We start from the raw sequence: 134,541 nt of genomic DNA on the forward strand, positions 1-134,541 counted from the left end.
CACTGACTACTGGTACTGAAAATAAAAATTACAGTGTCTGTGTCATCCACATCTAAGATGCAGGCAAGCTAACTTTGCATTTAATAATAGAAGTCTCAGCTCTCCATTATTGTAAACTAATGAATGTGCCTCTGCAGCAGCAGCAGAGGCAAGTATCTTTGGAGGGAGCATGGTGTGAAGGGTCTGTGAGTGCGGTTCTGTCCTTCAGATGACACTCTGACTGTCAGCAATGCGGTCATTTAGAAGGAAGGAAGAGTTTTAGCTAGCAGGAACCAAAATACTAAGTTTCTGATGCCAAATTCAGCAACCTGACACCAGATTACACAGAGAGTTTTGGGCTCAGCCTTGACTTTCACAGATTGCTTGTGTGAGTGCTATGAAGACACATTCGTGTATGAGAATGACTCACAAGTAGGTTCCAAGACTGATCTGTTTATTGGCTTGTTTTCAGTATGAGTGAGAAATCCAGGACTTAGTCGTGCTGACCTTAGTCTAGGGAGTAATCCTTTTGACTATGGATTAATCTTAAGGTGAAATGTGGATTGACATTGCTGGTATGAATAAAGCTTCTCAGATAGGACGAAAAAACTGAGAAGTTTGAAAAATCCTGATTTATTTCTTTGCTTTTTATTCATGTAAAAACTGGTGTATGATGTGCTGTTATAATAGAGTCCCAAATCATACCTGGAACAATTTGAAGTTATTTCTCAGGTTGCTGTGTCCTGTGATGCAGTTTAGCATTATGAGGTCTTGAAGTGTCTGGCTTGCTTGCTTTCTGTCCTTAATGTTATGATTCTTGTTGTAACATTAGTACCCCTCATGCAGAGACTTTAAGAGTGTACAATACTGTTAATACAAAATTCAGTTCCAGTTAGAAGCATAAAGATTTGTGACAGTTTAAATGTTATAAAAAAGTTTTTCTTCAGAAGTCTACTTTCTGTAGCACAACTTAAAATTATGTGACTTCTATGTCTTGATTGTTTCATACAAGGTAAGCATTTTGTTTTCATTCAGGTTGGGTTTTTTTCTTTTCCATTTTTTGACTTGTAGAATGCCAACCTGCACGAAGTACTGGCATTCTGTTCTTTTACTAGGAGCCATGCTGAAGAACTTAATGCCTATCTAATCCAGTGCACCAACTGCAACAGCAGTGAGTCATTAAAAAGCGGGGGAAGCTTTGCTCCTTCTAGAATGGATGGAGTGTTCCCCACTTTTGACTTTCATGAAAACATTAATGTTTTTTTACCTCTGTGCAGCATCACAGAGTTTAGAAGAAATACTCCTCAGTATGTAAATGGAAGGTGGGTGTGGAATTTAGGACATTGATGCAGAACTACAAGATGTTAGATTGACAACGGTGGAACAGGTTAGGTTATTCATTGACTGCTACTACCAACAGGGCACCTAAGAAGGAGAAATAACCCCGTTTGAATGTTGACTGTGCTGCTGCAAATCTCTTTAGACATCCTGGAGCTGAGAAGATTGCTCAAAGAGGTTTTTTTTTCCAGAAATTGACAACTAAGTGCTGTTCACCAAATGGTCCTTTTTTATTAGGGTGTGCAAACTCTTCTGGCATTAGTGCTGTGAGAGATTATTGCTTCCTACAGGTTTGTGTACAGTTTTAAAACCACCAGCATTGTTTTGGGTGATGCAGATTTGACAGTCTGGGGCATCTGAACAGAGTTGTTTTAAAATAGCATGAGCTTTGTTTCCACATGACTGCATTCATTGCATAATATGGCTCATGTGAGGCACAGTCAAAACTAAGCTTTCAGAAAGTAATAATTTCATAGGCAAAGAAATGAACAAAAAAGCTGTGAATGATTACATCCGCGGTCCCCTGGGAGCCGCTGGATAAATGTGACTGACATTTAAATAGCAGTCTGAATGTAGCGATTTGTACTTAAAGACCTGTATTTTCTATCACTGTATTGTGCTTTTATGATAAATCATGATGTAATTTATCTTAAAACCAAGATAGGAGGTATCAGTTTATACAGTTTTCTAGAGAAACAGGTTTATTACTAAAAGAAACAGTTGAAGAACTGACTTCCACTCTACTCATAGTTGCCAGCAGCTTGTTATATGCCCTGACTTTTAGATGGAAAGTACCATGCTTTCTTCTTTAACAAAGCAGCCTGTGAAGTGGGTACTAAGAGACTGACATTAGTGTTTAGTTAGAAGCAAATGAGACTCCTGCTTTGCTATGCTCTTACCCATATAGCACAAAATCCTGTGAGCTTCACTCTGCATTGATTTAAATCTGTCTACACTGGTTCATTTGGGAAAAAAGAGCATTCTGATAATCTGTTTTGAAAGTATCCTGGAAGAAAGTCTACTTATTAGCGAGGGTCCAGTAAATGTTCTCAATGTGTGTGCATTGACATAAACTTGTCAGCAGTTCCATTAGAATCAGTGGGAAAAGGATTGTGATGGAAATCAGTCTCCCTGTCAAATGATTTTTATATTGGGGTTTGTCTAGCTCAGTGTTTTTGAAATTCTTTGGCCAGAAGTGTCTAAAATGTTTTTTACCATAATGGGTGAAACAATCCTCCTTTATACACATTTCCACACCTGTTAAACTCAAAACTGCAACTACCCAATTGCTACCGTTCCTTCCATACTGATAGAGATGTGGTGAGTGATGTGTTGATAATTGTACTTCCCTAATCCCTGTCAAGCCCCGTGTTCGTAATCCGTTCCTGGCTGCCCTGCAGTGCTTGTCTCCTAGGCTTGTCCAGTGAAAGCACCTCATCTGTCTTTCCCAGCTGACTGATTGAAGCTGGTGTCACACTTGGTCTGCCTATCTCCTTCCATGTTTTCTTTCAGCCTTACCCACCAAATTCTGGTTGGGTCCCATGTATGTAAAGGTATGTATGTGGTCTGGCCTGTGAAGGTGGAGAGGCTGTGTTTTTCCTAGCGTGGCTGTTGTACTGTGTGTTGCTTATGTTTCACTAAAAGAGCTCCCTCCTCCTGAGGTGTGGAAGCTTGTGAGCAGGAGGAGGAAAAGCCGTTTGCACAGTGATGTGTTTCTGACCGTAGTGCCCAAGCTGTCTGTTAGAAACATCTCTCCAAGAGCCATGTACTGCCAACAGTCCGCTGGTTTCTATCAGTGTGGAATGGTACATTTTGAGATCCAGGACCAAATTTTTGATCTGGGAATAAAGACTATTTTTAGAAAAAATACTTACTTAGCTGTGGAAGGGATTATTTCCACAGCAGGTAGGGAAATTCCTTCTGCTTGTGCACTCTAGCTTGATTGCCAGACACAGTATTCACATTTGGCATCATTCCCATGTGTCCTTTTATTGATACCACATAATTGAAAGGGTGAAAAATTGACCTTAATCTAAATTGCCCTTTGATTGGATACTGTGTAACCCTTATGAGTTGTTGATGGCTTAAAACAGTCTGCTCCACTTTCTAACCTTGTTTCTAAATCTAATTGAAAGATTTGCTGCTTTGTGTATGAAAAAAAATATAATGACTTGGTTTTTGGGGAGGATTTCTCAAGCAACTGTCATTGCAGTATCCTTCCACCTGATAGATGCAGTTTCCATTTTTACCTATGTATGTATATATAAAGCTGGAACACTGACAGACACCCATCCGCAGTTTTTCTCCTGGTGATCTGTGGAGGCAAAGTATCTGTGGCTCAAAACACAGTCTGCATCAGATTCTGGTTTTATATCTCGACTTTCATCTTCACTTGAAGTATTACACAGCAGTGAAGAACTGGCTGCACTTAGTCATTCATGCAAAACAGTGTCTTTAAGATTTAAATGTGCCCTCATGACTAGCATACTGACTGACATCGTGCTTAATAAAAGTGCTGAAGCAGCACAAACAGGTTTAACCGAAGCAGAGGATACTGTGCAAATGCTAAGTGCAAATGTGAGGGATGTGCTGGGGTGGCCTTACGTATTTGTTGTGGAGGATTGAACACCACTTGTCATGATCTAGCAATATGCCAGCGAAGTCTTTGACTTTTAAAAGCTCAACAGGTGGGAGGGAGTTGAAAATCCGCTTTGCAGGCCAGGAGGAGCTGTTGCCACTGTGTGACTATATCTCAGAAGTCGTGAATGGACATCATTTGGTGGGAAGTGAAGGTGGGCCTGATGAAGCACGCCCATGGCCCTCTTCTCAGTGAAATTCTGTGGTACTCCCAATGGCAGCCAGAGCATTCTTCCCACCACCTTTTCTCCTGGGACCAAAAAGTCTTGCTTAGTGCTGCTTTCTCGCAGCTTCTGTGACTCTGGTCCTTATTTGATTCTCACTTAGTGCTCCTTGGTGGACAACAGCAGTGCTGATCCCCTCTTAAATATATGGAGACATACAGGCAAAAGAAAAGTGAGCTACAGCGTGGTATAACCATGATGATCTTTGACACAGCAGAATTAGCCAGCCTCCAGTGCTTATTGAATCCTTCACTTAATATTGGAGACAAAATAGTAGCTTTTTTTAAACCCGAGGTTATAGCACATGTCACAAAAATCCATCCAACCTGTCATAGAAGTGGCAGGAATTAAAATAACTTATTTTCTCCCGAGGGGGAGAAAAAGGATGGAAACTCATATTTACTCTGTTAATGTTTTTCACAAGCTTCCCTTTTATGGAGTATCTTAAACTTGCATGGGAGAAAGCAAAAAAATAAGAGATGGCTGTTTGAAGTTCAGCATAATTTCAACTTGTCTGTGGATAGGAACCACTGTGGCTGAACTGGACAAAATGATTCAAGGGTATGCAATGGTGATGATGCTTGTGTGCCCATGATGGTGGCCATATCTATATAACTAAATAGCATTTAAAAAAAAATTCCTATTATGTAGACTGAAATAGAGCTGACGTGGTTGATGCAGCATCACATGAGTCACAGCAAGGGGCCACAGTTTGCTCTCACCTTCCTTCCTCATCATCATTCTCCCACCAAACAAGGTAGGTTATTTGATCGCAGGAAAGGTGCTGATGAGGCAGCAGCAGTATAACCTTGCTAGTGGCAGCCTGTAGAAGTGGCTTGGTGTGCTGCCAGAGGGTCTCCTGAAAGAAGAAATCCCACCACTGGTTCTGCTGTGGGCCTGTCACCACGAGAGGTCTGGTGAAGTGAATACACGTCTGTTTCAGAATAGATAGGTGCCACGAGCTGGGTGCATTGTCAGAAAAACAGCAGGCATCTCATATGGATGTGATTTCCTCTGGGCTGTGTTTTGGTCATATGTTCTTGGGTTTGTAATCCCTTTGTCAAATAGGGATGCTGTACTGAATCCCTTGTAAGCAGAAGTTCTAAAATAGGGAAAAATACTCTCTTTCCCATGTTTTTTTCCCCGACTCAGATGACAGAAAAGCACTTCATACTGTGAAAATGTTTACATCCTCCTTTTCCATCTTTATGTGGATTTCAGTTTGGGTTTTGAATCATTTGTATTATCTGTCTTCCAATGTCTGTCTGTCTATGTATGTATCTATCTATCTTTCTATCTATCAATCATTACTTGTTTGATTATCTAAATTCCAGTTCTTACTGTCTGGAAAAGGTCTTCAAATGTGAAAACAATTTACCAAAACGTTTTTCTATAAGGCTTGCTTGGTTTTTTACCTTTGTGTTAAGGAATTCAGTTAATGTTGCACAGTAACACAATTTATTTTTCATCTTAAAGTATCCTTGAGCACTGGAAATCAAAGTATGTGCCTAAAAGATCAATCTAGATGCAGCAAACTCATTAATAATCATAAGGTATAAGTATAAAAAATAGTATTTGTCTTTCCAGATGAGTCACTTAGAACTTGTCTGTCTTGGAAAGTCATGGCACTATAATCCAAGGACCGAATTTGAAGCATTCCAGTTTTACAAATGTAAGTCTACAAAGGATGTATTTTTTTTTTCAGCCAATAGAAGAAAAGCTTTTCAACTTAATTGATTTTCTTTGGAAAAGACTCTGAGGACAGCAGACTAAGCCCTATCCTTCCACTGCGATGAGAGTGTTTTCGTAGAACCGACCAAGGCATTAGCGATGACCAGTTAGTGTATTTTTCTCAACTTATTCACCAGCTGAAATGGTGTTCTCTATGAATGCTATCTTTGGCATTGAAGCACAGTTAGTTAAACTTGGGTCTTGCTCTAGTTGAAATGAAAGGAGGCATCAGTACTTAGGAAAATGTCCTAAATGAATCTTCTGTTGGTTCCCTCATCCCATTTCTTGTGTTGTCTAGGAACAGATGGAATTTTTGTTTTAGTTTTTATTTTGTTTTCTTCTGTTAGGAAAAAAGAATGTCTGAAACAGAGCTAGGGCATAAGGAAGGTTGAGAAACTGTGGTGGTTTATCCCTGTCTGGAGGCCAGATGCCCACCAAAGTCAGTCTATTACTCCCCTTCTTAGGTGGACAGGGGAGAAAATATATTTTAAGAGCCTCAGGAGTCAAAATAAGGACAGGGAGAGCTCATCCTGTCATCGATGACATGGGCAAAACACTCAACACAGAGTGAAGAAAGAGAACTAACTAATTTATTACACTATGCTACAAAGAACAGTGAAACCAGAGTTGGGAGCGCGAGCAAATCTTAAAACAAACGCAACCAGATCTTAAAACACTTTCCCCCCACCACTCCCTTCTTATCAGACTTTAGCCATGATCTTGCTCCCTTCTTCCCCCTGCTTGCAGCACAGGGGAGCAGGGACTGGGGAAAATGGGGTTCTCGGTTACTTCTTCATGAGCTGTTTTCCTCTTTCAGATCTTTAAACACCTCTAACCTCCCCCCCCGCTCCGTTCTTTTCAGACTTCACTCTAGTCATGATTTCACTCCCTTCTTCTCCCCCCGGTCGCAGCACAGGGGGGCAGGGACTGGGAGATGGGGACTTCAGTCAGTCCCTTGCAAGTTGGTTTCCTTCCTGGCCAGCCAGGGTGGAGGGGCACATTCATTCCGCACCCTCCCCCTGCTGCACCGTGGGGTCTCACCCACAGGAGACAGTCCTCCATGAACTTTTCCAACGTGAGTCCTTTCCCACAGGGCTTTATCTCTTCATCAGCTGCCCTGACATGGGTCACTGCTATGGCGAGCAGCAATAAATCACAATGTCTCTCAGTCCCAGTCCTGCATGGGATTCCAAGCCTCCCCGCAGAAAACCTGTTCTGGCACAAATCTCTCTCTCTCATCTCTGTGTCTCTGATTCTCCTCATGGCTGCAAGTGGGGCTTATTCCAACGTAGGGTCACAGCATCTTCTCTGTCTCCACCTGCTCCATCCAGCATGGAGCCCCTCCATGCTACAGGTGGGGTCTTGGCCTTTTCCATGGGCTGTGGGGGGGACACCCGCTCTACCATGGGTTTCTCCACGGACTGCAGGGGCATCTTTCTCTCCGGCACCTGGGCCACCTCCTCCCCCGCCCTTTCCCGGCCTTGGTGTCTGCACAGCTCGTTACATCTTCTCACTCCCTTCTCAGGTGGTTAAATGCAGCTGCTTCTAGGTTGTTTTCTCCTATATGTGATTCACACAGGTGCTATATCTCTTGACCACAACCGTGGCCTTGAATTGCCTGAAGTTTACACCTTGAGGCTGGCAGAAAACTAACTGCGGCTTACAAAAACCATGTCAGCAGCACAGCCTCACAGGACTGCAACAGAAACCAAAACATTTGAATGTGAAACTATGCCTTGACATACACAATAACCACATGTGTGTGGTTTACTGGTTAGACTCCATCATCCACATAGCCTTCTGCTCACATTAGCAGATGGAAGTTTGTCTCTCAGGAAGGATGGCTGGATCTTAAGGTACCTCTATTATTTATGGTCTAAAATATATCCATATTGCTCTAAGGCTGGTGGGGAAATCACCTTTTTCCATAAAAAGTGCTTTTACCATATATAAGTCAGATCCATCACTGTCAGAAAGTGGATTACGGCTGTTGCAGGCAGTATGCATAATATGCCATACATCTGGCCTATTTTAAGTATAAACAGGCAAAATGTGAGTTTTTGGAGCAGAGGAAGACTTAATTACTGAAAGCAGAGGCAAACTTAGATAAATAATATGGAGCTTTTTGTGCAGAAAAATGTAGTTTTCTCTGTCAGGGTTTTTTTTTTTTTTTCTGGTTTGTTTGACCTATGTAAACTGCTACAAAAAAAGGTACATGCTAGTGCATTGTAGGAATGGGATTCTCTTAATAAAGCGAGAGCCACAAATACCCGATACCGAAAGATACATAACTTCTTTTCTTTCTTTTACAGGGCTTTAATTCAAAATAAGTCAGTGTGATATGGGACCTTTGTTTTTTAACATCACTCCTGAAAGGTCTGGATTTGCACAATTCAGAATTGCTATATTTTGATGGCTAAAAAAGCTGTGTTGCTTGAAATAGACTATAGGGCTTTTGGTGTTCTCTGGAGAATATTCAGTTTGTTATTTAACTGTAAAGATGGATGAGAGTAGGATAACTGAAAGGAAGATCAACAAGGGTGAAAGACCAAAGAGGGTCCTCAACAAAAATCCTTGGAAACTGAGCAGAGGAAAATTCTATACTCAGGTATGTATGGATAAGTCTTGACTAGAGGCAGAAGTGTCAGGTGTTAGTGAATGAAACCGGCATTTGGTATTTCCTGCTTCACTAGCCTACTGTATCCAGGATCCTCAGTTCCTGGTCTTGAGACTGTGGTATTGTCCAGCCTGGGAGAAAAGATGACCAGCGCTTCCAAAACACGTACACCCTAGGTAACACCAGCAATTTGAAGAGGTCAGCGTGGATTTAATGGTGTCTCTCAGTATACATGGAATTAAATGTTACTAAGGAGTGGAAAAGCTAATGTTGTTTCAAAGATGATAACCCCTATCTGTAGCAGATTTCCTGTCTCATGGGAAGAAAACATAAGGAAAAGGAAATATTTCTCTACTGCTCTGATTTAGGGACAGTCTTTTAAGAAAAAACCTGCTGGACAGTCACAGGAAAATAAGCTCTCCGTGGCTCAGGTGCTTGTTTCCGTGCCCTAGGGAGAGTTTGCTGCCCTGAGCAGCCTGGCAAAGTCTTTTACATTTTTGCACGTTGACAGTTTCCTGAGCGTTGGCTGCCAAGGTTCTGCTGAGGGTTTTTGATCAGCAAAGTGCCTGATTCAAATTACTGACTCATTTAAACAGTTCAGCAAAGTTCAAAACTCTCCTGGGCAGGAGGTGAGCTCTGTGTTACCGTATTGCTGGGGCTCTTTGCAATGTTGTCATGTCTGTACTGGGTCTGATGTGCTGACAGTGCCTGAAAGTACCTGGTACCAAGACAGAACACAGTAACAGGTTTATTAGCTGTACAGATGTGTGGCTTTTCATGATTCAAGTTGAGATTGTCTCAGTTTGTCTTGCTTCTCGATAAATCTGATGTAGGGAGGGTGTGTCTTCTTGCACACTGGAGCAAGAGAGATCTGAAAATTTAAGGAAGCTGTAGTAAAACAGGCTAATCTAGTTCCATATTTTTCTCATTTGTGTTTGCAGATTAACTACACTTCTGTCCGGGGAAACCTCTTCATCTACAAGGACTTAACATATTCACTGCTGTACCTTTTTGTTTCCCTGGTTTCCTCCAGATACTTCTTTTAAACCTGTGTAAAATGTTATTACTGAGAATTTTATTTCTTTTAAATTCTATATTCATTTTCTTGCAATAAAAATAAATTTGGGAAGGTAAATTAAGCATCTAGGGGAGAAGCCATGCGTATCAAATTTACTTTTGATTAAAGAATGAAGACCAAAGTAGGAATGTGAGTAATAACTGTGTGGACGGCTGAGCCAGTGGCTACTTGAATATTAGGGCTTTTGTGAGCATGTGGAGGAGCAGGTAGCAGAGAGCCAGCAAGAGGGAAGAATGGGACCGGGTGTTGACTTCGCACACTGTGCTTTAGGAATTTTATTAGCACTATACTGGCGACATAACAGAAAAGCACGTGAGGAAGATTATGACTCTTTCGTTGTTTTTTGGGTTTATTTTCTTAGTGCAACGTCATACAAGCAGTCCTGGTAGGACAGTACACTGTGCCTCTTATCATTAGCAGAAGTCAGCAGTTGGTAGGGTTGTCCGTTTTCTGGCTTGAAGTCTCCACTGTTGCCCCTGAGAGTGACTGGGTTTGTGGTCATAGATGTTCAATGTTGAAACTTAGCAGGGTAAATAAGCACGGATGAGCTAATGCCAGCTTACTCCCTAATATTCCCAGGGACCGTGTTTTGAAGTGTTGTTGCCAAAATTTCCTTGCATGGGCTTGCCTTCAAGGTCACTTTCTGTGCAGTGAAGAAGGAGGCATTGGCCATTTCTGTCTGCCTTGTGCTAAGCTATGGGGAAGTCTTGAGGGAAAGGTATAGGAACTCAGTGCTATCCAGTCATAGATAAACCTGACGTAAAAGCTTAGGGATCAGTGAGAGGGGGGAAAAAAAAAAAAAAAAAAAATCAAAGCACAGTTACAGCAAGTTTGTTTCCTGTCACAGCCCTCCCTAGCCTGTGCCAAGGGGGAAAACTGGGTGTCCTCAGTATGAGAAGCTGAAAGTCCTTGACTGCTTGGCATCAGTGTATTGTCAACATTGTTCTCATCCTAAATCCCAAACACAGCATTATACCAGCTGCTAGTAAGAAAATTAACTCTATCCCTGCCCAAACCAGGAGACTGATACATGCCTTTACTCAGCAGCAAGAAAACATTCTCCTGACTAAATTCTGCTGATTTTGAATATTTTGCGAATTAATTTTAAGTGATAAGAGGTCATTTTAAAGTTTTTTTTTAATCAAGTGGTTTTGCAGCATATAATTCCAAACATTACCAAAACATTACAGGATCAAAATGCTTTAAAAATTAATAATGCTGTGTCGTTTTTCTTCTTTTCACAATTATCTTGACCCCAGGGTTTAAATTTTCAGTTATTTTGAGAGTAAAAGCTAATGTTTTCTTATAACCATGTGATTACAAGACCTAAGCATTTTGAGGGGAAAACAACACGTAGCAGGAGACAGATGACAGCCATTGTGCAGACCTGGCAATAATTCCTGTGAGCCATTTTGTCTCCTTACAACTTAGCTCCTTGGGGAACTGCTCCAGTTTTAAATGTGTGCCAGGTCTTTGAGGAGTGCATGACTATGCCCCTCCCTCTCGCTTTTGTTCAGCTTGAGCGATGTAGCGGCTGACCTGAGCTTCTGAGGCTATGCCTATGTTGCGAAGTCACACAATGCAAAAAGCATGGTTTGTAGAACAAAAGGGGGCAGAGGGTGCACTGTTCCCCAGTGGAGGTTTATGATCTATTTACAGTTTGATTTTGGACTGGCTGGACTCTGTTCCAGTGGGCTGAATGCCTGCTGGTGACTGAAGCATGACAGGTGAATTCTCGAAGAGAAATTTCTGCTTAATTTTCATCCCAAAGGAGTACAGTTCACATGCTACATGACTCCTCTGCAGCCTAAATTGTGTGTAAGTGGGGAAGACCATGAGGTTTATTTTTAAATAGTTAACTCCTGCTCTGCACTGAAATGCTAATGCATGTGCAGTCTGGAAAAGGTATTTGGTAGTTGCTGAGCATTTATCTTTTTCCATTTATTTGCGCTATTTAAAATGTTTTCACAAGCCAAATGCTTGTGAAAACTGCAGGAAGTATTCCAAGTCCAGGAGGGCTTTCTTATGTCATGTGAATATTTAAAGTCTTGTTTTCACAAGCTCTCTTTCACCTAATGGATGAACTTGGGTTTTAAATTGAGTAAGTTGCTGAGTACTACCAACTTCCTTTGCAAGCAGAAAAATAGAGAGATAAAAGAAGAAAAGTAACATCATCCGTAGAGAAAAGAATTCGTATTTATGAACACTGTATTTTTTGAAATGGTGTACTAGAGAACAGATGTGGCAGAGCAGGTTTCTTTGCCTCGACTGCATTTTAAAGAACTAGATTGTGCCTTCTGAAGCACAGACCTACATAAGGATTGTTAAAGAGCCATGGAGTACTAAGGCCACGGACCCCTGAACTGCATCGTGCCTCATGGTGATCTCTGGCTCTGGGTAGTGCTGCTGGATTGCCATTGAGGACTATCATCTTCACATCTAAGGTACTAGGTGTCAGGCAAAAGCACGGGTTGTTAACCTCTCCAAGGTTTGGATTATGCCTGTCCAGGACGATAGTGAGGAAGCACTTCTGTGTTCTGTTGTGAACTCTGATAAAAGGATCCTTAACGCTCCTTTTCTGTGCACCCGGATGGGCAATAGCTGTTCCTAGTAACTGAAGGATCCCCGCTGGCAGGGCAGGCTTTGCTGTGAATTCCTCTCCCTGTTTTGCATCACTTCTGTCTCACCAATATGTCAAAGCTGTGACACAAAAAACAGCTGCAAACTCACAAGGAAACCCTGTGAATTCCCGATCTCTTGGTATAACAAGAAGGATGGCTGTAGTAACTGTGGCCCTGAGGAAAAAGTGCCTATTTATCCTGGGTTCTATTGCCTTTACATATGTCTTTGTTTATCACTGAGGGGAGCCATTGCTCCTATGCAAGCAGAGTCCAGTGAGTTGAGCATGGTCTTGCCTCATGCTGGTCTTGCTGCAGAGGTGTGCTGTGTAATTCCTGGTTTCTAATGGAAAGATGGGGACATCCTGTACATCTGTGTTTCTTTTAAGACCTTATATTTAATTTCTTTGTAGAGCAGAGGATTTAGATGAGGAGAATTTATCTGGAGAGGTAACTTTTCTACATTAAGAACGAGTTTATCAAAATTCACAATCTCTTTTTAAAATGTGGGATGTTTGGCTGCATTTTCCCAAAGTTCTCACAAAAGCTTAACATATTGTAATAACCTCTGATTCTCATAAATAATACGTTATTCCATCAAGGGATTTATAGCTTTGTTAATGTATTCGGTGATAATCATTCTTTTTTTAAACAGATTGACGTACCTCCTATTTAATTGTGGAATTACTCAAGATGGGAGGTTAAAGGCTTTTCCACAAGGGCACTCCCTGAATTATTTTGTGTGTGTGTGGACTTTCTTAACTTGCTAGACATACAGGTGGAGCAGGCATGGTTCTGGGATATGCAGTTGTGACTTCCAGGTTTAAAAAAAGAGGGAAAAAAGCACTTTACATGTCTTCTATTTAATCAATACAAAAAATACATGTCAGCTAGCATGCAAAAGCGTGTTCTCAGTGAAGGAGTATGAGATGCCTCTGAGTACCCCTGGGTCAGCTGTGGGGCTTGGAGAAAACCCTAGACAGTCAGGCTACAACAAAAGGGAGAAATTGTTCCTTGATACATAACTTTTTGTGCCCATCTTGCCCTGCACTATCAGGAGAACTATGACCACAGGTGGGAATGAAGTTGTGGGAAGACTATGGAATATAGTTTTGATGTTTCTGGTCACCATAGTGCTTCAAGGGTAGAAGTCTTACGGCAGTGAAGCAGTGCCAGTCTGTGTAATTTTAACCATTGTACCACTGCACAAGTGTGTTGTTCCTGATCTTTGAGCTGAAGTTGTGAATTTCAAAAGGTTTGGAAGACCACTGGTGAGGAGACAGTTTGAGCACACTCAGCTGTTTTGGCCACACAATTTTTGGGAGTCTTGTCTTTTTTTAATCGTGATTTGTGTTACAAATTTGAAGAAGAGAAAATGATTTTTAAAGTCAGAATGTCTTCTAACTATTGTGGTTTAACCTGGCAGGCAGCTAAAACAACCATGCAGCCATTCACTCAGTCTCCCCTCCAGTGGGGTGGGGAAGAGAATTAAAAATGGAAAAGGAAAAAAAAAAAACATCTTCTGGATTGGAATAAAGACAATTTAATAGGACAAAGAAAAAAAGGAAACCCAAAAAACAAACAAAAAAGGAAGATACTACTACTCCTAATAATAATAATACAGAAAGCAAATGATGAAAAGCACTATTTCTTACCAAGGCCCTGAGCTGACCTTTCTTCCAGCCAGCCTCCCCAGTTATATACAGAAGTTGTCATTATCTGGTGTGTAATATCCCTGTGCCCAGTTTGGATCACCTGTCCTGCCCAGTCCTCCCAGTTTCTTGTATGGCCCCTACCTTCTCATTAACAGGGCAGTATGAAAAGCTGAAAAGTCCTTGACTGTTTGGCAACAACTAAAACCATCAGTTTGTTATCAACATGATTTTCATCCTAAATCCAAAGCACTGCACTACAGCAGCTGTTAGGAAGAAAATTAACTCTATCCCTGTGAAATCAGGACACTAACTCATGCAAGTCTACAAATGATTTTGAGAAGAAGAAAAAAAAAGCTGAAATTCAGGACAAGTAGTCATTATTTTTTCTTCTTCAACATACCATCTGCATTCAACAGTACAGAATAGGTTAAAGGGAAAAAAATAATTAAAAACCGACTAACAGTTTGCTACAGTGCCCCCAAAGGATTAAAAAGTGATGCTCCTGCTGCCAACTCCCTGTATAGTGTTAGAGCCATGCTGTTGTTCTTGATCTGTTATTTTTCATAGTTGTGCTCCTTAGAGACAGATCTAATTAAGTTCTAATTGTGCGGCTTTTCTGCTTTCAGTAAGGTCATGCCAATAAAATATATAGGTAGCTAATACTTTCCGTGGATCGATTAGATACCTTGTGTTTGTTTGGCATTTGCTAGCAAGGATACAGACTCCTGAAGTTCAGCATGAAGCCTTGAATATGTTAATGATGTTGATGAGTGAGGTAAAGAAACCATTAACCGTGCTCTAGTCCCTTTTCTTTATGTGATGGGACATTTGTGTCTCTGTAATAAGATGATACGGTGTCTGGGAGTAACTGCAGCTAATACACTATCTTACTGTGTATCTCATGATATGCGTCCCTGGTTTTACAGAGGCACCGTGATCTCTGAAGTCTTGCTTGGTGGAAGCATGTGTATGTCAAAATTTTCAAGGCTGTGTGGATCTTCAAAGTTTTAAGAAAGTTCTTCTTACGGAGTGCATTCATCTAAAGCGGACAGATTCTTTTTATTCTTTGAATCTTTCTAAATCAAATGTCAGCTCCATGGTGTACTTCACTGTCATGCTGCAGAGAGGATGCTTATCTGTTCTTATGGATACAGCCTTCATGAGAGCTCTGTTCCTTCTATTTACTTGTGTTTTCAAGTACTCATAGTTTTCTGCATGTAAGGCTTAATGGCATGACTGAGCAGCATGGCAAGTGATCTTGGTACTTTAATGTGAACTAATCATTCGCAAAGAATTGTCCAAGCAGTGGACCTCAACCTGAATAACCTGTGTTGTATTTTTCAATGGAGTGTGCAAGGACTTGTGCAAACAGCACACAGCGTAAGTCCAGGAGGATGTGTGCTGAGGTAACAATGTAGACATTCCTTTGCCCTCAGCCTGGTGCAGCTCATGCTGTGTATAACTGTGAGGATAGGCGTTTGCCAGTCGTATCCTACATATACACACAGTCCTTCACCTGTGTTCTCACTGCTGTGAACACAAAAACCAGACAAAACTGCAGTATAACAGACACTTGTTTTATACACCTTCCCAGACACTTCCTTTATATAACACTGACTTGGTAGGCACAGTTTTACATCTCAGTTGTTTGAGTGGCATCATGAAAAGTAGCTGTACCACTGAGACTAATCCAACTTTGTCTATTTTCAGATGTCTTGACAGTTTCCTTCTTTTGGGGTGATGCTGTAAGTGGCAATTACCCTTCCACTGTTCTGGTTCTCCATCAGGAACGATGAAGCTCTTAGGAGCCATATAAATGCATTACTTGTACTTGCTTTTTTACACTACAAATGTGTTTGTTTTTATAGCAGTTCTTCTGCCCACATAATCCTCATCTTCCCTGCAAATTTCACCTCCGTATGCTCTGTGGAAAGGTCTGTGAGTCACTCTCTGCTCCTCTGCATTTGGAGATGGATTTAAAATTCTCGAATCAAATTAGAGTCTCCCCATAGACTTACCAGCCTTTTTCATTCCATGTTCTTCTGCTTTACTTGTCCTTGTGAAACTAGCAGTTAAATTACTGCAGTGCATCCCCTATTCACAGATCTGTATATGATTATGTATCAGGCCACAAGGATGTGCACATTATACTCAGGCAAAGAAGAAAGGCGCTTTTGTGTATGTGTCCATTTCTGTCATGTGTCGGCGTAGGAGGTACTTAGATGTGCATGTCCTACCTCTGGTAATCTGCAGGACCTTTCAGGGCAGGTTTTAGAATGAAGTAGTAGGTCAGAGAAAATTGCAAGCTTCTGCTAATGTCTGACCAGTGCAAAATATCTAAAAATACTACTTCCATTGTACATGTGTCTGCTGCAAACAAAGAATGTGGATACTAGCAGAAGAGACATTAGCAGGCTTTTTGGAGCAGACATAAGCAGAGCACTACCCTGTTACAAATTAAGGCATGAAAGTGATGATTAATATTTTATGTTGCATATCCAAGTTGCAAATTATGGTAGTTTAATGAGACAAGCAGTACTATTTTGATGTATAGCATAGTCAGCTGTGAACATTGGAAAATCATGAGGTGGGCCATTATGATACTGAGAGGCTGGATTAAAAGCATGTTTCAAAAAATTACTTCTGGACTGGTTTTGTACTGTTCTTGATTTGAAGCTTGGGGGGTTCATGTTTCCAAACCTTCCAACAAATGCAGGGGCCCAATGCTTACTTTAAAAGTCCATGAAGTAGACATTTCAAGTATACATTTGTCTTCAATTTCTGGAGCTTTTAGGAAAATACTATGTAAAACGACAATATTTTAAACTAATAAAAGCTCAGAAATTTCAACATCAGTGAAGTTAATTCCCCCATAGAATAAGTACAGTATATTGCCTTTTCTTTCTATTGTGTGTGCTAGGAAAATATTCTTCCCAGCAAGTGACCTCAGCTGCTCCTCAAATTCTTGCCATTGAGGCCTTTCATCACCTTGGTCACCCTCCTCTGCGTACACACTGATAGTTCAGTGATACTGAAGTTGCCAGAACTGCACAGAGAGGTGGGGTCACACCAGTGCAGTGTAGAGCGGGACAAACACCTCCCTTGACTGTCTGGCTGTGCAGTGCTTGGTGCACACCAGGACGTGGTTGGTTCTTTTGGCTGCCAGGGCACACTTTTGACTCATATTCAACTTGCCACCAACCCAAACCCCCAGATCTCTTTCCACAGGGCTGCTCTCCAGCCTCTTGTTTCCCAGGTTATACATAGAATAAGGATAGCCCCATCCCAGGTGCAGAACCCAGCACTTGCTCTTGTTCAGTTTCATATGGTTCACGATTGCCGAGCTCTCTCGTCTATCCAGAACTCTCTGTAAGGCTTCTCTACCCTTGAGGGAGTTCACAGCTTCTCCTAATTTAGTATCTTTGTACATTCAATTCCTTCATTCAGATCATTTGTAAAAACATTAAAGAGCACTGGCCCTAAAATTGAACCCTGGGGAACGTCACGTGTGACTGGACACCAGCCTGTGTGACCCCATTTACTGTGACTCTTGAAGCCTGACCTGCCAGCCAGTTGCACACCCAACGTGTTACGGATTTGTCTAGCTGTGTGCTGGACGTTTTGTCCAGAAGGATGGTGTAAGAGACAGGATGAAGAATTTTTGTTTGCAACAGCAGAGCACAAAACTTCTTTAACCAATGATTAAGACTGTAAATAAAAGTATTCTTGAATCCCTTATAAAGTTTGCTTTAAATGTCACCTCCTCTACTTCTACTTTGTGAACTGTTTTCCTGTACATAAAACTGCAGAGATGACTCACCTGTGCTGGGTGATATCTTGACCCCAGTGGAGTAGTTCTGTAAGAGCAGCAGAATTGCAACTCATTTCTTCTGCACTGAGGAGAGGTAGCCAGCTGCAGATAAATTTGACAAAATGAGCTCTGCGTGTTAGAGAGACTCTGCCTATATGGCGTTTAGTGGCAATGGGAAAGGATGGCTCAAGCTGAACAAAGATCACCATACCAGTACGGAAATACTGGCATACAATTCTGGCAAATACCTGTGTTTGCTGTATTAACAATACCATTGTCATACAAGCCACTGTGAAGCCCACACAAGTAAAACAGAATATAGACAAAAAAATTGCTTTGCCACTTCAGGGCAGATGGATTTTGGCAGAGGACACAGGGGGTCAGGAGCCGAGTTAGTTCCCAGCCAACACTTATGTAGCTGTGTTGGGGAAGGTGTGCAGTATAGATCTGCATGAATCAGTGGGTATGAAAAAAGGAGGAGGGGAGGATGGTCATACATTGTTGCTCACGCTCAAAGAGCCTGAAGCAATATTGAGTTATGGCTAGCTCAGGTTATAGGCCAGGATGCAGAAGGCTGCTTAGGTGTACAGTTTCTTTATCCATCTCAGAGATCAACCCAGTTGCCAGGTTCATAGAAGATTCAGGGCCTGGTCTTCAGTGACTGTGCAGGTGATGCAGATGTCATTCTTCCTCAGCCCTTCAGTTGCACTTTGCAGTTTTGCATCTAGGCTCAAGGTTTTGATTTAAGGCTAGCAAAGTGGATTTTTATACGTCGAAGTAAATAGGAGCTTCTGAGGTAGATATTAGTACATAACTTATCGAACATTTTTGTACAGGTAATTTACGGCAGTTTAATTCATTTCATGAACAGAACATGTATGGAAATTTTTAAGCTCTTAAAATCCTAATGTTTATTATTACTTTACTGTAATATAGAAATATTCTTCTGTGTATTTTGGGAAAGAACATAATTTTTCTGCTTCTGCACAGTGATTTTATTTGAACTTGAATTCTCAAATATGTGATTCTTTCTTGAGCTACTTCAGATGTGTTGAAGAATATTCAAAACATAAATACTGTATATATTTGGTGAGAACATGAAATTGAAATAATACATACGGTGATGATGCCAACTACTGTGGTGGTAATGGTAATGGGAGCAACTGAGGGTGATTCTGAGGTAAAAAGTGAGCCAAACTGAGAGGGTCACGGCAAGTTCTTTCACAGGTAGACAATAACTGAGCAATAGTTAAAGCCCAGTTAGGTTTGTGATCTGTTTAAAGCACATGGGAGTAAGTGTTCTCTCTAAGACTAAATTAAATATAAGTGGATATATGCGACTTTGTATCTTGCAGGAACTTGATTTTCCTCCCTGATTCTCACTGCCAAGTTCCAAATCCAGTGTTTCTTCTTTTTGGTGATGAAGCCACTAGTTGATTTGTTCTATGAATATGGTTATTGATAATAAGTAATCACAGTAGTAATGCTTTAACATCAGCTACAGAAAGGAGCAATGTTTGCTAAGAAATAGAATTTTTCACAAAACTTTTATGAAGTGTTGATAGACTGCAGCATTTATCCATAGGATGTGCAAGATATAGGCAGAAAGTCCTTCTCAGCATATGATTGGGGCATGCATGGAAGTTCCAGTTTGTGTTTTCAGTGATTTTTCAAGTCAGGGTTTAATTGATTGTTTGCTATTCTTTCATGAACAGCTTCAGTTTCTTGGCGTAGAAGAGATTATTTAGAAGCAATGGTTCTGAAATCAAGACAGATGTCCTGTGACAGTGCAAACCACAGTCTACTTGTGAGCCAGTATAGTGTTGTCATGAGCAAGGGAGCTCACCAAGTGAGAAATTTTGTCCCTCCTTTCATAATGGCAGAGTCAACCTTGTCCTCTGGGTCTTTCCCTGAAGCCCTGATGCTGTCAGTGAAGTCAGTTCTGTTTTAGAGGGCTAAGTGAGGGAGACCCCTCAGCATCAGGGAGGTAAGTAGAAGCAGAATTAATGTTGGATGAAGGAAAGAAGGTGGCTTTGGTGGAATATCACTCTGGATGACACAGTGCTCAGGAAACAAAAACAAATTGAAGATCAGCACAACAGTGAGGACTAGTGGGTGAGACTGGTAGATGCAGCCTCACTGGCATTTTAAACCAAGTAAGAGTGTTTCTTATCCTTCTCAGGACCTCCTTTGGAAGCTGTATAGTGTGCAAACAAGAGAGCTGGGATTTAATTTTTCTTGAAAAAAAGGGATACTGAGTAAATCCTCTCGTATAAATAAAGGCTTTTTCATAGGAAAGGAAAAAAAAAGACCTGTTGAAAATTTAAGTTTACATTGTAAGCTGCCTAAAAGGGAGAAACACAAACATTCAAAACAAAATTGCTCAGGTTAAAAAACGCACATTTCTAGAGTTGATCCAAGGGAGGAAGAATGTTGATACATTTCTTGATGGGGATGGAGTCATGTCCTGGTTTTGGTCAGGATGGAGTTAACTTCTTTTGTAGCAGCAGATGGAATGCTGTGTTTGAGAGTTAAAATGAAAGCAGTGCTGGTAACACCCTGATGGTTTTAGTTGCTGTCAGACAGTCAAGGACTTTCTCAGCTCTTCATATTTCTCTACTAATGAGAAAGGAGGGGTGAAGCCAGGACAGGTGACCCAAACTGGCTAAAGAGAGTATTCCATGCCAATTACGTCCTGCCCAGGATATCGGGGGGCTGATGGGCGGAGGAGAGGGGTGGCTCCAGGACGCGCGGTTTTTGGGGGATGGTCGGGTTCCTGGACGGCTCTGGGTGGCACGGCCTGAGCTGTGGGTTTGATGAGAAACTGCATTGGGTATCAACAGCTTCATAGATTTTTTGCTTTAAAGTCCTGTTAGCATTGTTATATTTTATCTTCCTGCTATTTTAGTAAACTATCCTTATCCCAACCCACGGGCCTTTTAGTTTCTTGGTTTTGGGGTTATTTGCCCCTTCCTTTTCCCTTCCCTTGCTTCACCCCCCCTCCACCCCCCCACCCTTCTCCCCCTCCTCTTTTCCTTTAAGGAGCAGGCAGCTGCGTGGATCTCGGCTCTCAGCCGGGGGTAAAACCATCATGACAAGTCATTACAGGAAATGCTGACACCACAATAAACCCCTAACTATTCACACAAGTAACTTTAGGAATACTGGTAAACAGTGAAAAATGAGTCATGTGGCAATACACAAATTCTTTTGACTGTACAGTCCAAATTGTACAAACCTGGACAGGCTGGACAAATGGGCCCAGGTGAGCCTCATGAGATTCAACACAGCCAAGTGCAGAGTCCTGCACCTGGGTCAGGAAAATTCCCGTTATCCATACAGGTTGGGAGATGATGTGCTTGAAAGCAGCCCTGAGGAAAAGGACTTAGGAGTACTCATGGATGAGAAGCTAGACATGAGCCACCAATGTGCATCTGCAGCTCAGAAGCCAACTGCATCCTGGGCTGCATCAAAAGATGTGTGGCCAGCAGATCAAGAGAGGTGATTCTGCCTCTCTACTCTTCTCTCATAAGACCTCACCAGGAATGCTGTGTCCATCTTTGGAGCCCTCGGCACAAGAAGGACACGGACGTCTTGGAGCACATCCAGAGCAGGGCCACAAAAATGATCAAAGGGCTGGAGCCCCTCTCCTCTGAAGACAGGCTGAGAGAGTTGGGCTTGTTCATTGTGGAGAAGAGAAGGTTCTGAGGGGACCTTATAGTGGCCTTACAGTACCTGAAAGGTGCCTATAAGGAAGCTGAGGAAGAACTGTTCACGGGGGCATGTCGCAGTAAGATGAGGGGTAATGGTTTTACACTAGAAAAAGGACGATTCAGGAAACAGTTCTTCAATATGAGTGTGGTGGAACCCTGAAACAGGTTGCTGAGAGAGGTAGTGGAGGCTCTGTCCCTGGAGACACTCAAGATCAGGCTTGACGGAGCTCTGAGCAACCTGATTTAGTGAAGATGTCCCTGCTTAATGCAGGGGGATGGGAATAGATGACCTTTAAAGGTCTCTTTCAGCTTAACACATTCTATGATTCTATGAAATTATACCAACAGCAATTTTGATCTTGTCTTCTGCACCATGATGAATGCTGAAGTTCTGACACATCTCAGGGTCTGACATGGTCAGTGATGCTCATTATCACAGAGCCACAGCAAAGCTAAGCCTCAGTAACTGGTGTATTGCATACAAGAACAAATTGTCTGCAGCAAGAACAAATTCAACTTAATTTAGTAAATAATCTCAGTAAATAATTTTAAACTGCTTTTGAATGCTAACCTCTGTAGAATCTAGCACTGTCAAAGGGCTAATTCATTGTTCAAAGCTTTTACGCTTAATATTTTTTCTCTGCTCTTCTTCCCCTCATACTATGTGGAGGCCTACAAATGGAATCTGAAGAAAGTGGATTTGTACAGGCAATTCAAGATAATTGTGTTTTTCAGGAATAGCATATCTGATTAAGACAAAGGGAAATGATTTGCAGGGTATTTTGCAAATTCAACAACATCCATAAGATACTAAATTTGTAATTTAACTTTTCTATATAAAGTCATATGACCATGTTCCAAATACCCGAATCTCAGTGTATGTACTTCAAATTTAGGTATTTGCTATGCCAAGTGAATGAATTATTAGTGACCTAAGGGTTGAATGAGTTCTGATATCATTCAGTCTGCAGGTAGAAGAAAAGATATAAGTGACTCCACTTGTCAAGGGAGTGCTCAAGTGGGACGTTAAAAATAAATACATTGATTTGTTTACATTATGGATGAGATTACATTAATATATTCACTCTGAGCTTTGACAATTTAGGAATCATAGAAAAAGATATCCAGCTGAAAAGCAAGTTCTGACCTGAAATTTGCATCAATATGTTAATAGTGTCTGTCAGTGGGACATTGCAAGGTCACATTTCCTCTGGGCTTCCCCAGAACACTGCTGAATTGAGAATCAGAACTTTTCTTGCCTTTGTGATTACTTGAGCAGAGGTCACTGCCACTGGAGCCTGATGCCTGTTTTGGCTGGGAGCGCTTTCAGTCAAGCCTGTGGTTTCTAGCATAGAGCGTGCTGTGTCCCAGAGCATATTGTTCCCCTGTGACCTCTCCTTAAAGGAAGGCTGCGCTTACTCTCAGCTCCTGCTTTTGTTTTATTTCAGTCTTAGCAAAAGCTTTCTGTGGAGAAGCTTGACTGTCAACAACTTTTACCTTTCTTCCAGTTCAGTTTGCATCCCTTTTCCATTCAGAAACATCCCTACAAGAGGGATACTGAAGGAAATCTTGTCTTGTATTTCATTGTTCCATCTTTCCTTTGCACTCTGCTGATAACTGGTCTTGAAAAGGCATTGAAAAAAAAAATCCTAATTTGCAGGAATTAAAAGCACACACTAAGAGAAGAAAAGAAGTTCAAACTTTCTGATGAGTAAATTTTGGCATAATCACGTTGCAATAAGGTGGTGGAGAACAAATCTGGTAGTGTTCACATGGCTTGGTGGCACATAAAGACACAAGCACCCAGGAAAATACAAAGTATGCACAGGAGTATCGATATGACATCTGCTTTTCTCTAAGATCATGTAATAGTAACTTTGTTGAAAGAAGCTGGTCATGGTAATGGTATGTAATATAAGTATTATCATTTAAGATTAATCCTTGCCATGGTGGTGAAGTCCAATGAAATTTAAATTCTGTCAACATGGGGTTCACTGTTTCATGCTTTGGTCTTTTTATAGGATCTTCTGTAAAGCTCACTGTCTTGATTTATCAAGAATTCATATGAATTTCTCATAATCTACTACACAGTGGAATAGTTTAACAGCAAAACAAGATATTACCTGATTCATACTGTTGAAATAGTGAGAAATAGTCACAATTTTCAGCAGCAGATAAAAGCCTTAATTTCTTTTTTTATTTTACTTTTTACCAAAAGATTTATTTTCTAAAAACAGCACCATTGGCTGCCTACTAGATGAACAAACTTTTCTGTATTTCCCATGATGACAAACACTTGCTTCAGTGTGCAAGTCCCAAGCTTCAGCCAAGTAGTTGTGGGTTCATTATATATTATTTTCACTTTTGCAGACTAAAGGGGGAAAAAATGAATCAGAAATTTGCGTAATTGTTCATCCTCATAATTCTCTTGTCTGGAATGCAGACATGGAAGCTGGGAATTGCATTATTGTAGCCAGACCAAAGACCTAGCAATGTTCTCTTAACAGCAAGGTGGTTTAGCTTTTAGCGTCATCTCTTACAAGGAAGGAGGTCAAACTCTGATATAATAGAAAAGGGAAGAGGCCATTCTGAGGGCTTGTATTAGATACACTATACTGCTTCACCTAGTTACCAGCGCAGAGCATTGCCAGTAGTTCAAAGGGAACTGAAGAATTCACAACAGACTGTTCTCTGCCTTGCCACCTACCTTGTGGCAGCTGGTTTGCAGGTGACCTGGAAGCAGTGATGCGTTGGAAGTCTGCAGGGATGTTTAAGGCGAGTTGAGTGATCTCCATGGTAAGAGTGCCCCTGTCACTCTAGTTCCTGCTAAGTCTCTTTGAGATATGTTGTCAGTAAGGCTTATGAAAGATTCATTGTTATGCTGCTGCAATGAATTTTAGACTGCTGATGGGTTGAAGTGGTAGGAGCCAGCAGTAAGAATTCCTCACTTGCGGAATTCCTGTACTCATGCACCCTGTGCAAGGTAGATGGCCCCTGGTAGGGTGCTCACTCAGCTCACCATGGTCATGTATGATATCTTAGGATAACTGGATAATTCAGAGTTAGGCTGGGACTGTGATTCTGAAAGACCTTGAGCTGTCAATCCATAAAGTCTTTGTTGAAGATGTCAGCAATATGTCTGCTGTCATTTCAGTACATTTTGGAATAAAGTAATCTGGGATTATCAGTTGACTTCCTACTTTTCACAAAAGCCAGGGGATCAAAAGCCTTTGTTACTGTTATGCAAGGCTGGATCCTTTCTGCAGTTGAAAGTGGTAAGGAAAATGGCTCTTGTCTTCAACAATGGGGAGATCAGTCTTCAGCTGAGCGTGGGCTGGTTAAGAATGAAGGAATTTTTGTTTTGTTACCAACTTCCCCAGCACCTCATGCTGTGGTCTGTTTCTGTTGTAACTTGAGAGCATGGTAGCATAGACATGCTGTGTGGGGATGTGAATGTCCACTGGTGGGCAGAAAATGGCTTAGGGACAAAGTTACTTCACTGCGATTTTATTACATTTAAAAATGTGCCCTAATGTTTTGTATACTTTCGGTGCCGACTAGAAGAGTGGCTACTGCTTTGAATACTGATGTGGACTGAAACTGCCTGAGGGGAACCATTGACATCGCCAGTGTACATGTATCATTCAATATTATTTTCCATTTAAACCTCACACACTTACAAAGGAATAAAAAGTTAATAACACTTTGATGTTTGGACATGGCATTTTTAAGGTACAAAGAACACAGCTACATTTTTTTTCTGCTTGCTATTCCTTCCCTTTCTCACTATTAATAGCTTGGAAGCAGAAGCACAAGCACTTGGGAATTCGCAGTCAGAAAAACAAGGATTCCTGCAAGGATTCACTAAAGGAAAAGGATATGGCTGCAATACTTTGAATCTCTGTGCTTTGGCTGTAAATGGATGAATTTCACATTCAAGACCACATCTTGAAAGTAAAAGTTTGCTTTTTTAGTATATGCCTGTACATAGAGGATGACTTGTTACTCTCTCAGTCAGAGACCTTGACTCTGATTTCTGCTAGAATGGTGGTTGCTATCGTGGCTGTCCGGTGCTAAATGAGGAATATCTGTGACTAAAAGTGCAAGATGGTTCAGGTTAATCTTGGATCTGGAGGCTCCCTGGCTGGGGTTATGGCTGGGTTACATGCTGCTGAGATTGAGGGTAAGAAGGACCTGTCATTAGTGGATCAGAGCTGAACTATTATGTCCATCCCTTCAAAAAAGGTGTTACTCTTTCTATTCGTGATTGGTTCAAACAGGGATAAAACCTGTGCCAGTCATAGCAGAAAAAAATTCTCCATTGTTTTTCTAAAGATACAAGTTGTTCAGCTCCAGATGAGCTGTACTCAGAACATGTTTGTCGTGTAGAGTGTTTGTCACTGTCCTCATCTCTGAACAGTCAAGTGTTCTGTTGAGGCTGTGTCAGTAGCATTAATTAACACGTTCTCTCCTGCTAGGAATTAGAGCAACTATGCTGAATGCTTTTAAACTTCTGATTCAGGTGACACTGGTTGTTTGCATTGGTCTAGTTTTAGGGTGCAGAGCAGCATGTCAGTGTAAGAGTTTCAGCAGCTGTTAGGGAAAGTACAAAGATGGCTCCTTCAGTGCCTGTGGCGCCTGTGCCTGTATGCAGGGTATCTCTACTGCCTCACACTGTGAGTTTCCCCTTTGCCTGGGTTTGCTGTAATGCAGGACAGCTGTGAGCGGGGTGCTGGTCACTGGGGAGCGGTGCTGATTCACCCCACAAATAGTCCTGTGCTGTGGGAGCTGTCAAGGTTGGACTTTGAGCCCGGGGTGGGTAGCAGGGAGCTGCTTAGTGACTTCAGCACAGCACTGGGTTAAGCCCTCACCTAGCAAATTTCAGTTACCATCAATTATAAGGGATGGGGGCAATTCTGAGGGAGGAGGGGGCAAGAAAGCCATGATTTACCCTGTGTCTGGCCTTTTCCAGTTGATTTAAGAGCATTACAGTGCTTATGTAACCCGGCTATCGCCGTGTCCCATGAGCCACAGGCAGCTGATCGCGTGCTGGAGGTTGCCTGATCAGAGAAATTATGGCTTATGAGCCCGCGCCGCACAGTCTTGCCCCCTACCCTCCTGAACTGATTTATTGCCAGCTCATAAAGCAGTACATGCTGCTTTCATTCTCTTGATTTGCCTGATAGGAAGTAAGACTGTACTTAGTGACGGGGGTATGATAAGCTGTGTGTGGCTTATGCGTAGGTTACGTAATGTCCCACAAGCACAGGCTGGGAGCTCGGTTGGTCTTGGGCTGTCTGTGCTGGGCTTGTGCTGTGGCACTGTTGTCATGACCTAGATTTATCCTGTTATTTGGAAACATCTCTAAATGTTTTGGGGTGTTTTTTTTTTATAGAATATGTTAAGGACTAAGATGTTAAGGCTAAGAAGCCAAGTCATCTAGAGTAAAGTGGTGTGGGGTTTTTTTTTAATTTATTTTATTTACAGTGCTGCATACATGGGAAGTTTCCACTGCCTTGAATTTAGTTACCAAGATGATATCGTGGAATAGTTGTCAGTGTTTTTCCATATCTACCTTTCATGGACCTTGGTGAGACCTGGACATTGCCTGAAATGTCTCCAGTTTTGTTTGCTTAAATACTAAATATTATTTTTAAAAATTTAAGAGCATCATTGTTACCAAAAGCTGTTAAGATATTCAAATAGTAAAGGCTCTTAAATTCTTGAATGTTTTACTTAAAGTTCATAATTACAATTTAACCCTGAAAGGATTTTAAAACTATTTTCTTTGTGCTTTATGAGCTTTTAATAATAGTGAACTTAAATCAAGTAATGCTGCAGGGATCCATGAATTTTATATCTCTCCTGCAGTCCAGGTATCTTACTTCCTTTATTCGGCAGTGGTTTTTAAGGCAACTTAGGTGCTTCTTTAAAGTGTTCAGAGGCGGCTTAAAAGAATTCTGCTCGTAATTAAGGGAATGAAAACAGTAGGAATTGAAACATTATTACCGGGGGATATTACACTGCTTGGATGCTGTTTAAAGACATTTTTCCTACAGGAAGCTTGTATATGGAAACACTTTTTTTTCCCTGTGTTTTTTTCTCCAACTTGGAGTACACTGGCTTATGATAACACACCTATTGGCAAAATACTGCGTTTCTGAAGCACGTGTCTCATAACTACAGCATCTTATGACATAGCACTACTGTACTGACAATACAAAGGAAAGAATTACATTTGAGCTTATCAGCCTTGACAGTGTCCCTTTAAATCTATGGGCCCTTGCCCTTGAATTCTCCTGGTTCCTAATCTGCCTTCAAATGGTGCTTCAGAGACGGATGCTAATACCAGTGTGAATACTGTGAAAGATCAAGGAATCTGACCATATACTACTGTATTGCAACCCATTAAACAGTAGTCAGCAAGTTAACAGTGTACAACAAACATTACTTTCTCCAAGGGTTATTTCCATTGCAGTCATAAACAAAGAGAGACCTGTGGCCCTCCTGTAACTACTTTAAGATGGTGGATAATGTTTCAAAAGCTTTCAGATCTTGTAGAACTTGTTTTCTTCATGCTTTGGCAGATGAACTTTCGATGGCTGTACCACTAATGTGCATTGGGAAGCACAATACATAAATGGATTTGGATTATTTGCCTTTGAAGGCTTACCTGTGACCTTTTACTGGTGTGAATTTAACCATCTATTTACGTCATGAGTATGGTTGCTTCTGTATGAAAGAGATCATCCCTGTGCTGAAAAACTTCCGTTGTGCAGATGTTGTTAAGTACGTGGTGCTTCCAGGGAAATGCCCCTAGAACTTAAACATGAAAAATAAGAATTTACAGTAAAAAATACTGTAAACCCAGAATATTGTAAGGATTGGTTGTTTCTGTTTCTGAATATGTGTAAACTTTGCATATCACAGTTGCACTGAAATGATACTCTAACTCGGGGGGGGGGGGGGCAGGAATTTACAGCACTTTAATTCTGAAGATATTGACTTACTAATTGTTGTTTTTAATGGAAGTCATCAGTGTGCAAGCATGAGGACTGTGGTGGTTTAACCCAGGCTGCAGGCCAGATGCCCACCAAAGTCCCTCTATTGCTCCCCTTCTTATCTGAACAGGAGAGAGGTATGGAAGCGGTGCTTTAGTCAAGGAATAATTTTAGTTAGTCACTCCAAAATTATTTAATAGATAATAATAATGGATATAATAATAGATATAATATTAATTTAATAGATAATAGATTTAAATAGATAAATCAAACTGCAATAAAGCAGTTGGATACTCTTGCAACAGTACTGGTCATTTTCCTCTCACTGCCTTGAGAAGTTGCCTTTGAAAGGATGAGGCCTACGCCCTAAAATAGATTCTAGATAAATTAAAACGTCTAGTCATGTTGTATGTTAGGCACGTGAGAAATAATTTGGAATTGAATATGAGTATTCACTGAACACATTTCACCATAAGCTGTCTTTAAATATTTCAGCAGAAGCTGGTATCCTGTTTACTCTATTCAGATGGCAAAACAAATTAAAAAAATTACTAAAATCAGAACTTGACAATTGGTTACTTTGTACTAAAAACTAGATAGGGATTTTCATTTTAAGCCTGTATGGAATCATATAAAGCCCTAGGAATTGTTCTTTGAATAAAGACATGTCCAGGCATCCTATGGAAAATACGGCAGAGAATCTCTTAGTGCAAGTCAGTGTATAACCGTTAAGATTGCAGAGGCAAACAGAGTAGACAGAAATTTGGAACTGAGACAGCTGGAAAATGACAACACCTAAATTGTGGTGCTACACCCACCCTTGAGTTTCCTACTATAATGCATCTAGGAGCTAGGTAAGAATAAACTAGATCATTATCTATAACAATAGTCCCTTCCCAAAGTCTTTCCTCCATGTGCAAAGATTGTAGGGCAGAAAATGGCAAGTCAGTTACAGAGTAAAATGTAGGAAATGTATGCAAATTTTTCTCAACAAAGTTGAAAGTATCAAATTCCTATGCTTTTAATCTCTTTTAATTTATATCAATCTGGAGTCTTAAGAATAATAGTAACTTTTGAGACAGAATTGTCATTATTTAGCAGTAAAATTTGTGTCCTTTTTATTTTCTTCTGTAAGATATTTAGAATCTTAAGAAATATTTCTGAATGTCCTAAATAGAAGAAAAGCTGGACATAGCAACTGGGTTCAGTAATAGCAGCGATGCTGGCTTTCACCAGCCTAACAGGGGTTATCTTCTTGAGTGAATGAGTAATCCGCAACCTAAATTGAACCCAGCTGTCTTAGCTTGTTATTTAACTGCTGCAGCTTCTGGAATAAGCATGTGTTCCGCAGAAGCTTCCTGGAGATTATCCATGCCAGTGAATAGGAAATTGTAAAACTCTGATATGTGCCTAGCAGTATTGGAAAAATACATTTGTAGTCTGCTGATATGGGTTAAATATGTACAGTTGATTCAACTGCCTTTTAATTTTGATTTATTATGATTATGTCAGTAAACTTGAGAGCTTTTCTTTCACCTTCATAGGTATTTTAGTCTTTTTTTTTTTTTTCTTTAGGAAATAAACTTCAGTGACTCTTTGTGAAGTAGATAGCAATTGGCAGAAATAGTGGTCAGTATTTCTTAACTGTTAGTTAAGAGAATGCAAAGCTATGCTTCAAAAATTGATGCTTATTTCTTTGGGGGGGGGGGGGAGAGGAAAAAAAGAAGGATAAACTTTGAAATATTTGTGACCAGCTGAAAGCAAAATCCCTGAAAAACCTGACATCTTAATGATGCCAGTACCTCTCTGGTTCTCAGTGTCAACTTCTGTCAAAATGGAAGGACACCAGTTACATCCACTTCAAAGGATTTCAGTGGTTTGGGTTTTTTTTTAATTAAAGCACAGATTTTGGGAAATACAGGAAAGTGCAAATCTTTGGAATAATTTTACATGCTTCTTAGACCTAAAAATCTCTAAACACTATTTTTGTTTTTATTTGTTAGCCTGTGAAACCTGCCATTTGTATACCCCAACATTTCTTCATCTATTGAAAGAGATATGTGCCATTTAAAATAACTTTCTTTTTGAATGGCTTTTGTAGTCTTCCTAAAACCTTGCATAGTAATCTCCTGAAAGGATTACTGTCACTAGTCAATCTCCTTTCTAGATTTCTCAAAGCGACTCCATTTTGAAATTATCTTTTATGGCAGGAACTGCACAGGTCTTACACTGATCCCTTACCAGTTAGTGGTGACTTCTAGTTAGTGATAAAGTCTTTCCACTCTCCTGTTTCATTTCTAGCTTGTATGTAGATCAGGACCCCAAGAGGATCCCTCTGGATTCTGTGTATATTTTCATCATATAAGCGAATGAGAAGGTAGGAGAAGAAGGAGACCCATTCAGTCTCCATGCTAACACAGTCTTCTGCTTCTCACAGTGATGGTAGTTGTAATTCTTTATTTGATGAGAATACATAATGGTCGTGGATCTTGGCATGCATCTCTTGTCCAGGCACAAACAATTGCACCCAAGAAAGATTGATGTTTAATGTTTTTCCAACATCTAGATAAGGCTTGTAGCTTTGGGGTTTCTGTGAGGCGGTTTTGGGTTTGTTTTTTTGAGCACAGGCTCAGTGACGTTCACTGAAATTTAATTTACAAACCACGCAAAGCCTGTCTTCAGTGGAGCTGGTAAATGGGACTATACAGACAGGGTTAAAATGCTTTCAATAAAACTCCATTTCTGCTTGTGGTTTTTGTTGGGGTTCATTTAAACTTGCAGGGAAACTCCACTTTCAGAAGAAGTATCAGCTCCTTAAGTAAAATTCTAAATTCTTTTATTACATTCTAAAAAGTATAATTAGGAAAATTTTCCTCTGCATAGGAGATGTATTCCATGTGTATTTTCTCCTTCCTGGCCTAAGCGGTCAGTCAAGCTGGACCTCAGATATGTGAAAAGGGGTATGGTCTGGTATGATATGAGCTACTTATAAAACCATCAAGAGAAGGAAGGGCTGTTGGGGGATTTTAGGTTATAATTCTTAATGGCACCGTAATATTTCTGAGCAGTGTTTTTCTCCCTAGCAAAGAGTGAAGCATGGAGAAAGACAATGTATCTTAAACTGTATTTGACTGAACATTTTAAGATGATTATCAGCCTTATTCAGCAAGTCTACTAGTTCAGTTGATTGCAAGAGAAATAAGAATACCTTGAAAAATTAAGAATGTAAATGTTACTTCTTAATGCAATCCTTTGCATTAAAGTACTAATGAAATGTTTGAATTTCTCTTTCTAGAGTAAATCTCAATATTCTACAGTCTGTACACAGAAATAGATTCATTGGCTTCAATAAGACCTTGCCTGGGTGGTAACTTGAGCAAAACTGTGGACTCTTTTAATTCAGTTGAGGATGAGCAGCTCTGAGTGCACATTAGCTGGTGAAGTGGTGGAGAGCACTTTTGTGACGTAATATTTTACCTGTACTTAATTTTTCTCACCGATGTTTTGTTTCTGTGCATACGCAGACCAGCGTTCCTGTCAGCTGTGCCTTCCCAGAACAGACTGGCTGTTAAAATAGTTTGTCACGTAGATGTCTTTCAGTGGCTGCCATCCTATCTTTTCTGCACGTGTCTTTCCACAGCTAACCTTTTTTGGGTAAACAGGAGCATAGACTGAAAAAGAGACTCAATCAGTGTGTGTCATCCCTACCTTTTTTTTTTCATGGTGGTTTTGTCTTTACCAGCAGAAGTTGCAAGGTCAGTTTATGATTGTCATCTCAGTGTTGCCATACTTAGGTCAACTGCATTCCAGGACTTGGAAAAGTGTTTGATTATTGGAGTCCAGGTATTTTGAAGGAATGTGGTGTTAAATTTGAGTATGAGACCATTATAAAGTGCCGAATTTCAGTGATTTGAAATCTGCTTGTATTCTGCAAGCTCTCTCTGTTACTTTACAGATACACAAAACAAAGAAACCCAGCTATCAGAATCTGTTAATGGCATGATGATGACTTTTATGTCCAAGCACAAACAAAATCATTAGTTTGCACTGATACCTGGAGGTCTTCCACCATGCCCCCAAAATGAGTCTTTTACCACTTTCTGTAGAGAAAACCATTAGCAGAAGAAATACTAATGAAAATTACATAAGGTAATGTGGTGATACTGTGAAGCCACCAGAGTGTATGGTGTAGGGAGTATCTGTTAAATAATTTTAATTACTTTATTATGCAATCCTGAACTTCCTTTTAGCTCCTGTGAGCTACAGAAGAACCTTTTGGGGTTTTGTCATGTAAAGGATATGACTCTGATGTATGGCTGAGGAAGGTCCTCCCCGTTGAGTCAGGAGGTTCAGAAAGGATCCCCTTGCTTTCTGAACTCCTTCTCAGAGAGGAACCTCATTGTAGGCAGGTCCAGTCTTAGTTCCAGACTTGGTCAAAAGTTTGTGTCTAAAGGATAATATGTAGCCACATATCAGAATAAATGTTTGCCTGTCAAAACCCTCTAAAAGACTTCCACTGAGAGTTTCTCAAAGTTGAAACAAATAAAAGATTTATTAAAGTGACAGATACAAAGTGTTCAGAACTGCTGTTGATAAATGCACTTTCTGCAGGAGTATTAATGTGTGACTATAATGACATCAAAATGGTATCCAAGATATGCTTCACCAAAAGGACCACATACAGCCAACTGCCTATTTTGGGTCTTCAATCTCACTTCTCCCTGCAAGGGGTAACTTCATCAGTATCCTTTATACCCTAATCATAGCTGTTCCCCTCCCTGAAGTGACATTTGGCATGACTTGGGTGGAGGGTCAGGTACTCTAGTCATCCATGTTTTGCATGTACTTCTTTTAGCTCTTTAGCTTTGGGGTGTCATCTTTTAATATTCATTTCACAGATAAGGTCTCACTCCAGGCAGCATGGCCTGCCAGATTCTCTGCAGAAACCATCCATGTGTTTATTCCACATTGTCTAGCCAAAGCAGGGCCATCTTACTGCTGTAAGACCACTCCTTCAGCTGCTTCTCATGCCAGCGTTGCAGACCTCCACCCGCATCTGCATGAGATAAGCAGACACCAATGTTTTAACCTCTCACGTGTAATTCTCACAAGTTTTTGTACAGAATCTTTAAGTTTTGTGAATTTTTTTTACAAAGTCTGTGAGGACATTTTTCATAGGCTTTTTATTCAAACATGGATCATAGTTGAAAAGCAGGGCAGAAGTACATATTTTTATTGCAGTGGTGTGAAGTTTACAGATACCTTGCATCCTAGTGTCATGTTCTGACAGAGTCTTACCTAGGTTTCTCTGAGGTCTAGACTTTTTGCCATCTGAGTACTTGGCTAAATGTTTATTACGAATTAAGGAGAAGGAGGAACAAGTTTATAACATTACAGATACTGCAGTACAGGTCTCTTATGTGCTAGAATAGGAAACCTTTTGCCATGGCTACTCTGTTAATGGGTAACATGGCTTACAGTTTAAAAAACTATACTGGAGGATCCACCATTTGCTATGTAATAATTAATTTTTGTGTGGACTAAAGCATTGTGCATTTTTGAGGCACTTAAATTTCTATCAAGCAAAATAAAAATGTGATAATGGAGAAAGTGATACAGAGTTTATTACTTGGCTGATGATGATATTTTAACAAATGCAAAGTAAAAAGAACTTGAAACCCACAACAAATCATTGTCTCACTACAAACTCTCAGGTTTTCTTGTTAGCTGCTAAATTAAGCAGGAAACAGCTGCTAGCTGAGATGCATATAGGTCTACAGTCATGGGTTGTTAATGAGTCATTCTGATTGTGCTTACCTTTGTGTTACCTAAAATAAGTGTCTCACCTAGTCACTGCTATGTATGACATTCATCTGCTTATTATACAGCTTCTTCAGTCGAAATTTCTTGCTAGAAATATATCATGGCCTCATAACAATGATTCTTCTTAAATTTTTAATTTGTCATTTCAAAGGGTAACGCTTTCTCAGATGGTAATTATTGTGCTTCTGAACCGCCTACAGGAGCATAGCATATGCTTAAGTGTCAAGTTTGACTGGATTTCATGGAAATATGCTAGTTACACAGTGCTTGATAGTGTAAATCCAGCATGACCCAAAATCGTAGATACACTGGAAGAGCATTATGTTCTGTTATTAAGGAATAAGAGCAGAAAAAAAATGTCACAACCAGTAGATTAGGTTTCCCCTCTGCTTCTTCCTGGTCTGTTTGAATCCAGTTTGCTCTAGTCTTGGACAAGTCATCTCTACTTTTGAGTGGAATTGTTTGACTTTTGCTTCCTACAGACTGCAGAAGAGTGAGCCACAGTTCCTTGCCAGTTGACTTCAAGCACTTCTGCAGGCCAGTCTATTTTCTTTGAAAAGCTTTGTGCATAGGCATTGATGAATATCAGAGTAAGTAACTGTGGTGTTTTAACAGCCATCTGTTATTTTTTATTTGGGGAACATCTGGGAAAATCACTTATTTACATAAGCCATTTTTATGCCTGCATACATTTACCACTGTCTAAGTCTAGGGGAGGGTCTTGAAATTCTCTATGTAATATGACTTCTTGCGAAACAGAGTCTTGGAAAGGTGCTGCAGTTCAAAGTTAGAAGATGCTTATTGTGCATTTTACTTTGCAAGGTAGCTAGAATTGCCTTTTATGTGTTTGTTAGTTTGGTTTTGGTTTTGGTTTTTGTTTGGCATCTTGAAGCAGCAGGTTTATTACTTAATAAACCTTCAAAATTGAGAAATTGCGCAGATTTTTTTCTCCAGTATAAATAGTAATAATATGTGTTTTGCAGGCTATTTGTTCTTATAGCTAAATCTGAAAGCAGATTTAGATAAAATCTGTCCCTGAAATTCCAAACTGACATCCTAAAAAATGCTAATCTAGCTTACACCTAGGCCAGAGTGCATCCAAACTTTGACTGTCTTTTAAAATCTCTCAGTAACTTTAGTCCTGTTTCTACGGATAACCTGCTGAATTCTAGCCTTCAGACAGTTTAGTAGCTGAATACCTTGCTTATACTTCGAAGAACTGGGGTTAAGAATCTTGTTGTTCATCCATCTGAGGTAGTGTTTCACATCTTCGTGCGGTAAGAAGACTTGATCTCATACTCACTTTGGGATGGTCATCTCTCTCTTCGTGGTGGATTCATTGTACCACTTCTCTTACCAGGCCTTACAGTGCTCATTCATAAAATGGGAGAATTCTTCTTGAGACGTCCAAGATTCAACATTTGTGACTCCTTTTTTTCTTAACAGCCCCAAATGAGGATGTCACACCTTATTTCTGAAGTAAATCTAACGAATAAACAAGTGATCTTTTGAGTGACTGGGAACATGGCTTTGAGATGTGATATTCCCTATTTGGTTTGACCATTTTGGATTTGGAAGATTTCTGTCCACGGGCTGAGGGGAGGGCAGGGAGTCAACATTTATAACATCTCTTGCTTAAAATTATTTTACTGCCATATCATTTTCATTGTACCAAATTGTTATTTAATGCTAACTCTCCAAAGAGTCTTAAATGTTAGTGTTGTAATAAAAACATAACTGAAACCACAGAAGTGTGCAGTTGCTAAAACTATTTTTCTCTGCTCCCTTCCCTTAACCATTCTCTGAGGGTTTGGAAAGCTGGAAACGGAACAGGACCCCAGCTGTGGATGAAAGTGAAACATGGGAAGAAGAAGAAACAAGACTGAAAAATGAGCTTGCTCTGGTTCATGTGTGTGTTAGTAGAACTTTGAACGGTCTCCAGATGAGCACATAGGTACATTTTCCTTTTCAGCAAAACATTTTGAACAATTCATTCCACAAGACTCTGGGGCCTGCTGGCATCTGTAGGAGCAAAGCAGGTTTTAGCAGTAACTACAGTAAGAAAAAAAAGGGTAATAAAAGAAGTCTGATATTTTGGCTTCCACACAAAGTATTTAAATGTGTGCCAGGCCACGTAGTTACAATTAACTGAGTGTGTTTACAGCAGTCAGTTCAAACAGGTTTCTGATATGTCTGCTGCAGCATAGAAAGAGGGGAGTGGGACTGGGAGGGAAATCAGTTTACAGATCATGCATCTGTCCAGGTACCCTGACCAAAATGGTACCTTGTCTGTCAAATATAGTCAGCGAGGAGTTTATGTATCTGTTCTGATGCTCTTTATTGTGCTAGGCCCCACAAAGCAGAACTCAACAGCTGCTCATCGTTTCCTTAAGAGGAACGTGTGCAGCATGGCATCTGTTGAGTCTAACTTCACCCATGTCTTGATTTACATTCAGAAGCTGCCTGTAATTTCCACTGCTTCCATGAAAATTTGTGGATGCACAGTACCTCTAGAAGTCACATACATTTGTTTTTGGAAAGCTACTTTCAAATAGGTTGGAAGCATGTATAGAAAAAGGCCTCATAGATGATGGGAGATATACATCAACAAGTCCTCTTTCCTATAGCACTTACAGTGCCTCTCGTGGCAGCACCTCAAAGATCTTAATTTTTCTTAAATGAGGAATGTGAGGTAACGGGCTACACAATTTGCTTGGGTCAAATCCTAAGACATTTCTCCTGTGCAAGTATAATTTGGGATATGCATTTTACATTAGCAAAATCAAAGGCTGTTTGTTACTGCTTCCAGTGAGAGAATGGATCATGTGGAGCTCCCCCCAGGATTTTGGACACAGCATTACTCAGATGCATTTGTATGCAAGTGGAAAAAAATCAGCCCTAATAAGCACAGTTTGCCTGGCAAAGGTATATCATTGCTACTCACATGCAGGCAGAGAAAATCCTTCTGACAGTTACTGCTCTTACAGCTTCATCTGAGGAGTTAAAAAACAGAGTAACTTCAGGACCTACAGTTTACTAGGACACTATTGTTAAACTTCTGGATTTTTGAAGTCCTTAACAGAGAAAAAGATGTTGCTGCTAATGTTTCAGCCTTCAGTTTTAAGATACTATATGCTGAGAAAGAGAGGGAAGGCAAATACTCTTACTAATTCCTCATTTTGTAAAAAGTAGAGATTTTCCATTTTGATACCTTTGTGATGATCACATTGACACCTGCACATTTATCACAGTTTCAGTTGGGCCACAGAGACTCTACACTAGGCAGGATCATTCTAACAGAAGTTTTATTTTAAGACTATTATGGGTACGATAAAAAATCTATTCCTGGAGGATTGGGGCAGCAACGTAATGATAAAAGTGGAGGTGTGATTCTCTCACAGCTACTTACATCTGTATTAGTCAAAATCCCTGAAAAACTAACCAAATGCACTTGTTCCCTTCCAGATAAACAGGCACTGCATGGAAGTGAACAGATTGTGTTAAGAATATCAATCTGCCAAGTAAACTCTGCATTGGTTTTCTCATTTATTTAATAATTTGGTTAATGTAATCCTCATAAGTATCTTGCAAGAAAGAAATGTACTTTTTGAAACTCTAAATCCATTGTAGACCCTGAACAGCGAATAGCTCTTGACATCCAGGTATCTCCCTGTCTGGTTTAAAAAATAAAGTCTACAAATACCTGACCTTATATTTGATTGTTTATTTATCATCCATAACAAGTGGAAGCAATAAATCATCTTATAATACTTTTAGCCTAAGAAGCAGGTTCTTATCTTGAAACTTTCTAAAATAACCATCCAACATGTGTCAGAAGGACCTGTCTCTTTTGGGTTTTTTTTATGATCATCAACTGTGTCAGTGAATTTGAAATTAACTAAGAGATTTTACTGAGTCATTGTTAAGAAATCGGTCTCATGGAAATAGAACAAAACTGATGTTACCCCCTTAAGGGATTACTTTGGGCCAGCTGAAGGTGGCAGTGGTCATTGAAATTACCCTATGGTGAATACAAAGTGCGGTGCAATTGAAGACTGTGTCCAGGTTTCTTCAGATGACTGAACGGTATCAAGATTGGTCAGAAGAAGCTGCCTTAGTTTCATTTGATTTTTGAAGAGGGAGAGAATATTCCAAAACAAGTCTGTCAAGTAACTTTAGCACATCGAATATTTCAGGAGAGTGGTTTGTAGCTAATGTAATGCAGACATAGAGCCTTGAAAAATAGTCTATTTCTTTTGGAGCTGTCCTTAGAAGAAAGATTACATCTGTTTCAGTTCAAGGACAAATTAAAATACGTATCTTCTGAAAAACATTGGGAACTAGTAGGTTGTGCTTTGTTACCTCCTGCTCTCATGCTGTTTGTTCTTAGAAGTGCTCATTTTTCCTCTTGTACCCTATCTGCATTTTTTATTCTGTCAAATTTTTTCTATGATTATAAAATAGAGGAGTGCACTACTTTGTATGTTATTCTGCAAGTTAGTTATATTTGAAGTTCCATCACTGGCTTCCATTACTGCTGGCTATTCTGGTGGCTGGCATATTTCTATAAGGAGACAGGAAGGAAGAATATCTAAGGAGTAGTTGAATACATATTCGGTCATTAATCCTTCAGGGATGAGCTGATGGACTCAAATATCCTTTCTTCAAGACAAGTGTGACATCCTTGGGAGCTAAGTCACACCAGTGTAAGTGTACGTTCCCTCTGCAGCCAAAGGCACAACACCTTGAACCTGCAGACTACAGATGGCTTACTTGGATGGCCCAGAAACGTTTTAAGATGTATTTCAAATGGCTGACTATGTGACTGTCAGCATCCTTGAAGCTGACTCTGGATTTAAATGTGGAGAACAGCAGTTTGCTTGGACTGCAGGTTACTAGACCCTGACTGGCAGCCTCCCTGATCCTGGCAATAAGTGCCAGCTGCTGTCCCACTTGCTCTAGCATGGCATTTTTCCTTTAATGAGGAAAAAGACAATGGCCAAAACTATGTTTTTCTGAGGCACCTTGGGTTAAGTTGTATTTTTTGACATTTCTAATGGAAAACACTGTGTAAAATAGACATTTCTAATGGAAAACAGGGTGAACATACAAGATTTATGGATCTGAATGCAGACCTACCCAGTTTTACAGCAGTAATTCAGGTGTCTGTTGGCACATTTGTTTCACACTGATTAGTTCCATCTGGAAAGAAAAGCTGCTTGGTTGGTGGTGTCCTCTCTTCAGGAGTTTCACAGCTAATTAAAACTCAAACTCCTCATATCTGTTATATAATGCTGTGTGTCTTGGTTAGCTTCTGGGTCCTGGAGATGTGGGTTTGGCTTTAAATGGGTTTAGCTTTAAGTGTGTTTATACTGGTTGCATCCTGAGAAGCCCAGTTTCCCTATGTTATTATGTTCTTACCAGCTTTAAAAAACAGCAAAGGTTTTAATGCTCCAGCAGGACAACTGGGATAATACCTAGTACCTGATATAGCACCTTAGAGTAGCATCAGACCAGATGGTCCAACAGGGCTTTGTAATGCAGATAGTCTCAGTAGAACCAGGTGAAGCTGTACAGTCACATTCTAAGCAACAAAGGTAACTGCAGTAAAGGTAAATTCAAAGACCAGGAGCCTGACTTCCCATCTCAGTATTCCCACAGGATGCCTGGACCCAGTTTCTCAGATGTCCTCTTCCTATTATAATCTTACCACTCGCTTTCTGTGCTGTATGTTCTTACAGAGTAATGCTTAAATTCATTTTTATGCCCTTTCATTAGTATCAGTGGGTATCTTGCATCAATGTGAGTAGCAAATGCGAGATGATCATTCAAGATAATGGTTTATCAGCACTTTCTTCCCTTAAAAATCAATCATGAAAGTGGGGAGGTGGTTAATTGTCTTTAGAACATGTTTCAATTAATATAGGTCTCTGAATGTTAAAAGCATTTTCTTGTACTTTATCTGTAAGAATATGGAACTGATGCAGGTCTTGAAAATAGGTGTCAAGCACTTTCTGTAATGTAATTTTTGCACAGGCATTTCAGTAAAGCCATGCAATTTAATATATGTGGTTTTTTTAGTTAAGCAGTGTCCTCTCTCGGTAACAGATGGTGTGCACGACTGTGTAAGTGTGTGGTACCTGGGCTGCTCTGTTTGCCAGGAACATATTGGTGTAAGGCATTTTCCCACTTGCTGCCATATTGGCCACATCAGCGTGTTTCCAATAAACCAAGCCCTCACAGGAATTTACGCCTGCATTGATTTTGTTAAGAAACAGTTATGCTTAGCTATTAACTGCCTCTTTTTGATAATACAGTTCTTAATTTCATATTGATACTGACAAGAATTGTTCTGCAAAGAACTCCTTAGAGCCCACAGATTACTTAGAGAATGTCAGACAATATGCAGAGGAGCAGCAGAGTCTTGTTCAGCTATTAAGTGTCTTAGAGGGTCGTCCACTTCTTTAGATATAGTTACAGCAACAGATCTTTTCTTCTCCTGAAAGAACACACTTTTTGATACACATTGTGGAGAAAAATCCTAAATACTATGTATTCAGAAATAGACCAGTCTCTTCATTCTTGATCATGTTAAGGTTTTTAGTATTAAAGTTTAGGGTTGATGCCTTTTCTTGCCTATTTTTTCAGGAGCAAGGTTCTGTTTTTCAGAGATTCGCAGGCATTGAAAGGGACATCTGGATATCACCTAGTCCAACCCCCTTAGTAAAGCAGGATCACTTGGAGCACATTGCACAGGATGACATCCAGATGGGTCTTGAATATCTCCAGAGAACGAGACTCCACAACCTTTCTGTGCAACCTGTTCCGGTGCTCTCAGTAAAGAAGTTTTTTCTCATCTTGAGATGGAACTTCCTGTGTTTTAGCTTGTTCCTGTTTACCGTTGTCCTGTCACTGCGCACCACTGAGAAGAGTCTGCCCCCCTTCCTCTACTTGCCTCCTCCAGGTATTTATAAGCATTGATCAGATCCTCTCAGTCTTCTCCAGGCTAAACAGGCTCTCTCAGCCTTTCCTTAAATGGAAGATGTTCAAGTCCTCCAGTCATCCTGGTAGCCCTCTGCTGGACTCTTTCCAGTAGTTTCCTGTTTTTCTTGAACTGGGAAGCCCAGAACTGGACACACTACTCCAGATGGGGGGCATCACCAGGGCAGAATAGATGGGGAGGAGAATCTCCCTCAACTTGCTGGCCATGCTCTTCTTGCGGCACACCAGGACATTGGCATTCTTGGCTACAAGGGCACACTGCTGGGTCATGGAGAGCTTGTATCCACCAGGACCCCCAGGGCGTTCTCCACAGTGATACTCCCAGCAGATCAACCCCTAACCAGTACTGATGCTTGGGGCTGTTCTTCTCTAGGCGTAGGACCCTACACTTGTCCTTGTTAAATATCATGTTACCCTTTGCCCAACTCTCCAGCCTGTCCAGATCTCACTGAATGGCAGCACAACGCTCAGGTGTGTCAGCCACCCCTCCCAGATTAGTATCATCCACAAACTTGTTGAGGATACACTGTTCCCTTACCCATGTTGTTGATGAATATGTTAAGTAAGACCAGACCCAGGACTGATCCCTGGGCCTGTGCCGCACCACTGGATACAAGCCTCCAGCTAGACCCTGTACCACTTGTCACAACCCTCTGGGATCTGCCATTCAGCCAGTTCTCTATCCACCTCACTCATCCAACCCACGCTTCCTAAGCTTACTAACAAGGATGTTATAAGAGACAGTGTCAAAAGCCTTGCTGAAGTCAAGGTAGACAACATTCACTGCTCTTGCCTCATCCACCTAGATGGTCATGCCATCATAGAAGGCTATTGGATTGATCAGGCATGATTTCCCTTTGGTGAATCCATGTTGATCATTCCTGATAACCTTCTCTTCTAGTTTATTGATAAGACCCAGAATCAGCTGTTCCATCACCTTTCATGGGGTGGAGATGAGGCTGACTGGCCTGTAATTTCCTGGGTTCTCATTCCTGCACTTTGGAGTGACATTGGCCTTCGTCAAGTCTTCAGGAGCCCCTCCTGTTCTCCATGACCTCTCAAAAATGATTGAGAGAGGCCTAGCAATATCTGCCAGCTCCCTGAGCAGCTGTGGGTACATCCCATCAGGGCCCATGGATCTGTGGGTATCAAGTTTCTCTAGATATTCTCTAACCTGATCCTCCTCAACCAGGGGAAGGTCTTCTTTCCACAAGGCTTTCTCTCCTACCTCCAGGGTCTGGGTTTCCTGAGGGCCAACCTTAGCACTAAAGACTGAAGCAAAAAAAGCATTCAGGAACTCTGCTTTCTCTATATCCTCCATCACCATGGCATCCACCTCATTCAGCAGCAGACTCACATTTTCCCTAGTCTTCCTCTTGCTGTTCATAATCTTGAAGAAGCCCTTCTTCTTGTTCCTGACATCTCATACCAGTTTTAAGTCCAGCAGGGCTTTAGCCTTCCTTGTGACACCCCTACATACTCAGACAGCATTCCTATGTTCCTCCCACATGGCCATTTCCTTTTTCCACCTGCTGAAAACTTCTTCCTTCTCTTTGAGTCTTTCTAGGACCTCCTTGACCATCCACACAGGTATCCTTCCTTCTTTGCTTTACTTCCTGTTCTTTGGAATACACCGGGCTTGAGCACAGAGGAAGCTGTATATTTGAATAGTGACCAGCTTCCTTGTGCTCCCTTGCGTTCTAGAGCCTTAACCCATGGGGTTCTCCCAAGCAGGTCTTTGAAAAGGCTGAAATTAGCCTTCCTGAAGGTCCTGGGTTGTAGTTCTACTTACTGCCTACTCCCTCCACGTAGGATTCTGAACTCTACCATCCCATGGTACCATCCCATGGCCACTGCAGCCAAGATTGCCATCGATCTTCACTTCTTCGAGTCCTCCTTTGTTAGCCAAGTTCCAGCAGCACCCCTCTCCTCATGGGTTATTCTACCACTGGCAGGAAAAAGTTAGCATCCATACTCTGCAGGAACCTTCTGGACCCTGCATGCTTGGCTGTGCTGCTTTGCCAGCAAGTATCAGGGGGGTTGAAGTCCCCTGTGACAAGCAGGGCCTGTGACTGCAAAGCTGCTTCCAGCTGTCTGTAGAAGGCCTCATCTACTTCCTCTTCCTGATCAGGTGGCCTGTAGTAAACACCTGCAACAATGTCACCTATATTAGCCTGCCCCTTAATTCGTACCCATAGGTGCTCGTTTGTTGTTGTTGTTGTTGTTTTTTCCTTTGGAAATTATTGTGTGTTTCCTGGGGAGTGTGCTGTTAAATTGTGCTTAACTTTAGAGGTCAGAATCAGCTTTGCTTTCTACCCTTTGCCTCTATCCAAAGTCAGAAGTGGAAGTTGAAGTTAGCTCTTAGGATTCGTGTTTACTGTTATTATCAGGAGGGCTTAGAAACTTTGCTTTTATCAAAGCTAGATGAGTAATGAACATTTTCCCCTTTCGACATACTCAGTAACTGCATCAGAAATGAAACAAGTATAAAAAATACCATTCACTGAGATACAAGATGCCAAAAGTCTTGAACCACTGAAGAAATATTCTTCCTGCACCTTTGTTTAACATGTCTCTTGATTCTGTGCTTTGACGCATTGTCCCCTAAGTCTAAAAGCACAGAACAAAAGAGGAAATACTGCTGCTGAGTGAAATAGCATCCAGCCCCTCCAGCTTAAGAAGCCACTAATAAAAACATTTTTGAAAAGCATGCTGCTTCTTTATTCAGAAGTACAGATGACCTTGCAGCTCTTTAACTCTGATGTTGGACAGTTCTGGTAGACCTTCCTGAAAAGTCTAACAAGTAGCCTTGCTTGCTGGAGAGAGCCTCGGACTGAAGCTGTCTTTGCCACCAGATAAATGCAGCCAGGTCATAATGAACCGACCACATTTTACAAAATTTTGACCCCACGTGATATGTTTTCATCTTAAAGCATTGATCTCCTTTTATGAGTGTCTCTGATGTCTGTATGGGCTGTTCAACATCTTCTTAACAAAGATAATGACTCCATTGAGGATGTATGTAGGATTGGGGCTTTTGTGTGTTACCTGCGTTAAGTAATGATTATTCTTATAGTCTTTGCTGTAAAAGACATTTGGTTATTTTTATTAATTTGAAGTTATTTTAAAACTTTTTTCATAGAACCATAATATTTCTGGGACACTTGTTTAAGCAAGGCTTGTTTTGGTGTGGTTTAAATAGTTGTAACTAAGTTGGTGTAAAATCACATTGCATGTTATAAATAGTTTGGCTGCTTATGGTATACAGACTCTTCTTGGAGGTGGATAATCTGCTTGATGTTAGTTTGGAAAGCTGACTGGAGATAGAATCATAGAATCATAGAATTGTAGGGGTTGGAAAGGACCTCGAGAGATCATCGGGTCCGACACCCCTGCCACATCAGGCTCCCCAGCTCATATTCCACAGATAGGCATCCAGACAGGTCTTGAATATACCCAAAGAAGGAGACTCTACAACCCACCTGGGCAGCCTGTCCCAGAGCTTTGTCACTCTCACTGTGAAAAAGTTGTTCCGCATGTTGGTGCGGAACTTCCTGTGCTCCAACTTGCAGCCATTGCCCCTTGTCCTGTCTCCACAGACCACTGAAAAGGGGCTGGCCATTTCCCTCTGTCTCCCACACTTCAGATATTTATGCACATCAATCAGATCCCCTCTCAGTCTTCTTTTCTCCAGGCTGAATAGTCCCAGCTCACTCAGCCTTTCCTCATAGGGCAGATGCTCCAGGCCCTTAATCATCTTCGTAGCCCTTCTCTGGTCTCTCTCCAGGAGTTCCCTGTCTTTTTTATACCAGGGAGCCCAGAACTGGACACAATACTCCAGGTGGGGCCTGACCAGGGCAGAGTAGAGGGGGAGGATCACCTCCTTTGACCTGCTGGACACGTTCCTCTTGATGCCCCCCGGGATCCCATTGGCTCTCTTAACCCCCAGGGCACACTGCTGGCTCATGGCCAACCTGTCACCCACCAGGACCCCCAGGTCCTTCTCCACAGAGCTCTTCTCCAGCAGGTCATCCCCCGGCCTGTACTGATACAAGCAGTTATTCCTTCCCAGGTGCAAGACTCTACACTTGCTTTTATTAAACCTCATCTGGTTTCTCCCTGCCCAGCTTTCCAGCCTGTCCAGGTCGCTCTGGATGGTAGCGCAGTATTCCAGGGAAGAAGAGAAGAAAGGTCTTGACCTTTCATACTCAAAAGGAAAACCACAAAAAAGTTCTGCACAGTCCTCACTTGTTCTGCAAGCCACATCTTCAGCAGTTAGGGAGAAAGTTCAGCAAGGAACAAGAACAAATGCAGCATAAATAGAAACTGTCCTAACAAAAAAAAGTGGATTTAGTTTCTCTCCAGCTGCCAGATGTCAACTGATGGGCAAATGGTAAAGCTTAATTGATTTCAGCAGAGATAATATTCTCACTGAACTTCAGCTGGGAATTAAACTCCCAGATTCTATAACCTGTCTTTACTGACCACGTATTGCCCTATCAATATCATTAAGAGGAAGAAAAGTGAATTGACAACGGAGTTGAAGCTAAATTAGGGTCATGCCCTAGGGTGGAATGACGTGCCTCATTGCTGTAGCGTGTAGCAAGCTTGTGGGTACATTGTTATAAAGGCCCTGAAGCTGGCAGTTTCAGCAAGCAGAAATCCCCATGACTCGCCTTACATAAGTAGAGCTGAGGCCTTCTGCCCAAAATAGTAGAGAATACTTACTTCAAGTGAAAGCAACATAATTTTGTGCAGATTTTTTGGGTTTGTTGTGTTTTGTTTAGGGGTTTCGGGGTGGGTTTTTTTGTTTGGTTGGTTTTTATTTTTTACTTTTGTCCCTTTATTTCAGACATGATTTTGTGTCTCTTAATTAAGCAAGACTTTCACAAATTCATAAAGTCAGATGTGCTTGCACGTATAATAAATTATTACAGATCACAGAGTAACAATTACTTTAAATGTGATTGTTTTCTTCTCTTTGTTTGTGCATTTTATTAAAAATGGACCTGACCCCATGTTCAGTCAGGCTTTTAGAAATGGCATCTTTTTAAAGACATTAAGGAGTGCTTTTTCTAGATGTATGGAAACACAGTCCCAGGAAGGAGTTTTTTTATCATTTATATAATACAATTGTAAATGGTTTTGAGGAAAATAAAGGCCATCTTTTCACTGTGTTTGCATAGCACAGTGCCCAGAGATGTCTTTTTTGTCTCTTAGGTTTTGACACAGTACTATTTTTAAACATAAAATGTTAGTCATAAAAAGTCAAGAGTTTTGAAGTATCAGTAGCCATGACAACCTTCACTCTTGGGGGTGCAGTACAAGGTCTTTCACTGTGTGACTGGACAGCATATGCTGCAGGTGAAAATAATATATGGTAAAAATAATTTAAAGTTCATTAAAGACTGCATTTTTCAGGTTAGGCAACAAATCAGCATTAAACTGCAATTCAGGAAGTGAGTTTTAACTGTTTTGCTTGTTCTATCAAACAGTAAATATACTTTTTCTTTCTCCTTTCTGTTTTCTTCTTCTAACATTTTGATCCTTTTCCCAATTCCTTGCTTTTCTATTTTTCTTCTGTTTTGTTTTTCTGTTTTCTACTCTTGATCATCCTCTGTACTTAGAACACACACTTTACGGCTGAAAACAAGTAGGCAATTTTGAGCATATTGGTTTAGGTCTTGGGGAGAGGGATATGAATCAGCCGAGGTGGCATTTCTGTTGCTGGCCTCTTGAAGCTGTAAGTAATGGAGAATAACAGGAAGTCAGAAACTGATAAATGTGCTGCAGTTACAATTCAAAATGTAATTAACACTGCTTTCATATATATAGTGCTGCAGAAGGTTAGTATTAACGATGTGAATTTTTCAGGCGATTGCCTGTAATGACTGGTTGTGTAATTAAAGCCATACAATAGCATCTACAGTTTCAATCATATCTGTGAGTCAAAGGAAGACCTAGTGTCCATCACTATTAATATTTCAACTAGTAATTTTAACTTGAATCACAGAATCACAGAATTGTAGGGGTTGGAAGGGACCTCGAGAGATCATCGGGTCCGACCCCCCTGCCAAAGCAGCTCCCCAGCTCATATTGCACAGAGACACGTCCAGACGGGTCTTGAATATCTCCAGTGAAGGAGACTCCATCACCTCCCTGGGCAGCCTGTCCCAGGGCTCTGTCACCCTCACTGTGTAAAAGTTGTTCCGCATGTTGGTGCGGAACTTCCTGTGCTCCAACTTGCAGCCATTGCCCCTTGTCCTGTCCCCACAGACGACTGAAAAGGGGCCGGCCATTTCCCCTTGTAAAATTTGAAATGGATGTCTGAGTGGAAACCAAGCAAATAACATATTTTTTAATTTATCTGAAAGGTGCACATATTTTTTTAAACCCTATGGAGTAGTATTGATCTTTGGCTGCTTAGTTCTCACTATATTTAGTTGGAATAATTCAGATGTCTTGTGGTGCACACCTTTCTTTGGAACTAAAATATAAGGTATTGTCTGGAGGAACCTCAGGACATAGGGGGTGCACAAAGGCTATATTTAGGTGAGCAATGTTCTCCTGAGCACCTTGAGTGTAGTCAGCAATGCAGGTAGAAATGGCTGAGTAAAACTCTGAAGCACCTGCTCTGACCGTAGCAGGGAAAAATTATTTAAGCAGGGCTTTAGCTTTCTACATAACCCCAGAGGTGTTTATGATCATGTATTCTTATCTGTAAATACTACATTAAAAGAATAGCAGGAACTGTAATTAGCAAACATAAAAAATTAAGGTTTTCCACAGTCTCCTAGAGTCATTATTAAAATAAATTAGACTGTGGTTTTGTAGTACTTAAAGTATTAATGAATAAGCTTAGAAACAACATTATGAAGAATTTAATCTTAATGCAGGAAACAGTTTTGTGGTAAGGCAGTTGTCCACCGATTGTGTGGTAGACCTAAACAAAGTAAAAACATTCTTTTTTATGTTTTTTTGTTAAATGAATACTGCCCATTCTGCACAATGAATGAAAAAATTATAATGAAACTGAACAAAAATAGTAAAAGTTTATATATATTGTAATGTATATATATAAAAGCCAAATTAGTTACATAGTGATTTTAATTCTCATTCATTGTATTTTTGAATATGTCTTGATAATTTCTTTATTACCGTAAAATTTTTATGCATGCTGCTTAGTTTCTCTTTATATCTGTGAAATATAAAGTTGTTTAGACAGTATTTTAGAAATAAATATATAGACAGAATTGTAGAAATAATTGTAGATTGTAAATGAGGGATTAGAAATAACATTTCCTATTATAGATAGAATTGATTATGGTTAGATTATATTATGATCAAAGTTTAAGTCCATTTTAATTTTTACATATATCCAATCAAAGTATAAATACATTGAATTCATGACTGTTGCTTGATTACTTGGCTGAAGTTTTCAGTTGAATACAAAGAACAAAGCTAACCTCAATTTTTTTGTAGAGTCATTTGGGAATGAAGTAGGAAAAAATTGTATCCAGGCAACAGCACTTTAATAATTTTATAGCTTCTTAGGTCCACTTGCTCAATGTGAAACCCTTTTCAGAGTGAAAAACAACATCTTATGTAAACCACTCGTTTTGTATGCCTTCCATATAGCTGCATTTCTGATAGACAGGAGAGGTCCTCATTAACACACAGCTAGCAGTGAACGTGTTAACACTTGTGCCTGTATCCGCAGAGGCGTACACATCAAGCTGTGTTGACAGCAGTGTGAAGGGTGGTGGATTGACAGGCCTCTTCTGTATGGCCTCTGTAACTTGAATGCAGATATTAAGCACTCACTTCCAAATGGAAGGAGGAGATGAGTGTAAAAACCATCATTCCTTTTCTCTAAGGGTCTGGTGGTATCTGCTACTGAGGGGAAGCCAGTATGAGGACCTTCTTGTTCCACTGGGGTAGCAAAGACCTGGGTACTGCCTTCCCTGAGCCCACCCACGGTGGTTTTGTCTACTAGGAGAGAGGATGGTGGGGCATTTGACCCTGTTCCCCAGAAACAGGCTTGGAGGAGAGGGGACAGGGTGATAGTACGCAGTGAGCTGTGATAGTTAATGAAGTTATGTGTGCTGAGAAATACCTGGAAAATACCAGCAAGGAGGAATTTGGGGAAGAGCAAGTTTCAGAGTATGAGTATAGAAGTATATTGAGATCATATGCTTTATGAGCTTTCATTAGTCCTTGAAAGGAATAGCCTAGTCTTTTAGGAAGTACTTTTTTTCAGCTAGTTTAGTGAAATAAAATGCACTGACAGTATTCTAAGTATGTCAGAATGACTCAGGAAACTCATTAAACAGCCTGTAACCAATGCTAGGGTATAACCCTGCTCATAATTAAGTTATATTTACTGACTGGAAGTAAACAAAGGTGGGCCCATTTGGACAGCATTAAGTTCAAGAAGGCCAAGTGTGAGATCCTGCACAGGGGTTGGGGCAACCCCAAAACAGCTACAGGGTGGACAGAGTATGGATTGAAAGCAGCCCTGAGGAGAAGTACTTGGTGATGTTGATTGATGAGAAGATTGAGGTGAGCTGGAAAGGTGTCCTTGCAGCCCAGAAAGCCAACTGTATTATTGGCTGCATCAAAACCAGTGTGACCAGCAGGTCAGGTGAAGTGATTCTGCCCCTCTATACTCTGCTCTGGTGACATGCTGCATTCAGTACTGAATCCAGCTCTGGGGTCCCCAGTACAAGGAAGACATGGAGCTGTTGGAGTGGGTCCAGAGAAGGGTCGGGAAGGTGATCAGAGGGCTGAAGCACCCCTCCTGTGAAGACAGGCTGAAAGAGTTGGACTTATTCAGCCTGGAGAAGACAAGGTTCCATGGAGATCTTATAGTGGCCTTCCAGTACCTAAAGGGGGCCGTCAGGAAAGCTGGGGAGGGACTGTTTAGAGGAGCATGTATGATAGCACAAGGGGTAATAGCAGCCTTAAGCTGAAGGACCACAGATTTACACTGGATACTAGGAAGAAAGTCTTTCCTGTGAGGGTGGTGAGGCCCTGGCACAGGCTGCCCAGAGAAGCTGTGGCTGCCCCCTCCGTGGTAGTGTTGAAGGCCAGGTAAGGTGGGGCTGTGGGCAGCCTGGTCTAGTGGAGGGTGACTCTGCCCATGCCAGGGTGGTGGAACTAGATGATCTTGGAGGTCGCTTCCAACCCAAACCATTATGATTCTGAATAAGTTAGTATACTTCTCTGGTAATTCTAACATGATAACACAAAATACTTAATGGAGAGTGGAATTTCCTTTTTTTCTTATGTTTTATAGCTGCTTGGCAACATTTTGTAACTTTGGAAGAATTTGCCTGTGTTTTAACTCTTTTTTTTTTAACTTTTACCTCTTTCAATGCTTATTGCAAAGCAACATAGTGAATTTAAAACACAGATGATATATTAATGAACAGGTAACGACCTCTATTTCAAAGTTGCTAAACCTTTCTTCATGTCAAAAGCAATAGTGTGGATGTTGTTTATCTTTAGAGAGTGAGAGATATTGTGTGCTATACAAATCCTATATAAATCATCTGTTATCTATTCTGAAACACTCAAATAAAATTGCCTGTGAAAATTACCTAATTGCAATTCACCTAAAAATCAGTGGGAAATTTTTGCTAAAATTGGACTAGCCAAAACTTAAACTTGAGTTCTAGCTGTCCCTGACTGCTCTCCCAAATTATTGAAGGCATGAAGCATCTCTTCTTGAACAGTATTTGCCTCAAAGACTCCTAAATGCCACCTATCCTCTTTAATTTGAAAGTGCATGTGCAGGGCTCCACTGCACTGTGTAGGAGATACATCATAGACCCAGGGTATTTATTTTAAACCTTGGTGGGCCAGGTTCTGTTTTTACAATGTACAGAACTCTAGAGCAAGAGCTGTCATAACTTCCTGGGTTTTATAAGTTTCTTCAGATAAACTGTTTTCTTGCAACTTGTGTGACTGCTATGAACCCCTATGGCCTCCATCACTGATAATCTCACAAGACAACAATTTAGTCTTAAAGCTAATTCAAAACTTGAGTGGAAGAGAGAGAACAAAGCTGACCTGCTGCTCCTGGCGAGGAACTGATGAACTATATTCTAATTAACTGGAGCGTATGGCAGTCACTCTGAGCCTTGCAAATAATGAATTGCAATAGTGAAGCTGAGAAATAGCCAACTCTTAAATCAGTCTCTCAAGACTTTCCTGCCAGACAGGCACCTCAGCCTAAAAGCGCTCCTCAGTTGATTAAAGTGTCTTGCTTGGTGCTATGCTAGAGATGCTATGAAAAAGCAGATACTTCTTTCAGAAAACTAAGCACAATTTAAAGACTCTTCAGGGCTGAGAATGCAGTGGCACCATTATCTAAGTCAGAATTTTTTTGTAAGGTGAGAACAAAGCCTTGTAGTCTGCTGAAGCAAAATTATGTTTGGTCTAAAGAAAAGAGGATTTAGGGCTAAAAGTCCATGCCATAAAGAAACAAAAAAAGACTTCTCTGTCTTCTCTTTTACCTCATTGTCTGTCAACCTGAGTTTCTATAAGCAGAGGACTTTCTCCATAGAATGCGATCAGAAAAGTTAGTTCTCTTGTGCAGGTAGTGGTAGGAACAAATTTGAGTTTTGTTTATGATTTACTGCTTTAAGAAATCACAGTGATTCTTATTCTTACACTGCTGAAGAAGGAATCTCAAATAATATAAATTATGTGCAGAACAAAAATTGGGAAATCTGCCCTGTGTGCTGAACAGGTATTTACAGGATTGAAGAAATCACATCAGGAAACTTATGTTAAAGGAATTATTTTGGATTCTCTAAAGCAACAGGTGGACATACAACAAGCCAGTTAATGTAACCTAGGATAACGTAAGACCTGTGCATTTGCTTTTATGTGATTTATTAAGGTCATTAGGTGACCTGTCTGAAGGTGGTTAAATAACTCACCACTGGGAATGAGGTTAACAGAGTTTGACCTTTAAGTCACCAGTTTGTATCAAAATGAATTGTGTAAGTGGAGCTAAAAGTAATGATGCTCTTGGTCTGATGTAAAAGCATTCTTCTATCCTGCTTATCCTGACTTGGAGAAAGGATAAAACTGACCACAAATAGTGAATTAATTAGCTTTTTTAGCTTCCAGGTGTGTTTCTCAGAACACAGGGTGAGATTATAAACAAGCTTTTAAACAAGTTTCCTCTGCTAGCACTTTGGATGTATCTAGGCTGTTGTATGGATTTGTCCCCCCTGAAAAAGCAGTTTCTGTGATTGTTCATCTGAGTCTTCAATTTTAAAAAAGAGCAAAGTGTTGTTTCTGATGGGCCTCATTGATAGCATCCTTGGGATTGTGTGTTCTGGTGCGTCACAGAGTTCACCGCAGAGTTTTGCCTGTTTGGTGTTAGAAGGTGAATCTGGTCATGTAGGATAATTTCCCAGCACATTTGCTGTCTGTGACATGGATTCCTTTGTGTGATATATTAGTGTACAATTACCCTACGATTATTGGTACTCTGCCTCAACACCTACAGAACAAGAGCACTGTTTTTGAACTGTGGGGCAGTTTCATGAATTGAAATTGCTTGCTTATGAACGTGCCTTTCTGTGATGGGTTTGGGTTGGGTTTTTTCAGCAATATTGTTTATAGATTCAAGGTCTCTTTGATATACAAATGGATTGGTATTGGCAGGAAGCATGTTCTAATGTTTTGTTTACACAGCAGAATTCAGAATATATTGTTCTCTTTTGCATTTTCCACATAGACCTTATGGTGTTTTTGCCTTTTGATGGACTTGACCCTGGCTGAATTAACTGGTATATGAGCCAGCATTTGCTAGACTTTCTCAGGAAAGTGTAAAGAACTGTACTAATTATTTATGTTTCAGCAGTCGGATTACACTTCTTTTTATTCTGTTAAGATACACTGTTTTAACTTTTGGAGAAGAACCCTGCACAATTGATTCATCCATAGAGGATTTTAGGGTCTTGTTAATTGGAATAGAAAATTCAAAAATATTGCTTTGCTATTTTCAGTTATATAGGAAGTATTCTTGCAGCTAGACAGTTAATTCCCATTAAAACTAATGTAATTTAGGATTTAGTAACAGTTAACATACAATGCAATGAATGTGCAATCTGTATATTTAGTTACCTAAATATCCAAACAAGTTTTAACCTTAGTATCTTTAAAAATTAATGGAGTTCAGTACCCATGAAACTGTTCAGCTTTGAGTAATGAGATACCACTAGAGACTTGCTAAATATTAAATAATTGGTAGAGAGTGCTAAGATGAAGAAAACTGAGTTATGACCTCCTGAGTGACATTGGTAGATGCGATGTGTGGGGGCACTGCATCACTTTGTTACAAAGGCATATTTTTCCCTGTCAGCAGAGTAAAAGGGACTATTTATTGTGATACTTACTTTCCTATCGATCTTCTGCATTTCCATACCCAAGCGAAACCACAGTGTTTGTTTTCAGAGCTGTAACCCTATGGATTTACAGACTTGCCCAGAGTTTGCAGGTGTTTTCTGCCTCCAGCTGCAGAGCCTGACCATGTGTGGAGCATGGTGAGGACCATTGCATAGGTGATGCTTTGGAGTTATTTAGTGGGTTGGCAGTCAGCTCTTTTGGCAACACTGGCATTATCTAAAGTCCAGGAAGTACTTTGGTAATTTCTCTTCACAAAAGTCCTAACATTTGTACTACAGAAGGACAGTGTTATGCACATTTTTACTTGCTGTTACACAGCCAAGCAGTGCACAGAGGGATTAATCTGTAACAGAAACAAACATTGAATCCATTCAGGATATTGCATATTTGCTTGGGAAGTAATCCTTGTCCAGTAGCTTTAGATACTGCTCGGATTAAAAAAAAATATCTTCTGCGGCTGAGTGAGCCTGAGGAAAAATAGTAACATGAAACTTAATTAAGGTGGTTATTAAGGAGAGAGAAAGAGTTCAGTTAAGGACATGATAATCATTTTAACACAGTATTTACTCCTTTTAGATTCAAGTTAAAAATAAATGATTGCTGCTTCTCCCCCAAATACTCTCTTGTACATGACTGTTGTAATAGGACAAAAAGATCCTGATGCCTGTCTGGGATTTTTTGTGATAAAAGTTCTTATACCTGGGTCTGTGGCAACACATTGCTTGCTTACTTTCTACTTAGTACAGTTACTTCAGTTCATCTGGTGCCTATCTGGAAATCTTAACGCTGTCACAGAATGAAAACCTATCTGGAAATCTTAGTCACAAAATGAAAACTGGAGTGTGGAGCAGGTGAAGGGTTCAGCTCTGCAGAAGACCCTCCCAGTAGCTTAGAGAGTGCTGTGTCAGCATTATTCATCACAAAGATCCTCTCTCTAACCAAGCCATTTTGATGCCTGTGGCAGAGATGGATTCAATTGTATATTGAATTATAAGTGGAATATAGACCTTTAGTTTATAGACAGCGGTAAAATCCACCCCAGGAAGAAATTGCTCTAGTCTCAGAAATACTAGAAATTTCCCCTCCTGTCCAGCTTAGCTGAAATGTAGACCACTGAGTAAGGATAATTGTGCATGTTCTCTCAGTAACAAATGATGTTGCTCACATTGCCTCTGTACCTGAAAACCACCTGTTGGCAGTCATTTTCCATGGTCTCTGGGACCCTCATGTTCAAACCACCTGGGATGGTGTTTTTTAAGCAGGTGAATATGAGCTACATAGCTCCATGCTGACATTGCTCTTTCAGAGATCCTTTTTCATTTTAAATTTGTGTGGTTGAAAAATCTCTGCATGCACTGGTGTTTCTTGTGCTCCATGAAAGTTGTTCTATTCTTGCTTCTAGCAATTTCTCTCCAGTTTTATGTTTCTGCACTGTTTAATTTTCATCGTTCATCAGTTTGATGCTAGTTGCTTTTCTTTACTTTTTTCCCCTGAAGCCTTGAATGTTTTTTATTGCCTTTGCAGTTCTGTTCTGTGTGGTTTTCACTTGAACTTTCCAGTAGGTATCTCTTTCATTTCACAAGTCAGAAATGGTAAGCTTTTAACCTGCATATCTTGGCAACAGTATTATTGGCAGCTGAAGTTTGAGATTTGTAAAATGACATTATAGGTTTGAGAAATGTTGTAGGACTGTCCTTGAACCTAACTCTGGACATTGCTTTGGGAACTGACAAAGACAATACTTAATTTGAATGCTTTTGCGGAGAGAGAGAGAATGATGTAGTGAACTTCCTTGAACTGCTTGCTTTAGCCAGAGGTGGGGCTGAAGCACAGTCAAAATCCGTGGCAGAGAAAAAAAAAAAAAGAGGAAGGGAGGAAATGGCAGTAAATCCTACACAAAGGAACATCTGCTTTCCTTCATTCTGTGACCTGTCCCATTTCGTGGTCTTCTCTAGCTCTCTGACTGGTTTGTACCTCTTGCACCTCCAAGATGACTTCCTGCTTTTATCTTCCTCTTTTTCTGTCTCTCCATTTTTTAAAAAGGCCTTACATGTAGGGAAAGCACAGCGGTGTCTGTCAGGTCAGCTGCTAGTATAGTGACCTGAGAATCTCTAAGCCCTCGTGTTCTCAGACCACTCCACCTTTACTATGTCAGTGGCACTGAGAGTATTAATCAGTGCATGTGAAGTCTTTGCAATGTCATGTGGCTAAGGGCACTAAATTACAATCAGCAGCAGTCCCTCCATCTAAGATAATGCACTTCATCCATTCTCAGACCTGTCCTAGACAGTTTATTAATCCTAGGTAATAATTTTATTGTATGCGCTGATGATCTCTATAAGTATGCTTGACACCACATACATTTTCCTTTGTAGAGTTAAGAAGGGTGCAAAATTAAGCCCTGAAGTGAGAGTGTAGTGTACACACATCAATTCTGCAAAAGGTGAACCCAGAGAGAATTATTTTCATGCACAAAGTCTGCAAATGCTCTTTAATTGTCTATTACAGAATGACATTTAAGTATCTTCTGCTGTCCTTAAATTTTGTTTTATAGCTATTCTCTGAAAAGTCTTCATGTAGCCCTTAAAAAGTCCTAAAAAACCTTTCAGTATAGTAGTGTTAGATGTTATCAACGCGATGAATTTGCAATTGATCTCTGGTGTGTCCAAGAAAAAAAAATACACGGCAGCATCTGTAACAAGGAGAGAGCCCTGTGCCCTGGTTATGAAGCACAGCTCAAAGATGGCAAAGCTCACTGAGTCATAGCTCATGTAGCAGTTCATATAGCTGGTGTAGGTGAGGCTAAGCTGTGTACAGAGATACATCTTAAAATTTGGCAAGTGAAGCATTAGTTTGGCTCAGGTGCAAATACAGGACCTTGCAAAATTAAGCTGGAGCATGGTCTTCAGGCAGAGGACGTTTAACCTGTGTGTCATAGCTGCAGCAGACAAGGGTATATTCTGTGTCTGAAGTCATCACTGTAGAGCTTCACGTAACGGCGCTATTCGCCAACAAAACAAGATCTTCATCTGTCATCATCTTGAATATCAAAGAATAGCTATGAGATATCCCTGCTGTCAATAGTAGCTAGCTAAATTGACAAGAGCAATTGCAGGCTGTGCACCCTTATGTGTTTTTAAGTTTAATCAACACAAGAGTTATTTTAAGGAGCTGTCTGTAACACAGTTGCCTGGTAATGGTGCCTCTGTAAAGAAGGGAGGAAAGTATCTAATCCCAATGCGAAAAAAGAGAAAGTATGCTGCTGGAAAGGTTTTTTGTGGGTTTTTTTTGTTTGTTTGTTTGGGGTTTTTTTTAATCAATAACAATATATATAGTGAATATACATTGGATATGTTTTTCATCTCAAAGTGTAAATATGGGTTCTGAATAAATGAAGCAGCAAACTATATATATTTTTTTAATGAGACTAATATTACTCCCCTTTCTCTCAGAAACCAATGGATGGACAGGTGAAATAATGTGGCCACAGCAACGCAGCACTGGTGACTGCTGAGACTTAAGACAGCTGTTTAGATTTTTTACTGTCACTTTACAGCAGCGTTCCTGAATTTCCTCTATGTGCATGTCATGCATGTAAAGCAAACAACTGTAGTGACATCATATTGTTAACTAAGGTTGCTGGTCACAATGTATGATTCTTCCCTCATGTATGTGTAAAAGTTTCAGACATAGCACGTAGTATTTTTATGTTGCATGTTAATGCATTCTTCCTTTTGTCTGAAAGCTCTCTATTGAGTTCTGATTTAGTAAAAAAGATTCTCTTACGAGCCTTTGCAGCACTCTAGACGCAAGTGATGTATAAATATGATCAAACTGTGCGGACAAACAATGTGAAGCTTTCAGTGCATCTTTTTCTTCTGTCTCATCAGAATAGCAAATTGCACATTTTAAGTGCAGGAGCTTCAGTGTTCGTGATCTCTGTTTCTTTAGTGTCACTCCTGCTGCAGGTAGACTGTTTACCAGAGGTGTAGTTAATAAAATACTTCAGTTATGAAATATCACTGGCAGATATTTCATAATTTTTAACAGGTTTTTAAGGGAGACAGATCTGTGGGAGGGTGGGAGAGAAGCATCTGCAGTACAGAGAAGCTAGGATTTGAGGAGAGGAAGTGCAAGCATGTGTAATGGCTGAGAAGAGCACTGGGGAAAAAGGCTGCAGAGGGGAAGCATGCACTATGTTCAACAGTCGTTAGACCTTGTTTTTAATTTTGCCATAGGCTAGTGGTACAGTATGGGTGGATAAAGGAGCTGCCTGTAGATAAATATTTTAGGCTTGAATGGGGCTAAATGTCAAATAGTCTTTTAGTGCCTGCTATCTTGTGTCTATTTTAGAGATACCTTTTAAAAATACCCTGTGCCTCTCATTTAGAGTAAGACGAGAGCGGCATCAAATACTTCAACAGCAGGGATGTTTGTGCACAAAAACATGTCAGGTTCCATTTTGTACCAGGGCTAGGACTATTCAGAAGTTATCCATGGGGATTGAGCCTTTTATTCTTTCTTTCTCCTTGCATCCTCTTATTTGTGTTCATAGCATTGTGTGGTATCTGTCATACGACCTGAAGTTTATCTGACATCTTCCTAAACAAAGCTAAAACAGTCATGGCTGACCTGATAATAAATTTGACGAGCTAGTAATCAATGCTACTTGTGTGGGAAGTGAGAGGAAGATTGTTTGTGTAAGACTGAGCGAGTTATGATACCTCAGAGAATGCCCCACAAATCCAAACGCTGGAGATAAGGCATCTCAGGATGGATATATGGCTGCCAACATACCTGGGACTTTTCTGATCTTTATGTGCCATTGGGAGTGCTTGCAGAAAAACAGAACCAGCTTGTGGTGTGGACAGTGGTTTTAAAACTTTCTACGGGTGCACTGGTAGCACATTTCTTTTCTGAGAGAGAATTGTTTGTAAAGCCTGCATTGTACAATTGTAATAAAACAGTGAAACAGATTTTGAATGAAGACATGTTTTACTTCCAAATTGTTGCAATAAACATCTGTGCTGATATCTGTGCACTAATAATAATTATTAAAGACAGTGTACAGATCTTTATGTGATGAATGCTGTTTCCTCTCTGTGCGATCCTAATTTAGGTCTAACACAGGAGAGGGGATTTTGTATGTTAAATTGGTGAGAGTTAGATTTTGAAAAATAAAGCATATTTCCACTGCTTTTCTTGAATAAGTGTGTTTACGTGACTTTCAATGACCTTTCTTGGCAAGAATTCACCATTTCTTCCACTTTTAAGAAAAACAACAAATTAACTCATCACTGATTTGAGGGACGGACGTGTCTTATCTGCCAGTGTTTTCAACAAACATCACTGCTGGAGAGTAGGACTTTCTAAAAGGTGGTTGTTTTTTGTCTTTGTGCATAATTTTAGATCCTAGCACTTTTTTTTTTTTTTAAGTTATACTTGCAGTTTATAAATCTGTTCAAAATTATGTTCTGTGCTTCTCAAAGTTTATATGGTGCTTGGTGATTATCCAGCCTTGAAGCCAGCAGATTTCTTTTTCTGCACCTATTTTCAGATGACACTTCTGTAGCTCGGCACCACAGTTGTGGCCTTGTGATGCCCTGCTGTCTTAAAAGCTTTTATTCTTTAAATATTTAATTTGAGCTCAGCTCATTTAGAAAACCTGTGCCACTGGCATTGCTACTGAAACTGGCCTAATGTGGAAGTCAGCTTAATGAGCCTGAAGACAAGAATTTAGGTCTGGTTTTGCATGCATGTAGTTGATGCAACAGCTGCTCCCCTACCAGGAAATACCTTAGATTCAAATCAGTGAGACCTGCCAGTTGCATTGTAGCAGAAAGCAATTAACAGTTAAGTTAGCGATGAACCATGCAGTGAAACATCATCCTTCATCTCTTTACAAACATTTTTTGAATAGAAAAATGGTAGTAAATGCATATACAGTCTAAGGACGTATTTATATATTTGCACATTTTTTTTTTTACATGCAGGTATAAATTAAAATCTTGAGCAATTGCTACAGCTGTAATAATTCTGTCTCATATTGGATAAAACGTGTATTTCGGTATTTCCGAGTGTAGGGTTCAATGGGACTCTTTTCTTAGAACAGAGTTTTTGTGGTATGTCTTCTACAAAAATCAGCATCAAAATCATATTCATCTGTGCTGGTGGTTTTACCACAGACTGCCACAAACTGCTGTGGCCTCCACAGTTTACAAGTTAATCGCATTGGTCAAAATTTTGTTTCTGTAGGGAAAAGGCCTGATCTGTGCTCTTAATGGCAATTCATTTAAGAATGCTTATGATTTTTAAGTGCAAATTTCACTTACAGGTTTCTAATTTAAGATTCAAAATATGTCCATAGTCTGCAAAAATATGTGCACATTTGCTTTCTTTTCTGCCTAGAAAACCAGATATCTAGCCACTGCATTTTCTAAACAATTAAACTGTTCTTGTAATAATTTTGCACTAAATTCTGGTATTTCCAGTTTGCTTTTTCTACCAAAAGATTCTTAAACTCCTCTGAGCTTTCTTCTGATGATGATGCACCCTGTTCTTGCATTAGGTATAGAACATCTAATCATCCAAAATGGTAAGATGTGCAAAATCAATAAATTAGCATATCTACTTCATACATACTGATGTTTCCACTGTTCAGTTAATCAAACAGTTCTTAGATTAGTGAAATTTTACTATTCCTTGGCTCATCGCTTTGACCTGTTCAGATCCCTCTGTAGGGCCTTCCTACCCTCAAGCAGATCAAGCTCCTGCCTAACTTGGTGTCATCTGCAAACTTATGGAGGGAGCAAAGATATTAAAAAGAACTGGCCCCAGTACAGAGCCCTGAGGAACACCTCTGGTGACTGGGTGATACCAATATGTATGGGAGTGCACAGGCACATCTGCTGTGCTTTCTTCATGCCCAGATTTAGTCATTCTGTCATGGAAGACTATTGAGGGTTTGCCTTTGAGAAATCTGTGCTGTTTCCAGTCACCTTTGTTTTCTTCATGTGCCCAGAAATGGCCACCGAGAGTACATGCTGTATGAGTTTCTTTAAGGATTAAAACAAGACCATGGTTCCCTGGATCTCACTATCCTGTGTGGAGATGGGGGCAATATTTGCATTTCAGCAACAAGCAGTTGATAGAGCACACTTTGCTAAAACATTGGCCAGATTCCTCAACAACCATGGATGCAGCCCATCTGGTCACATGGATTCACAGTAATCACATTTTCTCAAGACAACCCTGACCTACTCCACCTCTTCCTACCCCAGTGGCTCCTCTGTGAACTGTGGCATAAAGGATGGAAGGTATTGCTGGTGAAGACCAAGGGAATGAATGCACCTTATGGGACCTCCATTTATCTCTTCTATTCTTTCAATACAGTGGTAGAAGCTTTTCCTGCATCTCTTGGTGTCCCTTGCCATTTCTGACTCCAGCTGAGCTTTGTAGATTTCCAGCACTGTCCATGTAGGCCCAGGCAAGGTTCCTACATTCCTTCTTTGTAGCCTCTCATTGCTGCTGTTTCTTGTGCACAGCACTGAAGTTCAGCTGTAAGTACACATCTTAGGCAAGCCAATATCCTGATGTGTTTTGCCTGATCTCCTGAGCATGGAGATCACACGTGTGCTCAGAGGTGGCTGCTTTTCAAGGACCGCCAGGCTTGTTCACTCCTTTTTCTTCCTTTACCACCTCCCATGAGACTACAGTTTCCCTGGACAAGCTGAGGTCACTTGCTCACAACAAGCACTGTGTGATAGTCTTGTTAATAAGTCAACTTTCCCAGAGGTAGCTGGGTATCTTTGACATGGTATCACTATGCAGTACGGGCATGCATGTGTGCCTTAGCAGGGTCTAAGAGGACATGTTTAATACCAATCACACTTTTGCAGCTTTGTCAACATCCTTAGCATCAGCAAGTTTTGTTGCTTTTGTTGGTTGAAGTATTTCCATGGGGTAATTAATCCCAGTAATTAAGAACTGAAGATAAAGCATGAGAGCAGGATGTCTGGGTACCACAGTTGCACTTTGTTGACTTAGGCCTTTAAAAAAATTATATGCACTACTTGGGGTAAAACCCAGCAATGCTATACACTGCATTGGTGTATTTGTCTAAAATTTCCACAAAGCAGCAAAATCTGTCTGAAAACCCTTAGCATTTTCTCCACTGGAAAGACTGACAGAATTAATGGAAAATTACCATTCTGCTGCGAATAATTGGCACTCTACTTTGTCGTTTGCAAAAGCTGTTGGCTTGAAAGTAAAACCTTTTATTAGTTGCAGCAGGCTACCATGAAGTAATTCAAACATCCCATTACAGTGCATGGAAATGCATAGTTTATAACTTGTAGTTAACATACAAAAGAAAGGGAGATTTGCTGTGTCTTAACAGCAGCAGGCTCTGTAATGAGTGCCAGAATGCCTTTGCCTGAGTAAGCACAGTTGATCGTTTAACTTCTCAGGAGCTATAGATGGATGGGTAATTAAATTAAGAAATGCTATAAAATTCAGTTCACAGGTCAGAAAGACTTTTCCTTGATGTTTTTTCTGTGCAAACAAATTGGGGTTTTTCTCCTGTGTATTTATTCATTGTAGCTCTTTTTGGTACCTTTTTAAGAGGGGATAGCATGATGAAACCTCACAGATGCTGCAGTAAGGGAAACCAGGCCTGGTGGTATTTTGCTTTACACATATGGAGAAAATCCCATGTTCCACATTTGTAATGTTATCTTCTACCCTTCCTACCATAGTCTGTCACCTGCATGTATTAGCTGCTGACTTAGTTTTCAGCATTATCAGTACAGTGACAGAAAAGGGATTGGCAAACCAACTCATCACCAACCTTGAGAGGGAAGTGTCTTCCATAGGGTCTGTTAAAAACACAGCATACCTAGAAACTATGCAAGGTACAAATTCATCAAATGAGGAAGAACATGTTTTTCTTGCCCTGTGCAGCTTTTCAAGAACACAGAACATTTCCTAACTTGCATGATGCTGAAAACAGTTCTGAGTTAGCAGAGAACTTTTGTGGGAAAAGCTAAGAGCAGCTTCTTAAATATGTACTGTTCTGTTCACACCCTTGTGAACTGAATGATCTTTTGGAACTCCTGCACTTCATGTGAGTTCCTTCTTCTCCCCTTCCCTCATCTCCAAATGTTAATTAGTCCAAGTATGAATTTTTTTGCTGAATGGCTAAGGCTGTGAGTTGTCAGAGACCCACTATTTAATCGGTTTTGTAAGAAACTCTCTGAGTGAGCCTATAGGGTCATGTGTTATGTCCAGTTTTGAGCACAATTTCTATCCTGGCATGGAGAAAACATTTCTCAGGTCATTGTGAAACAGGTAGAATCCTGTTTAAAAAACCCAAAAAATAAACCAAAACCAACACATTTTTACCCAATTGGCTAAATCTGTCAGACTGTTTTTGAAATTCCTAAACATATCTAAATTTAATCCATAGTGTACTGGCAGTTACTATTTCTGATTATCATTCACATGCCTTAAACTTTAAAAACGGTTTGCAGTTATTAAAGGTGTTGATTCTGTGGATTCCCGACTGCCTTTACAAAGGGCATCTGAATGATCAGAAGCTATTATGTAGAAGAGATTCCAGGGAAGGGCAAGACACCGTCATGCTGTAACATTTGAGATGTTCAAATAGAGCTCATATCACTCGTGTCCTTGATTGTCTTACACAAGAGATGCCCAGTGTCATACTAGCTTGAGTTTTATTGCTTTTGTCTGCAGTTTGCAGGAAGTTACAAAGACTCTGTAGTGAGGAATGTGAGAGTTTTTAAATTTTCAGGTGTATCCTTGGGCAGTTTGATCCTAGAAAACTTGCTGCATTTTGCCTGTCAAGAAGAAGGTGCACATCTCCTTAATACTAGTGCCTAGGGAGTGTCAAGCCTATCGTCTTGATAGATTGAACTACATAATGGTGCATACCTTGCATAAAAATAGCTTTGGTTTCACCCAGGTAGAATTACAGCTCAAGTAAGCAAGAGAGAGAAAAGTTGAGGAAAAAGAAGCTAGTCATCACACAAAGAACAGTGACATAAAAATACTAGCAGCCTCATTTCAAGGAATGGCAAACTCCATCGGCCGCATGGCCAGCACGTCTGGTCCCAGTCCTGCAGTCTTTTGCAGGTAACATTTATCTGAATTTTAAATAGGAATTTTTCTTGTGTCAGAACAGCAAAATCGGAACTTTAATTTGCTTTGTTGGTGTATTTTTCCAGCTTCAAATTTTAAGACAATTGAAGAATTTATCATTGATAAACTATTCAGGGCATAATGTCCTCATTTAAAACTGTGGTGGTTGTTTTGGGCTTTTTTCACTGTATTCCCACATTATAAGAGAAGGAAATGCTCATTTGCAATTCTTACCATTCATTTTGCTATGTTTGACAGAAGCAACTTCATATGCCAAAGAAAAAATGAACTGGAAAAAACTAACTCCAGAAAAGAATGTTATACAGCAAATAAGAAACTTATCAGTTACTCCTAAAGATAAGTCCAATGTTTGTTATAAGAGCAAATTACATGCTCTTTTGCATTAAGCACGGTAATTGTTTCTCCAATTTCCTCAGTAATTTAAAGCAGCATTATCCCTCAGAGTGGCTACACTGTGGTAAGATACTGGAAATAGTAGGGCAGCAAAGGCTTCTCGACCCCCAACTTCCTGCTCAATAAAATAGGCCATCAGTCATGAGAGTGGAGTGAACTGCCAGGTTACCTGGGCAAAGGACTCCCATTGCACTGATGTTAAAGCTGTAAAAACACAAAGTCAGGGTGGCTTGTGGCAGAACTGATGCACGAACAGACTCCAGTGTGGCATGTAGTGATAAGAAATGAAAGCAAAGGTCTTAAGAACTTGTGCTTCTTTTTCTGACAGCTCCGCCACTAGACACTGACTGCACCACGCTCATGGTGAAGAGCAGGAGATGGTATATGGGTAGCCATTCTGCCCTTAGAAGACTGGCCTGTCCATTCTTGTCATCTTTAAAAGGAGATGCAGTTGGCTTTGGTTTTCCTAATTCCTCCACCCCCCACCCATGCTGTCCCCTTTCCAAAGCATAGTGCCAGTGCCAGCTCTCTAGTTTAACATTTTTGTGATGCTGGAAGTCAGCCTTCTCCAAGCTTCTGTTTCTGCAGCAATGCTAAGGCCACAGCTCACTTTCCCATGTGTCTCTTCTCAAATTCCTAGCACAGGCAGGATTCAATGGGTCATGGCCCACATACTGGTAATGAAGAACCTAAGGCTTGGAGAGTAAGAAGTGGTAAAAAGTCTTAAGAGTACCACCAGTATATGAACACATATGTTTTTTTAATCTGCCCTGATTTGTCAGATTGTGTATACCAAGCTTAATTTTCACAGTGTCACTTAATGTGTGGTGTGCTTTTGGCTTTTGAAAAGTGCTGCTAAATTTGTATGTCAAGAGTTTTCTCTTTTTGTAGCTCTTGTTTAGCATTTGTTCGTGCTTATGTTGGCATAGGGTGGCTGGCATATGAGATTATTGGGTGATAACCAGAAGGCAGAACATGACTGATTTGTAGAACCCATCACAGCTCACGCATACTTTAAGAAGAAGATATAAAAATGGTTTATCCTCTGGGTCTTACCATTTCACGTGGTAGCTAAGGAACTGGGACACAGAGAAAATGTTATTCACAGGTTCGTGCATATTCACAGAGTAGTGCATTTATTGTCCACCAGTTTACAAAACTTCAAATGGAGTGACATAGTCAGCATAAAGGAAGTATGAAAAATGTGATACTGCAAAAGCCAGTATGACTTCTGACTCCATACTCTCTAGCTTCAGTTCTAGATACATTTTAACTACTAAAATCCCCAGTTTTGCATTGCCAGTAGCTAAAGGTGAGAGAAAGAAATACTAGAACTTATGTCTACATTTATATGTGTATATTACAGATACTTATGTATTTTTATTATTTGGAAACACACAAAACTTCACCTGCACTTTTATGTGTTATAATGCCTTTGTTAGGTTGTGACTACATGATGAACAACTATACTACAAATTTCACACCAAATTATTATTTGCAATGTAAAAAAACTAAGACACAAATAGTTATTTATTCTTAAGAAGGAAAAAATTAGCTTTCTTTTGGATCTTGTAAGGCCATTATCTTATAGAGCTAAGTGTTAAAGATGATTCACCTAGGAAACCTGTGGAATGCTATCAAGGTGCATTGGATTTTGTATAAATAATTTCTGACCCTTCACATTTGCATTTAATATATAGGATCAGACTATATCATTTGCATGTTTAGGATGTTCATAGATAAAGCATAGCTATAGTTTCACACATTCCTTCTTTCCCAACTTGCATGCACAGCAGTAGGTATAATTCATCATGCCACTATGCTACTGCCGTTTTAAATTCCAGAAGCCATCTTCAAGTCAAAATTGCCTTTACTATATCTTACCTAACAAAAGAGAAGTTGTGGCTGATGGGTTGAGATAAACATGGTTTAATAGGACACAAAAGCATAAAGAAAATGGTCTATACAACACAAGCGATGCACAGCACAATTGCTCACTATCTGCTGACTGATGCCCAGCTAGTTCCTGAGCCATGGCGTCCCCCCAACTGACTCTCCCCAATTTATATACTGATCATGATGTCATGTGGTATGGAATGTTCCTTTGGCCAGTTTGAGTCAGCTGACTGGCTGTGTCACCTCACAGCTTCTTGTGCACCCCGAGGCTACTGGTTGTCAGGCTAGTATGAGGTGCTGAAAAGTCTGTGACTGCTGGGAAACAACTGAAATATACTTGTATTACCAAAGTTGTTCCTAAATCGAAAACACAGCACTATACCAGCTGTGTTGTAAGAAAATTGCGTCTGTCCCAGCCAAAACCAGGACAAGTATTAATCTGATTGAGTTCCACCTTCACTGACTGTATTGGGAACTCTGGTGCAGGTAGGTCACCTAGCTTTGCAGAGTGAAAACCACCTGAGCAGGGTTGGAAGTAGCAGTGTTCCAACTGACAGAAGTGTAGTGCCAGTATTTGAAGGCCTGCTGGAGCCAGGGTACTTCTAGCCATAAAGGAAGGTTTTTTGCTAAAAACTCCCTAGAGTAAGCAAAACTCTTATGTATGCTTAATAATCAATTAAAATGGTGCTTAAAGCAAAGAGACTAACATCTTTACTGCATTATAGTTGTTAAATACTGATTGTATTATATTGTATCAAACAACAGCTGATGGCTACTAATGAAAGGCAAAACCCTTGCAAGGTTGACATTTCTTTAAAAGTTTCTGTTTCAGAACGTCCAACATTGCTGTTCCCTTTTGGGCTGGTATTTCTGAAATCTGCTTAGTAAAATGTTATCAATTCCAGTTATTTTTTTGTTAACACAAGAGACTCAAGAACTCAAGGAGGATCAGTGGCTTATGAGGACAACCTAGACATGGTTAAGACTAGGATAAAAACTAAGATTACCACTAAGAAGAATGCATCAATTGTTATAGAATCATACAAAAAATTCTGTTGGATAAGACCTTTAAGATCACTGAGCCCAAGAATAAACCTGCCACTGCCAGGTCCAACCACTAAACCCTGTCTGTAAGTGCCACATCTACAGGTCGTTTAAATGCCTCCAGGGATGGTGACTCAACCAGTTCCCTGGGCAGCCTGTTCCAATGACTGACAACCCTTTCGGTGAAGAATTTTTTCCTAATATCCAACCTAAACTTCCCCTGGCACAACTTAAGGCCATTTCCTCATGTCCTATCACTGGTTACATGGCAGAAGAGACCAACACCCACTTGCAACCTTACTGAGGATGCACTTGATCCCCCTTGTCCAGATCACTGATCAAGACAGTAAAGAGATCTGGCCCAAGTACTGAGCCCTAGGAAACACCACTTTTGACCAGCTGCCAGATGGACTTAACTCCTCCATTCACCACAACTCCTCAGGTCCATCCAGCCAGCCAGTTTTTTACCTATCAAAGAATATGCCTGTACAAGCCCTGAGCAGCCAGATTCTCTAGAAGAATGCTGGGGGAAACTCTGTCATGAGCACCCACACATGAGCAAAAGTGGTATCTGAGGCTGTCTAAGGGGCTACAGTATTGGTTGTAGCAGAGGGTTTCCTTTCCAGAAGGCTGTGAGTGTAAATGTGTTTAAAGTATTGTTAAAATTATGTAAATGTGAGGCACCATTGTAAGCAGGTAGCAGTGAAAGATCTCTGCAGCTCAGAGTCCCAGTAACTTGCAGGTAGGACGGTGATGGATGCCAGGAATTTAGGCTTACTGCTGAATGTTTTGTGCAGGCTGGTCTAGGAGCTGAGAATCACAGAACCATAAAATTGTCTTGGTTGGAAGGGACCCAAGAAACCTGAAGGTGCACAATTCCATGAGACCTGATGAGATGCATTTTCAGGTCCTGCGAGCGCTGGCAGATGAAGCTGCTGAGCCAATCTCCATCATATTCAAGGCATTGTGACAGTCCAGTGAAGTTTCCGCTGACTGGAAAAAGGGGAAACAAAACTCCCATTTTTAAAAATGTATAAAAAAGGAAGACAGAACTACAGGCTGGTCAGTTTCACCTCTGTGCCCAGCCAGAACATGGAGCAGATCTTCCTGGAAACTACTAAGTCACACAGAAAATGAGGTGGTGATTGGTGACAGCCAAGATGGATTCACTAAGGGCAACTTTTGCCTAAAAAATGTGGTGGCCTTCTACAGTGGGGTTGTAGTGTTGATGGATAAGCAAAGGGTAACTGACATTGTCTACCTGGACTTGTGCAAAGCATTTGACACTCTTCTACAAGACATCCCTGTCTCAAAATTGGAGAGACATGGATTTGATGGCTGGACCGCTCAGTGGATGTTGAACTGGTCACATGTAAAGAGTTTTGGTCGACAGCTTGATGTCCAAGTGGAGATTAGTGACGAGTGGCACTCCTCAGGGGTTGGTGTTGGAACCAGTGCACTCTGACACCTTGGTCAGCAACATCATAGAACTAGGTGAACTCTCAGCAGATTTGCTGATGAAATCAAGCTGGGGAGGGACTGTTTAAAGGAGCATGTATGATAGCACAAGGGGTAATAGCCTTAAACTGAAGTACCACAGATTTAGATTGGATACTAGGAAGAAACTCATTTCTGTGAGGGTGGTGAGGCCCTGGCGCAGGCTGCCCAGAGAAGCTGTGGCTGCCCCCTCCATGGCAGTGTTGAAGGCCAGGTAGGATGGGGCCTTGGGCAGCCTGGTCCAGTGGAGGGTGTTCCTGAATATGTCATGCTGACCCCCTTTGTTCTTTCCCCTCCGCCTCTAAGATAAAACTGCTTGGGTATAATGAACATCTTACTGGCATAGCTGTCTGCACAGTGGACAGTAACTCTGAACATATTGGTAGTTAGGCTAATTAGACTAATTAAACAATTAGATCAAGAGTCTATTGCTGTATCTGTATTTGTCATTGTGATGTTTGAATTTAGACAGTTGAATATCTCACTTGGTCTGCATTTTTTGGGTTGTTTTTGCTTTTACACCATCACAGAGTAAAGTGTGGTAGATTTCATATTGAATATAAATGTGCTACGAATTTAATTAGCAGATTGACATAAAAGATCATTGCAGACTGCAAGATATTTTCATCCTAAAATTCAAGACAAATTTGAATACATCTGAGTATGGGAAATATGGGGAGGAGAGAGGGAAGGAAAAATGTCTTTTTCCTCTAGTGTAAGGTGATTGTCATTAAAAACATTTTCTATTAAGTTATTTTAATGGAAGAGAATTCCAAAGCATTTAAAAGCTTTATTATATGCCCTTTACATCTCATTCTCTAAAGTATGCAGATACCTTTTGATGACATGTGTTACCCCTGGGATAGAACAGGTCAGCACCTGGCAACATGATATAAATGTTTTTAAGAAAGCAGCTGAAAAAGGAGGAAATGGGTTTTCCACTGACAGGGGCAGCATAGAGCACCTGTTACGATTACTTGTGTCGTAAAATGGAAGCTGTGTATGTTACACCAACCAAAGATCTTATCTCTTCTTGCTCTTTTTGCATCCCTTCTCTCATTCTGCCATGTAGTACTTTCTTGCAGGTAGCAGGTAGTAACCTCCATGTGTGCATATGGCTACCTTACATGTGCTGCAAATCAGATTCAGTCCAGAGAAAATACGTGTCAGTGAGGTGACCATGGATACACAGGTAGGCAGAGACAGGTCCATGGCCCTTCCTAGTCTGTTAGAGACAGTTGAGGTCTCTCTCAATGGGATGAGACAGATTTAAACACTACTGTGTAACTGTGCTTGACATGAGTATGATAGCATTGTCTTGGTCGGAAGGGACCCTTTAGATCATTACCCTAACCTGCCAACCACCACTGAACTGTATCACTCAGCATCACGTCTAATTGCCTTTTAAATACCTCAAGGGATTGATATCCTACCACTCCCCTGAGGAACCATAAGGGACTAGAGATATGCCTTAACAATTGCTGAAAGAAGCGACCCCCCCTTTCTTCTCTCTCAATCGCTGTAAGACTTCATCACCATGCAACAAGGTGAATTCCACGCATCAGGAATGGATACAAATAGGCAACTGTCTTTCTAGAAAGGCACTCACAGGATGGCCCCTCTCCTGCATTAACCTGCTGAAAGAATCAGGTGGGGTTTTAGTACCAAGTACTGTATCCCTAGGCCTTCATTTCTGCATTCTAAGCAGAGAACATTAGTTCCTTTATGTATATATGTTTTTAATTTGTAGTGTGCTGCCTGAAAGGTGATTGTCATTTATTTCAGGTGTGATATAGGAAGGATGAAATCATAGAATTATAGAATCAACTGGGTTGGAATAGACCCTTAGGATCATTGAGTCCAACCACAGCCTAACCCTGCCTAGTCCATCTCTAGACCATGTCCTTAAGCACCTGATCTACACACCTTTTAAACACCTCCAGGAAGTGTCAGCATTGATAAAGTCTTCCCGGTATTTTCTGGGGAGGCTTCAGCATTTTTCAGACTTGGCTTATCTCTGAAAATATTCTATCCATATGTGCATGTGCACAGTGGAATCTACCTTGTCTGTTTCATTTTCTGTATGAACTAGTACAGTGTGAAAATACTTCCATTATGGACAGAGGACTTGCAGAGGATGTCTGGACACTGAGGGCAGGGAGGGAGGTAACAGTGGATTAACTCTCAGAAGGCAATTTAGAACAGAATCTGTTGTCACTTTTCATGATTATGTGTCAAGCATGAAATGTAAGTAGGTCTGCTTTTGCATCTTCCTCATCTGCTTTTAAAATGCAAGGGCTGTAAATGAGCCTGCACCATCAGTTCGTGAAGGCTTCATAATATTTTTTAGGAAAAGTAAATGGAATCTAATGGCTTTATAAAATCGAACCTATTCATTGTAATAGTTTATTCTCATATGGTGTTAAAATTATAGGGTATATAACCTGTCAGGAAGCAGCAACTTAATTTATACTCTAGAAGGGATAATTCTCTTTCTTTTCCATGAAACTTTGGGTAAATTTATCCACAGTAGCTCAGAGCTTCAGCTGCTGTAAGAGCCTGAAAAAATGACTGTAAAAGACTGTAAATACCTTGAGATACTCAAAGGTGTACCTATTTACAATTTTTTCAGCTGACCACAGATCCTTTTACCAAGCCAGAATTCTTTTTTATTGTATTTTCATCTGGATTCCATCATTCCAACAAATTCTGAGGTAACATTAGCATAGCATGCGTATTTCATTGTTACCTCTCAAAACATCTCTTACCTTACTGGTAATAAGACACTGCTTTGTAAATTAGGTAAAATCCTAGCAAAAGGCTTTCTTTTTCCATTGCCACAGGAGCCTTCTTAGAGCATCAGTATCTTGAATACCAGCTAGAACCAGCTAGAACTGCAGACGCATACTATTAGTGCATCTACCGCAGAGTTTGTTGTGTTGATCCCTGTTGTATTATGATCAGTCACGATCAGTGGCCATGAGCCAGTTAGAAATAACCTTACTATAGCATAATTTGTTTACAGGGGGATTTTATGGTCATTTTTCTCAGTTATTCAGTACCTTTTAGTTTTTCCACAGAGTAACAGAAGGCAGCAGGCTCAGCTCTGCTTTTGCTTGATGCAGGTATGTTTGTGTAACTGCCTGGACTTTGGGAGTGCTGCTGCTGAACTGCAGTGGTGTTTAGGCAGAGCTGACTCTTGTATCTCTTGTTTGTTTATGCAGGTTTTGTTTCCATACATTTTAAAATGTCCTTTGCTGCTGCAGGCAACCGATGCATACAGTGCTGAAAGGAGGAATATGATCTTCTTCAAAATTAAATATTAATACTCAAGGACTGTGGCTGTGCAGTCAATTTGGGCGGAAGGGGCTGCTCTTTGTCCCTACTAGGGACTGACAGAATGACAGAATCCCCTTGCTGCAGAAGCAAACCTGCATTTGCTGCTGGCCAATGCACTGTGCAGCGTGCTCATACAGAGTACAGCATCTGGCTTAGGTGCTGCTGTCCGTCTTCTTTTGTTCTTATATCTGGATATGCATCATCCAGCCCTAACTGATCCAGTCCCCTTTTCTCCTCCTCTTTTTCATTTGTGTGCATCTCAGAAGCATGAAAAGGCACGCTGCATTCCAGTCGATCGAGGGTGTCACCCCAGAAATGCCCACAGCTTGTCTGAGCGTTATTGCTGTACTGTAGTGCTTCCCTGCCCCTGGCAACAGGCCAGTGCTTTGGCACGTACTGTTCTTAGACTGTGCGTGTCAGGCACAAGATGAGGGTGTAAGGGAAGGACATTCATCACTGCTCTTACACCATGCGTGTAGGCACAAGATGGGGGTGTTAAGGGAAGGACATTAATCTTAATTTACGTAGTGCTCACTTTAAAATGTTAAAGTTGAAAGCAAATCTCAGCAATTTCTAAATGTGCTGCTATCAGACAAGTGATGGATGGCTTTGAGTTGCTTTGCATATAGCTAATCAATTATCAACTCTGCCAACAGTGTAAGAAATACAGAGTTTGGACTGGCACCGTGTTGGGCTGTAAAGACTGCAACCTTTTACAGGTCGTGGTAATAGGAACACAGGTAATAAATGGACATCAGTACCAGTAGCAGCTTACAGACATACTTTCCTTCACAAAGTCCTGTTAGCGTCTTGTCTTTGGCAGATAACAATTAATTCACTGGCTGATATCAGCAAATGGACTTTTGAATGTGGAAGGGAAGAGTTCAGAACAGTGCAGTTTGTACAGCTGTTAAATTGATGAGTCACGTGTAAGCCATGCTTTGTTCTCTTGGCCTCTAGCAGCTTCTGAGTGTTCCTGGCATTCTCACATTTCCAGATGTTGAGGACTTCGGCTGACTTTCACCCAGCAGAAGGCATGTAGACTAGTGTACATTATGTAGAATTATAAAATACGCCTTAAATGGGATGTAATTGCTGTAAAATTCTCATGCTGTTATTTTGTCCTGTTTTGTGCCTGTATCATATTTTTTTCTGCTAAACTTTAATTCATTCTTGTACTGATAGAAAGATATTGCAACACCCTCACAGCTTTAATACTCTGTAAAAAATGAGTAGTTGATTTGCCTAACAAAGTCATGTCTAATAAAGTCTGTTTTACCAATCTCCTTTACTCATTACACATCTGCTTGCATATTGCTGTTTAGATATTTGGACCCCATGTTTCACGGAGATCCCAGCAAGGTGTATTCTGTGCATCCTTCACATCCTGTTATGCCTGCATATGAAATACTCTACAGTGTTTTTCAGACTTGATGTTTAGTCCCTGAAAGGTTCAGTACCTAGGAGTAAATGTTATTTGTCACTTGGAATAAATGCGAATTCTGCCTTGCAGATGGCAGTTTTCTGCGGAAATGGAATAGGTGAGCTCTAACAGCCTGGTGGTCTGTGTTTAAGAAACCACAGGATGGTTTCAGCCACCTGTCACCTGTACCCAGATGGGGTTTGCGATGTGGTGAGGTGTGCATGTTCCAAACGAAGCAGTGGGTAGACAGGATTGCTTCTGCTGAACTTAGAAGCTATGTGGATGGAGCTATGTGGATGGAGCAAGAATGAGTGTGCAAGAATCAGTGTGTGGCTGACATAAACTGCATCATGACCCATAGCTATGTTGTACCAGGGGCTCCAGATTAGGGTGCTATCTGAATGGATACCTGCTCTGTGTTCTTTCCTTCTTTTTCTCTCTGTGTGCTATCACACACACCTGCCTATGGTTTTAATATCCACAGCTCACCTTCCTGAATGTGCAGCAACAGAATGTAAAGCTGCACTTCTACCCAGAGTAGAAGTGCAGCTTTACACTTTGCATCTTCCTCTTAAACCTTCATAAAAATTGTTTTGGAGGCATAAGTGAAGTAGGAAAGTTTGAATGAATCTGTAATTTCATGGTTTTATACTCTCCTTCTAAAATACAAAAATATACTGATAGCATTCCAGATGAGAAAGCTGGTGCTGTGTACCCCTGGACAAGAAATTGTAGAACCCCCCAAAACAGTTAATTAGTTTTTGCCCCTTTCTTAGAGCTTCCTTATCACCACCCAGCTGAGTGAACCACTTAGACTGAACAAATACTCAGGCAGCTAGCAAATTTTTTGGCACTCTGGAAAATAGAGCACAGATGTCCTCTTTCTCTGTGGTGGTGCAGTGTAGGGCAGGGTTCCCACTACTGCTTTTTGGAGAACTCTTAAGGGTTGTGAGTCTGAATCCAGATCCCTTTGCATAGGAGTAAAAAACTTCTGAAGCATTTTATTGCCCACAGGTCTCCTAAAGGGACTGGGTGATGGTACTGCTTTCATCATCCGAAGTAGAAACACCATGTGGCAATAGGTAACATATGGGAATAGATTCTCCACTCTCTTCCTGTACCAAAAAAAAAAAAAAAAAAGAAAGGAAAAAAAAGGCAAGCAGAGATTGGCACATCTTCTAGCTAATACAGCCACCTTTTTAATGCCAGTTTCTTCCTGTTTTTCATACTGGTGGCCTGCTGGGGACAGAGAGTGTTAAAAAAGCACAGAGTGTTCTGACTGTCCTTAGCTTTCTGGCAGCTTTTGAGCTTCTGCCAGCTTCTCTTTGCCAGTTGCTGAGGCCGCACTAAACCGCAAAGGTGCTGGGGTCGTGACCAGCTTTGTGGTTGAACTTAAACTTCGCAGGGAACCCACCTCCTAAAGTGTGTGCTTGGTAGATGTGAAATCCCAGGAATATGCTTAAAAGCGTGAAATGGATTCTCTTGCTTGTCGTGGATGAACTGCCGCACCTCCTCTGCCAGCACAGCCTCTGTTGCTGGAATGCCTAATACCGATGGAGGATTTGATCCTCTGCCTTTCGCACTTCCCTGACCCATCGAGGTGAGGGCCTCTCTGCGGGGACTCCCCACAGGCCCCGTGCAGGCCACGACCGCTCGGGCACTCCCTCAGCAGTGCTCCCGGGTTCTCACCCTGCTTCACTGCACTCCGCAGCCGACAGCCTCGGGTGTGATGCAGTGGCATTGCAGCACAGGCACTGCAGTAGCTCCTGTCAGTTCAGAAGCCTGCGGCGCACATCCATCCGTACTGTGCACTCCTGAATGGGAACAACTCCCCCAACTCCTCCCCTCACCCCCCACACCCCGCTCCAGTTATGCTGGAGTTGCAGGAATTTTGCGGTGGTGTCCTTGCTAGCGGTCAGAAAGCAAAGTGATAGCTCAGATTGGGCAAAGAAAGGATTGATCCAGACATGCTCTTCCCTCCCCTTTTACAGCTTTAGATGAAAAGGGGGGGGGGATGAGAAAGGCAAATTAGGGATTGGTTCTAAATGAGGAGAGTGAGAACAGAGAACAGGTTCACAATGTGTATCCCTTACACTGCAACAGTGCTGGAGGTTGCAATCCTTATCCCTTTTTACCCTTCTTGGGGAGAAATAGTGCCACTGAGTGTTTGGCTTTTGCTCAACAGTGTCAGTGGTGTTACTGGACATCCTGTCCCATGAAGAATTCCCTTCATGACTTGACGAGCTTTAGCAATGGCTCATCTTTAGCACTGCCAGTGCCTCTGTCTTATGTACGTCACATCTGTAGCCAATTCCTCTGACTTTCTGACCTGTGTTCAGATGGTTAAGGGAGCTTTTAACAGAGTTCAGGACTCTGGTACAAGCAACTGTGAGGACAAGCATGGCCAAGCTATTGTATACATACATAAAGGGTATTTAGAAGTTTCTGTGTGAGAGATGAAGACAGGCTTTTTAGAGTCCAGTCATAGCTTTCCCTTTTCTTTTGAAGTTTCCAAAATTCAGTTCATTTCCTGATCTTTGAATACTGCACTTTATTGTTGACATTCTGAGTCCATCAGCAGAACCAAGCAAATTTTTGAGGGTAAACCTTCCCAGCCTGTGGCTGGTGTAGTGTTGTGGTGAAACAGGCGAGCGAACAAAGATTTATAGCAGGGAGAAAGCCTTTTCAGTGCTATCAGGGGAGGGAGTAGCCTGATTGAATATATATATATACTGAGTGGCAGAAGGGAGAAGGAAAGTATCATTTCAGGCTTGTCTGGCAGATGCTTACCTTAACTACATCACGAACATTTCTGTCAGATATACTCCTCATGGCAAATAGTAGCAGGTGCAAAGTAATGCTCACAATATTCCCATGTGGCACCAAAGTGTGGTTTCTTCATTTTGCCAAGGAGAAGGCAAAGCTTCAGTGGCATAATCAAAAGTCTCAGTGCAAACAGGAGATGAACGATAAAGTTCCCTGGAAATTATTGGAACTCTCATTTCCCCCTTTTGCCTTTCACACTGTCTTCATGGCCCCTTGTAGCTTTTTTGTGCTTGAGGTGGAGTCACTGTTCTCCTCAGTCCTGCAAGGGAAGGATCATGTTCCAGTGAGCTCCAGCTGGAGTTAGGAACTGCCCTTGTAGCCATCCTGGCTGAGAAGAGAAATTTACTAATGAAACATGGATGGGCATTTGTGTCTGTTAAATATATATGTTAAGTTAGCTTCCTATTTTTGTTTTACTACTGAAGTGGCTTGTTCTACTCTCTCATGCCATGTTCTATTGACAGTCCCTGTTTTGCACAACATGTTTAGAAATTAAAAGGAGAACAGAATAAAATTCAAAGAATTTTAAGTGTGAGGGAGAGGGTGAAAAGCTGTCCTGCGTTGTGAAATACTTTGTGTTGAATGAAAGTGTGGATTTTGCTCGGTTTCTCTCCAAATGAGTGCAATGTAAGTAGAAGGCTAATCAGACACGTCAGGCTTCTGGTGGAGTATATCACATCTGTTGATTTTCCTGAAGCTTTCCAAGACTAATGATGTTGGATCATTTGGCTTGTAAATCAGGACTTCCCTAATCTACATGACTGTTCCAGAAAAGCTTGAGCAAGATCACCCTACCTCAGTTGAAAACAGATGTTAATTTCCTTTCCAGTATAGAATAAGGTTCTGTGAAGCAATAGTTATATTTTTCTACAGCCTCTTAATGTTTCTGATGATCTTCAAACCACCCTGGAAAAGGTCCTCCTTTTCTTTCATATTCTGATGTCAGTTGGAGAACAAGTAGAACCGTATAAAACAGCTAATGTATGTGTGCTTTTGAAGTGTATTTTTTCCCCTTAGTACTTATTCCAATTTATCTGAAAGCACAAGAAAAATCTACTGTCTTGCTTACTCTGTCTACTTACTGACTTGCTTACTCTTACTTGCTGATTTGCTTCAAGGAAATAAGTTTCATTATCTGCAAAGAACCAGGGCCGTGACTATAAATTTGAATTGCAGGTGTCATGTGTTTTCAGTGGTAACAAATCCTGATACCATTAATGCCAAACTGTGCTGGATCAGGCTTTTTGAAGTGTTTTATCCTTCTGAAAGACCTACTGTGTTGGCAAACCTTCACCATGTGTACACAGACTTCTTCCCATTAAAATGAGACTTCTCATCAAAATGTGTGTTTCTCAGTACTCTCTTTTGCAAGTCAGCTATGTCTTACCTGTGTTTGCAAAGCTAACAAAGCATCACAGCCTTTTTGGAGCCTGTTTGAAAGTCTTTAATGAACCGGAAGGTATTTCTGCTTCCGGAGCACAAACAGTGACAGGAGAAAGGCAGAAGACAAAAAGCTGCATGGAGGAACTACAGAAGCCTGTGAAACAGATACTGAGCAATCAGGAATGAGGCATCAGCAGGGTGACGTGCTTTTAACAAACATCAACCACAGAGAACATCACTGTTCTCCATCACGAGTTTGTAAGCTGCCCTCATTACTGTGTCCTATAACTTTCATGTTAGCAAAAATTTTCATCCTACCACCTCGTCCACCATGTGGCAGTTTGATAGGGCTATAGAATCAGTAGCCTATAGAATCAGTATCTATAACAGATAGACAAGTTATGTCATGGAAACTGAACTATGTAGTAGGTAAGAAGCATTGTGGAAGGATGTTCTCCAGAATACCCAAATGGGAAAATCAGCCTAGGACGGTGGACGTAATGGAAGGTATAAAGAAATCGATCGGGCTTTGCTGTGTGCTTTGAATAAAAATGTTTTTGTGTTCTGTTTTTGGACCTATAAACGCATGCCATAAAGAGACTGTTACTCTTTCAGTCTTACTGTGGTGTGACAGCTTTGCAAACAGGTGATTCAGTTTGCATCATAGGCAAAGGCAAGTGCATTGTGGTGCTAATCTATTCAAAGCTGGTTTTCCACTCCTGTATAGAACCAAAGCTGCCCTCTGTGCATGCTGCCAAACTAGTATTTCATTAAATCAATCTATTATTGAAGTTTAATGCTGATCTTGCTGCATTTTAGAGTTTGACATACTGTGCAAAGCTTTCTGGTAGCAGTTGCTTGAACTGTTCAGAAGGCACTGAAGTACAATGCAGTATCATAGTACTGAAGAGTATAATTCTCTTGGAATAGCTATCTAACGCACATTACTGTCTTTTGAATAGTGTGAGATGACAGTGTCAGATTCATATCATCATTAGTTAGAGGACTGCTGTATGGGATATTGTACAAGTGATCATCAGTGTATTCTATAAAAGGCAACTGGAATTTTGAGCTTGACACAGTAATACAGAAAATACCGCCCCCCCCCCCCCCCCAAAAAAAAAGTTAATTGCACAACTGTATGAGAAATTAAACAAATGCCTCCATAACTAAGAGTTGTTGTTTTATTGTTTCACATCAAATTGATCTATCAATCCACATTCCTATCACTATGCCTTATATTCCAGATCCTGACAGCATTTACCAAAAATCTTTCATTTTAATATTACCTGCCAAGGAAGGAAAAAAAGGAAAAAAAAGGTTATTTTTCCCCCAAGTGCAGGATTCATGCCATTTTTTATGTCCCTACTGAAGCAAGCCATTCTGAACAGCAGTGTATAAAGTGTGGAGTTCCCGACTGAAAAAGCAGGACGTTGTTAGGTGTAGAAAAAGTCCATATATTTTTGATGCATGAAAATGTTTTCATGACATTTATTCCCCACCCAGAAAATGTTTGTATGTTGAATCTGTCATTTTTTAATTAAAATATATTGATACTTTAAAGATAATTTTATTATAAAGGGGGTTTGGAGGGAAGATGGAATAGGTAATCAACACTAGAAAGAGAAGGCACAGTCACAAAATAACTAATGTTGACTGTGGTATCAGATTAGATTCTTCCCTATGACTGGACTCCCATGGACTACAGCTTTTAAAGACAACTTAAAGGGCCAAATTTATATAAAGCAAGATCCAGAATGTTGAAGCCTCTACTCAAATGACATAGCAAAGGAGACTTTTATTTTCTGGCTTGCTGTAGCTGTTAGCTGGCGATGTTTCTGACTGCTTTTAAATCTTTAGCACGAGAGCAGACCCTTGGCTGATGTAAACTGGCATAGCTGCCTGACCCATGGTAATCGAATCTGACAGTCTTCCAGAGTGGTGGAACGATAGCCTTAGCGAAATGCTTTAACAATTGATTTGGAGGATGGATATAAATCTGCTGAAGAATATCAGTAAGTCTGTTTGGTGGTGATGTGGGCTCTCTGCAAATGCTTTGGCTACCTTTTTCAGGCCCACCGCTCCCACCTGACCACTTCAGATTATGGCCTTGCAAAAGGGCCTTAGTATCCTCTTCTAAGTAGATTTCCCCCATCTACCCTAAGGGGCAAGAACTCGTCAACTGTGAAAATATCTTGAAGTGGTGGAAAAGTAAAGCTACAGGGAGCATTAACAACCCTCCGGTAGCCTTGGAGTTGAACTTCAGTTATTCAAGATTTGTTTTGACTATTTAAGTACCATCATATTTGCATACTGTTGTTTACAGCAGGCTGAAATCTTTGCAATAGAAAGTTCCTGATCAGATTTTGTCATACCATCTGTAGTAGGAGGTCCATTTGTGGAAGATTAATTAATGGATTGATGAATAAAAGCTTCTGGTCTTTTATGCTTCCTTTTTAACATTTTTAATAGAAATTGCAAATGAGTAGCGCCTTTCAGGACATTGAATCTATTCTTTGCCCACTGCAGAATTGTTCCTAACAGCACTGAGTTTGAAATCTATGATTTTTTGTGGCATTTCTCATCTCTGCAAGGCAAAGATTCACACAAACTCATGCTCATCTGCATTCAGATTAAGAACAAGACAGAGGAGATAATAAAGTTCTTTATTTTTTGTTCTTTTTTTTTTCCCCCGGATGTTTCATAACATTGATGTCTCATTAATGCACTGTTTAATTTTCAAGGATCTAACCGAAAACAAACAGAGCTGATAGCCATCTCCTACTGTGCAGATAATTATAGCCTGCATTAGTAAGTGCTTGGCCACGATGCACTTGCAGCTTTGTTGTAGTGAACTGGAGTGAATTTGAAATGAATCAAATGTCTGGATTTTGTTAATGACATGTGAGTGATTGACTGTGGGTCTTCCTCCTCTTCATACTAAAGGAAAGTTGGAAAAAAAAATAACACAGTGATTGAAACTGAGAGAAGTGCAATTTTTCTTTGTTTACTGCAGGAGTCACTTCACTGAAATCGGTAGTTACATGTAGTCAAAACAGTCTAAAGATGATTCAGAAGCACCTAGAAAAGCTTGTAAAATTAAATGGTGTTCAGTACAAAGAACTAAAAATGGGTAGAAAACAGAAAGTCTTACGTCTGATGAATTTCTTATTAACAATTACGAGCCCAAGCGAAAGGTGAATACATTTACTGGATCATATTCACCTGACCTAGTTGTGTAATTAAACCACTAAAACATTTTGTGTGACAGTGCAATTGCTAAAATCTATTTTGAATGGTCCTGCCTAGCAATTACCATTCCAATCTGTTACTGTAACTTTTACTGACAGCAAAGGGAAACTCAGTGCAGTGTGCTCCACAGAATCAGGGAAGTGAAACAGTAGCACTCAATAAGTTTCCAATTATTTTTCAAACCATGTGTTCTATAAAATGTGGAGTATTTGCTAAAGACTTGACACCAAAGTTCTCTTTCACTCTTCCTGATAGCTCTGTCACGTGGGTACTTTGTATATTACTCATGTAAACCTCTAGCTCTTAGGTGGTGTGAATATAAGGGTTTTTGTATTTATCTACCACTTTTGTTTATAAACCTGACTTGTAATAGAGAAGGTCTGGTGGTGGATTGAGTCAGTATGTTTCTGAGGGTTCCCAGCTGTGGGTGCCTATTGCCTTCTGGGTGGCTCGAATCAGGCCTTGAGAGCTGCTTCTTGCTCTGGGCTTAGGCGTGGTTGCTACCCGTGGTGTTGCACTGGTACACGCTGGGCAAAGCAGCTGGGGACATTTTTCAGCTCTGATGAGAAAATTCTTAGTGCCTTATTTCCTTGCCTGGTTCATTCTGTCAAGTCACCTGCTTTTCCATCAGCACACACGATCATGGATATTTCTGTCTACTGAATTCAGAGCTGTCATTGTTGATTAATTGCTTGATAAGTTCTGAGAAACAGACATTAATTCAACAGAGAAATGGCGGTGTGATCTTCAAAGACATGATAGCATGTACTTCTGACACCAACGGGAGATTGGGTCTATGAGACTTTAGCAGTAATATATTATTTTCTGATTGTTTAACTTACAGTGTGTTCGAAATGAGTTTTTCAGAAGAAATAATGTGTCTAACTGTTGTACCCACTTAGAGAAAAAAACAACTTCCCCAGGAAAACACAGTGACTGCATTTTTCACTGATTGCTGAATCTGTTGTTCTTTTTTTGCCTGCAGAAAGTGAGTGAAAAAGTAGGAGGTGCGGAAGGAACCAAGCTAGATGATGACTTCAAAGAAATGGAAAGGGTAAGTCCAAATACAGATGTGAATATTCATTATTACCACTCATTTTTCTTTCTAGGACAGGGATTTCAAAGCTTTTGCCCCTGAATAACTCAAATAAATTTGAAAGACTTAACTTTTATTCAGCAGAATTGAGCATTCTGTTTCCTGTTTGTTTTTCTTTTCTAACCAGCACACGCACTCCTTCCAGTGCCGATATTTGGGAGATTGAGGCTGATGCCAGCTACAAATAAGTTTCAGTTAAACCATTGTAGAGTATTTCTGAAATGAATCATAGAATACCAGGTTGGAAGGGACCTGAAGGGTCATCTGGTCCAACCTTTCTTGGCACAAGCACTGTCTAGACAAGATGGCCCAGCACCCTCTCCAACCAGATCTTCAAAGTATCCCATGTTGGAGAACCCAACACTTCCCTGGGGAGATTATTCCAGTGGCTGTTCTCATTGTGAAAAATTTTTCTCTTGTGTCCAATCAGAGTCTTCCCAGGAGTAACTTGGACCCATTACCTCCCCTTTTAAGATCAACCTTCCACCTTCTTTGTAGCCACCTTTAATTACTGGAACATGGTGATAAGATCTCCCCTAAGCCTTCTTTTCTCAAGGCTGAGCAACCCCTGTTCTCTCAGCCTTTCCTCATATGAAAGGCTTCACAGCCCTTTGATCATCTTTGTGGCTCTTCTGTGAACCCTCTTCAGCTTGTCCATATCCTTTTTGCATACTGGGGACCAAAACTGAACACAGTATTCCAGGTGTGACCTGACAAGCCGCATCTCAACAACATCATACTCCTTTCTTAACACTCTTGGGTGGATATTGTTAGGGTCCATTGATTTGTAATAGTCCACATATCAACTCCTCCTTCATTGATGGTTCACATCAACCTGGATTTTTGTTTGCAAGACCAGGGTCCCAACAGTGCTGACATAGATAGGGGTGAAGGAAAAGTTCATAATCTCTACCTTTCCAGAGTTGTTGGTGACTAACCAACAGTAGTTTTGACATCACTGGCCCATTTCAATTGAAGCTGAGCTTTTGCTTCTCTTACTGCATCTCTGCACATGCTGGGAATGCCAACTGATGCAGTTCTCAATGGGTGTTTGCTTTTCCATCTGCAGTACTTTTTTGGTTTTGAGCAGATTCAGAAAGTCACAAGTAAGTGAGGGGAGTCTTATGCTCTGCTTACTTCCCTTACCTTTAAAGGGGATGAACTGTTTTTATTCATCTAGGAGAGCCTTCTTGAAAAACTCCCAGCACTTGTTAGCTCCTTTATCTTCCATGGAAGCTTCCCACAGAGACCCTTCCAACTGAGCTCTGAGTGAGCTGAAGTTTGTTTTTCTAAACCCTTTGTCTTCATCCTAACCTTCAGCATGCTTAGCAGCATCCCAAACTCCACTCCATTGGAGCCAAGGCTATTGCTGATATGTTAAAGCAGAGAAAGTCCATCTGCAAGATGGCATTTGCTATTTCAGTGGCAAAAAGTGGCCAGAATTCTTAGCTCCTTTAGCATCAGTCAGGAGAAGGAAGGGCTGTCTGCCAAAGGAGGTTGACACTGCACTGGAATATTCATTCCTCTTAAGTAGCTTCCACTGGCAAATTGCCTTGGGTAGGTGGGTGAGACCCCTGACTGCTTTGGTGAGACAGGCAGCAGTAGCACTGAGAGCTTCCATGAAGGGCAAAAAAAGGTCACAGACGTGTGTGGCAGTGGTATTTCAGTTCAAAGGATGGGTAGGGGCAGCTGCTGTCTGGCTTCCACTGTGAAAGGTACTGTCAAATCGTGTAACACAAGCTACTACTAGGTGATTTCTAGGGTACACGTGTCTGATATATAACTCTGATCAAGAGAAACAGAAGCTGTACATTTGTATAGTGAAACAGGGAAAAACCTTGGATGCAAAATAAAGGAAAAAGCCACATGCTTTGTACTTCTTACAGCAAAAGTACTCCAGAGTTGGTTTGTCTCCTTCCACCTGTCTTCCCTTTGAAAGTACCCCGATGCACGCATTGCCATCAGGACTGAAGGGTGTCGATGGAGATTTCAAAAACTGATGCAGGGCTTAGAGTGGAAAGTAGGACATTGCAACAGCCAGGGGTGAGTCCCACCTAGTGCTCGTGGGCGGCGTGGGTTGGCAGCCCAGGAGATAAGAGCACCGAGAGTGAAAAGAGAATGGAGCAAACTCATTGGCTGCTTCCAGGTTCCCTGACTGGCCCCGTGTCCTCTGCCAGCTTTTCTGCTGGCAGTGGACATGCTCCTTCTGCCTATCATTGGCCTTCTGTTCCCTCAGACCTGCTCTCCTTTGCAGCCTTCTAGCTGTTTTCTGGGCTCCCTACCAGGCAGTTCAGCTACTTGTTCACCCAGGGCTGGCAGACCTCTTCTTTGTCTAAAGCACAGAGCAAGACCTGGCAGATGGCACTGGCAACAGGAAACAGGAAAGAGGTCAATCACAGAATGCTGAAACCAACATATCTCAGGTGTTCCTTGTTAAAATAGGAACTTGCCATTATGGTGAAGGATTTCACTCTGTGGGACATGAGCTACCCTGCAGAGAAATGCAACGTGTCCCCATAGATGCAGAGTACAGGACAGGTTACAGGGATTCCCAAATCTGTCAAAGCAGCATTTTTTTCTTTGAGGCCTGATTCTGAGAGGCAGAGTAACCGCATATTTTTCTGTATGAAGCTTGGGAAGGGGATGCAGAGTACTTCTTAAGAAAGGAAGCGCTCCTGTTACAGTAGAAGAAAGTAATGCTTTTCAGTTCTAAGTATTTTAAATTCCTAAATATAAAATAATTCTACATGGAGTCAGCTAGGGGAAATAAATGGTCAATGCATCCATGCTGGTAGGTTTCTTGAAATTGGAAACTGAGTGATACCTAGTCTTCTTTATCCCAATTTTTTTAGACCTTCATTTGAAAGCAGTAGACAGCCCGTTTTATCATCAGAGGTTGGTTTTGATTGACATCTGCATTCACCTCATTTTGCCACTTATTAGGGAATCAAAATTAGCTAATTCTTCAGATAGTTTTCAGTGATGATTCTTTCAAAAATTTTTCCTTACTATAGATGGTTCCTGGGGTGATGTAAATTTGCCAACACAGTACAGTGAGTCCTATCAAATCCTAACACATCCTATCCTCTATACTAATGGCCTAACTTGAGAATGGATCTGCTACAAACAGAAATGGTGGACTCATGCTTTGGTAGTTTTTCAGGTATTATCACCGTTCTGGTACCAGAGCTGTTGTAAGGAACACAAAAAAAAAAGTTATAAGAAGAGCTAAAATAATTTATAAGAACAAAAAGAAGAGAGGAAAACATCTTCCTTCTGTCTAACATCCTTTTTTTTTTCATGTTTCTTTTTGTTTAACTATCTGTCCTTCAGAAAGTAGATGTTACCAGCCGGGCAGTTATGGAAATAATGGCAAAGACGATAGAGTATCTTCAACCCAACCCAGGTAATGTAATTTCACAGTCTCACTGTACCCACAGTGCTTTTAGAAAATACTCTTTCTCACCAGTGTGTAGTCTGACACATCTCATCCTCACCAGGGCAGTTAATATTAACATATTATTGGTAAAGTTTCCATGGAGTAAAAGACTGAGATGAATACAGGCTTCTGTATTAGGCTGTCAGGGAAAATGGAGAGTGGCTTTGGGAGGCTTGTTTCCCTTTTGTGTGTTGTTGCTTGTTGCTTTAGGTAAAGGGGCATCATATGGCTAGAGACCAGGTGCATTTGCTTGCAGGCATCACAATGTCAGCGCTTTGAGCATGGGAGGACTCTTTGGAGCTGGACATGGCTGTGGACTCCCCAGGGCAGCTGAGCATGGCCTGGCAGCCAGGGCCCATCCCACCGCTCCAGCCAGGAGTGGGGCAGAACTGGGGAAGCAGCAGCCCTGGGCATGGGCATCTAACTGAGTATGGGGACAGGGAGGCCAGGCCATCAGCCAATGTGTGAGTATCAGGATTAGGCACGACGAGGGTGTCTGCATGAGACATCTCTTTGTTCTGCAGTCCAAATTATTCACCCTGTGTGAGGGAAAAGGACCAGTCAGTCCTTGCAGTCTATGGGGAGAATGGCAGACTTCTGAAACAACATCTCCAGGGCACAGGAGGAGATGTAACAATCCCTTTCACATGGTACTCTAATGATTTCCCATCCTCATCAGTGTTACTACAAAAACATTACTACTGTTGATACTGAACTGGAGAAAAGTGAAGATAAATGGATATAATCAGAGATTACTAAATTAAACCTTCAAAAGAGAAAGGATTGATTTCCACAGGGAAGTAAATGAATGAAAGGTTTTGTGATAAGGATTATGGAGAGCTGGATGCTCCTCTCTTGCCAAAGGATCCTCAGAAGGAGGGGTGATCTGGAGCTGTCACAATCAAGTACAGCATTAAATTCAAGAACTTGAAGATTTCCATACTGAACCTCAGAATTTTGATACTAGCACAAGTAAATGCCACCTTCACTGATGGAGTCAGTGAAATTATGCTTGTGCAAAATTAGCGTGAAGGTAAAATGAGGCCCTCTACCTACCTTAAGTGACTTATAATTTCATGGAAATGTAGACTGAATTCACTCATTCACTCTGAGGATTTCTTTTCCTAATAGATGGAAACATATTTAAACCAGTGTGAAATATTTTAACTCCAGTGTGGTAGAGTGAAGGACTGTTGCTTGTATAGCTTAAATAGTGGTATTTTTATGTTAGACCACAGAGGAAAGGAGAATAATTTGATGATGCTGCCAGTGGACTGAAAAAAAGGAATAATATTTACAAGTTCAAGAACTGCTAGAGAGAAAATAACGATGACTAGAACAGTTTCTACTTCAACAGTTGAAATACTGTTTATGACTTGAGTCCACAGCTTCATTGCTCATCGTCAACAAGCACTGTCCAGGAAAAGCAATAGGATTGACAAACATTGTGGGGCTAGTGATAAAATTGTTAACTACTGTCAAGCTGCTGTTGTGCAACATGTTATAGACTGAGTAATAAGTTTTGGCTGTTCAGTGCTTCTCTGGCTGCCTTCTGAGTGATTATGATTGCTGTGAATCATGAAAGGAGGCTCACAGCAACAGCAGTGAGCAAAAATTCTGGAAGTAGCTAGAGTGTGATTTCAGGCCCCTCAGGCTGATGTAACTCTGCAGTGCTGCAAGAAAGAGCAGTGTCCATATCCTAGCTACACATCCCTTCATCTGCCTATAGCATGTGCAAGTAGTATCAGAAAATTAAAATTGTAATAGGTGGGAGGAAGATTTTCCTTCTTTAATATCAAATGAGGTCATGTTACTCATTACACAGCTGGGAAATGGTAGCAAGTGGAGTAAGAGGAAAAGAGGACTGATTTTTTGGCCTCTCACCTGATCTTGGATTGTTTTATGCCAGTTGCAGAAGGGCTTCCTACAGTGAGAAGAATTGCATGGAAGATTAGTTTTTCAATAAAATAAAACATTTAGAGGGTTTGGGGTGTAGCACACCATCCTTGATAAGTAAGATGTGCCCTGAAAACACCACTGTGCTTAGATAACATAGTACTGCAGTGCTAGCGATCAGGTGGCTTCACGGTGTTTTGAAGGACAAATAAATGAAGTATGTGGCATTGCCTAACTTCATTAAACAGTTAATTAACTAATGCTGGAAGGAAAAAGGAAAAGTAAGGGCAGGGTTTGCCCTTGAACGCTTCCAGGGAGGAGGTCAGTGTGTCAGTGTCTCAGCACCCTCACAAGGAAGAATTTCTTCCTTGTATCAAAGGCTTACTATACCTGACCATAATTTCAAGAAAAAGATGTGCAGGATTAACAGGACTGAAAGTAAAAAGAATGAGGAAATGAACCCACTGCTGAAGTTTCCTTCAAACTCTTTGACAGTATTATTATGGTTCACTATGGCTCTGTTAACACTTCATATTAAGGTGAATCATTAGTGACACTGTGAAAGTCAATGCAAAGGAAAGGGAACGGAACTGGGAAAACAGGCACTCAGGTCACTTCCATGTGGTTTTTTGTACACCTCTGCCTGTCCTCAGTCAGGGTGAAACTGCATAGAGAAGAAATGTAACTAACACAATAAAGCAACAGAAATGAAAGGGCTCAAGATGGGATTTTGAGACTGACTGAGCACAAACTTACATCTGGTCCTGTGGGAGTTACTGGCTTTCACTGTAAAAGAAGCGGAATGAGGCCACTGGTGGATGTGTTCTAAGTTTTTCTACCAAATCAGGATTCTAATATAATCAGCATTAAATAATATGAATTACTGAAGCATGAAATTTTCATGCTTACCTTTATTCTCTTTATGATTTATTTCTTGTCCTTCCTACTGTCCTTTCATCTCTTTCATTCCTTCCTGTACCTTTTGCTTTCTACTCTTACCCGACTGTCCAGAATACAGCCACTTCATTATTTTTTGTATTGCCTCTTACATATTTTTCTTTTATTTCTGTTTCTGTTTTAATTCAGCTTGCTGTTTTCCTAATTGATTTTGTTTGTGCCTTAGATTCTTTTGTCCTTCTGTATTTTCCCATTGCCACCATCGTTTTGGTGCCATTTTTAAAGGCCAGACCCTTAATTAAAATGTGTTTTCTTATACTGAACAGTCAGCCAGTCTGCTGACTGTATTTTATGTAGTGGGTAGAAACAGAAGGCATCAGGAAGTTCGGATGCTGAGAAGCATGGTCTGGTAGCACTTAAGGGTAATGAGAAGGCTTACAAAAGACATGATTAATGTGTGTTAAAAAAAATGTTATCCTTTTTAGCTGCTTCTCTGGCAAAATAAAGTACTGTGACACTTGTGTCTGTTTCTGTGTCTATGTCTGTGCCTACGTTTACATGCTACAAAGTGAATACGCATTCAGCATCAAGAATCATCTTTTCATATGTACTTTCAGAAGTAAATTAAGAGCAAAACACTTCTTGACTCCAGTCTGCTAATGTTTTGTTTTGTTTTAGAAATGTGTGCCAGGTTGAGATTTGACCAATGAAATCAGCACACAACAGTATGAGCCACTGATGTTTTTTAAATGGAAATGCCAACTCATAAGAGCAACTAACAAAGTCAGGTCTTTGCAAGGAGGAAGGTAGAGGCATTCGTAGCTACCCTCCTGTAGCATGCACAATAATGTAGGTAGAAACACCCACTGAGTCGGCTTTGCTGGCAGTAAGATTTGGCTGGCAAAATTTGGAGTCAAGTGCCATTAATTAATTTACTCTCTGCAGGCTATTCATATTCTGTAGTTGCTAAAATTCACTAAAACACATCATCAGGCAAATTAGTTCTTTTATGTTTGCCATCTTTGTCTTCATCAATTATGGTATTTGTGTGCTTTCTTCTGATTTGCAGTTGTTCATGTGAAATAAAGTACAGCTAAAGTACAATTGAAAACTGCATTTACCTAGGAGTTTCCTCAAATTCCCATAAAAAGAAGTGTTTCAAAGATTGTTGGACATCATATTTGGGGACATCGATTTTATTTAATATCCTACAACAGAGAAACTTTCACACATTTAAAATACGTGGGCCATGACAATTTAATCTTGAGTGTACCTAGCTTGGACATTTCCTTGAGAGGAAGGCTGGCTCAATCTGCTATCCATCTGGTGCATGAGGATTTTAAGATTAAGAATCTGGGGATATCTTACAGGCTTTTCTGTCAGAGTTGTAGCACGTGTCAAACATGCTATCTTGGGAGTGAGCATGAGCTTTCTTCTGCCCAAGTCATTTCAAGGGAAGCTTTGACTTAAACTTTAGGGAAGAGCCTCCTCTCTGGCATGTCAGCAGAAGAAAAAAGTCAATGACCAACATTTCATTCCTTTGCTCTAAAAATAATTGATGGAAAACGGGTCTTAGCCCTAAACTTAGATAATGTCCTTCAAATATATTGCAGTTAGCTCAGATGAACTGAGAGTGCATTCCTTTCGGTGTGGTCAAGTGACGACATGTTTGTAACCTCTGCCACTTGCCTGCTTCAGCTTCCAGAGCTAAACTCAGCATGATCAACACTATGTCAAAAATTCGAGGCCAGGAAAAAGGACCAGGTTACCCTCAGGCTGAAGCCTTGCTGGCAGATGCGATGCTGAAATTCGGCCGAGAACTTGGAGAAGAATGCAACTTCGGTAACGTGACTACTTTCCTTTCTCTTATAATGTCATTAATATGGCAGTAAAATTTCATGCAACTTCCATTATGGAGGTGCTGCAATAAAGAACTTCTGCAAGAAGCATCAGAGTCCTGCTGTGTAAGATTTCTCCTTTAAGGTCAGTCTGGGTCTGTTGAGTATTTTTCCTAGAGTTAGACTTGGGATTCTTTTCTTGTGGATGAAAGTCAAACTGCTGCCATTTAGACCCATATCCATACAGGGTTTCAGTCAGTTTTTTGTCGTAGATCATGTTACTGGGGATGTGTTGGGACGAAAGATGGGTTTGGAAATTACTGTCTATGCATGTGCACAGTAAAATGCTTTAGTCCTCAGAATCCTTGTAATAAAAGTTACTGTCTTTAGTACAGGGAAGGAATAAAGGCTAACAGATTTTTAATAGACTTTGACCTTTTCTTCTGATGAAATTGCACATTTTCAGGCACCAGTGAATACCGCTCTCTTACCTTGCAACCACTTCTCCCTCCAAGCCACAAATGAGTTTGCAGCTGCCTGAGTTAGAAGTGTTAAATTGAGGCTTAAAATTGTGTTCTTCAACGTAGAGGTCTAACCATAAGAGTTGACATTCACCACAGGATCTTTCTTTCCTATTTGTGGGCTTCTCTGTGGCCATTTTTATATGGGACTACTCAGGACCCTCAAATAGGACTGTGAAAATTCCATTTCCTCCTTGAATCTTCACAAAAATGTTTCTGGCATAAAGACATTTGCAATGGAAAACGTACTTTCTTACTGTTTCTTTATCGTTTGCTAGTTAGCTTAGTAGGGTCATTTGTACTAAACAGGACTAAATTGGCCTTTCAGTTGGTTGCCTCTCATTTGCTGAATTTCAAATACATTTTTTAAAACAAAAATTAAGAACCATCAGAATTTAGTTTGTGCAAATTGCTGTATATTCCTGATGATAACTGCAGATTGCATGCAGTAGCACGCAGCAGAAAAGCAATTGCTTTCACATTCTGAGCCAACAGCAGCTATTATAGCTGTTTGTCACTCTTCCTCCAGGTCTGGCAGGATCTTTAGTTTTGCAGTGTACTTCTGGCATCCCCAGCTTGAGAGACAAAGCTCCATCTGATTTCTCACACTTTATGTTTTCAGAACCTTTGTATTCTTCGGAAGTGGATTTTTTTCCCCTCACCTCAAATCAGAAGGGTATTTTTGAACTTCTTGCTTTTGTTTTTATGCAGAGGAGGTAAACCAGAGTGGCAATTCTGGCAGCACTCAACTTAGTCATGGAGGAAATCTCAGAAGGAGGATAAATCTTACTGATGTGTATGAACTTGAATAGGTGTATGAAGTTGATAATTTAATCAAAAAAAGTCTTTCATTAAAAAAATTATGGAATTATTAAGGAATTTTAAATTTGATACTGTCACTAATCTTCCTGATAGCCATTGGACTTGCATTAGAGCTATTTTTTAATGCAGTCTAGTGTCTGGTGATAGCAACACTGGAGCAAATACAGGTAATTCTTTCCTAGCAAATTAGTTTTACCAGAGTGAGGAGTGAACAGACGAGGGCTGTGGAGGAGTCTGTCTTGAAGCAGTGTGGATCCTAAGTTCAGCTGTGTTAACAACGCATAAGGTGGGGTCTGCAGAAATGTAAAATCCATGTTGCCCTTTGGCACAGTGTGTCATACTCTCATTTCTTTCCTAAGCTTTAGTTGTTAAATGAAATATTAACAGAAATTTCCATGGCACAGTTGCATTCTACAGTTATTTATAAACTGGACCTTTTCTTTAAGGGCCAGCACTTGCGGATGTGGGAGAAGCTATGAAGGAACTTTCTGAGGTCAAGGACTCTTTAGACATGGAAGTGAAACAAAACTTCATTGATCCACTTCAGAATCTCCATGACAAAGACCTGAGGGAAATACAGGTATTGCCCCCAGCAGTGCCGAACGTGCAGACGGCGTATTTCCAGAACTTGTTAGTTGTGTAGTTTAAAGTACACTTTCAGTTTACAAATTATCTGATTTTAGCCTCTTTTGCCTTGAGTTTTACTTTAGGGTGTCTCATGTTGATGAGTTAGATAGAGGTCAAAATTCTAGTGTTTTTTGCATTGTCGAGCTTATGCAGGCAGAAACACAGTACTTCAGTGCTGCCACCTGAAAGCTCGTTTCACTAAACAGATGAACAGATGATTCCATTCTTTTTTCTGGGGTATGACATGTGAGGGCATTTTGATATTTTCCTCTAGACTGGCACTTCTGTTTGTATGAAGACTGTGTCCAAAAGTTTCCCAGGAATTTTAAACACTAACACTGTCTCCTTGCATCAGTCACATAATTAGTAATCCAAGAACAAGCCAGCAGTTACAGAGAAAAATCTGTTTGCACACATGCTTTTGTGGACACCACCTAATTGTATAATTAATTGTGGAAATAAGAGTGCCTCCAGGTTCAGCAAATGCTTATCTTTGTAAGTAACTGTTGTCCTGAGCTCGGTAAGGCTTCCGTATTGTTAAATATATTTGGAAGAAAAATGTCTTAGGCAGGTTAATATAATTTACAAAGTTGAAAAGTGATAAATATCTTAATAGATGACAAAGCGATTCTTCTGAGGGAAACACCTATGTCTTTGTGGCTCATGCTGGTGTCATTAGCTTTTGGCCAGCTTGATGTGGCATCCATGATTGACATGGATGTTACATCAGCTAACAATCTAGAAAATATGTAAGAAAGGATAACATTAAGATCCTTTGGTGCTCTAATGGAACTGATAAAATTATGTTTTTGTGTTGCTTTGCTTATGAGAACTGTTACACAGGCAAAAGTGTAGTAACATGCTGTTAAAAGGGTTTTCTCTTAAACATCTAGAGAAAAAACTAATGTTCAGGTAATTCTGCATGAGAGTTAAAAACAGGTGGCAATTGAAGTTACTCAATCTGCGTGGCCTTTTTAATGTTAAAGGTCTGTCATTTAGACAGTAGCACACCACAGCTGCTCAAAAGACACGTAAAACCACCTAATTTATTGTTCTGAAGTAGGTTTTGTCTTCTCTCCCCGCTGGAGAAGGTGTCATATACAGCAAAGAGCACATGCTCACACATGGAGACAGACTGCCTGATTACAGCAGTGTATAATGAGAGTTGGGGAACACCCCTTACACTGCGCTGGCGTTTGTGTTTTTGTCCTTTAGCACCACCTGAAGAAGATGGAGGGACGCCGCCTGGATTTTGATTACAAAAAGAAAAGGCAGGGCAAGCTGCCTGATGAAGAGCTTCGCCAGGCTCTGGAGAAATTTGATGAATCAAAAGAAATTGCTGAATCGAGCATGTTCAACCTTCTGGAGATGGATGTGAGATATCTCTTGTTAATCTTTGAGATGAATCTTAGAAAGATACTGCTGCAGCAGAGAAGGCAGTCTGAAACAATCTGAAACTTGAAAGGTTCATTAAAACACGACACCACAGACTCTTGTCACTGTACAGAGTGGACTCAGTGAGAGGCTCAGAAGCTACAGTAACTTACAACATGCACTTTAGGACTAAACTTATAGGTATTGTATAGGTAACTGAGCTAAAGAACATAAATTCTCTGTAGCATCATTGTGTTTCCTAACTGCATCGTGTTACTTAGAAAACCAAAATATCTTCTTAGAATTATGTAAATGTAAATCATGACTTTTACTTAGCTGTAGTTTTAGGATTTGAGCCAAGGTTTTTACTCAGGCGTGTGGGCTGCTGAGAGGATTGGTAAAAGATCAAAGACTATGAACTCACAATCCCACAGTTTCTGCTATATCAGATGCAATAGTGAATAGGAAAGACAGAGTGTGACTAGCATATGTTGTGCTTACAGACTGATTTAGGATTGAGCATCTACTGATTTTTTAAATACTCTATTTATAATGTTGAAACTGTAAAATCAAACAATAAGAAAAAATACCTCTTTTGGAGGAAAAAATGTTTCAGCCAAAGTGTCTTACAGAATCTATGATCAAAGGAAATTCAGTTGAAATATTTCGGTTGAAGTATACCATTGAATTTACTTATATTTAAATGCACTATTAATTTAACTCTTCATTTTGTTACCAGATTGCTTAGAGGGGCCATAACAAACCTGAAAATATTTGCATGTCAGAAATTAAATATAGCTATGCTGAAACAAAAGAAGTGTGTGCAGGGTTGTAATCCTAGCCTGCGTTACACCACCGTGGCTCTGGGTTTTAGGGTAGCTGCTAGCAGTTGCATTGCCCACACAAAAGTTTGGGATGTTTTTCCCTTCATTAAGTAGATGAAATGCTATCTGCCTTCACTACACAAATATTCTGCATCCAGTAGGATGCAGTATCTTCCTGTTTTGGTCTCCTTCACAGGCTGGAGTAGAACATACCATAGTCCGTATGGCGTGACCATGGTCTGTATGGTTTTCTGCCCCTCAAAGGCAGGGAGTGCAATGGTGTGTTATGCTCATAACAGTCTCATTTTTACTTTTATAGCGTTTGCTGAAGGAGGTAGGTCTGTAAGCTGCTGCTGCTGTTCGTGCAGATCAGCCATGGAGATGATCAGTGGAGAAAAGATTTGGTTACCATTCCAGATCAGGTCATAACCAGGCATGGTAACGCTTAAAGGCTGATACGTAACTGTTTACCAACTACAAAGGTGAATCAGGTTTTTAGAGAGATAAGTAAAGCTGCCTTTGCAATGTCAATGTGACAGTGGTCTTTACTCACTCTTGATGAGCTGTTAGTACTCACCAAAGGTATGACGTTTTAATGTTACTCCTCAGATTGAGCAAGTGAGCCAGCTTTCTGCTCTTGTACAAGCCCAGCTGGAGTACCACAAGCAGGCCACACAGATCCTACAGCGAGTTACTTCTAAGCTGGAAGATAGGTAATGCACTTTTTCTAAGTCTGTTGAAATTTTGTTTTTGTTATACAGAGGCAGAAAACCTTTGAGTACAATGCAATGCTGTTATCTTTTGCAACTTGGTAATTGTATGTTTATGAAAAAAGGGCCATTTCATCAGGTAGTTCCAGGCTGGGGGTTGTATGTTGGAGATGCATATACTTCCAAGTATGACTAAATGAGGACTGAGTTCAGGAAAGCATCTCAGCTTTCAGCATCTCAACAGCAGAGCTGTTAAATGTGATTTAACTGAAAGCAAATGTTTATAAATATTGCAAGTCCGTGGGACCTACACCCTTGCCTTCCTTACCATTCCTGCATATATCCACAAAGTAGTCTTTCTGAGGGAAGATGCTAATGATTGCATTCCTCATCTACCTGAACATCTTCCTGAGCCTGCTGGAGAGATCCCCATCATTTGCCACCTTATTAATCATAGAATGACAGAAGTTGGAGGGACCTCTGGAGATCATCTAGTCCAGCCCCCCTGCCAGACCAGGATCAGCTAAAGCAAGCTGCACAGGACAGCATCCAGGCGGGTTATGAAATACTCCTTTTTTCAGCTTTAGTATCAGATTAATTTTGATGCAAGGCTTAATGGAGTTTACCTCTTCCATCTCCTTTTCTATAACTGATATCTCAGAATTGATACCTTTTTAATAAAATTTTAGAATTTTTAGTTTAAATTTTTGTTTCCATCCACATGAAACAGATGGTACCCCCTTGAAATGAGGAAAATAATGTTTGTAAATGTGTATCAGCTTCCCCCACACATGTCCTTCTTCAAGGAAACTTACCATACAGCAAAGATTGTTTAGTCCACATGGTGCAGGAAGACTCCTCCTAAAACCTGGACATAATTTGCAACAGCAGATAATGTTCACATGCTGCGTGAAGGCAGCTTTTTAATTGTGCATGATTCTTTGATGTTTTCTGATGTCATTAGTGTAGATCTAATTTCTTGTATGACTGGGTTTGTCAGTGTTTCGTTTCTCAGAGCACACAGTCTCTAACCCTCATCCAGTTCTGTCTGCAAGAGATTTCTCTTCCTGTATCAGTTCAGATAATCCTCTGCCCTTTTGAAATTTCTGCTAAACAGTCAGTACCTTTGCTTTAAGTTTCAGTGGTAAATTATTTTAGTTTTTCAAGAACCTTTCATCAGACTGCTGTTACAGATCAGCTGAAGTACAACTTCCACATAAATTTACTGTGCATCCCTAATTGTAAAGACTTTGCTGGCTAAATCATACTTTGTCCATGCCACTGGGCACAAACCAGAGCACTGTGAGAGGTTCTCTCTTGGTATTAAGCAGTGACAGAGCCATTTAAAGTACTTGTCTTTTCCTGCTGATTGTATACAGGCAGCAAAGAATGCCTGGCCCCAGGTTTTGGAGGGGTTTTTTTTGACCATTTGGACCAGAAAAAAAAAAAAATTAAGCTGAGCAGATTTGTTACTGTTCACCCTCAGTGAACATCTACAGCATCATCTGAACTCTACTGCACATGCTGCCTGTTTTCTGGGTACTTTCTAAAAGGTGTGAATGGAGCTTCTTTGCGCTGTTGTTTGGCATGGAGAATGTCTTACAACTGCTAAAACTGTTCTGTTTAAAATATTGCTGAAAGAATTTTTTAAAAAAATTATGAATTAGCCTTAAAAAGCTATGAAAAATTTTGAAATGTGCTCATCTTGTATTTTTTCTGGGTGATTTACATTAAGCAGCAAAACTTTCTTGAGGAACTGAAAATGCAAGAATTTTCCTTTTTCTTCCAAAGGCATAAACTTGTTTAAAATACCATGATTCCAGGAGAAGGGGCGTGAGAAATTTGGCAAAAGTTGGGATACTTGCAATAAAGATAATAAAACCTGGAAGGTCAGCAAAGGCCTTTCCTTCTGAACTCTTTATTTGCTAAGCAAAAGGAGGCTGCAGTTTTCAAGACAGCATCGTGACAGAGCAGCTGGGAAGCAGGAATGGTTTCCTTGGAGATGCTTCTTTTCTTAAGAAACATGGTTCACACTGAGCCTTTGGGTAATATTTAGCAAGTTGTTAGAACTGTCACTTTCTAGTTCATAAATGTAAAAAATGGAATTTGTTTCACGGAAGTATAAAGTGTAATAGAACTTGTGTAAGGATTTCTTCAGAACTTCATTGTTTTGAAAAAGTAACTTCTCTCAATGAGGGAAACAAAGCAAAGCCTTTTGCTTTCAGTTTATTTTGTCAGCTTCATTGATTTATGTTTTTAATATGACTTGGCTGGTCCTGTGTGGAGTCAGGAGTTGGACTCGGTGATCCTTATAGGTCCCTTTCATCTTAGGGTATGAAATAAAAACAGTTTCTGGGGATTGACTACTATTGATAATATTTTGGGATGGTGAGGGAACCCTTTTTATCAGGATCAAAACCAGTTAAGTTAGAAGCAGATCTTTTTGAAGGATAAATCAAAATATGCTACTAACAGCAAGTGCAGGGCAGATCAAGAGTAGGTTAGAGAAACCAACTTGTCCTTTAAGTACAGAGGTTTAGACTCAAGTATTATTCCATATGCGGTATTAGTAATGTATGTGGCAGTTTGTACCCTTCCTTATATTTTACCCTGAAATCTGAAAATGTACCTTTTCCTGGGAGTCATTTAGAAATATAGGTTGAAATTAATTATGCATAGTATTTTTATTTGGAGAGTCAGGAAAAAATTGAGTTGTCTGCATCTGTGAAACAAAGCAGATGAGAGAGCTGGGCAGTCACCAGCAGCATGAAGTTTAACAAGGGCAAGTGCCAGACTCTGCAGCTGGGAAGGGGCAGCCCTGGCTGCACATCCAGCCTGGGGGGTGAGACACTGGATGCCAGATATGCTGGGAGGGATTTAGGGGTCTTGATCAACAGCAAGTTAAACAGGAGCCAGCAGTGTGCCCAGGCAGCCAGGAGCGCCAACCGTACCCTGGGGTGCATCAAGCAGGGCATGGCCAGGGTCCAGGGAGGGGATTGTCCTGCTCTGCACTGTGCTGGTGCAGCCTCACCTTGAGTACTGGGTGCAGTTTTGGGTGCCACAGTACAAGACGGACCTAAAACTGTTGGAGAGTGTCCAGAGGAGGGTGGCGAGGATGGGGAAGGGTCTGGAGGGGAAGTCTTATGAGGAGAAGCTGAAGTTCCTTGATTTGTTCAGCCTGGAAAAAAGAGGCTGAAGGGTTTGTGGCTTCCTGATGAGGGGAAGTGGACAGACAGAGATCTCCTGCCTTTGGGGACTCTCTTCACTGGCAGGACCCAAGGAAACTACAATGAATCTGCAAAAGGGGAGGTTTAGGTTGAATGTTAGGAAGAGGCTCTTCCTAACATCCTAAGAGGGGGGTCGGGCACTGGCACAGGCTCCCGATGGAAGTGGTCACAGCCCCGAGCTTGGCTGAGTTCAAGAAGCATTTGGACGCTGTGCTCTGTCACATGCTCTGACTTGGTTGGTCCTGTGTGGAGTCAGGAGTTGGACTCGGTGATCCTTATGGGTCCCTTTCATCTTAGGGTATTCTATGAGTCTATGAAATATTTCAAATTACAAGTGAACTAAGTCTACAACTGAAGTCAGTACATTCCTACACAGTCTCTACACAAAATGACAGGAGTTGGCATCGACCAGCTGAATAGTTAAGGCTTGCCAGGGAAGAAAAAAGTCCTGCTAAAAGTGGGGGCAGACATGTTTGTACAGCCCTTCTGTAAGCACTGCTAGTCATGTAACACGTTTTTCCTCTGTTAGAAGCTCTCTGATATTGCTAGACAAATATTGTTAGACAAAAGTAAACCAGGCAAAATGCCTTTCTTTCCCAGAGGAAAAGAAAAATTAATAAACTCATGATATAGCCACATCAGGTGTTTTCTTTGTAATTTAAACTAATTTTACAAACAAAAAATCACTCCAAATGGCAAAATCTGTTTAATCTGGATGATTGGTGGATGAGAACTTCATCATGTTTGGTGTATCTCATCTGTTAACAGAAACTAACTCTTGACATTTAACTTCATGTCTTGTTAGAATAAAAGAGGCATCATCCCAGCCCAGGAGAGAATACCAGCCCAAACCCCGTATGAGCCTGGATTTCACAACTGGTGACAATACTCAGCACAATGGAGGAATTTCCCATGCCACTACACCAAAACCATCAGGTAATGGCATTAGCAATGCGAGGAGAAAAGGCAGCTCCATCTGAAGTTTTGCTGCAATGCAGAAGTTCCACGCTTTCTTACAGAGATTAGATCTTCTGTAACGCAGAAGGAGAATGAGAATTGTATAGGAGAGATCTGTTTGAACACGGTCTTAAGTGGTTCTTAGGGTCAAGAATTTCCTTAGTCCTAGAAGCTCAAAGAGATGCTACCATACTAAATTCACCTTGAAACATAGATCTTTACAAAATAGGCATTTAGAAAACTGAAAAAGCAACTGCATTTTTAAAATGAAATTGCAGAAACCTGAAACACACACTGGTGGTTTGGCCCTGGCTGGAGGCTGGATGCCCACCAAAGTCACTCTCGCTCCCCTTTTCAGATGGAAAGGGGAGAAAATAAATATTGAGGGGCTTAGGAGTTGGATAAGGACAAGGAGAGATCATTCTGCAATCAGCATCACGGGCAAAACAGACTCAATACAGAACAAAGGACAGAAAACTCTCTAATTTATTACACTGCACTGCGCACCCGGTCGACACCAGAGTGGGATAATGAGAAGCACGACAGATCTTAAAGCACCTTCCCTCCATCCCTCCCTTCTTAGCAGACTTCACTTTATTAATGATTTTGCTCCCTTTCTCCCGCCGACATCGTGGCACGGGGAGGGGCAGGGACTGGGGGAACGGGGGTTTCAGTCAGTTCCTCAGGAGTTTTTTCCCTTCATGGCCAGGGGGGCATTCCTCACACCCTTCCCCTGCTGCACTGTGGGGTCTCACCCACAGGAGACAGTCCTTCACGAACTTCAATGTGAGTCCTTTCCCACAGGGCTCCAGCTCCTCACCAGCTGCCCCAGCGTGGGTCACTGCTACGAGGCACAGTCATAAGTTATCAAATGTTCTCAGTTTCTGAGGCCCAGACTGCTCCAGCCTGGTCCTCCACAGGATCACAAGCCTCTCCCCTCCAGCAAACCTGCTCCAGCATGGGTCTTTCTCTCTCTCTCATCTCTGTGTCTCTGTCTCTCTCCATGGGCTGCAAGTGCTGGCAGGGCCTTGCTCCAACACGGGTCACAGCATCTCCTCTGTGTCTCCACCTGCTCCATCCAGTGTGGAGCCTCTCCACGGGCTGCAGGTGAGGTCTTGGCCTTTTCCATGGGCTGTGGGGAGACACCCCCTCCACCATGGGTTTCTCCATGGGCTGCAGAGGCATCTTTCTCTCCGGCACTTGGGGAACCTCCTTCCCCCCTTCCCTGGCCTTGGTGTCTGCACAGCTCGTTACATCTTCTCACTCCCTTCTCTGGGGGCAAAAAGCAGCATTTTTTTTTCCTCCTAAATGTGATTCCCAGAGGTGCTGTGATCGTCGCTGATGGGCTCAGCCTTGGTCAGCAACAACTCCGGCCTTGAGCCAGCTGGTGTTTGCTCTGTCAGGTCTGCAGAGAGCTTCTGGCTGCTTCTTGCAGAAGCCACCCCAGCAGACCCCCTTCTCCAACAGAACCCAGCCATGTGAAACTGCAACACACACCCACACACCTATACCCATACCCCCCCAAAGCCTCCATAACCTTATCCTGCTTTTTAAAGCCAGGTATTACAACACAAGGACCCTGAAATTTAAAAAATTACTAAAAAGAAAAACAAGGCCATCTGACTTATTTTCTTCATCCAACTTGGAGCAGCACAAGCAAGGTTAAACATTTGTATGACTGCATAATTGTTATCTTGAACAAGTGCTTATTTTATACCAGCACATACTAAGAAAGCCTTACTATTTGTTTTTCACAGCAATGGTCTCTTATCCCATGTTAGTAGTGAGGGCTGTACTCTGTCCAGAGCCTCAGTTAATCCATTTTACATCAGTGACAATTGCTAGTACATTCCACCTTGCAAGACTGGATTTTTTTCACTACCATTTCCATCAGGATTTCCTCCATTCACATCGCAATCTGATGTGAATGTTTTATGTTCTTCCAGGCACAGGCTGCAACAGTGTCTCCATTTGGCAGCTGCAACTGGAAATTGCCTTGCATAATCTCTCAGACTCCTAACAATCTTGATAAGATAGTGAGGAGGGGGATACAACGGAGGCTCCTTGTGGATGAGTGTGGCTTGAATCTTGCATGCTAAAGCTCTCCTCATGCCACCAGTAATTTTATTCTACACTTTTTTTTTGCAGTGGCAGGAACGTTTGTCTGTGCCAAGGCAGCACAGTCTGGTGTTCCTGTGTCTATTCAGTAATCACGTTTTCCTATCCAAAGAAGCCTTTAGCATTTTCTTCAGTAGGTTTGGGTTTTTTAAAGTGTTTTTCAGTTTCAGAGAAATGCCCCATTGTTTGAAATTTCTTTAATGTATATTTGGGGTGGTTCATTCAGAGCTCAGATCTTCATTAGATTTTATTTGCTAAGGCTTCTAAATCTCAGCTGGTAGCAATGAGGATACCAAACATACAAAGCTGTAAAGATTGTTGATGCCAGCAAAATAGTCTTCTTGACAAATAAAGCAAAATACACTGTGAGCAGTAGGTAAAGAAATGAAAAAAGCTTTCACTACAGAATTTAATAAATTAATCTGGTATTTAAAAAATTGCTCGATTGAAATCTATAGAAGTGGAATATTTTTGTCCTAAATAGCTCAAGCATGGGCCTTCTTGCCATAGCAAGTGGTTGAAAAGAATGTGCAAAAATTTTAATCTGAAACAGACTCACCCAGAAGCTGGCAGATGTGCCGTTGTGGTGGAGTGGCCCATGTCAGTACATTCTTGCCACAGTAAGTGAGTGATGGTTTACGGCAGAAAGTCAGGTTGGGGGTAGAAGATTCCTTACAATTTAGTGCTGCAAATCATAAATATTCTGACAATAACAATTTTCCTTTTTGTAGGCTTAAAGCTATAAAGATTCAGAGTGGGGGGAAGCAGGGGGAAATACAGGGGATGTGAGGAATATTTATAAATTTAGTACCGTGTGTACAAATCTTATCTAACTAATAACTCAATATTCATAAGCCATCTTAAAGGGGTTACTGTTACGTGTTCATATTAGGTGGCTTTCAATTTCAAACTTGCTCTGAATCTATCCTGGTGGCCCTGCAATCAAGTATTTTGTGGGAACGGGAAGAAAGAATTTGGAAACCTCACCTCAAAATTCAGAGGGCCAGTAGCATATGCAGTGGTTTACAGTGTAACTGTACCAGTAAAAAAGGACACAGATGCAGTTAGATCTTCACTGTTGTTTTAAGCTACCCTTTACCTGAAACAAATAAATGTACTTACCTGAAGCAAATAAAGAAAACATATCTGTGCCAGTAAAGCCCAAAATACATTAGGGCTTTTGCTTCTTGTTGTTGTTGTTTTATAAACAGATAAAAAATAGATTCCAAACTGATGGCAACCATGCTTTTATGTGTGGGCTTGGCTCTTTCAGGATTCTCAGACATTTACTAGTGGTCACATACAAAAACTGGCTGCCAAAAGCTGATAGCTGTCTTCTAATGAAGTTTAGCAGTCCAGATTTAGATGTTATCACAGAACTGTCATCAGCATATAAGCAATACCAGAAACAGCCAAATCTGTACTAAGTACAATGGTAAAAAAGGATACTGCAGCTGTTGGGATTTCTAAGCACATTATTTCTTTGTGTTTCGTTTCCATAGGTGTTCACATGGATCAGCCATGCTGCCGAGCTCTGTATGACTTTGAACCAGAAAATGAAGGGGAGCTGGGATTCAAAGAGGGTGATATCATTACCCTCACTAACCAGATTGATGAAAACTGGTATGAGGGAATGCTTCATGGCCAGTCAGGTTTCTTCCCCATCAATTATGTCGATATTCTAGTTCCATTACCCAATTAGGATGGCTGATTCACCGCCTCTGACCCAGATAGTTGTGTCAGTACCACTGCTTTCAGAATGCTGCTTCTTACACCTTACAAGTGCAAACTGCAGTGGTTAGAGTCACTGATTCCCACTGAGCATCTTTGGTTTACGTGTTGTCATACTACGTGGTGGTGATGCGTGGTATCTTCTGAGTCAGCATAGTGTGGGTTAGTTTATGGGCCATGCTGGCCTGGTGGTAACCAGCGCCATTACTGAGGTGAAACTGGGAAGATGATGGCAAACAAAGCAGGTGGGTGATAGTGAAGTAGCAGGAAGTGAAGGCGGTATTGGGAAGATAATGCCTATCACCACTGCATTACTTTTCAGTCTTAGTTCTCTATAAAAAAGAGGGAAAAGTTCTTGCCATTCCACCTTTCCCTTCCTAATGATACAGTTCACACAGGTCTTAACACTGACTAACCAGAATTGTATCTTCCAACCAAACTGGCTTGCTGTTCTCACCAAGACAGTGTAAATGTAGACCCTCTGGTTTTTCAGAAAGTGAACCACTGTACTGTGTGTCCTGCTGCTCTCTGCTCATTTTTATATTTACTTAATTATTGTTAAAAAGCCTATTTCCATCCAGAGGTAAACTGTAAACCATAAAATGGGGATTCCTGTAGTACAAACCTTGGACCACAAACCACCTGAATTTGCCCTTCAGGAACTTTGAGCATGCTCACCAAAATGCCAGTAAGAGGGCAAGATGGGGAATAAAACTGGCATTTAATTGTTTCTTGTCAAGTCATAGCACAAAATCATGCTGCTTAAGCACCAGATATCCTTTGTAAACTCACTCACTGAGGAATACAACAACCAACCAAACATGACCCTCACTTCATTTGTTTCTGTCTACCATGTGTTCTTCGAACATCATTTGTGCATATTCTGCCCTCAATGAGGACTAAATAAAACTTGTCATCTTTTTGTGTTGAGCAATTAAAAGACATGTGGCTGTATATGCAAAAACATTTCCCGTATGTTTAGTTGGTTCTCTTGTGTTCCTCCTTCCTGCACTTTGTGTGTCCAGTGCTGTGCCTAGCTTCTTGGCATTCTTTTGGTAACAGTTGCAGATGTTCTGTTAGTTTAGTTATCCAGAGTTATATTTATCTAAATTGTACAGACTCTTTCAGAGGTTTAATGTGCTGCTTCGAATGTGCCACTTCAGTACTGAATAATGTGAAATGAAGACAATTCCCTACTGCTTAATGTATAAACTATATCATGGAAAGTATCAATACTTCAAATAAATGCTGAGAGAATAACTAGAGCAACATTGTGGATTATTATTTTTTTACTTTCAAGTGCATCTTGCTAACTTTGGCTAACAAGAATTTTATTTCAGAAAGCATTTCCTGCAAATGTGAAAAATACCTTTTTTTTTTGTCATTATCATATTGCTTCAATTAAAACTCATATGTATAATGGCTGTCATAAACAGGAAAAACTGAACACTGAGCACATTAAATTAATGTCATGATGACCAGCAGGCAATCTTGTGGATACAGGGTGTTTCCCATTAAAGAATGCTGATATTCATAAACCCCACAGTAAATTTTGGAGACATGGCAACTTGAATTTTATTTTTTCTTTCATATGACACCACATTTTATTTCATATTCTTTGTTGTACACATACTGTGTGGGTTAGCCTTGGCAAAGAACCAAGCAGGCACTCAGCTGCTCACTGTTCCTTCTCAGTGGTAGGATAAGAAAGCTCGTGGATTGAGGTAAAAGACAAGGAGATTGCTTACTGGTCACTGTCACGAGCAAAACGGACTCGACTTGGAGAAAACTAACTTATTACCAATTAAAGTAGGTTTGTGTAGAGAAACAAAAAAGACAGACATTAAAACAGCACCTTTCCTGGCCCATATCCCAAGCTCAAATTCACTCTTTCACTTCTGACTCCTCCTCACCAGCAGCACAGGGGAATGTGGAATGGGAAACTCGTGGTCTATCCCCTCTGCTCCTCCTTCACGGCTTTCCCCTGTTCCAGCACAGACCACAAGGTGAGTATCTGCTGGCCATGGACTGCCTCCTCAACTTGCTTTGACCTTGGTGTTCCCCTTACAGTTTGTCACTCTTCTTTCTCCCCTCCTCCTCTCCCTGACCAGCATGCAGAGCTTCGAAGCTCCCTTCCAAGCCAAACTTATTTTAAAAAAGAAAAACCATATGCATATACCTATCTACAGCTCCTGTTACTTTCTATTGCAGTTCTGGCCTAAATCCTAGGACAGGCCTCAAAGTTAAGTTTTTATCAGTGACTGGAAGTAACCTGTTTCGAACCTGATGGCCCTAGAACTTTAAACAGACGCATTAACGGTGGTGTCCTACAATTAAGAACTCTGATGTTACACATAATTAATGATACTAATTGTCAAGACCTAGCAGTCACAGGTAGTGCTGCTGGATCTGAGCGATTAGTTTCTGGCCCTGGCCGCACCCCTGTTCTATCAGGTTATTACTTTGCAGTGTTTGTGGAGGACAAGCAAATATAGGGCAACTATTTTAGAGATAATTTTACATGATTTAGAGCAGGAGGGAAACTGGCATGCAGTGCTGTCCCACGTTGCTGCAGGGACCTATTTTTTAAGGTATAGGGAAATGTTTCTGTCGAATGATGCCAGAGGAAATACACAGAATAGTCAAAAATTCAATTACACACCATCACTTGATGACATGGACCTGGTCTTGACTTGTTACAGAATTCTTGCCAGTGCCATATTGCTCTGTTCTCCATTTCATATAGGTAATCCATGAAGAGCGCTTCATTCCTCAGGTGGTAAGACTAAAATCTTATTTCACCAGGACAGAGACTACCAGGGCTGACAGAAACTAACATCTAGAGCTTCATTTCTAGGATGCAAGATGTAATCCAGGGATTGGAAGAAAGCAGGAGAATATTTGCTTTTACATCTCGGGTAGTTCAGAGTTTTACCTGTGGAGCCCTGTGACTCCATTCCCTTCTAGAAGCATGAGACGTTGATGAAGGCAACATCCTTTTTTCACTGGTAAACTTAGAACTTCTGTCATCCTGCTTCCTAAGGTGTATGTTTTCAAATTTTCAAAGAACCAAGGAAAAAAATCAGATTTGGAGAGTCATCTAGAGAGTCAAGTCCAACCTCCTGTTCAGAGGACTTATGCCCAGGGACTTGTCCTGTTAAATCTTGAACATACACAAACTGGAGCTGCAGATTCCCTAAGACTTTTTTCTTGCAGAGAGGTAGAACAACCTTAGTTTCACTGAAAATACTGACATCATAGCACTGTAGAAAATAGCTGGTATATGCTATGAATCTGAGAAACTTGTATACCCACCAGCTTTCAGTGTTTTCTGTAGTGGCTGCCTCCAAAGCTTGTGTGCTATGTATAGTGAGAAGGAGACTGGTTATAACAGTTATTACTATACCGGTTGACAATATGAAGTACTTGAGGGGAACTAAGTCATTTAATGGTGGAAGTGACGATACACAGCTCGCATTATTAACTGCACAAGGAGAACTCCACAAATACCCTGGCTGGGTTTCAAGGATTTAACATGCATTCTGAGTGCCTATGTCTGAGGTTTGGTTTCTCAAAGTGCTTACTGAGGCGCTGCGTAGCCCAGTGGTAATTACAAGATTTGTTTGTTAGCTTTCCCAAGTGTCTGCATTTCTTACCCACAAGCACTTGAAGCCTTGGCAAAACTCATGTGACTGTTTGCAGCTGATGACCTGTATAACCCTCTGCAAATACTGCAAGCAGAACTGAGTCCAGTATGCTGTGATATTTTCTTAATTTATGTCAAGATCTGCTGGCAGATTTGATTTTTAAACCCTGTCAGCAAAACCTAGCACCAATCCTAGCTGGGTGGTCCCAGTCAAGTATTTTCTATCTCACACTGCCTGGACCTTCCAGAGATCACCAGGCGAGGAAGAAACCCAGAAGGTGCTGTAGTAATGCAGGAATTATCGCATGTCTGAAGCTTCAGCCTGTGGCTGGTTGCATATTGAACAAGGCAATTGTAGAAGAGACACAGTCTGCTAGCAGGAAGTTTCAGAATCTGGACTCCTCACTGCTGACTTTTCAGGTGGTTCTGGGAAGTAAATGCTTCCTGAATCATGAGGGAACAGCAGAGTACTCAGTAAGAAAAAGGGGCAGGTGTTTTATTTATCTTCTCCTGTTCTTCCAGGAACAGGGCGATTGTTCTGGTATTTCTCTGACTCTAGTCTTTAAATGAAACATAATTGCAGCTGCTTCTAAAACACATACTGACGTGAAGAGAAAAAGAGAGCCATTAATAGAAAACCTTGCAAGATACTTCACTTCAGCCTGAGAGGAGGAGGTGACCTCTGACAACCCTTTTGCAGTAGGGCCAATTAGCTTGCTAGCAGTGCACAGTGAACATAATGCAAGCTTGACCCATCAGGAAAAGACACACATCAACACACATCAGTGGTGATGTCCAAAGGAAACTGGAGGCACCAACCTTCTGATCCAATGTTGTACCCAGTTCCTGGGTGATGAGTGGGATAGAGGGAAGAGTGATGTTAAGGCAGCTGATCAGCTCCTGCAAGTCCTGTAAGCAGGTGCTTTAAAGCTTGCTCTTAAAAGAGCAGAATGAGTTACAGATATAAAATAAATAGAAGGCAGCTGGACTGTTTATGCCACTATTTTAACACTTTTCAGCAGCAGGATATAAAGCCTGGTACATCGCATGAATATAATTTAGGCTCACAATGTCCACTACAAAAGACATGAGTAAAGCTGCTCATGTATGTGTAAAGTTGAAATAGCTGTTTAAAATGAGAAAACTTCCAGAGGGCAGTTATAGATCATTTCACCATGTCCTCAATATTCCTGCTCGCAGAAACTGCTATTTGCTTTCACTTTGAGCACCATGAAGTTACTAGCTTTGCAGCCCTCAACACAAGAAGGACATGGATCTGTTGGAGCACGTCCAGAGGAGGGTCGCAAAAATGATCAAAGGGTTGGAGCACCTTTCCCATGCAAACAGGCTGAGAGAGTAGGGGTGGTTCAGCCTGGAGAAGAGAAGGCTCCAGGAGGGCCTTATAGTGGCCTTCCCCTACCTGAAAGGTGCCTATAAGAAAGCTGGGGAAGAACTGTTCACGAGGGCATGTCGCACCAGGACAAGAGGTAATGGTTTTAAACTAGAAAAGGAGAGATTTAGGTTGGATCACCGGAACAGCTTGCCCAGAGCAGTAGTGGAGGACCCATCCCTGGAGACATTCAAGGTCAGGCCTAATGAGGCTCTGATCAACCTGATCTAGTGAAGATGTCCCTGTTTACTGCATGGGGTTGGACTAGATGACCTTTAAAGGTCCCTTCCAACCTAGCACATTCTATGATTCTAGGGCCTTACGGGGTTTACAAAGTCACCTAGGTCACATTGTACCTGTTTCCAAATCTGTTTAAGGTCCTGAAATGTGACTCAACATAGACCTTATGTACCATGCTTGAAGAGAACTGTTGCCAGAAATGGGGCAGTGAATTTAGTTTTAATTCTCCAATTGCACAACAGGGCTGATAATAATTCTGTATTTCACAGATCTGTTGAGAATATATATTAATGTACATAAAGCTCTCAGTTTTCTCTATGCAATATTAATCCAGACAAATAAAAATCGCTTCTTTTACCCAGGGCAAAAAAGGATATTTAATAAGCATTAATACTTTAACCTTCAGTTAAGAGTCTTGAAAATGGAATTAAGATGAAGGTATCTGCCAGTGACTACTGGGATGATGTCTGGCATCTAGGGGTATTAATGCACTGTAATTTCAAAGGTAAATGTCTGAAGGTCACAAGTTCAGCATTTCACTGGACTGTGTTGATAACTGTAGATGTCCTTCTCCACACCCTCATGTCAGAGGGCCTATCAAGTAATAGTCCAACCAAAATCAGTAGTTGTTTTACCATTATTCTTCTCAGCCTGAAAAGGTAATAAATAATCCTACAAATAACCTTTTTTTTTTAAATTTCTTTTTTGTCTGAAGAAAGTTAATGACATTTTAAAAATCCCTATAGCCCAAGAAAAGCTCTCACTTTCTGCCACTCCCTTCAATGCCGCATATGAAAACATATGAAGAAACATGTCTTCTGATCTGGCTTGTAGCAGCACAGTATGCGTGCTTCTAGAGATCACCAGGAGGTGAAACTGGAAGCACAGGCAGGTGTTGAAGTTCCTACTGTGTGGGACACTGCTTGCTGAAGATCAGCAATCACTGGATGCCACCTCGGAGCGTGTGTTTCCAGTCTGAGCAAGAAGCTTCACACTTGACATCTGAGGTTAAGCGCTTCCTCTTGATAATGTGCAACCATCAGTCTTGTTTCTAAACGTAACACAGGCCAGCAGCCCACTTCTGTCATAGTCCTGCAAGGAACAAAACCAGGGAAAGACCGTGCAACAGTAGGAATTTCACAATCCCTGCTGAATTTGTAGGCTTTGATGGGCTGCAGAAGGTGTAGCAGGGGATGATTTATTTCTATTTTCATACCCTGTGAAGCACTTTTTTCGACTGATGATGCATAACACTGAAGCTTCAGTGCTGCAGTATGAACATGGTTTGCCCCACCGTGCAGTCAGCAGCCACTGGAGAAGCCAGTCAATTTCTTCAAGCTGCATGCAGTATGTGTTGCCACCACCTTTTCAAGACGTGGTAGGGACGCAAATCTGTTTTTAACAAGTCCAGCATGCTTCAAATTAAATGCAGCTGGCAATCTTCTCTTAGATTTTGGATCACAGTTCCTGATGAGTTACAAGTGTTTTATTTTTGTTACTGCTTGGTGTTAATACTGTGAGTCAGTAGAGGGCACCCTGCCATTTTATTTCGATATTAACTTCTAAACCCATATGTATTCTTTCCCAATAAAGTTTTAAAGGATACTGTTATCAAATGTAGAGATTCGTATAGATAATGGCCATTGTGCAAAGCTGATTGTGAAACCTTTTTTTTCAGTATCACACAAACATGAACATTAAAATAAAACCAAACAAAAAAACCCAAACAAATAAGCAATAGCACCCAAAGCAACAACAAAAAAACTAAAAGCCTAAGCTGTGGAAATTGCTAAAGCTCACCCTGCTTATTCTCATGCATCCTGTTTTCATAATGTAGTCAATTTTAATTTTTTTTTTCACATGGATTTTCAGAATGAGGATAATAAAACACATTTAAGGCTTTCTGAAAAGTCCAGTAAAACAATTGAATGGTACCCACATACTCACATCACCAATCTGGACAAATTTATTTTTAGCTGTCTCCTAGATACAGATCCTTCCAGCACAAAGTGTTGTAACATCAATCAGGCATGCACATGGATATATATGTTTCTTCATCTCCTCTGTCCCCTGTATAATAATAGAATTGCAGGTGCTCACCTTCAGAAAACATGAAATTAAAAAAAAATAATATATCAGAATAGTTTCTGGAACTGTTCATTCAAGCACAAACTGTTCATCATGAAATACATCTGTCAGCCTTTATCTGAAAGAAGAGCTATGATTACTTTGGCCAAGGAATATATTAGCATATGAATGTTTTGACAGTTTGTAGCACCTTTCATCTGAAATTCCCCAAATACTTTGTGTATATTAATTGAATTTTCTTCGCGTAGCAAAGTCCATTGGACCCGTGAGGCATAAGTGATTGAAGTAGTTGTCTCAGTGCCTCGATGCTCTTACTGTAAGATTAAGGCATTTGCAAATGTGTTTTCTTGCCTTTCTTTAAAAATCTATTACAAGTTAGAGGAGGTGAAGGATTAACAATATCTAAGAATTTAATTAATCTGTAGCTTAACTGTAATAGATCAGTATAAAAACAGGGACCAAAAGGTGTTTTCAGGAGTATAGATGTGTTCTCCAGAGACATTCAGAAAGTCATTCATACTCATATATTACACTATACTGCACACCCAGTGACAGCAGAGTCAGATAATGAGAAGCTTGACCAGATCTTAAAGCATCTTCCCTCCATCCCTCCCTTCTTAGCAGACTTCACTCTAGTCATGATTTTGGTCCCTTCTTCCCCTTCCATTGTGGCACAGGGAGGGGCAGGGACTGGGAAAACAGGGGCTTCAGTCAGTTCTTCGTAAGTTGGTTTTCTTCTTGGGGGCATTCATTCCACACACCCTTCCCCTGCTGCACCACAAGGTCCTCCAGGAACATCTCCAATGTGAGTCCTTTCCTACAGGGCTTCAGCTCTTCACCAGCTGCCACAGTGTGGGTAACTGCTATGGCGAGCAGTCAATAATCACAATGTCTCTCAGTCACCAGCGTTCACCCCCCACCAGCAAACCTGTTCCAGCACGAAACTCTCCCTTGCTCATCTCTGTGTCTCTCTCCATGGGCTGCAAGTGCTGGCAGGGACTTGCTCCAATGAAGGTCATCTCCTCTATATCTCCTCCTGCTCCACTATGGGGCCTTTCCTTGGGCTGCAGGTGGGATCTCGGCCTTTTCCATGGGCTGCAGGGGGATTACCCCCTCCACCATGGGTTTCTCCAAGGGCTGCAGGGGCATCTTCCTCTCTGGCATATAGGGTGCCCCCTCCCCCCTCCTTCACTGGCCTTGATGTCTGCACAGCTCCTTACATCTTCTCACTCCCTTCTCTGGGGGCAAAAAACAGCTCCTTACGGGGTTTTTTTCTCCTAAATGTGATTCCCAGAAGTGCTGTGACCATTGATGATGGGCTCAGCCTTGGTCAGCAACAACTCTGGTCTTGAATCGGGCGATGTTTACTCTCTGGGGCCTGCAGAGAGTTTCTGGCTGCTTCTTACAGCAGCCCTCTGCAGCACCCCATCCTCTAACAATACCCAGCTATGCAAGATTGCGACAGCAACCAGTCTTTGCTGTCTTTATTCCTGGGTCCTTTCAGAGCATTACTAGTGACAGCTCTTCCCAAATAGCAGAGTGAATGCCTTACATTTAAACCCATCAGGATAGTAAAACATGGGATTTCCAAGGACTAGACATTCTGAACTCCAAATTATTTGGGTATTCTATGTTGTGATAGATTTCCATAATTTCTGGACAGTACAGATGGCAAAATATCTTTTGATAGCTGAAAGCAAATCCTTTTCATAGAACAGCAAGAACTATGTGGGATGAGCTACAGCATGGACCAGGAGAACAACACCTGAAACTGCTGGAAAGGCCTAGTGTGATAGCACCACATAGCGACTAAAGGCGGCATCTGGCTATAACACCCCCCCAGCAATAGAGTTTGGGAAAGCTGGTGCACGGACCCCGGACACCATGTAGATAGAAGTAAAGGACACAAGATGCACCTGCTGAAACATTGCTTGCCGAGCCCACAGGCAGAGCCCACCGTGGAGCGGCTGCAGGGAGTGCTGCTTTTTCTGCAGCCTTGACTTGCTGCCACAGAAATGGTGGAAGAATCATGCATACAACTATATATTAACTCTCTGTGTCTGTGTGTGCACGTGTATGTGTGTGCACAATCCTTTACCTCACACAGCCTATCCCACTTTTTTCTCCACTTAGTACTCATCCATATCATGTTACCTGGTGTTCCTTTCTCCCCATGACATTATATTATTATCCAAGCACAGAAGTTATCTAGCTTCAAAGTATTTTTTTCCTTTTTGTGAGGGACTTCAGCTTTCTCTTACATTTAAAATACTTTCCATGAATGTCTCAGAATGAGAGAAATATATTTTTGGTAAAATCTTGCTTTTGACCCAATATGGATAGTGAAAAGGTTAGTGTTCTGCTTTTTCTTTTTAAGTGATAGACTTTGAGATTAAATGACTGATATTTCCTCTCTCCTATAAATTTTATACACCATGTTTTGCCCAGGTTTCATTCACAAGAAAACACAAGGAAAAAAAAAAAAACGTAGTATTTCTAGTGTTGTAAAAAGTATTCAAATCTTTTCCACTCCTCAGGTATTATACTCTGAGTTGGTATTCTAAGAAAACTGCCATTGGAAACTATTTGTAATTAAAAAGTCATAACATTGTTCTGACAAAAATAAGCCTTGGTTAACAATGTTCAATTGATGTCACCTAGCTAGAAGATGACTTTTTAGGTCAGAATTAAGATGTACTTTATTTTATATAGGATGGTATCTATAGCTCCTTTTATAAGCAAAATTACTGGACAACTTGCACCAAGTCTTTGTCCCTATAGTAGTTTTTCAGTGTACAGATTAAGGCAACAGGCTCTTTATTATGTATTTTTCTCATGCTCATTATAAAGGGGTTTTTTTGGGAGGGCTGTTGTTGTTTATGTAGAGGATGCACACTTACTTGTTAAAGAGTTTGTCCTGAAGAATCTAATTTTGATAACACTAATACCCCTTTGTTATCAAGCTGATTATTCTTACTTTCATTTTTTCCTGTAAACACATCTGTCTTGTGCATTTGCTTTAAACCCTGAGAATCTTTCTCATGTTCCAATGAGGACTGAAAATAGTGACTGCTTTTCACCTCTTCTGGCTACGTATGAGAGTAGCCTCTGCAACTCTTTTGAATTTGGTCTTTGTCCTCATCTACTTAGCATTCTGTAAAACTTCACAGAGATCTTTTTTATTTCTGTGTTGGATGCTCAGACAACAGGGATCTAGCTGAAAAGCACTTTCAAAAATCCCCTAACCTTGTAACTGCTGCCTGCACTTAGCAGTGCCCAGCCATGGGCGGTGATGATTTGGCCCTGGCTGGAGGCCAGACGTCCACCAGAGCCGCTTTATCACTCCCCTTTTCAGCTGGACTGGGGAGAAAATAGATATTGAGAGGCTTAGGAGTCAAGATAAGGGCAGGGAGAGATCATTCTGCAATTAGTGTCATGGGCAAAACAGACTCAACATAGAATAATAAAAAAAAAATCTATTTTTTTACACACACACAGAGTGAAACCAGAGTAGGATAATGACAAGTACAACCAGATCTTAAAACACCTCCCACCTCCCCTCCCTTCTTCATGGGCTTGGGAGGTGGGGAATGGTGGTTTTGGTTGGTTCCTCACAAGTTGGTTTCCTTCTTGCCTGGGGGTGGAAGGAAATTCCTCACACCCTTCCCCTGCTCCAGCATGGGGTCCTGCCCACGGGAGACAGTCCTCCATGAACTTCTCCAGTGTGAATCCTTTCCCATGGAGCTTCATCTGTCTCTTCACCAGCTGCCCCAGTGTGGGTCACTTCCATGGGTGCAGACCTTCAGGGACAGACTGCTCCAGTCTGATCATCCACAGGGTCACAAGTCCTCCCAGAAATCGTGCTCTGGCACGGGCCTCCCTCTCCAAGGGCTGCAGATCCTGCCAGGAGCTTGCATCAGTGCGGGTTTACAGTGGGTTACAGTGTCATTCATATTATCTCCACCTGCTCCAGTGCGGGGTCCGCCACAGGCTGCAGGTGGGGTTTCTGCTTCCCATCATCTTCCATGGGCTGCAGGAGAATCTCTTCTCTGGTGCCTGGAGTGCCTCCTCCCCCTCCTTCTTCATTGACTGTGGTGTCTGCAAAGCCCTAAATCTTGTCACTCCTTTCTCTGGTGGCAAAAAAAATCAGCTTGCTTTTTTTTTTCCTTCTTAGTTATGTTATCACAGAGGTGCTATGACCATTGCTGATTGGCTCAACCTTGGTCAGTGGTCAGTCCATCCTTGAGCCCAGCTGGTATTTGTTCTGTTGGGCCTAAGGGAAGCTTCTAGAAACTTCTTGCAGAAGCCACTCCTGCAGCTCCCCCTTGCACCACCAAAACCTTGCCGTGCAGACCCATAACACAGATATATTATGTTGTTCACTTATTTGCCACCTTTACAGCTGCTTCCACCAATTCACATCATTCCTTTCCATCCTATCAACAATCCCATTAACTTTCTGAAATACGCAATAGAGTAGTAACCAGTAGATGTAGAGAGGAAATATTTCTGAAACGAATGCCAGAACACCACATACAGCTCTAACAAAGAACTGAAAACTGGAAATGTAGGAAAAACTTGCTAAATGTTTGTAGGCTAGGGAAACACCCTCCCAAAGCCCAGTCTTTGGTATCTTTAGGATTTTTTCTTTAGTAAGAAGGAAATGTAATTTAATTTAGGGATAAAAATATATTTATTGGTATACACAGTGTAAAATATAGAACATACTGGGTGTATTAATGCTCATAAATACTGTAATTTTGGCTGTTGGCCAAAATATGGAGAGAAGAAATGCATACAGAGTCTCTTAGTGACTGGGTGTCCTGGTTTCAGCTAGGATAGAGTTAATTTATTTTCTAGCAGCTGATGGAATGCTGCATTTGGGAGTTAGGATGACAGCAGTGCTGAGAACACACGGATGTTTCTAGTTGTTGCCAAACACTCAGGGACTTTTCAATTGTACGTTGCCCCTCTAAGGAGAAGGGAGGGGATACAGCCAGGACAGGTGACCCAAACTGGCCAAAGAGGGCATTCCATGCCAATTACATCATGCTCAGCGTCAAAGGGGGGCTGGTGGTGGGGTAGGAACAGGCAGCTCCAAGACATGTGTTTTTGGGGACGGTCTGGTTTCAGGACAGAGCTGAGCTGTACAGCCTGAGTTGTGAGGTTTGGTGAGAAACCGCATTGTGTATCACCAGTTTCATTTATTTTGCTATAGTCCTGTTACCATTGTTACATCTATCTTTCTGCTACCCCAGTAAACTATCCTTATCCCAACCCACAAGGTTTTGGTTCCTTGGGGTTTTTTTTTCCCTTCTCCTTCCCTCTTCCCCACCCTCAACTCCCCTATCCCCGCCCCCCTCTTTTAAAGAAGTGGCTGCGTGGTGCTTGACTGCCAGTAAGTTAGACCAACAAACAGAGTAACCTCAGCTGTATGGGTAAATAGGATCTAAAATTCCCATCTTTTATCTCTCTGGCACACTGTCAAAAAGCAGCTAAATATCATAATCTTGCTAAATGATAGCTAATCCTTAATGGCAGTAAAGTCAAGAGAAAATACAGTATATGGAAAGAATCATAGAATGTGTTAGGTTGGAAGGGACCTTTAAAGGTCATCTAGTCCAACCCCCTGCAGTAAGCAAGGAGATCATCACTAGATCTGGTCTCTCAGAGCCCCATCGAGCCTGATTTTCAATGTCTTGAGAGATGGGGCCTCCACTACTGCTCTGGGCAACCCGTTCCAGTGATCCACCACCCTCATTTTGAACTTTTTCCTAATATCCAACCTAAATCTCTCCTTTTCTAGTTTAAAACTATCACCATGACAAACCCCACCAGAGCTCAGCTCTCACCTGGCATCACATTCTGATCTGCACTTCACACATTGCTCAAATAATCACAGAATCACAAGGTTGGAAAAGACCTTTGAAGATCATCAAGTCCAACCATTCCCATCCTATGCTAAACCATATCCCTAAGTACCTCATCAACCCTTTTTTTTAACACATCGGGGGAAGGTGACTCAACCACCTCCCTGGGCAGCCTGTTCCAGGCCCTGACAACTCTTTCAGTAAAACATTTTTTTCTAATGTCCAATCTAAACCTGCCCTGGCACAGCTTCATGCCATTTCCCCTTGTTCTATATCCTGTCACTTGGCTGAAGAGACCATCACCCACCTCTCTACAACCTCCCTTCAGGTAGTTGTAGGTGGTGATAAGGTCTCCCCTCAGCCTCCTCTTCTCCAAACTAAATATCCCCAGCTCCCTCAGCCATTCCTCACAGGATTTGCCCTCCAGCCCCTTCACCAGCCTGGTTGCCCTTCTTTGCACTTGCTCAAGGACCTCAATGTCCTTCTTATGGTGGGAAGCCCAGAACTGGACACAGTACTCGAGGTGTAGCCTCACCAATGCCAAGTACAGGGGCACAATCACCTCCCTAGACCTACTGGCCACACTGTTTTTGATACAAGCCAGGATGCCATTGGCCTTCTTGGCCGCCTGGGCACACTGCTGGCTCATATTCAGCCTGCAGTCAACCAACACCCCCAGGTCCTTCTCTGCCTGACAGTTCTCCAGCCAGTCTCCCCCAAGGCTGTAGCGCTGCATGGGGTTGTTATGTCCCATGTGCAGCACTCTACACTTGGCCTTGTTAACCTTCATCCCATTGGTCTCAGCCCATTGGTCCAGCCTGTTCAGATCCCGCTGAAGAGCCTCCCTACCCTCAGGCAGATCAACACTTCCTCCCAGCTTAGTGTCATCTGCAAACTTACTGAGGGAGCATTCAATCCCTTCATCAAGGTCATTGATAAAGATGTTGAACAAGACTGGACCCAGGACTGAGCCCTGGGGGATGCCACTCGTGACCGGCCTCCAGCTGGATTTGGTTCCATTCACCACCACCCTCTGGGCCCGGCCATCCAGCCAGTTTTTAACCCAGCTGAGGCTCCACCTGTCAAGGCCAGTGGCAGCCAGTTTCTCAGTCAGAATGCTGTGAGAAACTGTGTCAAAGGCTTTACTGAAGTCCAGGTGACCACATCCACAGCTTTCCCCTTGTCCATTAAGCAGGTCACCTTGTCATAGAAGGTGATCAGGGTAGTTTGGCAGGATCTACGTTTTGTAAACCCATGTTGACTAGGCCTGATCCCCTGGCCATCACACACGTGCTGCATGATAGCTCCCAAGATGACCCTCTCAATGATCTTCCCCGGGACTGAGGTCAGACTGACAGGCCTGGAGTTCTCTGGATCCTCCTTCCGGCCATTCTTATATGTGGGTGTCACATCTGCCAGCCTCCAGTCGAGTGGAACTTCCACAGTCTGCCAGGATTGCTGATAGATGGTGGAAAGGGGTTTGGCAAGCACATCTGACAATTCTCACCCTCGGGTGGATCCCACATGGCCCCACTGACTTTTGGATATCTAACTGGCCAAGTAGGTTGCTAATCATGTTCTCCTGAACCATGGGAGCTTTATTATTCTTCCCCTCCCTGTCAGCCAGTTCCTGAGGATGAGTACTTAGGGAATATCCATCTTTACTATTAAAGACTGAGGTAAAGAAGGAGTTAAGGACCTTAAGGAATTAAGGACCTCAGCCTTGTCCTCTGCTCCATGCAGAAGCTGCTACAAGCACTGGAATGCTGTCGAGCCCGCATCACCACATCGTACAGAATGCAATATGTACCTTAAAAAATGTGGCAATATTTAAAGAATTACTGCAAAGTACAATTTGGTGTGAAAAATATGTCAGAAAAAAAATAGGCAGTGGAGTTTTTAACTGCATAGTTTCTCAGTATGATTTCTTGTGTATGACATGATAGTTTTTATTCAAGTATTTCAAACAAGGGAATGGCTGTGGAGAATGACCAAGATGTCCTTAATCTTTAAACCATATTTTCTTATCTCTGCATTCCACTGTAATTGCTCAACATTTATAATCTGAGGCAACTTTGTTGTGATTTAAATAAATAAAAAACTTTGAAAATAAAAACTTAGCTTTCATGCAAGACAGATCAGTATTTAGACATTATTTTACTTCGGAAATTTACAACCTGTTCCTCTTTGCTCATATTTGCACTCTTCCAGTGTTTTTCAAAGAGGATTCACATTTGTGCATTTTAAAAAGAGAATATAGCACAAGGATCTTTCTAACATAGATAGCCATGCAATTTCATTTGGCATTATGGATTCAAAAACTTCATCATCTCACCTCTGTAATCCCTGTACAAAAATTTACCTGACTTCCTCTATTTCAATTTAATGGCCTATGCGTGTTTCTGTAGTACATGAAGATCAAGGGAATTTATATTCATGATAGGTGTTTTGCTAAGTTTTTAATGGATGCCTTTGTGGTGTATTGAAAAGCATGGACTCCAGTAGCGGTGGATTGAAGACAACTTTAATAACAACTGAGCAAACTTTTATACCCCCTCATGGCTGAGGCAGAAGCCTGGAGTCAGGTTTCGGGACTTTCCATGAATACTAGAACCACAACATTCCTATGCAAAAGGTTGTCCCAGGGGCATCTTTCCTTCTGCACCTTCCTTACCATGACAAAGCACACTGTGCACAACCTTGAGTAATTGCCACCAGGCCAAGACAGAGAGAAATGGATACCTACAGCTACCTCAGAAAAATCTTGGTGATGAAGAGGGAAATACTGTTTGAATTTGTGTCCTGGTTTTGGTCAGGATGGAGTTAACTTCATTTGTAGCAGTGGATGGAAAACTGTGTTTGAGAGTTAAAATGAAAGCAGTGCTGGTAACACCCTGATGGTTTTAGTTGCTGTCAGACAGTCAAGGACTTTCTCAGCTCTTCATATTTCTCTATTCATGAGAAAGTAGGGGCGAAGCCAGGACAGGTGACCCAAACTGGCCAAAGAGAGTATTCCATGCCAATTACGTCCTGCCCAGGATATCGGGGTGGGGGGCTGACGGGAGGAAGAGCGGGGGCGGCTCCGGGACGCGCGGTTTTCAGGGGACGGTCGGGCTCCGGGACGGGTCTGGGTGGCACGGCCTGAGCTGTGGGTTCGGTGAGAAACTGCATTGTGTATCAACAGCTTCATAGATTTTTTGCTCTAAAGTCCTGTTAGCATTGTTATATTTGATCTTTCTGCTATTTTAGTAATCTATCCTTATCCCAACCCACGGGCCTTTTAGTTTCTTGGGTTTTGCCCCTTCCTTTTCCCTTGCCTCTCCCCCCGCCCCCTTCCCCTGCTCTTTTCCTTTAAGGAGCAGGCAGCCGCGTGGATCTCGGCTCTCAGCCGGGGTAAAACCACGACAATGTGGAAGTGTTCAACAGGTTGCCTTTTTTTCAGTTGTTCTCAGAAAGGACCTACTATGGAGTCTTGTTTACTTGATCCTTAATACATTGAACTCAGTGCTTCTCTTCCAAGTGTCTAAAAAGTGGCTCATGAAAAGGTAAATTTGAGTCATAAAGGTTGGAAGTAAAAAGTCACTGATAGAAATGAGGAGGAAAATAATGTCCAGAACATTTTGCCTGAATAATGGCTACATCAAACTCTCTGCTAGAGCCTACATTGCACTATCTAGTATCTAATTATTCAAACATTCTTTATTGTCTATATCTGTGAAAGATACTTAAATTTTCCCATGCATCTTAAAATCAGAATTATAATCCAGCTGCATGGATAGTAAAAAGAAAAAGTCCAAAACTCATGGTATTTTTATACTTTAAATTTCTGTTAAAGTAAAATGAATGTCTTTCTTCTTTATCTTAATGATTCTAGCTGCAAAGTACTGAACACTGCCTTTTCCTTTGGTCCGATTATTTGATACTTTATGAAGTAGATTTGTGGTTTATACTCAGATTTGTTGTGATTCACTCTGTGCACTTCAGAAAAATGTGTACCCTCTGCATACCTAGACTTGTTAATTAAATGTCATTAATATTACCCAGCACCATAAAAAATTGCTGTCTCTGTGAGTTAACACAGCATTTATTGAGATTTTTCTAAGTACCAGTTTGCTTGTATGCTCTATGAATATAATATTCTTATTGGTGGCTCCAAAACCACAGAATCTGTTACAGTGTGCACCATTTTATTTGACTGGATAGTAAACAGAAGATTGGCACTACTTAAGGCAGATAAATATTTTTTCATATATTTTTAATACTGGCATCACTTAAACTGGAACCTTCGTGGTTCAATGGGCTTTGTATCAGGGCTGAAATCCCGTAATGACCAAATCGATGACATCTTCCATCTCTGGAAGCTTTAACAGGAAGAACTGTGAACTGATAGTGAAATACTTGAAACACACTTTAAACAACGTAAAAAATAATCTCCCAGAATTTACCAGTAAAAGCAATTTGCTTTGGTCTTTCATCCTTGTTATGCACAAACATAAAGAAATTAATTAAAATGCCACATGCTTCAGCCAACGTAACAAGGAAAGATCTTTGTACTTTCTGCATTTCTGTTCTGACCTGATTGAAAAATTCTTCATGGTTGTTGTATTTCAGTAGATGACAGACTGTGAAGTTATTTTAATATTTATTTCTGATGATGACCTTCAGTCTAAGAATTTGCCATCCTCTGCAAGTAGTTTAGTTGGCAGATACTCTTCACTACATTTTTGGTGAATTTGTCCTGTCATGTGTTGGGATAAAGAGTTTGCAGGAACACAGATGCTAAACACAGATGCAGATGCAAAACTAAGCAATTTTAATTAATATCAGAACTACAGACTAGAAATGACATGGGGTGATGGCTATAAGATGAAGGAGGACAGATTTGCATTAGACATAAATAATTTCTCCACTGTGAGGGTGGTGAGACATTGGAACAGGCTGCCCAGAGAAGCTGTGGCTGCCCCCTCCCTGGAAACATTTGAGGCCAGGTTGGATGCAGTTTTGGACAACCTGATCTAGTAGAAGGTGTCCCTGCCCATGGCAAGGGGGTTGGAACTAGATGGTCTTTAAGGTCACTTCCAACAGAAACAAAAAACCCAAAGCAAATTGAACCAAGCAAACAAAAAAGACCCAAAGCCAAAAATGTATCTTATTTGGATAATAGTCATTCACTATGTAAAAAAATGCCTTGAAATACTGCAGAATTAAATGCTGGGTTCTTGCAGTCCTCTTCTTATCAAGGGACCAGAATTTTTCTCCCATTTTCCCCTTCTTACACTTTCAAACTGACTTTCAGTAAGGCTTTATCATAGTAAATAAACACATGGTTGAGAGTTTCTCTTTTTTCCCCTACATTTGCCTTTGATCTGGGAGGTACCTATGCATAGATCCTGCTTTTCAGCTTTAGAATAGGATTAAAAAGAAGACTATTCATATAGTCACACATAAAAAGCTTTGAGACCTAAGGATGGGAAATGCCACTTCACCAGCCTCAGCAGATGTGCTTGTTCTAGCCAGTAATGAGTGTATACTACACCTAGTGAATGGGCTCACATTAATAATCTCTTGTTTTGATGAGGATGTCTCCACATCTCCTGCAATATAAATGAAACTATCACATGAAAAAATCCGTATTTTTTGGAGGGCTGTGGAGTGTAGAGGACAGTTTAAAAAAAACTTAGGCAGGAGCTGTCTAGGTCAAGAGAGGAGGTCAAGGGAGGTCCTTCTCACCCTCTCCTCTGCACTGGTGAGACCACACCTGGAATATTTAGTCCAGTTCTTGGCCCCTCAGTTCAAGAAGGACATAGAACTCCTTGAAAGAGTCCAGCGCAGGGCCACCAAGATGATTAAGCAAGTGGAACATCTTCATTTTGAGGACAGGCTGAGGGAACCGAGCCTATGTAGCTTGGAGGAGACTGAAGGGTGATCTTGTTAATGTTTATAAATATTCTGTGATTCCTAACTGTACTTCAGATATTACTCTGAGGAAGAAACTTAATTTGTAATTTTTTCCTGTAATGAGAAACAGCAAGGTAAGTGCAGGAAAGAGAAGACAAACTAGACAGACAGTAACAGTCTCACTGCTCTGGTATGCTTCCTTTGAGGCAAAAAAAAGGCAATTCATTACAAAGACTTTCAAAAAAGCTCTTGGAATCAATGAGGAGTGTTTCAATGAGGTGCACTGCATCTAGTGATGAAATGTCTTGCAAAATATTTAAGGGTAATCTTACACTTGTATAGGAACTTCCTATCCTTTGTGTATGTGTGTGTGTATAAATATATCTAGCGAATTTGTTTTTCACAAGCCATTCAGATATAACTGAGTAGTTGTTGGTATGACTTTGCACACTTAGCTAGTGTTAATGTGATGTTTCAGATCCTTTTAACCTACATCTAATATGAGGTTATCACCGAGTTAGTGCATTTCAAATGAACACACAATTTGACAAAGAAATGCTCTTGGTATGAATTCCAAGATGTAACTAACCCTGGATAGTTACAGTTAGCAAAACATCTAAGCATGTTGTAATTATTTCAGAAGTGACTATGGACTTCAGAGCACATAATAGGGTGAAACTTTCTTTATGGAAATTTGGTAGCATGTTTACCAGACGCTTTGTTAGCAATGGGATATAGATGTTAATACAGCATTAAATTAAAAAGAACTCCTGTTCTGTCCTTTTGTACTACAGGCAAAAGACAAATAGCTTTTAATTTCTTCATAGGAATATCTGTCGTTTATAGTTGTGCTCAGTGCTGTATCTTGACATTTTTTTGTGGATTTGAATAGAGATTTTTTCAGAAAATAATATGCCAGTTATACACTGTAAAGACAACAAAATTCAGCCTCTAATGTATTGCTATTTTCCCTTCATATCTGATGCAAATGAAGTTTTTTATTCTGCCCCTGTATTTTTTGGTTCCCATGTTCTTCCTTCAAATCTAGCACAATGCTAATGTTTTGAACTCCAGAACTCTTTTAGTCTATTTTACACTTTTTATTTTGGATTTCTTTCACTTATTCTAAAAGCTGTACAGTTGTGCTATCTTCCCAGGGGTTCCACACTTGTTCAGGTGCATACCCACACCCCCACCAGATGATTCATGTCCAAATATGGTCACGTTTCTGTATCCCTGGGCTACAGGAATCCACTGTTAGAGTCCAACTACTCAAAAAAAAATATTTAGAACCCATAATATGTGCAGTTCTCTCTTTCTGGGCACATTTGATTTTAACTCCTGGAAGAGCAGGAGTAGAAAATTTCTTGCAAAGTAATTTGCTATCAGTTCAGTCTGGAAATGACTTAGAAACACTACAAGACTTCTTGCCAAGCTCATGCCCTTTAGGTATTAGGTTTTGGGTTGAATCACTAATGGTGAGTAATCCCAAGCACAACTACAGGCTGGGTGGAGAATGGATTGACAGCAGCCCTGAGGAGAAGGTCTTAGGCATGTTGATTGATGTATAACTCAACATGAGTTGTCAATGTGCACTTGCAGCCCAGAATGACAACTGTATCCTTGGCTGCATCAGAAGCAGCATGACCAGGTGGTCAATGAAAGTGATTCTCTGCTTCTGCTCTGGTGAGACCCTGCCTGGAGTACTGAGGTCCCCAGTATAAGACAGACATGGACCTGTTGGAGCAGGTCCAGAGGAAGGCCACAAAGATGATCAGGATCTGGAGCACCTCTCCTATGAAGACAGGCTGAGGCAGTTGGGCTTGTTTAGTCTGGAGAAGGCTAGAGATAGAACTTATGGCAGCCTTTCAGGACCTAAAAGAGACCTATAGGAAAGAAGGAGAGGGACTGTTAATCAGCAGGTATAGTGAAAGGACAAAGGACAATGGGCTAAACTGGAAAAAAAGTATTAGACACTAGGAAGAAACTCTTTACTATGAGGGTGGTGAGGCACTGGAACAGGTTGCCCAAAGAGGATGCCCCCTCCCTAGAAGAGTTGAAAGACAGACTGGATGGGGCTTTGGGGAAACTGATTTAGTGAAAGGTGTCCCTGTTCACGGGTGAGGGCATGGAACGAGTTGAACTTTAAGGTCCCTTCCAACCCAGGCCATTCTATGATTCTACAATGGTCACTGGGGTCATTTTCAACATAGATAGACTGTCAGGCTAATTGCTTAAATAAACGGATCAATTTCTAAGAAAATGTCTTGTTTAAAGAGCTGCCAGTGGGTAACCTACTGCTTTTCAACCCCTTTTTCAGTTTTAGTTTTGAACTTTCCTTCAGCTTGGTCTGGATTCTGCCTTTTTAAAATCATTAGGTGTGTGCAGTTTAGGCTGAAGTCTGTAAAATGAGAATAGGAAATAACTACAAATTTTTAAAGTTAAGGAAAAATGTATGTACAACCTTACCAACCATTTCTTGAAAGAGTTCTTGCCCCATCCACCCATTACTGATTTTAAAAAGCTTTGTTTTTTCCAGCTACAAATACAGGATTATAGCTGTCACCAAAATTATTCTTATCCAAGCACAAATATGCCAGATAATAAATATCAAAGAAATGTAGAAAATGGTGATGAAAATACCCAATGATCTCTCAATGTCCCTTCCAACCCCTATGAGTCTGTGATTCTGTGAAATACAGAAGAATCACTCTACTCTTCAGACCACAAAAATTTGTTGCCACTGGTGTCAATTGGAGGTCAAATAAAGCTTTGTTAGAAAATTTAAGGATGTTTTCAAGTGCCACTAAAGACAGTAAGTTTTATGTTGGAAGTTGGTTCCTTGGCACAAGCTTTACTATATTCTATTGACAGGCATTGGTGTGCTTTAATGGGAAGGGCTTCGGGACTTCTATAGGAACACATCCCTTGGGAATTGTCTGATTTTTCTTGACAAACAATTTATTTCTTCATGGAATCATAGAATAGTTTGGGATGGAAGTGAACTTTAAAAGTCATCTAGTTCAACCTCACAGAAATAAGCAGGGACATCTTACTAGATCAAGATGACCAAAGACCCATCCAACCTGGCTGGAATGTTTCCAGGGTTGGAGCATATAGAGCATCTCTGGGAAACTTCCACATTTTTAAAAAAAAAAAAACAAACTGAAAAGATTATCTCCTCAATTATAAAAGCCCCTCAGGTCATTCGAATTGTAATATTGGAACTTTCTCTTCTCCAGGCTGAACAAGCAACATTCTCTCAGCCAGTCCTCGTAGAAGTGGTGCTCCAGTCCTCACATCATCTTCATGGATATGCACTGACCAGCTTACTAGGTAATTCTGGAGACCCAGATGGCTCTATGTGCCTCTCAAGTTATTTTTTGGCTGCTGCTCACACCTCTCCAACGATGAGCATCCCCTTGTGCTTCAGGAAGGGTCTTTCCCTTCCCTCCTGTGTGGGCAACAGTGCCAAACCCAACGGGTGGTGTCTCTAGGTGCTGGGAGCCAGCAAGCTCCCATGGGAAGGGCAGCAGGGAGGGTGCTGGTCCTACACACACCCTCCCTATGGCAGGGGCCGTGCTGCGGCTATGCCCCATGGAGAGCAGGAGCTGGGAGTGGGAGGCAGAGGGCCTGGCAGGATCCCCTCACAGGCCAGGCACTGACGAGTGCCTGGGGAGGAAGGGTGGCATGAGCGCTGCGGTACCCCGTAGTTTCTAGAGAATCACACAAAGACGTGGATTCCGCCTAGACGAGGTGGCCCCAGGCCAGTGGGATGCTGCTGCTTGGGAGGGCTGCCAGGCCCAGCCAAAACCAGGCAGCCTTGGTGCAAAGCAGGGTGAAAGACAGCACTGAACTTGCCTTCAGCTTCCGCTGAATGGCAGCGCGTGGGCCCTTGGCGCCTGGCTCTCTGCGCCTCACAGCCTCTGTTTGGTCTGCTGCTGACTCGTCTCCTTGGACGAGCATTCCCTTGTGCTTTCGGAAGAGCCCTTCTCCTCTCCATCCTACTGAGAATTGAAGGTCTCCCGTAAGCTGCTGTGCTCTGCCTCTCAGGGCAAATGTCCTCGTGGCGACACCTGGCAGGAGACCACCTGCCACTGGCACGGCCACCAGCACACTGCCAGCTCCTTGCCCGGCACCCAGTTTATGGTCCCGAGTGTGTGACCTCACTACGTCCTGCAGCCTTGTGATTGGAAGTCATGGCTGTGTCATTACAGAGAGAGCTACAGAGGCAGGGAGAGCAGTCAGAGCCCCGCCACTCGCTGAAGTTTTTTGCATTTCTGACTAGACAATGTGGAACACACACTTTCATACGGTGCAGTTTGTGCTAGCAGAGCCCCAAGGCTTCCTCTGTTTTTGTCTAGGTGCCCCTCGGCGAGTAGGCTGAGAGGCTTGGCAAGAGTTTCAGAGGAGACGTAACTGGAACAACCCATGCAAATTGTCCAAAGGGGTACTCTGTGCCATGTAATGTCACACTCCACAATAAAGCCTGTGCTTTTTATCCTTCCCGAGTCGACATTTCTTGGGGACAAGCTGGGCATTGGTCTACTCATATAGTGGATGAGCCTGATGGGAAGCATGTCTGGAGGGAGACATGGATTCCAGCTCTGTTGTTGTCATCTAGAAGAGGTGGCCCCAGGCCAGCGGGATGCTGCTGCTTTGGCAAGAATGCCAGGCCCAGCCAAGCCAGGCAGGCTTGGTGCAAAGCGGGGTGAAAGGCAGCACTGAACTTGCCCTCATCTTCTGCAGCACTGCAGCATGCGAGCTCTCACCTCCTGGCTCCCTCAACCTCCCAAGTTCTTCCTGGGCTCCTTCCAGGCTCTCAGCTAGGGCACACAAAATTGGGGAGTGTGGCAGAAACAGCTGCCCTTCAGGTGGATCTTAACAGCCTGGAAAAATTTGGCTGACAAGAACCTCATCAAGATCTGCAGTGACAAGAAGTGTCCAGCCCTGCACAGCTGGGCAGGAAAAGCCCCAGCCACCAACATATCCTGGCAGCCAGACAGACGCAAAGCAGCTCAGCAGAAAGGGACTTTGGGGTCCTGGTGGACATAAACACAGTGTTGAGAGAGCAATGTGCCCTTGTGGTGAAGAAAACAAGTGTCATCCGGAGCTGTGGTAAACAGAGAACCGCCTTCAGGTTGAAGCAGGAGACCCTTGCCAGCACTATACTCAGCACTGGTGAAGCCCCATCTGGTGTCCCATGTCCAGTTCTGGGCCCCTCAGTACAAGTGGAACGAGGATCTATTGGAGAGAATCCAACAGAGGGACACAGAGATGAGAAGGCCGCTGGATCATCTCTCTTAGCAGGAGAGGCAGAGAGGGAGTCTTCAGTCTGGAGAAAAGGCAGCTCGGGGTTGGGGGGGATCTTTAATGTGAACGGGTCTGAACACCAGAGGGGAGAATGCAAAGCCAGCAAAGCCAGGCTCTTTTCAGTGGTGCCCAGTGACAGGACCGGAGGCAATGGGTGCAGACTGAAAGACAGGAAGTACCCTCTGCGCGCCTGGAAACGCTTGTTTTGCAGTGAGAGCGACTGAGGCCTGGCACCGGTTGCCCCGGGAGATTGTACAGTCTCACACCGCGGAGGGGTTCAAAAGCTGCCTGGACACGGTGCTGAGGAACCAGCACTGGGCGGCTCTGCTTGATGCCAGACGTTGGGAGCAGCTGACCTGCAGTGGTTCCTTCCAACCTGTGTCAATCTGATTCTAAGCTCACTTCCTCACCAACCTCTCCCACCCTGGCCTAAGAATTAGCTTGAGGAGAATGTAGGTGTCCCACTGAACTTGCCCTCTCTGTGTTTGTGTGTGCAGCATTTGAGCTGGGAGCTATGTTTTGGCATTCCAGGGTGGGGAACGGCGGCTGTTAGAAGCAAGCAGAAAGCAGAAGCACATGGCTGTGCCTGGCAGCACCCATGGGCATGGGCGAGCTGAGCCAGGATCCTCGGCCCATCCCCAGTGGTCGGGCTGCGCAGGCCTCCACGCACACCTCAGTCAGCCTGCACGGGTCCCAGACAAGGCTGCACCCCATGTGGACCCCCACTAGTCCCTGTCTGCAGGTGCCCTTGAATGGAATGGGTCAATGCTTTGGGGATCATGGCCCCCAGATGCTGCCGGTCTCTGATGACTCCTTCCTGGGGTGAGGTGGGGGAGGGGAAAAACCCACCATGCCAAAGGACTTCGCGAAGGAACTGAGGCAAGGAAAGGCTATGGGAGCATTGCCTCCTTTTGCTTGGTGAGGAAAAGTCCCTGTGGTGGAGGGAGAGTGTGGTGGTTCAGCCCCAAGCAGTGGCTGAGCACCACACACTGCTCACTCAGCCCCGAAGGAGAAAGAGACAGAGCCTCCATGAGTCGGGATAAGAACAGTTTATTGACAAAATAACCGTGAATGTAGAACAGTTAACAGCCAATTACAGGCACACCCAGTGATAACAGAGTACCTTACTGACCCGACAAGAACAGAGTGCTGCCTAACACAAGGACAGACTGACTGATGCCACACCCTGGCTGCACTCAGGCTGCCCTGAAGGCACCAAGCCCATGCCGCTCTCCAACCAGCTGTTTTTATGGGGGCGTCATGCCAGGTGGTATGGAAAACAGCCCAGGCTAACTCGGCTCCCCTGTGCTGGCTGGTTGGTGGGGACTGACTCTGGCCTGGCCAGAACCAGGACAGAGAGCCAAACCCCCGAGGAAGGCCTCAGCCTGCGAAGGCAGAGGTTGCAGCTTTAAGAGGGCCTCTGAAGTGACGTGGTCGTCCACCTGGGTAACAGCCACAGGCCTCTGGCCTGTTTCTCCATTTTCCCGTACATTTTTTACTGATGGAAGGTCTATGCCTGTATGTGGCCAGGGGTTGTCCTTTCCACGATCTTCCCGTACACCTGCACTCGATATATGCAGGTGTACCCTGGTTTTCCCCAGTTGCTCTGTATGACGAGCTTCAAAGCCCCAAAGGCTCGGTGGTTCTTGTAATAAGTAATTGTTCTCAAACCTTCTATGACTGTAAATAAGCAACTAGGGCAAAGGGGAACCATTGTTCCATCACTAGTAACACCCTGAAAGAACTTCAGATCTTGCTGAGTTGGTGCCTGTGGTAGACTATGGCTGTGAATAGGTAACCAGGTCAAAAGGGGAACCATTGTTTTATCACTAGCAACATCCTGATAGGATTAAATGAGTTAACCAAATAAGATACTGAACACAACGTAGAGGAAGACTACGGGGGACCAGGACGACCCCCACTACCAGCTTACACAGCTACAGAAAAACACTGGAATATGCCACGTGTACCCGGAACTACAGGACTATAAAAAGGGGACTCCAGAAGGGTGAGGTGCGTGCCGTTTGCAGGAGCAAGGGTCTCCTCCGGACGCCCAGCGCTGATATTTGCCTATATCTTGCGGGCTTGCTTAATTAATAAATTGTTGTTTGGCTTTATCAACTGGAGTATGTCTCAAATTTATAACAATTTGGTGCCGTGACTCGGATGCAACTCGCGAGATGGGACTCTTGGTCTTATCAGGGAGGCGCCCCGCCTGTTGTTTGGTGGCCTTGGTAGCCCATTTCCCATCTCGATTGCACCGACGAACCCAAATTCCAAGATATTAGGCAAAGGAGGCCGGCAGACCCTATAAACTTTGTGCACAAAGGTCCGGACGAAGACGCAGGACGCGTGAGTATCTGTGGGGGAAATCCGTTCGGTCTGGGTCGGGGATCCTGGAAGCGCGGCGAGTGTGTGTGTGCATGAGAGGGGGACCGGCAGCTCGGATTCCCCAAGCGAGTGCGGACCCTCAGTAGTGCGGTTCTCATTGCCCGCGAGGGCGTGAGCCACGAACCAGGGGAAGCGAGTGAATATATTGTTGACTGAGTGCGCTCCAGATGATGGGACAGAAGAAGAGCAAGCTGTCTGATCCCATGGGTAGCCCAAGGGTAGTGCTACACGGTAAGCCGCCAGACAGTCCTTTGGGGTTAATGATTGCCCACTGAGGGGACTAGCTGTCTAGGCGATGAAAGAATAAAGAGTGTATGATATGGGTAACGTAAACTGTGTAACTACAGTGTGACCTCCTGAGAGTGAACAGGGGAAATTTGGATACTACAGTGTGGCCCTCTCAGGATGCATTGCCCCTGTGAAGTTTGTACGTAATTATAGGATGGCCGCCTCTAAGGCAGTCAGTATCTCTAATGATGCTTCTTCCCTGGCCTGGGGGATAGATAAGTTTTGCAATCTTGAGATGCACTGATCTTGTCCCTTACCCCAGGGACAGGATTGGGTGAAAAACTGCTGGCTCCATTAAATTATCTGGGCTGGCAGAATCAGTGCAAAAAGGCTGTGTGTATTCAAGCATGTATGAGCCATGGAGGCAAGGCATTCCCCTTGCCACACCTTAAACCACTGATTAGGGGTCTTCCTGATAGCTTGAAAATCTATGTGCAAAGCCTAAAGGAAAAGATTCTGCGAGCAATTGATCACAATACTTGCTACCCCAACTAGCAGAAACAGCCTGTTTTAACATGGGAGATTTAAGAAACCTAATCATAGAAGGTATAAAGGAGGCTGCTCCTAAGTCTCAAAACTTTACTAAAGCCTTTGAGATTGAGCAGGAAAAAGATGAGATACCCTCAGTGTTTTTACAGCGACTGAGAGATCAAATGAGAAAATATTCGGGTATGAATCCTGAAGATCCTGTAGCACAAGGTCTTCTGAAAGTTTATTTTGTGACTAAAGCATGACCTGATATTAGGTGAAAGGTACAGAAGATAGATGGTTGGAGTGAAAGATCTTTGGAAGATTTACTAAGAGAGGCTCAGAAAGTGTTTGCGAAAAGAGAGTAAGAAAAGAGGAAGCAGAAAGCAAAAATGATGGTATCTGCTGTTGATGAGGTAGTAAAGAAAAGAACAGAGCCAGTCTCACCGAGAGGCAGAGGGAAAAGCTGGACAAAAGGAAGTGGGAGGGGTGTGAGAAACGTGAATGAAGGAGGAATTGGCGGAGGTAGGAGAAAACTTTGGCAATCCCTATGGGCTGGTTTTCTCTCAGCAGGATGTTACGGGTGTAGCAAACAGGGACATCTTAAGTGAGAATGTCCTGAGCTAAGAAAAGAAGAAAGGGTAATTCCCTTCATGTCCTTTGAACATGAATAGGGAAGTCAGGGGTTTATTAATTCAAGGTCCTACCAAGAACCCTTGATAAAATTGAAGGTGGGACCCCAGGAGGAGGAGGATGTTGTCTCCCTGGTTGAGCTTCTAGGACTTCCTTAAATTTTATACCTCAAGGACTGAAGCTATCAGACCAAAGTATAACTGTATCGGGGTAAAAGGGAAAGGATTCCTAGTCCCCATGTTTGAAAATACCACTTTAAGATTAGGTGATGAGAAAATTTGTGGGCAATTTATATATCCCTGATTCCGGAACTAATTTATTGGGAAGAGATTCGATAATACAATTAGGATTGGAATTGAAAACCCAGGATGATCAAATTGTGGTATCCATGGCTTTACTAACAGAGGAAGATGAAAACCAAATTGATCCAATAGTGTGGGTGTGAGAGGGTAATCGAGGTGGATTAAACATTACCACTTTAAAGATTAAACTTAAAAGGGACAATGAAATTATTTGCCAAAAACAGTATGCTATTTCATTGGAAGGCTGTAAAAGTCTCCAACCATTTATAGAGAGTTTAATTAAGGATAAGCTTCTGAAACCATGTATGTCTCCTTTTAATACCCCAATCTTATCAGTAAAAAAAAAAAAAAAAAAAAAACACCCAAAAACAAACAAACAAACAAACAAAAACCCCGATGGGTCATATCCTTTGGTACCGGATTTAAGACAGTTAAACCAAATAGTTCAAGTGCGTCACCCAGTAGTTCCTAAACCTTACACTCTATTGAGTAAAACACCAGATGACCACAGATGGTTTAGTATGATTGATTTAAAGGATGCTTTCTGGACCTGTCCACTGGACCCTGATAGTAGAGACATGTTTGCTTTTGAATGGGAAGATCCTTTCACAGGACAAAAGCAACAATTTATTTAGATGGACAGTTTTACCTCAGGGATTCACTGAATCACCAAATTTATTTGGACAAGCATTGAAACAAGTATTAGAAAAGTTTAAAGTCCCAACTGAAGTCACCCTTCTACAATATGTAGATGATCTTTTAATCTCAGGGAAAAATAAGAGAATCGTAAAGGAAACAACAAATGCTTTGCTAAATTTCCTAGGGAAACAGGGACTAAAAGTATCAAAAAAAAAAAACCAAACTGCAGTACATGGAAAAGAAAGTTAAATATTTAGGACATCTAATCAGTGAAGGGAGACAGAAAATAAACCCTGAGAAGATGAGTAGTTGAGTTACTTCTCCCGAAAACTAAGAAAGAGCTGTGAAAATTTTTGGGATTGACAGACTATTGTCGCCTATGGATTGAATCATTTGTACTAAAAACAAAGGGATTATATTTTAAGTTGTTAGAAGAGCCTAATGACTTGGTATGGAGTAATGAAGAAAAAGAATTAATACAAGGATTAAAACAAAACTTGATCACTACTCCTGTGTTGGCACTGCCCTCCCTTAACAAACCATTCCACTTGTTTGCTACCATAGATAAGGAAACAGCCCTGGGGGGGGGAGTTACTCAAAAGTGGGGAGGCAAACGACAGCTAATTGCCTATTTATCTAAACTGCTGGACCCAATATCCCGAGGGTGGCCTGAATGTGTACAGGCAGTAGCAGCCACAGCCCTCTTGGTGGTAGAAAGCAGAAGGCTAACTTTTGGAAGAGCACTTATAGTAAGCACTCCACATCAAATAAGGACAATTCTGACTCAGAAGGCAGGAAGAGGTCTCACTGATTCTAGGATTTTGAAGTATGAAGCAATTTTAATGGAAAAAGATGATTTAGTTATAACTGCTGAATCATGCCTCAATCCTGCCACCTTTTTATCAAAAGGGGAGACTAATAACCAAAAACTTGAGCATAACTGCTTAGACATAATAGAATATCATATTAAAGTGTGACCTGACTTGAGGGACATACCCTTGCCAACAGGTCGCTGTTTATTTATCCACTGGGTAGTACAGGCACTAGTGGACCACTTTGGAACCAAGTATATGTGTATTGGAATTTATAAAATCGCCAAAAGGATGGTGGGAAAGTGCCTGACATGCCAGAAGGTCAATAAACAACAACTCAGAAAAAAAGATACCGGGGGGGAGGGACCCTTTCTTGCGTTGCTTACCACAGATATTGCGGTTTGAACGGCCGAAAGAGGTTGGACGCACACGAGCAGAATAAAGACCGGTTCCAGAATCTCCGTGGGAAACTACAAACAATCCTGACAACTTAAACGCCACCTTTCGAAGAACCAGCGAGTAAAACTGTCTATGAATGACTATTTATTTTGTTCAAATGTTGGATGTATGTTATACTTTCTTTTGTTTTGAGTGTCGAGTGTGTAAAGACAAATGGTGGGTACATTATAGAGAAAGAGAATATACCCCAGACATTTGTGAAAAATGTTATTGGGCAGAAAGAAAACTAACCGAATTAACCCTTAAATTAGCAGTAAAAATTGGAGAGATTATCCAAGGGTCTGAAGAGTGGTGGAGGATATATACAAAAGGGATAAATCCCAAATTAGGTTGTACATATCCTAATGAATATAAACAAGGTAGCCCAAAAATAATTCGGGTAGTGTGCCGGTCCCAGGTGAAACATTTGGATTGTTCAGCCCTGGAAGTGAAACATAAAAATTGGGAAGCCTATAACACTTGTAAGCTGAGGACAGGAAGAACCCCTGAAGACTATGACTGCTGCCGAGAAGATGGAACACCTTGCTGCTCCAAGCAACGGAGTAGGCAAAGGAGGCAGAGGCATAAGGAAATCGTGGGGTATTAAGCCCTCCAGTCCTATCACGAGATGGCTCCATACACCAAGGCTGAAAAAGGCACCAGATACCCAAGAACCAGAAAATACCAAACAAAAACGATTGAGTCCAAGCGTCACCACTCTAGAATAGTTATTATGAACCCACCAATTGCCTTAAATAAAGGGGGGCTAATAATTGTATTTTTATAGATTTATTTAAATTTTGTATTTTGTTATTTGGGGACTGGGACCGCATTAGATCCAAGGCAAAACGTATTGGGTTACATTATCTCAAGCTTTGAATGCTACTACTTTTTGTGCTAGTCTTGCCACACCAAGTACTCCATTTATCACATGCTTGGTAGGAGTGCCACTGAATAGTTCCACCTGGAAAGTTTTTGAGGTTGCAATGAGTAAAATAGCAAGATGTCCTTATATTTATAATGCCAGTGAGGGCATGACAAGGTATGATTCTTGGGATGATAGAGTCCCAATTGGTCCAGAACTACAGGAACTGGAATTAATGGATTCTTTGAATGCCAGCTATTGTATATACATAGATGCTGCCAAGTACCCATGTAAC

General features: G+C 41.4%; 1 protein-coding gene across 1 annotated transcript; it reads left to right on the top strand.

The window, feature by feature from the left end:
- Positions 1 to 8,409: 8,409 nt before the first annotated feature.
- On the top strand, positions 8,410 to 102,936 carry SH3GL2 (SH3 domain containing GRB2 like 2, endophilin A1; the record flags this gene model as incomplete). Its single annotated transcript, XM_084278395.1, has 9 exons — positions 8,410 to 8,517; positions 81,874 to 81,942; positions 85,318 to 85,390; positions 89,915 to 90,058; positions 91,844 to 91,977; positions 93,240 to 93,398; positions 94,832 to 94,935; positions 98,965 to 99,095; positions 102,737 to 102,936. 9 exons carry the CDS (start codon positions 8,410 to 8,412, stop codon positions 102,934 to 102,936), a joined length of 1,122 nt encoding a protein of 373 aa, XP_084134521.1.
- Positions 102,937 to 134,541: the final 31,605 nt, after the last annotated feature.

The sequence above is a fragment of the Gallinula chloropus genome (assembly GCF_964237585.1).
Source record: "Gallinula chloropus genome assembly, chromosome: Z".
Lineage (NCBI taxonomy): Eukaryota > Metazoa > Chordata > Aves > Gruiformes > Rallidae > Gallinula > Gallinula chloropus.